This window comes from Malania oleifera, chromosome 13, assembly GCF_029873635.1.
Source record: "Malania oleifera isolate guangnan ecotype guangnan chromosome 13, ASM2987363v1, whole genome shotgun sequence".
NCBI classification, from domain to species: domain Eukaryota; kingdom Viridiplantae; phylum Streptophyta; class Magnoliopsida; order Santalales; family Ximeniaceae; genus Malania; species Malania oleifera.
The window spans coordinates 29,723,878-29,868,056 of NC_080429.1; the positions used below are offsets into that span (position 1 = coordinate 29,723,878).

The window sequence follows — 144,179 nt, forward strand, 5'->3', positions numbered from 1 at the left end:
CTCAAAACGACTGTTCGTTAGTCTTAATGTCACTTTTTTTGAAACCACTCCTTATTTCTCAAAGCCCTCTCTTCAGGGGGAGAAATGGAGGAGTGAAGATTGGTTCTTTGATCCTTTTACTATTGAATCTGCGGTTACTCCAGTTACTTCATTCCCTGACCCATCTATTGAGTCTATTGAGTCTTCCATTACAGTATTTCCCGATCTGCCAAACACAACTGAACACTTACCCTCAGGGGGAGATGCAGGAGAACAAAACAACGCAGACATACTGGTTTACTCAAGAAAGCCGAAAACAAAGGAGAAGGAGAATTTCATACCTAAGGCACCAAGAGCGTTGGACCCAGTGATGGCTCCGAATAATCATGATCTGGTAATTGAGTCTTCCTCTGACAATTCTGCATCTGATGATATCAATCTACCTATTGCAATCAGAAAACAAACAGGTCATGTACTCAATATCCTTGGTCGAAATACATGTCTTATAAAAACTTGTCTATAGGATATCGTGCATTTATCTCTAATCTGGACAAGATGAAAGTACCAAAAAACATTCAGGAAGCTCTAGAAATACGAAAATGGAGAGAGGCAGTCTTGGAAGAAATGCGAGCCCTAGGAAAAAAGGAACTTGTAAGTTGACAGATCTACTGAAAGGGAAGAAGCCAGTAGGTTGTAAATGAGTTTTCACAGTGAAATGTAAATCTGATGGAACAGTTGAAAGATAAAACGCCAGACTTGTTGCAAAAGACTTTACACAAACCTACGGCATTGACTATATTGAAACATTTGCACCAGTGGCAAACTTAAATACAGTTCGAGTTCTCTTGTCACTGGCAACCAATTTAGATTGGCCACTACAACAACTAGATATTAAAAATGCTTTCTTAAATGAAGAATTAGAAGAGAAAGTTTACATGACTATACCATTAGGATTCAGTAGAACATGTGAAGAAAACAGAGTGTGTAAACTAAAGAAATCGTTATATGGCCTCAAACAATCTCCGAGAGCATGGTTCGATAGATTCGCAAAGGTACTAAAGAATCAAGGGTATCGACAAGGGCAATCAGACCATACACTATTCTTCCAACAGTCTGAAGGAGGTAAAAAAACAATTCTAATAGTGTATGTTGATGATATCATCCTTACTAGTGATGATACTATAGAAATGGAGAAATTGAAAAAGATTCTGGCTACTGAATTTGAAGTTAAAGACTTGGGACAGATGCGGTATTTCTTGGGCATGGAAGTGGCAAGAACAAAAAAGGGGATTAGTGTTTCTCAGCGAAAGTATGTTACTGACCTCCTCGTTGAAATTGACATGCTAGGGTGCAAACCCAGTGAAACCTCGATAGAAACAGTAAAGAGGGTTAAAGATTGTGGAAAACCAGTAGAAAAGGTGAGGTATCAGAGATTGGTTGGCAAACTGATCTACCTATCACATACTAGACCAGATATTGCATTTGCATTTAGTGTAATAAGTCAACACATGCATTCACCAAAAAAAGTTCACTTCGATGCCGTATACAAGATCCTTAGATACCTCAAGGGATCCCCAGGAAGAGGACTCTTCTTTAAGAAATGTGAAAACAAGGAAATTGAGATCTTTACAGATGCAGATTGGGCAGGATCAGTGGAAGATAGAAGATCCACCACAGGATATTGTACAATCATTTGGGGAAATCTCGTGACTCTGAGAAGCAAAAAACAGAATGTGGTGGCTCGTAGTAGTGCTGAAGTTGAATTCAGGACAATCGCTCAAGGTGTTTGTGAAGGATTGTGATTACGAAAACTATTGGAGGAATTACGGGTACCGGTGAACCTTCCTATCAAACTCTATAGTGACAATAAGGTAGCTATTAGCATCTCTCTTAATCCAGTCCAGCATGATAGGACTAAACATGTAAAGTTAGACAGACACTTCATCAAAGAAAAAATTGAAGAATGAATTATATGTATGACTTATGTACCAACCAAGGAACAAATTGCAGATATCCTTACTAAAGGCTTGGAACGACAGAGTTTTGATTATCTTATTAACAAGTTGGAGATGATTAATATTTATGATCCAACTTAAGGGGGAGTGTTAAAATGTCAACCTAGAATATCTTTGTAAATAAAATACAAATTAGCAAAGTGAGTAATTATGGAGGATTTGATATCATTTAATAAGAAATTGTTTCCTTGATTAGAATAGATTATTGTATTATATATTGGATTGTACGTAAGAACAAAAGTATGTAAATATTTTTTCCCAATCTTTTCTTCTTTCAGCTAGAAACATCATTTTGTTATTTGAAGAGAATTTTTATTTTTATTTGAATCCCCATCGTTTATTTTTTGAACGGATAGTTGTGGGGTGCAGAGGATGTTTGCCCTTTGCTGCCAGTAGAGAGGAGCCAAGACCATTCTTTACTTCCTTCAAAGCAAAGGGAGCCTATGCCCTCAAAAGGGTTTGCTAGAAATTGAAATTTTCAGTAAAAATGACGAAGCATTTTAACCCTTTAAGAGGCAAAGCGTAAACTTGATGACATTGGGACATAAACCTTGTCAAAGTTTATTTATAAAATAAAAATACGTTAAAAAAATTATATATTTAAAAATAAAGTAAAAATTTAGACAATAAAAAATATAATGTTTTAAGAAAACTGAATAAATTTTGGTCACTCAAAAATTGCTAACCTAAATACATGGCATATATCATGATAAGAGACAGCTATATCATTACAAAGTTCAAAATATTTTCGTGATGTAAATACAACTGTCAATTATTTTAGAAAAGTTGAGATATAAAAATCAACTCATACGACGACATTAAAATGTAGTAAAAAGTTTCTAACCAATTTCATACCCAAAATGCATGAATCTCAACTAAAAAAGCACAAAAGACGTGCTTTTTGTAAAAAATGCGCAAGCCACGCATTAAACTTTTTGAAATTTGGTATTTTAAATTAAGTCTCAAGGCATTTTAGGCATGCTTTGCCTTGAGGAAAGCCTCAATTGAGCCTTTTAAGACACTAGTCATAATTAACATAGTGGAATTCAGAGTTATTTTATATTTGAGAATTGGAATTCATTTGTTCTCATGTGCCACATCTTGTATTTTATAAATCCCTTACCCTATATTTAGGAGAGAAGTCTTGAATTTAGATTTGTGTGAGTTTGGACAAAATATAATATATAATTTTATTAAAATTTATCCAAATTCATACAAATCCAGATTCATAACTCAAAATCTATACGTTTAGCCTAAAGAATCCTCAAAGAAAACAAGACTGGCAACAACTCACAATGTCTGCACCAAGACTCCTTTTCGACTCTTCACAAACGGGCATGTCTTTGAATCTTTTCCCAGGCTTTGTGCACTTTTGTATCACAAGCCATTTTACAATGCTAAAAGCTACTTCCATTCACTCCATTCAAAACCAAAAAACCTTTTCTGATAGTTCCATGCCTTCTCTATTTTACAGGACATATTGGATCATTAAAACCTAAATTGCCAAACAACACCATCCTTCCCCACCTCCCAGGGTAAGAAAAGGGTAAAAGAGGGGTCTGCAGTTTGATTTCAGTTATTAGAACCTAGGTCATTTCAAACAGTTAATTAAAAACTGACCTATGAAAAATTATTTTACATAGGCATAACAACAACAAAATCTACATATTTACAATAGCAACAAACGAGATCTACTCATTTGCATTTTTTTCCGCTTTCATTGCATCCAACAATTGAAGTTCAGCCAACAACTGAGCATGAGTAAGTTGAACCTTCCCCAGTTCACTTCTAAGCCAAGTCACCTGCAGAGACAAATAGGAACACTTAAAATTTTAGTAGTTATAAAAGCCTAGTTGCTTTCAACTGCATGGTGTAGCAGTGGTTGGGATAATTTGACTTGCATTAGCACCAGTAACTTTTTATCAGTTTGAATTTGTTCAGCATGTGTCAACTTTTTGAGATTTATTGGGGTAAGTTGTTCATCCCAAAAAATGAGGAAGGGGCTTCAGTAGGGTTTGGGAAGCCCAGGGGAATGACACAAATCCTTAAACAATTGAAAAGCACTTGAAACTTTTTTCTTTGCTGTACTAAGACAACTATGGATTTTAAATTGAAATAATCTTTTCTCTTCTACTTTCTCAAGGACAACATTCTCTCAAACACCTCATAAATGACACAAAATAATGCTTCACTTCACTTTGTAACAAAGTAAAAGAGAAGCAGACACAAGTGGAGAGGCTTGTGCATGTGACACAAAAATTGAGGCGGAGATTGCAAATTTGGAATTAAATAGGAAATTTATGTGCTCTACTTGGTTCTTGAGAAAAAAGAGGCAATAAACAAAATTAAAATTTTGAATGCATTCCTTCAGCTTCAAGATGATTCAAAATTTCATTTTGCTTTCTTTTCCTTAATAATCTCAGCAAACAACAGAGGAAAACCTAAAATGCTAAAAAAAAAATACACATCTGAAACAAAAAACTGGAATTAAATGGGAGGAAACACAGCCCAGAGAATGCTGACAAATGTTTCAAGAGCGAGTGATTGGCAGTGTTAGAAAGTAGCAATTTTATTGTTCTGTGACAAATTTCATGCGTTCAAAATCATGAAAGTTGCATAAAATAATTTAAAGTCCATGAACAATTGCACTTCAGAGTAGTTGCACACTACTTGAGCCTTTTTCCTACATCTTTCCTTGACAGCATCCAGAAAAAAGTTTACAAAAAAAATTTGAACTCTTCATAGGAATTTAAATCTCTTCCCATATATTTTGCACCAACCAAACAAAGCACCAGAGGAACAATTTGGAAAGCATAAAAATGAGACTCACGGGCATTTCTCTAAGCTCAGTTTTTCTTTTCCACCAAAGAAATTATTACTACGCATTTCCAGATCAGTGTCCTGAACGTGTCCAAAATCTGTTTCCTAGGACAATTTTCTTACCCAATTTAGAAACAAATTTCCATAAACACATTTCCTACCCAGGGGTACTATTAAGTGGTGCAAAAATCAGGTCATGAACAGAAAAAGTTTCAAATACCATGCTATATATAGATAAGGTTTTAAAATTAATAGCAGCTTTGAAGAAGTGCAACGTAATTGTCATTGTTATTGCTATTTGAAAGTACCTTGAGATTCAGTTCTTCCTCATTCTTCTCATATTCCAAGCATCTGCAGAAAAAAGTATATATATATTTATATATATAATGCATAAAACTGTATTGGACCCCTCCCTCCTTTCTCTTCCTCCAAATAAAAAATAATTTAAAAATAAAAAATTCATTTGATCAGCTGAAAATCAGGCTGGGTTAAAATTGCAATCCAGATTGTAGGTTCCTACATTTGTACAAGAATGATCCTGATTCTACATAGAATTGCAAATCAGTAAGAGGACCATGGTAGGATCGCGGGATCCTACAATACATTATATTTTGAATCTATACTAAATCAGTTACACTATAAGTTTGCCTTATGTTCAGTGTTAACTTATAGGCCACTTAGGAAGTGATTTTATTTATCTAATATTGACAAAATTATGAACTTAAAAAATTCATTTTTGAATTGATATTCATTTTTCTGTAGAAACTTCAAACATCAATGTTTAAGTTGAGGCTGTAGTTAGATATTTAATAAGCTAATAAGTTTGACGATAATAATTATTATAGTGACAATAATTTTAATGATGGACAAGATGAAATTCTATGATGATGTCGGTGATACTGACGAAGCAAATAATGGTTTGGATGCTGACCAAATGTTAATGAGCCAGATTGACAGTTTGTCTTTTGATATTTGTTTGTTTTTTTTTTTTTTATATATTTAAAAATTCATGTTGTACAGCTGTTGAGAATGATAGGCCAGTTTGATTGAGTAATAAATGCCACAACTTGAAGTCTTGAACACTTTATCTCTTTGTTATATGAGGTCTACTGTTTGAGCTACTTGTTATTTCCTCAGTCCTCAACACCTAAGCAAATGTTTAGATTTATAACATCAAAATTTATGAAAAATAGCGTATAAATTCATTTCGTATATTTATTATATTGTGAAAAATCTTTAAACTCTCCTGGTTTCCAGAACAGAGGAGACAATGCTCTTTATTATCACAAGCATTCAATTACTGTTCCAACTCTAGACAATACAGCCAAGAAACATTTGACCTTGGCCTTAGGAGAAATCTCTCTCAAATACACCAAAACAGCAGTTCCAAGAGTTCGTAAAATCCATATATACTACATTGATAGAGATCAAAAAAGCACTTGTAGAAAATCAGAATCATAATATACTCACTGTGCACGAAGCTTCTTATTTTCTTGCATCAAGTTCGTGGTTTCTTGAACATTCAACTGATTAGCAGTAGCATTGGAAGGCTACAAACAGAATGCAAAACAAGTTAGCAATTCATTTTCTTTTGCGACATATAACTTTTGTATGTTGAAAGTTGAACCCATTTCTTGTTTTTTTTTTTTTGGGAGAGGGGGGGGGGGGGGGGTGCAAAAAAAGGTATATAATGTGAAATTTGGTATGCTACAAAGTTCAAATTTCATTAAAAGCAAGAATTTAGTACACTAACACACACAATTTGGGACAAAAAGATAATACTGCACAACTGGGGAGTAGAATAGGCAGACAGAAGGCAGGGTCATCCTCTTCTTGTTCCAGGTGCAGCAATCTAGTTGTTGGCAGCTGGTTCTGTGGTGTTTGTGTGATCTAAATAACTTCGCATGAATTGTGTGCACGGTTTATGCCCTGTAGGGTTGTTACTCTAGTTTAGTGACCTGTCAATGGTTGGGTTTGATGTCTGGTTCCTGCAATTTCTAGAGCATCTGAACTTTTTAGTAATCTCCTGGGAATATTTGCTACGTGATCTGCAGGAAAACAGATATTAATGTCTGCTGTTACATATTTTGCTCTCCAGCCTCCTGCTGAACTTTATTTAATAGGTTTGCAATGACCTATATAAAGTTGACTTCTTATTTGGTTCCAAGTTAGGTTTTCATTGGAGCTAGAGGGAAGCAGAATTCTAGACTCATGAGCCACCTTCCTTTGAAGGGTAAAAAGCCTTATTTAGGGATAGCTATGTGATCATGACTTGGATTAGTAGTGGGGAGACAAGTGTGCTCGAACTTTATGCCTTTCAACAGTGCAAAAACCCAAAACCAGACCAAAACCGAACTGTTTAACATTTTGGTTCAGTTCTTCGGTTTGGGTTTCAGTTTTACAAGAAAACTGAATCGAAAAACCAAAATATAAATGTTATTTTACTAAAATAAACCAAAAAACTGAAATATGCATTTTTTTATATATTTTTGTCCATACATTTATGTAATCATAAAATTTGGAGGAATGGGGCTTTTATAGAATAAGGGAGGCTCCCCAAACTTAACTTTTGGTGATGTGGGGCAAGTATGGGACAATGCAGTCCCCTCCTACTGCAGCACTGCTTCCCCTTGCTGTTAGCCTGCAGTATTCTGCTACCTTGCAATGTTTGTCCTATATTTTCCAATTACAAAAGGAATGGGCCTTACGCTCCTTATAGAATATCCACTCACACTGTTTATTCGAAGAGTCATGGGCCTCAGGCCAGTTACAAGAAGTTGGGCTCAGTTAATTGCCTGACACATGCTTTGGGCTAAACAATTGATTATGACTTACATTTGTTGGACCAGTTTAAAAATTTTAAAAACCGATAAATCACTGAAAAAACTAATTATTAAGAAACCAATTACTTAGGTTCAATCTTCGGTTTTGGATAAAAGAATTAAACCTATTACACCCGTAAGTGCAAATTAAATAAGGAATTCGTCTATGAATTATATTCCCAGGATGAAAAAAGTGTTTCCAGAGTATATGTTAAAATATGTTCAAATTAAAAATGGACGCTGGTTCACACTGGATGGCAACTTTTCAAGTCTTAAGGAATGAGCAAGGTGCTGCATGTCATGATCTGCTCACCGGTGGCATACACAATCTTAAGTGGCAAAACAAGGAGTTTCTAGTTGCCATATGGTTTGCCACCAGGTACCTACAATTGGGTGAAATAATCTGTGTTTGCCGGTGAGATCCTACCTTGTTTGTGGTCCATGTGGTAGAGCTAGACCATCATGGAAAGGTTGAGCTCGAGGATACCTTGAAGTCATCAATGCATTTAATGGAAGGCATAATTATACAGTTGATAAATGTTTTTTTGGAAGAAGGTTAGAAGAACTTTATTAGAAAATGAAATATGTTAGGATACAAGAGCTCCAAAGCCAAGAGCAAAAACTGAGTCAAACCAGCTAAAAACACTCTAATTAGCTGCTGATACAGCTCTAATTCGCCTTTGATGCCGCTACTAAATGCAATAAGTTTGGAAAACCAATACAGCAACTCAAGCTGTGTCGTGTTTAGCAGCAAGAAGTTGATAATCCCACAAAGGGCGTGCATAAAAGATGGTACTAGCAGTGTTTCTGGTGGTAAATTGGTGAGTAGAGCTAGCAACCAGGTACAACATCCATCCCTATATCCAGTGCTACAACCACTCAAGCTCATTCAGGTACACATGCCTTCTTTCCAACTGAATAATTGCCTTAGGGACCAATCACATAACTGGTAAATTGTCCTGTTCTTCAGTTGAGTAATTCTTCAAGTATTTCCAATATCATCTTGGCAATGGAACAACCTCATATTCAGTGCAAAGACTCTATTTACCTTATTCCTTCTACTTTGTCATATTTTGTATTGTATGCTACAAATTTCTAAGTTGATTAGTTCTAGGCAAGTCCATTTGCACTTTTACTTTATTTCCTTCATGTTGTATTTTTAAAAACCTCCAGACAAAGATATTTAGTGCCAATAGTGAGCTGGATGGTCTCTGCTACTTGGATACTTGTCTGAGAAAACCAGTCTCCCTTCATCCTTCTGGACATCCTTTGTGGTGGCATGCTTGTTTGAGCTATTCATCCACTTCAAAACTATATTAGACTATTCCTCTCAGTTAGATTACCACTTTACCAAAATGGTTAAGCTGTTAGGTTTGGGCCCAACCATGTATATCAAGCTTTAGCACTCCCCTGCACATGCAGCCCGACAGCACATGGAGAGATAAATAAATGATAAATAACACCAATCACAGGGAATACAATAATAATTTTTAAACATCACAAAATAAATGCAGCAACAAGACTAGAACCTAGGACCTCCTGGTAACCAGCTTTGATACCTTGTTAGGTTACCACTTTACCTAAAAGTTAAGCTATTAGGTTGTGGGCCAACAATGTATATCTAGCTTTAACACTCTTGTTTCTCCAGCTTTATCCAAGGATTAAAATTTTTAATGGAAATTTCAAGGGTTTCAATTTATGGAAGTTTTTATTTCATTTTTTATAGAAAGAAACATCTGAAATCATCGAAACCAATTTCTTTTTTAGCCCTCCCAGAATCCAAACTTATCTTTATGATTTAAGGCATGTAAGTTAGGTATACATCACCACTCTGTTCAATCTTCGCACCAATAAAAAAACAGTACAATGCTTTCTTTGGTACATTCTGATGCATAGAGTTCATGTTGCAACTTTAGTATCTTGGGTTTTAGAAATTTGTTATCTTTATTGATGATAGGTACAGTGTAACTTGGTTGTTTATGTTAAATAACCAACCGGAAAATTATTTTGCTATTTGAATATTTTGTAATGATACAAAAATTCAATTTGAAAGTCCATTCTTGTGACGGAAAGCAGACAATGCCCTTGAATACATGAAACATGATATACCATCCTTCATAAAAAATCTTCATATAATTCAAATATCTTATGCAAAATGATGCGGCAGAGAGAATCAACATCTTTTACATATTGCCTGTACAGTCATGGAACATATGCATGTCCTATACATTTTTGAGGTAATGCCATCCTCCTTGCTTGCTTCCTTATCAATTGAAAGACTTCAGCTGTTTTAGATGCAGCTCTGTCACCTGATTGGTATTTCCAAATCAACTGTCTTTCATGTTTCCTCATGATTTTGGTGTGTTGCACTTGTTCAAAATTTATTTTCTAAGCTAAATAAACTATCCCCATGAGCTACTGAGTTTGTTTTTCCATGTTGTGTTTCCATTTTCAGTGGGGCACAAATGCTATGACCTTGCAACTCCTGATGACATTGTTAATATACACAACCTTTATTCACGGATGCTATTCTTCAAATAGATACGCAATTACTCCACTCTGCTATCCACTACTCCTGATTTCTCCATGACACCTCCAATTGCTATGGATATTCTCCTCCTCCCTCCAGCGTCTTCTACCTCCAATCCAACCAGTGGAGTATCTCCCCTCCAATCGCTTAGAGTATTAGCTTCAACTGCTGAACAAAATCACTGGCTTTTAAAGATCCAGTTCCTAATCTGCGTGCTCCAACCATGGATCTTGATATTCCCATTGCTCTCCGCAAGCTTAAACAGCGTCGCACACTGTATGTTGTCTTTCTCCTACTTACCATTATTTTGCCATTGCCTTATTATCCATTGTGATTCCCAAGCACGTCTTAAGTGAACATGGCTGGTTAAAAGCTGTGGGGATGATATGAAGGTAATTGGAAGTTGATTTATTAATGGAGGGAAGAAAAGTAAGAAAGTTGAGGGTGAAGAGCCATCCTAAAAAGCAAAAAAAAAAAAAAAAGTGGACAAAAACACCCTCATGGGGAACAAAAATATTACATCAAAGCTGCCTTCGTATCACACAATAAATAACCCAAAGAAATTACCCCTAAAAGCCTCAAGGGAACTCCCAAAAGAGGCTAGGAACACAAGTCGATCTTAGGACTTGCTCATATCCTTGGGCACCTTAGTTGTTGTCTCTCCCCCTCTTCTCTCTTTCTTTTTGTTTTTAATGTAATTAACACCATCTAGACAGTTCATGAATATGACAAATTGGCAAATTTCATGAACCAAGTCAACCAGTTAAACATGGGCAGTCCAGCATGATTTGGCATATGACCACCTGCATCACACAAGTGGTTTAGGGGACTTGGACTTGATCACCTAACCATTTGGGAGAAAAGAAGGATGCTTATTACTTGGGCACAAGAAAGTGTTGGTAAACTAGATGAAGATATTATGAACTAGTTCTAGAACATTATACATATGTCCATACATGCAATGGCACGCACGCGCGCGCGCACACACAGACACACACACACACATCAAAACACAGAAAAATACACAGAAAATGTATAAATTATACATACATATTTAAAAAATTAACACATCGGTTCAACTACTAGTCTAATTGACCCAGTCCCTTATTCAGGTCAAGCACCGATCTGGGTTTTGAATATTGATGAGTTAAATAATGCACGACACTGTTTGAAAACAACCCATATTTAAAGAAGAGCACATTCCTCTTAGTTTAGTATTGAAGCATAAAGAACACAATTCAACCTTCATGGGATAAAAATAAAACACAAGTATATAATTACATGTCCGGTGTCTTGAATATATGAAATAGGAGATGCTAGTTTAAAGTCCATGACGATTTATAATGAGAAAAACCAATTAGTTATGGATGAGAATTTGATTTGTTGACATATTTATCCCTGTTGAAGCAGGCTTCAATTGACCTGATTAACAAGGTTCCTAAACTAAATGTTTACAGTCCTTCGAGATAAGAGAAACGATTCACTACAAAGGCATTTGGAAAAATACATTAAAGTAGTGTTTGGGAGCATGGATTTCGAGGCTTGGGTTTGGATTTGTGTGGATTTGAAAGAGACTCAATACAATTCTGTATTACGTTTTATCCAAATCCACACAAGTTTAAATCCAAGGTCCAAACTCCATGATCCCACACGAAGTGTAAAAGAAATGATAGATCTGAAAATAAGGCAGTTTATATTAACTGCCTTAAATTTTAAAAGTACCAAGTAAAATGCAAATATATATATGAACCATCGTAGAAGTTCATAGGTGAATTACTTTGATTATTAGCAAGCCAACAGACATCCCGTCAAAACCTGGGGGGAACAACCAAACAAAACAAACACCCAAATCCAATTGTGATCTTGCATAAATTTGCATGGCCATACTCACTGGGTGCGCTCCTATGTCCTATAAACCAACTTCAGTGCAAATCAGATACAATTGAGTGTTCCAACACAAACCTGTACTTCCTGATAATGCCTGGTATCCATTACACTGGCCCCTGTGCCAGCCTGCCTCTTCACTTTTCGAGGTTCAATAGAATCAACATGTTCCATCCTCTTCATACGTGTTCCTGTTAGGCACAAGTCATCATATGTAGGGAATAAGTCAATATGGTTAGGAACTTTTAGCACACACATCAACTGCAACAGTTTACCTTGTTGAGAGGTCCTCTCAAAGTTAGTTGCTAATGGTTCTGCTCTATTTATTATGCATTGGGAGGAAGTAGCGGCTGGATTTTGAGAGGCTCTAAAAGCAAGGTCTGCTTTCACGTTACCAGTAGCAAGGGATCTTTGATTAAATGTAACAGGGTTTTTTATGCCATTATGAGGTATAGAATAACAAGATCCTTGTAGAGACTCCTTGGCTCGAGGTTTAGCTTGAATATACCCAAGTAGTCCACAATGAAAATCCCTGTTTGAAGTTGAACCATGAGCAAGAGCTAGGTATTTAGTATTTACAACAAGAAACTAACCATTGCAAGAGCTAGTGAATCCCATTTGTTTCTGCAATATTTAAGAGCATCAGGCCCAGTCTAACTTGAATTCATTTGAAACAATTTGATATAAATTATGAAATTTGAATCACTTTGATCCAGCATCATATTTCAAGTGATACATGAACTCAATCCTAGTTCTTTGTAAAGAAAAAACAGAACTCTTAAATTTCCAGTGGTGCTCAACCCCACCCCCCCCCCCCCCCCCCCCCCCGGGCGGGAATCCAACCAAGAGACGTGAAAAGCAAACTCTACGGACTAATTTAGCAACAGCAAACGAAACCTGCAGGACTTAAGGAGTCCAGATGATATTTCCACAATAAACAATGAATACCAAAATCTGCACATGTACATAAAAGGTAAAACAATAGCTTACCAGTACTCAAGTGTCATTTCTTTCAAGCGGCTTTCAAGCTTTTGTAAAAGGGAAGTTCTCTCAAAATCTTGTTTATTGTGAGTAGGCTCAACAAAGTTTGCTTCTAAGACACCTTCAGGGAAAAAAACATAAAACACTCAGAAGCAATATAATAAAACCTTGAAACTTTTCTTAACTAATAAACAAAAATGCACCCAAATAAGTTCATTGAGGACTTCTCACCGACAACTCCTCTACCCCTGCTGTTTGTCCGACTTAAAACCTGCCAGAATGGCTGCAAAGGAAAAGAAGAGTAAGACAGTGAATCAAGCGCTTTATTATCCCATTAAAACATGAGAAAAGAACCACCTATGCTAGACAAAGGGGTAATATCTGATTCCATTGTGCTTTTTGTGGAATTTAAACAATTAAATTTGTTAAACTTGTTAAGGACATGATTGTGCAATTTGCATTTTTTTTCAGATAGATACTGGATAGACTCAGTATGACCCTTCCAAGGTAAAGGTATAGTTAAAATAAAGAAGTTAGATGCGAGTAGCAAAGCAATATAACAAATGATAGAATAATAACAGCATTGTGGTTGTTATAATTGCAATTTGAATTCTAGGATCATGCAATCCCACTTCACCAAAACAATCCTGATCCTATATAGATTCGCAAATTGGTAGGAATAGGATCAAAGTAGGATCATACTAGGAACAATAGGATTGGTCGGATCTATTAGGATTGTAAGATCCCAAGATATGTTCAGGTTTAAATTTTACTAAATTATTTTTGTACTACGGTCTTGGTGTCTGTCATGTATAACTCGTGGTTTTAAATAATGACCACGACCGTTATGTAACGCCATTGCATAATGGTTTTTTGGGTTCCTGATAGCGTTATACACCGCAAAATCGGTGGGAAGAAAATTCACGGCCGTAGCAGCTGCTACGTACCACAACTATCATGTAAAGGTCGCTATATCCGTTAAGCAACTGTTGTAGGACTATTGCACCAAAAAAATTATTTTATTTTTTATTTTTTCTTATAACCTCCCCCCCCCCCCCCCCCTCTTTTTTTTTCATAAATCATTCTCAATATACTATGTGGCGAGGAGGGGGGAAAAGATTATAATAAGGATAATAATGATACAAAATTTACCATTTTTTTAAAATACTCATAAGAGATGCATTAATTAACAATTTGAAAATATTAACTTGTTAGGAAAATATTTTATTTTGATAATATTAGCAATTTGATATTTATGTTCTATATTTTTCATCTTTAACCTTCTTTCTTTTCTAGTTATTGTATATTTGTATTATTCATATTTCTTATGTGTCTAATTAGATTAATGGAGTGTATAATGTATTTTTTTTATTAATTAAGTTAGCACATATAAGAATTTATCACACATAAGAACAATGAGAAGTATAAATGTGCGCACACATGTAATTTATCTGTCAATGGTGGCTTAAAACAAATGTAAACTTCTTGCCCTTAGCAAACAACTTAGTTAGCTGAACTAAAAGATTCAAAATACACTAAAACTCTTTCTAAAAATGGTTATAAGTTTAAAACATGCAAATACACTAATCTGCATAAGGTTGTGCAAGCTTGAAAAAAATTCATGATTGTTACACTAGTTTCCTATTATATAACATCCGCTACTCCCACTTCCCATTACACCCGTTACTTTAAGTTACGCTACCCGCTACCGCAATTTAAAAGCATTGTATAACTTGTACAAAAATTGGACAACCTAGAAAGCGATTTGGTTTTTCTGATATTAACAAAATAATGAAATCAAAATTTATTTTAGATTGATGACCAAGTGGTTCCAATGTCAAACATCAATATTTAGGTTGAGTACATCTTTAGATATTTAAGGCATTAATGCATTGGATGATTTTAATGATGGACTTGGTGAAGGACCTGTTGGCCTTATAAGGTTTAACATCCTATTTTGAGGCTAACAAACAAGTGAAACTTAACATATTTGTTGAGTAATGATATTTCAGGACTCACAAGGATCAAGCATGAAAATGCAAGCTTATACTTCAAAGAAGGATGATCATATGAAGCTTAAAGCATGGATTTCAAGATAAGATTTTAAAAGCTTGAAGAATATAAGAGAAAACTTAAACGTATATCAAAGCTTGAAGATAAGTAAAAGAGGCAAAAGAAACCAAAGCAAAAGAAAGATCAAAGAAAAGATAAGCATTAAGACTCAAGCGCCAAGAATGTTCAAAGTCTTAAAAGTCTTTATGTAGGTGCTTCATATTTCAAATATCTTTTGAAATATTGTTGAAGCTCTTTTAGGGTTGAATATGGGCTTAGAGACCATATTTTTAAAACCCTAGAAAATGTGTTTGACAAAGATATATTTAAATCTTTCAAATAACAAAAGGGTTTAAAAATGAAAAATGAAAGATTTTCAGAAAATGGACTTGTCAGCCGACTGACCAGAAAACACTAAGATTGGCCAGCCGACTGACAAAACACCAGAATGGATAAACTGCCCAGCCCACTGACAGTTTAAACTAGAAATAGTCAGTCGACTGACAAGCCCAGCCGACTGATCTTTTTTGAACTGCGTCCAGTCAGTCGACTGACATTTATTTGGGTTAAATTCTGAACAGACAGAAAAGTGTCAGCCGCCTATCTAGCCGACTGACCCTATGAAATACACTACGCAGTCGCCTGTCCAGCTGACTGACTCCATGGGAATTTGAATTTTTAAATCTCAACGGGAAAATTCTAAAAATCAATTTTTCAAATATGAACGTTATAAAAACTTGGTGGACACTCCAAGTAACTTGGGGAACAAGGAAACTAATCCTAAAAAGTCTATAAATACTACCTTAATCTCAAGAAATTAATAACAAAGCAATTACACAGCAAACTTGCATTCGATCTCTCAATCTCTCTCAAAGTTCTCTATTACTCATACTCTTGCTAGGGGAAATCATTTGAATTGCTGCTGAAACATCAACCTATGGTTCTTATACTGAGTTTTCTCAATCACAAAAGAACCCTTGGTGATCTCTACACTTGAGCTTCAATTCCATTTCATATTGGTATTTAAATTCTTGAAGTACATAGTTCTGAATTTGTACTAATCTACTCTATTTTGAGAGTGTTCTTGTACGCAGTGTTTACTTCATATTTTTTGTAGTTCTTGGACGATTCGAGGTGTTCGGATTGTTGGCTAAGCGTGGGCTATCGCTTAGAGAGGTGCTGCTCTAGCCTAATTAAAGGAGTGACCGAGTGAGGGGATATCACTTGGAGAGACGGGCTCTAGCCTACTAAAAGAATGTATAAACGGTGTTGTTCCACCCGAAAAATGAATTGGTTTAGTGAATCCTTTAGCGGTTTGCCAAAGGCGAGGACGTAAGCTGGGGATAAGTTGAACCTCGTAAAAATCCGGTGTCACTCTTTCCCTTACTCTCTTTATTTTCAGTATATATAAACTGCGTGGATATTTTAAATTCCTTAATCATATACACTGCGTGGATTAGATATTAAATAAACTTAAGCTTAATTTGTTTTTGGGATTGCGGAAACCGAAAGAAAGTACGTTGGTTGATCCATACTTTGTGGAAACCGTAAGGGTGTACGTTGATTGGTGAAACACCCAAAAACTCTTTAACTGAAAGCTTATTTAACGTCTAAACTTTTGGAAAGAGTATTGGATTTTATATAACACTTCATTTTGAGAAAGCAAATTTATTATCACAGGGCTTGCATCAACCACAGGGATCAAACTTTCATATATACAAGGCTGCAAACAAACAAAAGCTGAATCTTATATCTTAGTTTGGATATTGTGGTTGATTGAAAAAATTAATTGGTTTGGTTGATTGATTGTTTAAGTACTTTATGGTATATGGTTGTGGATTGGATATTATTTTAAGTATTGGTTGTGTATTTGATAAATCAACAAGAAATCAAGAATTCATTAAAAAGAATTAAAAGAAATTTTTAAATCCAATTCACCCCCCCCCCCTCCTTGAGACTACACCTTAGTTTTCAATTGGTATCAGAGAAGGTTAGAGCAAATATTAATTAGTAGTCATACAAAGATCTTAATGACACACTTAGGCGTAGCTACCTTTGAAGAAGGACAATCCTCAACTAGGCCACCCATCTTTTGTTGTTTAAATTATACATTTTGGAAACAAATAATGAGAGTTTATCTTCAAACTATGAATTGGAAAGCTTGGGAGGTTGTCACGGATGGTGACCTAATTCCCCTCAAACTAGTAGATGGAAAACAAGTCCCTAAGGAGAAAAAGGACATAACTAAAATAGATCACAAAATCCTGCAAGTTAATTCAAATGTTATCAATGCCTTGTATTGTGCTCTAAATATTAATGAATTCAATAGAGTCATGGCCTGCAAAACAGCCAAAGAAATTTGGGATAAGTTAGAAGTAACCTATGAAGGAACAGTCGATGTTAGAGACAATAGGATTGACATGCTAACTAGTGAATACGAAGCTTTCAAATGAATACGGATGAAACAATCACTAGTATGTATACTAGGTTCACTCATATTATAAACTCCCTCAATGCCCTAGGAAAAACATATTCAACGTATGAAATGATTCGTAAAATTCTTAGAGGGCTGCGACTAATATGGGAACCAAAAGCCACTGCAATAACCAAAGGAAGAAATTTGAAAAATACCTCCTTAGATGATCTTATAGGTTCTCTCCTCACATATGAAATGTCAATGAATGAAAGGAATGATAAAACCAAAACCCAAGAATCTATAGCCTTCAAAGCTTCAAAAGAAAACTCTAGTAGTGAAGAAGAGATGGATGAAGATGAACTAGCATTCATATCTAAGAAACTTGCAAGAATATTAAGAAGGAAGAATAAATTCAAAAACAGAAATACACGAAAATCAAAATTTGAATCAGATGAAGAAGAAGAAGAAATTAGCAAGAAGAAATCAAGATATAAAATTCCTACATGTTATAATTGCAACAAAGCTGGACATATAAAACCGGAATGTCCACTACTTAAGAAGGATTCCAAAAATAAAAAGGCAATGAAAGCCACTACTTGGATAGTCTGAGTACAAGTAGTTCGGAATGTGAATCAAGTGACCAAGAGATTGCATATACTTGCTTTATGGTTTGGGATGATGAGGAAAGCTCCTCATCCAAATCTTTAAATAATTCTTGTAGTGATTCATCAAATGAATCCAATGATGAGTGTATGTCATCTTATGAAAAGTTACAAAATGATTTATTCAAAGTGCATAAGATGTTAGTCAAAGTAACTAAACAATACACATCATTGAAAAACAAGTAAAAGAGTTAGAATCTCTCAAACTTGTTGAAAAATAAAAAATTCAAAAATCAAGAAAATAGAAAATAAGAATGAAGTTGTGATGAATGAATTAGCGTCTAAAAATCTTGCTGAAAAAGAAAAATAATTGAAAATCAAGAAATTAGAGAGCAAGAATGAAAAATTGATGAAGTAGAAGACTTGAGATCCCAATCCTCTATGGAAAATGAGAAAGACTTATATATTTCTGAATTAGAGGATAAAATTACTAAGATGTCTAAAAATCAAGAAAAGGGTAAAAATATAGAAAATTCTGAAATTTATGATCTTAATAAAGAAATTGAGGATCAAGTCAAAATCATTTACAACTTCACTAAAGGAAAATAAAATTTTGACAAAATGATTGGCTCACAAAGAATGTCTTTAAATAAAAAAGGCATAGAATTTAATGGAATTGAAAATAAAAGGAAAAAGAGTCTTTACACGGGTTACTTTACAAAAGAATCTAAAGATTATGCTAACACCTCCTCAATGCCTACACACATACCACATGTTTTCTATGTAAGAAAAACGGACATGTTAAATTTGAATGTCCATTAAAGAGGAAAGGTAGGAAAACAAAACAAGTATGGAGAATTAAAAAAGCATCACTTGTTAAACCATCCAGACCCAAGAAAGTATGGGTACCTAGATAAAAAGCCATGTATGGAAAATCTCAAAGAAGAGTTTAAGAGCTTATCTTATTAAAACAAATAAAAACAAAAATGAAAATTGTTGGCCTCAATTAATGAATGATTCATACAAGCCTTAAATTAGAAAGCATTGAGATATATGAAGTTTGGATGTTTATAAAAGAAAAGAATATCTGAAGCAAATAGAGCTTATTGCATAAGTATTTTGATAAAGAAGAAAGCTTGGTAGAAAAATTGTGACGGTCAGCCGACTGGACATGAGCTCAGCCGACTGACTAAAGGTAAACCTTTTTGATATCCTACTCTTTTTGATTGATGTCAAAAGGGGGAGAAGTTTTGAGCAAAATTGAAAATTTGAGCTTGGTATTGAAAAATATTGATTGTAAAATTTTGAAATTTTTGTAGCAAAAAAAAAGGGGAGAAGTATTTGACATTGAATGATCTTGAACTTGCATGGATGTTATGAGCATGATAGTAAAAGAGTTTTTAAAATTGATCTTAATATTGTTAAATATGTTGAGATAATGTTTATTGAAAGGGGGAGTTTTTTAAGGCTAACACATATTTTTGCTCCTTTTTTGTCATCATCAAAAAGGGAGAGATTGTCAGCCTTACAAGGTTTAACATCCTATTTTGATGCTAACAAACAAGTGAAAATTAACATATTTGTTGAGTTATGATATTTCAGGACTCACAAGGATCAAGCATGGAAATGCAAGCTTATACTTCAAAGAAAGATGATCATATGAAGCTTAAAGCATGGATTTCAAGATGAGATTTTAAAAGCTTGAAGAATATAAGAGAAAGCTTAAACGTATATTAAAGCTTGAAGAAAAGTAAGAGAGGCAAAAGAAAGCAAATCAAAAGAAAGATCAAAGAAAAGACAAGCATAAAGACTCAAGCACCAAGAATGTTCAAAGTCTTAGAAGTCTTTATGTAAGTGCTTCATATTTTAAATATCTTTTGAAATATTGTTGAAGCTCTTTTAGGGTTGAATATGGGCTTAGAGACCAGATTTTTAAAACCCTGGAAAATGTGTTTGACAAAGTTATATTTAAATCTTTCGAATAACAAAAGGGCCTAAAAATGAAAAATGAAAGATTTTCAGAATATGGACTTGTCAGCCAACTGACCAGAAAACACTAAGATTGGCCAGCCGAATGACAAAATACCAGAATGGATAAACTGCCCAACCGACTGACAGTTTGAACTAGAAATAGTCAGCCGACTGATAAGCCTAGTTGACTGACATTTTTGAACTGTGTCTAGTCAGCCAACTGACATTTATTTGGGTTAAATTCTGAACAGACAGAAAGGTGTCGGTCATTTGTCCAGCCAGCTGACCCTGTGAAACACACTACCCAATTGCCTGTCCAGCTGATAGACTCCACGGGAATTTGAATTTTTAAAGCTCAACGAGAGAATTCTAAAAATCAATTCCTCAAATATGAACGTTATAAAAACTTGGTGAACACTCCAAGTAACTTGGGGAACAAGGAAACTAATCCTAAAAAGTCTATAAGTACTACCTTAATCCCAAGAAATTAATAACAAAGCAATTACACAACAAACTTGCATTCAATCTCTCAGTCTCTCTCAAAGTTCTCTATTGCTCATACTCTTGCTGGGGGAAATCATTTGAATTGCTACTGAAACATCAACCTATGATTCTCATACTGAGTTTTCTCAATCACAAAAGAACCCTTGGTGATCTCTACACTTGAGCTTCAATTCTCTTTCATATTGGTATTTAAATTCTTGAAGTACATAGTGCTGAATTTGTACTAATCTACTCTATTTTGAGAGTGTTCTTGTACGCAGTGTTTACTTCATATTTTTTGTAGTTCTTGGACAATTCGAGGTGTTCGGATCGTTGGCTAAGCGTGGGGTATCGCTTAGAGAGGTGCTGCTCTAACCTAATAAAAGGAGTGACCAAGTGAGGGGATATCACTTGGAGAGGCAGGCTTTAGCCTACTAAAGGAGTGTGTAAACGGAGTTGTTCCACCTGGCAAAGGAACTGGTTTAGTGAATCCTTTGGTGGTTTGCCAAAGGCGAGACGTAGGCTGGGGATAAGCCAAACCTCATAAAAATCCGGTGTCACTCTCTTTCCCTTGCTCTCTTTATTTTCAACATATATAAACTGCGTGGATGTTTTAAATTCCTTATTCATATACACTCCGTGGATTAGATATTAAATAAACTTAAGCTTAATTTGTTTTTGGGATTGCCTAAATAGAAAGGGAGTACGTTGGTTGATCCATACTTTGTGGAAACCACAAGGGAGTACATTGATTGGTGAAACAGCCAAAGACTCTTTAACTGAAAGTTTATTTAATGTCTAAGCTTTTGGAAAGAGTATTGGATTTTATATTACACTTCATTTTGAAAAAGCAAATTTATTATCACAGGGTTTGCATCAACCACAGGGCTTGAATCAAACTTTCATATATATAGGGCTGCAAACAAACAAAAGCTGAATCTTATATCTTAATTTGGATATTGTGGTTGATTGGAAAAATTGATTGGTTTGGTTGATTGATTGTTTAAGTACTTTATTGGTATATGGTTGTGGATTGGATATTATTTTAAGTATTGGTTGTGTATTTGATAAATCAACAAGAAGTCACGAATTCATTAAAAAGAATTAAAAGAAACTTTTAGATCCAATTCAACCCCCCCCCCCCCCCCCTCTCTTGGGACTGCACCTTAGTTTTCAGGAACCAATGATGCTCCCCACGATATTGATTAACCAAATAGTGATGAATGTTGACACTATTTTTAAGGAGCTGGCTTGATATGTTATGTTGTATAGGTTGTCGGGTTGTTGGTTGACTAATTTGGGTTAAAAATTATGTATCCCCCTTTTTCCTATAACTAATGATTTTTTTTTTTTTTTCATTGTAAGCCAATTTGTTGAGTTAAAAATGAAGCAATTTGAACACTTTATCTCTTTGTTACATAGGGCTCTGCCTTTTAAGCTACTTATTGTTTTCATAGTCTTGAGGACTCACTTCTAGTGTTCACAAAATTTGGTGGGAGAGACCATTTGAGGAAGAAGAGGTGAGCACAATGGCATTTGGTTTTGATAGGGATAAGGCTTTGGGTCCAGATGGGTTTGGTATGGGTTTCTTTCAAAAATGTTGGTATATAGTGAAAGGAGGATTTGTTAGAATCTTTTCATGATTTTTTTTGGGGATGTGGTTGGGGAAGAGCATAAATTCTACTTCTATCACCTTGGGGCTTAAGAAAAGATGCTCCAAGGTGTCGTATCTTGACCTATAAGTTTAGTAAGTTCATGCCATTATAGCTAAGTTTCAGGCTGAAAATTATAGCTAAGGTTGAGGGTGTGTTCCATGCTTAATGACACTACCTCACTTGATCAAAGTGTTTTTCGAATATTTTTCCCCCCTCTTTTTGGGATAAGGAGGGAGGGGGACAATATAAGGATGCAACAATTTTAGTGGCAAATGAAGTGGTAGATGATGTTCATAGGTGAAAATTGAACTAGATGGTTTTTAAGTTGGATTTTGAGAAGGCTCATGACCAAGTTAGCAGGGGGTTTTTAGACAAAGTCCTCGTGAGGAAGGAGTTTGGTGAGAGATGGCGTTCTTAGATGAGAGTTTCTTTCTTTAATGCATATTTTTTAGTAATTATCAATGAGGTGGCAAAATCTTGGCCTGGGTCACCAAGTTGGGGGGAGGCAAGGAGATTGACTATCTCCTTTCTTGTTTGTCTTGGTGATGGATGCATTGAATATATTTATAAAGAAGGCAATGGATAGGGGGCTTATGAGAGGTATTCATTTGGGAGGGAGGAGGTGATGGTGTCCATCTACACCAATGAGTTATTATTTACTTGAGAATCATAGAGAGGAATTCTTGAACATTCTTACTATTTAGCAGAGTTTTAAGAAAATATTCATTTGAAGAATAAATATAATAAAAAGTGGTATTGGGGCTACTTACCTGAGTCATGATAGGATGGATTTTACTCTCTTTTTTTTTTTTTTTTGTGGGGGGGGGGGGGGGGGGGGGAAGAAGTGTTGAGTGTTAACAAGTCAAAATTATGAGAGATTTCATTTGGTCAGGTGTAGGAGAGAGCAGTATCATTTGGCTCGTTGGGAGCTTGTATGCAAGTCAAAAGGAAGAACGCTTGGGATTGGTAATTTGGTGGCTAGGAAAACTGCCATTTCCCAGGAAAATGGTTATGCTGGCATCTCTAAGAAGAAAACTCCCTATGGCACAAAGCGAATAAAAGGAAATTTGGTTTACAAGTGAATGGATGGGATAATAATATGGGTGTTAGATGTTCCATTGAAAGTCTGTGGATATTCACATCACAAGTTTACCCTCTTTTTATACCTTCAACCAAGTGGGAAGTGGTTCTCATATACATTTTTTGGGAGGATGTTTGGGTGGACATTTCAGCACTGTAAATATTTTTTCCTGCTGCTTGTTAGTCTTTCACAGTTCATAATAGAAGTATTTCTTCTTTTTTGACTCATAATGACACCAAAGTTTCCTGGGTTTTTTATGCTAGAAGAGGTCCAAATGACAGGGAACTGCGTGGGCTTCCTTATTTGTGGTGCGACAGAGAGATGTCAGGTTTCTTATAGGAGGGATGCTAGGGAGTGGGCTCTGGATTCTTCAGGTGAAATCTATTGGAAGAATTTTTTGGTCATCTTACCGTGTCTAATAAGCCTTTTATGCTTCATCATTGTACTTGGGAGATGAATGTTCTAAGATCAAAGCTTTTGTTTGGTTGGTGGCCCTTAATAGAGTTAACACCAATAATCTGTTGCAGAGCAGAAGGCCTTTTAAAAGCATTGTTCCCAGGAGTGTGTGTATTGCGTTAGAACAGTTCAGAGACCATACCACATATTTTTCTGCACTGTATATTTTCTTGAGGCATGTGGAATAGATTGCTTGGTTTATTTGGAGAGGATCGGATGTTTATTTTATCAGGTTTGGGAAGACGAAGGCTGCTGAAACTTTGTGGAAGTGTGCACTTTGCACATACATGGGGAATCTGGTAGAAGCAAAATTCACAAATTTTTAAAGGGAATAAGCTGTCTTCAATTTTGCTTTGGGATAGGATTCAGTATTTGGCATCTCTATGGTATTTTAGTACAGGCTGACCTAAGGGTACCTGCTTTTGAGGATGTCCAACCGCACAGGAAGGCTTCATTGTTTGATTGTTTAATTTATTTCTCATTTTCAGGATTTCTTATCCTCATCAATGTATACTATTTTTTCTATTATCTTTTTTATATAAAAACAACTTATCAGACTTTTTTAGCTTACAGTAACATATAAATGCATTTTTCTTATATTTATTACTATCATTAGTAGAATCTTACAATCCTTGATGCTATCCTGCCAGCCATCTCAGTGATCCCTCCCATCTAGGATCCCAATTTTAACAACCTTGGATTGCATATGTAAATGTCTTGGCATAGAAGCAATTGAAGAAAAATTCGAGAATCGTTTTAAGGTCTGGATGTGCAATGGAGCATGCGTGGTTGGAAGTGATTGATTAGGTGAAGAGCAAAATTAAGAATGGAAAAATAATAATATTATGGACTGCTAACATAAAAAGAAGTAATAAATTTAATTAAATAAAAAGAATAATTTTAAATCAAGTTGGATTGAGAAAAAAGATTCATGCAACTAAAGTATGAATTATCTCGTGCTCATAATATGGCATGCATGAAGCCAAAAGTCAAGGGAAACTTATCTTTAACATACCACCAACAATTTTTTTTAACTCTATTGATGACTGAATGCTAAACAAAAAAACTTGTTTAACAGCATGCCACCAATACCAGAATGAACTGATTCAATTGAATTGAATTTTAGCAACAAACCAGCCCCTTCTTTTAAGATCACCTCTCTCGTCACCCCACACATGCAGATACAGTAAAATACTAGTCTCCTTTTCAGAGAAAGGACCTCCAAACAAAAATAAATCCTAAGGATAAAGATAATCTTCTAAAAAACATCTCCACATTAGAAGTTCCCTTATCTTCAACAAAACTTCACCGAGGACCAGAGACATATAATTTGTGTCAAGCAAAAAATATACGCATATATTGGACTAAACAGAGCAATGTATGTTACATTATAGTAAATCAATTGTGTGAAAAGTAATTACCAGTATTAGACGGTTCTTGTGATACACATTGAAGCCATGTATGTTCACATAAGGAGCTTCCTTTAGAAACCCTATTGTAGTTACAACAGTACCCTGCAAAGTAGTATGATAAAGCAATGAAGTGAATGATAACCACTAAATATCATGTATTTTTAGCACCCAATCATCAAAGGACATAGAAACCAAGCACAAGCAAGGAAGGCATCCTCATGAAGTTTGATCATGCACTAGAAAAAATAAAATGAAACGATAAATTGTGCTCAGAGAAAGAGAGAGGATGACAGGAAGAGAGTGCTTTTGATACAACCTCCACAGTTCCACCACTTTGGGGTTTATATAGAATGAATTCCTGATATTTGAGATCATTGGCAATATTATGTTGCTCAACAACTCGGCCACATAATACCATTCTAAAAGGCTTAGGCATCTGCAGGTACAAAATGGACAAGTATGCCTGCAAAGTTTGAAAGAATTAAACAAGAGTTACTTTCTAATATATACATACAAGTACAAATTCCAAATAAAAAACTTACACGAAGAGAATAATGCAATCTATGGGCAATGTGCTGCTCATTTTCTGTCCTTGAAGTAGGACGGGCCTCAATATTTTTTGTTTCTCCAGCTATACGAATGTCCTGCCATCATCCAGTCACAAGAGGCTACCTAATTGGAAAGAATGAAAGAAAGAAAGAGAAATGGGTAAAGGAGATAAACTTCAACCTCAGGATCTGAATCAAAATCTAGCTCAATATTCCCATCATCGCCACACCATAGGTTGTAGATAATAATTTTTGTGCCGTGATATCCAATGTCATCAAACTGCCCATCAAATAGAAAAGCAAGTGAACTAAAGCAGTAAGCTTGAGAAAAGGAGAGCTTTCAAAGGCTACAAGTAACATTGAAGGCCATGCAGGCTTTCCTTGTCACTACAAGCTCAATGGGAAGGGTGGTGATACAGATATACATGTGCTTCTCAGGCATTCAAACCTAGTGACACCCCCACACGCTTGCACATTATATATGCCCTTGATTTTTAAGGCGCTCAAAATCTGTGATACATAACTATCTACCTTTGTTGAGACTCTGATTTACAATCAAAAAAAAGTTGCACTACATTTCATCCCACTGGGACCTGGCATCTTAGACCATTTTGTCTGAAATCATATGCATTACTGATGTGGGAACAGAAGCTTGAATTTTCTCCTTAAATTACTGGTACACACTGTAGCAACACCATAGCACAACACTGTCCATTTTAAGGGACTTTTCTGTATTTTTAAGTTATTTTCTTTAAATTGTTTTCGATGGTTGAGAAAAAACCTAGTTTTGTGGTTAGGGTTCGTCATTTAGTGCAGTTTTATGCTATAGAAGGAAATTAAAATAAACCTAGTTTTGTGGTTAGGATTTGTCTTTTAGTGCAGTTTTATGCTATAGAAGGAAATTAAATTGAAGAGGCAGTACAGTCTCTCTTTTTTTTTTTTTCTTTTTTTTTTTTCGAAATAAACATCCCAGAGAGATGCATTCATGACTTCCCTAGACTTAAGTGACTCCAGAAGATCAGCTTTTGGCTTGAGTTTTTTTGATCTATATTGCCCACTTGCTCTCTCAAACAACAAACCGTAGTTAGCAATTAGCATATTCCACCACTTCCAATGCTAGGATTCCTCCACCCATAAACCGTCTAACAAAACGTTCACCTTGAATCAGTAATAAATCAATTCCATCCTCTTCATCAATACAATAATAGATAAGCTACAATAATTGCTTTGCATCATCAACAGCAGGCAAAATAGCTTTTCATCGTGGGCATAGATAAGAAGAATGACCATGCTCCCCACAAGTAACAGCAAACAGAAAACTTGCTGCTCCCTGGATTTATGCTGCTGCCTGCACTCCTAGTACCAAAATGCACACTTCCCATCATGGCTTCTCCATGATGTCTTGTTCACATTTGTAGCTTATAGGCCTGTTCTTGTGGCTGTTTGAACATAGTTTCCTCTTTGAACAACAGTAGAGTTTCTTCTTCAACTGAAATAGTAGCACAAGATGTCAGGGGTCACCTAGGACCATAGCAAGCCACTCATTCTTCTGCTCTAAGTGCACAAAATTAGTAAGGTGATTAATCCCCATCTCATGTCATACAGAAAGCTTTAATCAGATAAATAATGGCCTGTAAGTTGTTCATCCATTTCAAAGGGTTCAACTACCATAGAAAATTTATAAAATTCACCACTCCTCCAGACCAATTCCCACTGCCAAAATGTATGAAGTTGCTCACATATGTTCATCAAATAATCAACTAGGAGAGACTGCTTCCTAGCTTTGACTTCATCAAGTCCCAGGGGCAAATCTTTGGTTTCCCTTGCCTAGAATGCTGCTCCTGCAGCTTCTCTACTACTGATGTGTCATCCCCACTGTTTTAGAAGACGTTCGCAAAGTGCGTCGTGAGCCAAGCTTGTTCGGGGCATTATGCTTGCCTATGACCGCTTGTCTCGTGCGTTTGGGATGGGTTTCTATCATGTAAATACTAGTGTAGGGTCATTTTTCAAAGAGAGTTTTTCCCTAGCTATGACTCCTCGGTCATATTGATGTTTCCTAGTGCCAAAGTGAGAATAGAACAGAAAGATCTTTAGGGTAGGGCGAGTGTTCATCAACTCGTAAAACTCACTAGCTATTGCAAACGTGTTTAGCCTACTTGCCTCCCTTGCTAGACACATATTGTTAATGGAGGTGCTGATAATGAATTACGTTGCTTCAATGTTTATTGCTTGCAAGCCATTGCTTTCATAAGTTGCTTATTGCTTCCACTTATATTTCCTTGAATGACAGTGAAAGTATTTTGTTGGTGAATTGTGGTAAACAATAGGCTCGCTAGTTAAACAAGAGTGCTTTAGCTAGCGCCGCACGGTCACAAAGCTGTGAAATATTCAGCCTGTGACACCTGGTATCAGAGCTCAATTATTTGATACGTGAATTTAGTTGTCTTCATTGTGGGATTGATAAAGCTTTGGTAAGTGACCATGCCGACCAATACCTATAGAATTGATGTGCTAGAAGCACAGGCTGAGACGGTAGCCAACAATGTGGCCATAGAGATGGCCAGACTAATGGAGCGTGTTGATGAATTGGAAGGATCATAAAGACATCAACAAAGTTCGTTGGTGGAAATGTCAGAGGACTTTCACCGCACTATAGAGACCTTGCAAGCTTAGATAACTGATCTAACTGCAAAGATGAATGTGATGGTTCTTGCTATGGGAAACTCTAACGGTTTAGCAAGACCAAGGTACTAGAACCTAGGACCTATGGGGATTCCAGTGATGCCAATGAGTTGAAGAACTTCTTGTTTGATATGGAGCACTACTTTCGTGCTTTGAGGACGGACTCAGAACAAGTGAAAGTAGATACTGCAACTATGTACTTAGTTGGTGACGCTAGCTAAATTGTGATGGCAAACCAAGTACGATGAAATTGAGAATAGATGTCATGTAGTTGATTGTCGAGCAGACTTGAAGAGACAACTCAAAGCCCAATTCTTTCCAGAGAATGTTGAGTAAAATGCTAGAAGAAATCTAAGAGACCTCAAGCATACTGGATCAATCAGGGAATATGCGAAACAATTTTCTACTTTGATTTTCGATATACGGGGCATGTCAGAAAAGGACAAGTTGTTCTATTTTCTTAAGGGGTTGAAACCATGGGCAAGGACTGAACTTTATAGGCAAAGAATTCCAAAACTTTTCTACTCCACAAGCTGCCATTGAACGCTTCACTGACTATGTTGGTGATAATTCCGCTTTGGCCAAAGAGAGTGGTGTGAGTGCAAACAGTGGAAAGTCTTTCAAAAAGGGCAAACCCAAAAGTGGGGGAGCCGATGGTAATGTGTCAAGTTCATAAGAAGCTTCATCGTCTTGAGGGTCTAATACACCCAATGGAAAGGGTAAATTTTCATGCTACTTATGTCAAGGTCCTCACAGAGTTGTTGAATGTTCTCACAAGTCATCAATCAATACTTTACAAGCTTCCATCGCGAAGGGGGCATTGGACAATGATGAGGAAATGGAGGATACCTCGAGGATGGCTGCAAAGTGGCTAGTGAACACATTGGAGAAGCAGGCGAAAGCACCGAAAGTTAGACAAGCGAACCAGTTGATGTTCGTGGACTTGAGGATCAATGGGAAGAGTACCCATGCTATAGTGGATATTGAACATAGTGTATAGTTTTTAGTCCCACATCGGAATGTTAGGATAGCCTCACTCTCTTGTATAGCTATATATACATCTCAAAGTTGTAAGCTAAGTACACCAAGTGATATTCACTTCTTCTTGTATAGTTCTATCTTTTACTTTTTTCTTGTTATCAGAGCAAGGTTGGGTTCTTTGTTTAAGGTCCGGGTTCTCAATTAAGCCTTATCCTCTGCACTAGCCACGTATGTGGAGCTTGCGCATCAAAAAGCTTTATTGGTAGTAGGTTGAATCGTATGCTCTGTACTTGCCACTTTTAGTGGATCTTGTACATCAGAAAACTCAATCTACTATTTTCCTAGTGCCTTCCGGCGACTTCGGCAACTTTTCCGGTGACTCCGGAGGCTTCTGACATCCTTTTTGCGGCGACTTCAACAACTTTTCCGGTGCCTTTCTCAGTGACTCCATCGGCTTCCGGCGCCCTTTTTCGGACGAATTTCTCAATGCCTTCCATCGACTTTCTTGGTGACTCCAACAGCTTTCGACGTCCTTTTTCTAGCAACTTTCGGCAACCTTTCCAGCGACTTCCCAGAATTTTTTTTTTTTTTTTTGCTACTTTTCAAAATTTTTATGATCTCTTTCGACAACTTGCTTTGCTTTGCTACATTGATACTTTTGCAGTCTATTCCTCTTCTTTACAATGGAAACCAAGGACGGTGATATGTCTACCAAGGGCAGTAAATCCACCTTTTCTTCTCTGGACCATCCACACCCTGACTTATTTCTAGCTCAAATTGCTCCTGTTTAGAAGGTCCCAGATTCTTCTGAATGGAGGCAACTTTTATGCCCAGTCATAGTCTCTTCGCTTACATCTCAGGAGTCGTGGCAAGGCTGAGTGGTTGTTAGGATTGGAGTTTCACCATGCTAATACAGATCCAGCTCACCGACAATGGTCCATTGACAATTGTGTCATCCTGGGTTGGATATTTGCTTCTATAGAAGACCACCTCTACAGGATGTTCATGTTTCATGATACTGTTCATAGCTTTGTTGGGAATTAGGAACAAATTTCCGAAGCCTGTGAGAAACAAAATATAGAAAGAATACACACCAAAGAAGAATCAATCACATGCACAAGACAGTATTTACATGGTTCGGCAATTTTGCCTACGTCCACAAAGTTGCAGGGATTTCATTTTTATCAAGAAGAAAAAATATAGAGAGTGCGGCGGTACAATGCTCTCTCTCTCACTCTCTCGCGAAGTGTAACCACTTACCCTAATCACCCAAAAACAATCATTTTATATGCTACACACAGGCTTTCGAATGAGCTACAAAACATGCCCAAATTTAAAGCAACTAGGCTCCACAAAAGCCCAACAAATCTCCCACTTGGAAACTAGTTCAATCACCAATATTGACTGCAATCCTACAAATGAACAATCCCTCATCCCTGCAACTCATCCTCCTGTCCTCAAGCTAGAAGACCAACTGAAGCTGCACACAGCTTCAGCTTCTCAATAGTAACACCCTTAGTCAACATGTCTATCGGGTTCTTAGATCCACAGATCTTCTCAAGTGTTACCAGCTTATCTTCAACAAGGAAATGGATAAAGTGGTATTTTGTCTGTATATGTTTCGACTTTGAATGAAAAGCCGAATTTTTGGCAAGAAGAATTGCACTCTGATTGTAGCTGTGTAGAATGCCCATCTTTTGCTTCTAACCCAATTCGTCTAAGAAACCATGTAGCCAAATCATCTCCTTTCCATCTTCAGTTGCTGCAACATACTCAGCTTCTGTAGTAGACAAAGTAACAATCTTTTGCAAATTTGAAGCCCAAGATATTGATATAGTTGTACCACCCAAAGTAAATACAAACCTAGTAGTACTCTTTCTACTATCATTATCACCAGCAAAATCAGCGTCTACATAACCCTGTAGTTTCAAACTTGCACTTGTGAAGCAAAGACATGTATTTGATGAACCCCTCAGACATTTCTAAATCCACTTAACTGCCTCCCAATGCTGCTTTCCTGGCCTGCTCATGAATCTGCTCATAACTCCTGCTGCATGTGCAATGTCTGGCCTTGTACACACCATAGCATACATCAAGCTGTCAATAGCTGAAGCATAGGGCACATTGCTCATATGGTCCCTTGCTTCTTCTGTCTTCGGTGACTGTTCCTTGCTTAGTTTGAAATGACTACCCAAGGGTGTGCTCACTGGTTTAGCTTCATTCATGTAGAAACTATTGAGAATTTTCTTCACATACTATGACTGTGAAAGCTTCAATATACCATTAGCCTTGTCTCTAATGATTCTCATTCCAAGGATTTGCTTTGCAGCTCCCAAATCTTTCATTGCATACTGTTTTGACAATTGCTTCTTCAAATTATTAATCTCCTCAATGCTAGACCCTGCAATGAGCATATCATCTACTTATAACAGTAAAATGATATAAGAATTGAACCCAATTTTATACATAAAACTATCAAATTTCTTATACCACTGTCTTGGAGCTTGTTTTAGACCATACAAGCTCTTTCTCAGTTTGTAGATTAAATTCTCTTGTCCTTGGACAATGAACCCTTCTGGTTGAATCATGTAGATGTCTTCATCCAAGTCACCATGAAGGAATGCTGTTTTCACATCTAACTGCTCAAGATGTAGATTTTCTGTAGCCACCATTCCCTGTACCAGTCTAATTGTCGACATCTTCACAACTGGAGAAAATATATCTGTGAAGTCAATGCCCTCCTTTTCCTGGAACCCTTTGACAACTAATCTGGTTTTGTAGCGCTTTCTACCATCATGTTCGTTCTTTATTCTGTATACCCACTTGTTGTGCAAAGCCTTCTTCCCTATTGGCAATTCAGTCAGTTCCCAGGTCCGATTCCCTAACAAGGAATCCATCTCATCCTTCATGGCTAACTCCCACTTGCTCGAACTTTTATCCTGCAAGGCTTCATTATAACACTCTAGCTCACCACCATCAGTTAGCAAGAGATAATTTAGAGCAGGTGAATAACGTTGTGGAGGTCTAATGGTCCTGGAAGATCTACAGACCGCAACTACAGGTGTATTCTGATTTGCCTGTGATTCTACATTCTCTTTATCATCTTCACCCCTTTCCTGGACAGTACTTTCAGTCAACTCATCTAAGTTAACAAACTCAGATTTCTTCTGATCTATCGCTGTGACATCTAACACTACAGTTGACCTATCCTTGTACATAACTTGTTCATTAAATATTACATTTCTACTTCTGATGTTTTCCTGTTTTGTTCATCCCAAAACCGATAGCCAAATTTCTCATCACCATAGCCAATGAAATAGCATATTTTGGACTTTGAATCAAGTTTACTACGAGCATCAGAATCAATATGAGCATAAGAAAGACAACCAAAAACTTTTAAGTGAGAAAACTTTACCTCTTTATTGCTCCAAACCTCTTCAAGAAGTCTGAACTCCATGGGAACTGAAAGTCCTCGATTTATCAGATAAGCTGCAGTACTAACAACATCAGCCCAGAAAGTTTTTGGTAGTCCAGCATGCAACCTCATACTCCTAGCACGCTCATTGAGAGTTCTGTTCATGCGCTCAGCCACACCATTCTGCTGTGGTGTCCCAGGAATGGTCTTTTCCATTCTGATTCCATGTGTAGCACAATACTCTCTAAACCCTCCATCTATGTACTCTCCTCCATTGTCTGACCTCAAACACTTTACTTTCAAACCTGTCTCTGTCTCAATCATAGCCTTCCGCTTCTTAAAAATTTCAAATACATCATATTTATTTTTCAGAAAATAAACTCATACCTTTCTGGTTAAGTCATCAATGAAAGTAACGTAGTACCTTGAACCTCCAAGGCATGCAACAGGAGAAGGCCCCCACAAATCTATGTGCACTAACTCCAATTTTTCAGCCTTTGTTGTTCTGCCACTTTTCAAGAAACTCACCCTTTTTTGCTTTCCTAAGATGCAGCTTTCACACAAGTCAAAATCAACGGACTTCAATTCCGGTAGTTTTCCTTTTGACAACAGCATCTTCATCCCTTTCTCACTCATGTGACCAAGTCTGCGGTGCCATAAGCTGGTATCAGTACTTGCTTCAGCAACTGCAATTGTGTCTCTTGGACTTGAGGTCATGTATAGAGTACCATATTTCTTTCCACGGGCCAATACTCTGGCTCCCTATGTAACCTTCCAAGTGCCACCAGCAAACAATATTGCATGCCCTTCATCATCAAGTTGTCCGATAGAAATCAAATTCCTTCTTAGGTCAAAAATATGTCATACCTTCTCCAGTAACCAAATAGACCCATTGGGCAACAACATCCAGACGTTTCCCATACCCACAACATCCAAGGTTGTACCATCAGCCAAATACACCTTACCAAAATCTCCTGCTACATAGTTCTGTATAATTTCATAGTGTGAAGTGGTATGAAACGAAGCTCCTGAGTCCAAAACCCAATCATCAAGTGGACTGTCTACTACAAGAAGTAGTGCATCCTGTACCTCTTTTGTTACAGCATTAGCAGAATCATCTTCATTCTTCTTCTTAAGGCTTTTGCATTATCTCCTAAAGTGACCCATTTCCCCGCAGTTCCAGCATTGTCCCTTTTGGCCAGATCTAGATTTACTTCTATTTCGATTATAGTTTCTGGATTTTGATCTACCCCAATCTGGATTTTGGTCATTACCTCCGCCTCTTGTCTCAAGGTTTAGGGCAAAACCAGATCTTGAGGTTTCACCCGCATCTCTTTAGCAAATCTCCTCAGCCAGAATTAAATCCCGTATATCATTATACTTCACTTTTTCCTTTCCAATAGAGTTGCTTACTGCCATCCTCATTGCCTCCCAACTGTTTGGCAACGAAGCCAAAACAATCAATGCACGAATCTCATCATCAAAATCAATTTCTACAGACGATAATTGATTTGTGATAGTATTAAACTCATTCAGATGTTGTGCTACTGATGCATTCTCTGCCATCTTCAAATTAAACAATTTCTTCATAAGATGTACCTTGTTATTTGCTGGCGATTTTTCATACATACCAGACAAAGCCTTCATCAGATCTGCTGTAGTCTTCTTCCTTCATAACGTTGTGTGCAACAGACCTAGATAGAGTTAATCTTATAACTCTCAGTACATGTCTGTCAAGGAGAGTCCATTCCTCGTCCTTCATAGTAGCAGGTTTTTCTCCCAAAAGCGGCAGATGTAACTTCTTCCCATAGAGATAATCCTCAATCTGCATCCTCCAAAATCCAAAGTTTGTGCCCTCAAACTTTTCTATTCCAGACGCCTTTCCTGCTTCCTCTGCCATTGCTCCCACTCGAACCTAACCCTAGGCTCTGATACCAGTTGTTGGGAATTAGGAACAAATTCTCGAAACCTATGAGAAATAAAATAAAGAAAGAATAAACGCCAAAGAAGAATCAATCACAAGCACAAGACAGCATTTATGTGGTTCGGCAATTTTGCCTACGTCCACAGAGTTGCAGTTCACTATTATCAAGAAGAAAAAATACAGAGAGTGCAGCGGTACAATGCTCTCTCTCTCTCTCTCTCTCTCTCTCTCTCTCGCGAAGTGTGACCACTTACCCTAATCACCCAAAAATAATCATTTTATATGCTGTGAACAGGGTTCCAAATGGACTACAAAACGGGCCCAAATTTAACGCAACTAAGCTCCACAAAAGCCCAACAAGCCTTTGGTCTGCCTTGACCAAAATGTTCGCACACATAAGGTTTGAGGCTCGAATTCTTTAGCTTTACCGAGAGCTCCACCAGGCGGCCCAGCCTTCTTTGGTTTTATCTATGACTAACTTCTTCGGCTATCTCCAGTCTCAGTGGGAAGAGCTCGCCCAGTATGAGCTTTTTTCTGACTTTCCTATTGAGGCAGCAGCTATTAAGGCAAAGCGCCAGGATCGTCAACATACCTATTAGTTCTTGATGGGTTTAAAACTAGAGTTTGAATCACTCTGGACTCAGATTTTTAACCCATCCTTGGTGCCCTCTTTGTACAAGGCATTTGCAATGATTGATAGTGATGATCGGCGACGACGTCTTCTCCCTAGATTTGCTTCTTCTAGGGTGCCCAAGCAGGTTGCCCTTGCAGCCCCTACTGGTGCTAGGTCTGTTGACAGCAAGACTCGATTCTGGCAGCACTGCCAACGGAATAATCACACCATTGAGCGCTGCTTCATTCTCCACCTTGAGCTGCAGGAGCGTTACTCCAAACAAACCTCTCATGGTTGTGACCGTGGCAAAGGTTGGGGACCTTCTAACATTGAAGTTGTTGCAGAATCTCTTTCTGCACCGACCACTGCTCCAAATTTCTCTTAGCTCCAGGCTTAGCTTACTCAGCTTCAGTCTTAGATTAGCTTCCTTGCCTTTGCTGCACCGAATGCATCCTCCTCTACGACCACCTTTGCTACAGATAACCCTACTGCCCTTTTAAGTAAGTCTGGCACGCCCAGTGGCACACCTGTTTGGATACCGGACTCAGGGGCGAACAACCATTTGACTGGTAAGGCATCTTTCATTACATCTCATGTCCCTTCGTTGGTTCGTACTGTCTACATTGCTGATGGTACCTCTTGTTCCATTCATACCCAAGGCACCGCCTGTTTATCCTCAACTCTATCCTTATTCCCTATTTATTATGTTCCACAATTTTCCTATAACTTTAAAGTGCACGCACGGTGGGCTGTAAATGGGATTTCACAATTAAGCACCTTGCAGATGGTACTATTGATAGGTATAAAGCCTACTTGGTGGCCAAGGGTTTTACACACATTTGCTCCTGTGGCGAAGCTTACTACTGTTCGCCTCTTGAACTCTTTGGCGGCTTCTTTCACTTGGCCTTTATATCAGCCTGATATCAAGAACGCATTCTTGAATGGTGATCTTATTGATACTATTTACATGGATCCCCCTCCAGGTTTTCTACTAAAGGGGAGTATTCTGAAAAGGTGTGTAAATTGCGCAAGTCCTTATATGGGCATAAGCAATCACCTCGTGCATGGTTCAAAAGATTCAGTGATGTGGTTCTCTCTATGGGATTTATTCAATGCCAGTCAGACCACACTTGCTTTATTAGGCATCTCTCCTATGGTCCTTGCACCATTTTCTCTGTCTATATGGATGATATTATTGTTACAGGTAATGACTTGTCTAGAATTGCTCAGATTAGAAAGGACTTGGGGGACACCTTTGACATCAAGGATCTGGGACCCCTCAAGTATTTCTTGGGCATTGAGACAGCACGCTCCCGCAAGGGCATTTCCCTCTCTCAGCGGAAATATGCCCTAGATCTCCTTATGGACACTGGTATGTTGGGATGTCAACCTGCTTCTACCCCCCTGGATCCTAATATTTCCCTTTCAACAGAGTCTAGTGATCTATTGACAGGCCCTTCGGTGTATCAGAGACTTTCTGGTCGCCTCATCTATTTGACCAACACTCGGCCTGATTTGGCCTATGCAGTGAGACTAGTAAGTCAATTCATGCATTCTCCTCGGACTTCACATCTTGATGTTGTCTATCACATCTTACGATATGTGAAGACCTCACTTGGACTGGGATTATTCTACTTATCTGGAATACAACCAAGTCTTTCCGTGTTTGCTGATGCTGACTATGCTGGGTACAAGACTGACAGGCGATCTACCTCAGGCATTTGTACTTTCAAGGGTGATCATCTTCTTTCTTGGAAGAGTAAGAAGCAAGGAGTGGTTTCACGTTCTTCTGTTAAGGCTGAGTATTGTGCTATGGCACAAGGTACCTGTGAGATCCTATGGCTATGCTCTCTCCTTTTTGAGATTGGCTTTCGTGTGATAGACTCTTCTTTGTTGTTTCTTCTAATTCAGTTCTACATGAGAGGACCAAGCATTTATGGTGGATAATCACTTCATTAGGGAAAAAGTTCATTTTGGGATTATCTCTCCCCACTTTATCTCCTCCAAAGGCCAAGTTGTTGATGTTTTCACCAAGTCTGTTGGCCCAGGCTTATTACAGACTACTCTCTCCAAGCTTCGACTTGTCAACATCTTCGTTTCAGCTTGAGGGAGAGTATTAAACATAGTGTATAGTTTTTAGTCCCACATCGGAATGTTAGGATAAACTCACTCTCTTGTATAGCTATATACGCATCTCAAAGTTATAAGCTAAGTACACCGATATTCACTTCCACTTGTATGGTTTTCTCTCTTTTACTTTCTTCTGTGAATATAGGGCTACACATAAGTTTGTTTTATAGGCAAAAGCAAGGAGACTCAACTTATCCTTGGAGAAGGATTCAGGATGCACAAAAATGGTGAATTCTATAGCCCAGCCTACTCTATGAGTAGCAAAGCAAGTCATTGTGAAGCTTGGGTTGTGGGCAGGACATACTAATTTCATAGTAGTGTTGTTAGATGACTTCCAAGTCATTTTGGGAATGGAATTCCTGGGGGAGAGACAGTGTTGATGCCTTTTGCTGGTTCCTTGTGTCTGATGGGAGATCGCCCTTGCATGGTGCAAGTCGTTGCAAAGAAAGGCGATGATGAGAAGTTCCTTTCAGCCATGCAACTCAAGAAGGGAATGAGAAGGGGTGAGTAGACATATCTATCCACCGTGGTGGTAGATGAAGAAGTACGCCAAGAGCTAGTGCCTACGACCATCCAAGCTGTGTTGGATGAGTACAAGGAGGTGATGTCGGATAAGCTGCCTCACAACTTGCCTCCATAACGGGGTGTGGAGCATGAGATCAAGTTGTTCCCAAGAGTGAAGCCACTTGCTAAGGGGCCATATCGGATGGTGCCTTCGGAGCTAGCAGAGAACAACTTGATGATTTTTTGGAAGCGGATATATTCGCCCTTCCAAAGCACCGTTCAGAGCACCAGTGTTGTTTCAAAGGAAACATGATGGAGCATGTGGATGTGTGTAGACTATCTCATGCTCAACAAAGTGACAATGTGCAACAAGTATCCTATTCCATTTATTGCCGATCTTTTTGATTAGTTGAGTCATGCCAAGTCCTTCACTAAACTCAACTTAAGGTTGGGCTACTATCAAGTGAGAGTTGCTGATGGGGATGAACCAAAGACAACATTTGTGACGCGGTATAGGGCATATAAGTTCTTGGTAATGCCATTTGAGTTAACTAATGTGATTGCCACATTCTATACCATGATGAACCAAGTATTTCGAGAGTAACTCGACAAGCTTGTCGTGGTGTACCTAGATGATATTGTTGTCCACAGTTCCACTGTGGAGGAACAAAAAGAGCATCGACGGAAGGTGCTTGACAAGCTAAAGGAGAACAATTTGCATGTGAAGAAAGAGAAGTACTCTTTTGCTCAGAGGAGCATCGAATTCCTTGTTCATATGATTGAGCAAGGTCATATTAGGATGGATATGGAGAAAGTGAGCGCTATTCAAGAATGGAAGATCCCAGTGACAGTAAAGGAGCTGCGTTCCTTTCTTAGTTTTTCCAACTATTACAGGAAGTTCATATAGGGGTACTCGAGGAGAACTGCTCCTTTGGTCGAACTACTAGAGAAGGGTCAAGGGTGGAATTGGACAGAGAAGTGTCAGGGAGCCTTTGATGACTTGAAGGATTGTCATGATGAGTGATCCGGTACTTCCGGACATCATGAAACCCTTCGAGGTACACACAGATGCATTAGACTACACCCTTGGTGTCTTGTTATAGGAGGGACATCTTGTTGCTTACGAGAGTCGTAAGCTTAGTGAAGCAAAATAGAAGTGCACAACTCAGGCGAAGGAGATGCTAGCGGGGATACACTGTCTCCGCATGTGGTGACATTACCTACTTACTTAGATCAAGGTTTGTGGTAAAGACGGATAACTCAGGTGTTAGCCTATTCTTTACACAGCCAAAGTTAACACCCAAGCAGGATTGATGGCAGGAATTGTTGGTAGAATTTGATTTCTCATTGGAGCACAGGGCGGGGCGAATGAACCAAGTTGCTGATGCACTGAGTAGAAAAGCCGAGCTAGTGGCCTTACGGATGGTAACACACTTAAATTTTGAGATTTTGATAAATTTCAAACGAATTTCAAATGATTCGTTGAGATTTTGATGGAAATTATGCAAGACACAAATTGAATACCATTTTGATTTCGAGGGTCACAAAAACCAAGAAATTTCAATCGAAATTTCAACAATTTCATGGAAATTTAAGACCATGACAGTAAACATCCACAAAAATGTTCATTCTTTTATTTAGAGTTATATACCACTCATCAACCTTAGCATTCTCATTTCGGCAATTTTTGCTCTCTAATATGTTGTTGTCCAACATTCAAATCCATATTGCATAACTAGTTAATTGCCATCTTATTCACCACATTCTTCACTAATGTATTTTATTTAAATATTTTGTCTATAAATCTCGTGCAAGATTTTCATTAACAATTTTTGAAGTATCATTAAAAATTACATGTCTTGTGAATAATCTCTATCATTTAAAAAAAAATGAAATCAAAATTTATGCAATTCTAAAGCCTCAAAATTTTGTCAAAATTGAGATTATAACATTGGCTAAAACCCAACTAAGAAATCAAAAACCAAACATATATATAAAGCTCATCCCAAAACAGAGATTTAAGATCATAGAAAGAGGGTTTCTAAACCAAAAAAACTCACCATGACCCCTAGAATCACCATAAGAGGGAATAGACTCCCAATCCTCAAAAAAAAACTCTTAAAGATTCCTAAACAATCTCCTATTTATATCTTAATTTCATGCAACAAAACAACATGAGATGTATGATGAAAGTGACAACACTACAAAGTTTGCTAGTGATGATGGTTTGTTAATGGAAGAAATTTGGGAGCAGCATAGCATAGGTATATTGATTTACTTTGGGATCCATCATATCACCTCAATCTAGGTTTGGAGGGAATTCTTGTTCTAAGGAAGATGGTATGGGAGAAGAGCACCAGAGCATGGGACTTTTGCCTATTCTTATGGAGGAAACTAATCAAATTGCAAAAGATAAAGCAGACCAGCATCTTTTCGGTAACATGAGGTTATGGAAGTCTTGTCCTGGAGCAACTGAAGTTCACCTGGACGGTGGAACTAGAAAAGCAAAGAAACGCCAACAAGAGTTATCACCAATTAATAAGAGTAGTCTAAAGACTCTAAACCATACCTATACCACTATGAATCCTCATCAAATAACATTCCGTGATCACAAACAAACTCATTATCAACATCATTCCCATTTCCCCTATATCATGATCCAAATCACCATTAATGTGCATATCCTCATTTTGCTTAATAAAACTCAAAGCCATCAAACACAAACCTCCACTAATCTTGCTCTCTCAACTCACCCTCACAATATTAACATGTCAAATGTAAGCTGATTTCCATGGCCATAAGGATCAATTTTGCCTTGTTCTACCCAAATATTGCATTGGAAGTACCACCATGACATGAGGCAACAATACAAAATTCAGTCACATCATACTCATATTAATGAATGAAAACACTCAAACCCATTTAGTAGCACAAGATTAGCAAAGCCCCACTTCCCAAAAGCAAGGGGTACGCTTGCTTCTAACAAATGTTGAGAGTCAGTCTCACCCCACAACACAATACTCAAGCAAGAATACATCTCATTAGACGTCCACATGTTGAAGCAATCAACAGAGTGGCACCCTACACCACACAAGAAAGGCATACAAAGATCTAGTAAGTCTCATAATTGCCCAATCAATACACTATTGCACCATCTAAAGGTAAATATGAGGGATATAGTGAATATATATCTTAACCTCTTACTCAAGACTAAATGTGAGTCAATATTCCTTTGTACTATTTAAGAGGTTCCAATCCCTCATGGAAGTTTCGAGCACCCCTCATGGATGCCAAGATCCCACCTTTAAGCTCTTCCTTAGGGTGCTTTCTTATTGATCAACGTGGCACTAAGGATAGTAGGAAGTTGATAAAGTGTTCCCTTATATAAAGCTTTCTATAACATCCTAACTTTGGTAAAAGGAAACACCACACAAGTCATACTCCCCTTATTTAAAAGAACGCCTTTCAAATATATGCATGAAAAAGCTACTAGGCCACAATAGCACTCAAAGTTCATCATAGATACCTCCATGACTGAATCCATGGTTCATCTGTAATTCATCAACGGCACATCCATTTGAGCATCAATGCCCCTCCAAGTCTTCCAATATGTGCCTCTTGTGTGAGTTAGGAACAAAGGAACATGAGACTAATTCATACATGGACTGTAATTTTGTAACTAACGAAACGCTAGACATCTCATACTGCCTTTTGAACTCGGTCATCCAATTCAAAGTCAACACAACTCCAATTTTTTTGACACTACTAGAATCATCGTAGGGGCTGAAGTCTATCGGCCTTGCGCACGGACATCAGTTTCATTACACAACCTAACTTCCCTTCCTAATTCAAAAATGAACTATTTAATCTTTGTTAATCTAGTCTTGCTTTAACCCCAATCGACCCATATTATAAGAAGTCTTATTAGGCTAGGCTTGACTAAAAGTTTAGATGACCTAAAAAGAAAAAGAGGCTTGCACCCTGAGGGCCATTGTCCTAAAAATGTGTATACTTGCATACATATATATATATTTGGAGTTGCATGGGTCTGTAATCACGACTAGAACCAAATTTTCTTAAATTTACCACCACTTTCCTCTCTAACTATTCTTTATTGGAGAAACTCCATGGTTATCAAAACTACAAGTTCTTTGTAAGGATGGCCATGGAAGATCTTTTTATGAATTGGCAGTCACTGAAAAAATAAATGCCTATTCCTCTTAAAGGCATCTTCATGCCCATCATTTAAAGATTTCTAAACTAACAAACCCATGGTCTTTACATTTTCATGAAATTGTCAAAATTTCTATTGGATTTCCATAAACCATCCCAAATTTATCAAAATTAAGAAAATTCAACAAAATTTCAGCAGTTGAACAAAATTTTCTCAAAATTAAAATTTTAGATTCAAAACCCAAATTGAAATTTCTGTCCTAATTTATCTTCTTCTTTTTTTTCTATTGAAACTAAATATTATTACATGAAGGACATTAGTTATACGTTTCAAACTTTTGAAATTATATGAAAAACTAAATTTAGATATTAGCTACAATATTTCATTTGACATTTATGTCAAAATTACCTGTATTTGTAGATTAAAAAATACTTAACTGATATATGAATTTAATTTATATTACTTGAATATGTTTAATATAACAATTTAGTATGATTATTACGTTATGGTCATTCCACTTTAAATCCCACATTTCTGTCCTTGATGTATTTCATTTATAAAATTTTTGTTATAAATCTTGCATTATTCTGTATAATAGTTTCTAAAGTTTCATAGAAAAGAATTCCATGCCTGTCTACTAAGTCCATTTTTCTTGAAATCAATATTCAAATTGACATCAAAAATCGAAATTTCCATTGAAAATCTTGATATTTGGCAGTTCTTTGCATAGTTGTTAGAATCTTACGATTCATGATTCGATTCATATGACTTGTATCAATCTAGACCAAATCGATTCAAATCTTACTAGAGAATCTAAAACCAACTAAATCATTGCCAAATTTATCGATTCACCTCACAAATATGATGAATCAATCTGAATCTATTGATACACACGATTCTAGGCCTATTATATCCTGATAGTTACAACTAGTTCAAAACCCCATTTCTTTTTCTTATTGCTTTTATTTTTAAATGATTACCATCCGTTCCATAACCACGTCTTTTTTGCGCTAAAAAAAGAGAAAATAGAACTTTGGTCTTTTATTGCCTTGACAAAAGCATTCTTCACTGTTGGAGGAGTGTAGTTTTCTGCCATTGAGAAGACAAGGCAAAACATTGTACTAAGGTACTATTCATGTTTTTTTGTGCTGTTAAAATAGAAATTTTGGTTTTTTTATGTAGTCTATTCAATTATTATCATTTTTTACGTTAATTATTTTTTATTTTTAAATTGAGAAACAATATGCATGAAATAATTTTTTAAATTGTTGATACACCCAAGGTTCAGTTTTTATTATTTTTTCTTGACATATTTCCATTAAATAGCACAAGTTCATTATTTTTATTGATATTTCTTGACTCATTCCCTTACTTTCATTTGCTTAGGAAAAGCATACACATGAAATATGATTTTTATATTGACAAATTTAAATGTTTTTATACTATTTTACTCGTTGTTTGTATATCAATATATGCATATCATTTAGAATTGATTTTGGAAATTTGTGCTGAATTAATTCAATTGGATTCGATTCTCAATTCTCGATTCCCAAAATTGGAATTTTGATTCATGATTCAAATCTTCATTTGACAACTATGGTCCTTAGCCTCGAAAATTATAGCCAAAACCAAAATTTATGACTTATTGAGCCACCTAACAAGACATCAAGAAGGGCTCCTATGCAATCTCTATGCCAGTCTTGCATCTCTAGGGTTTGAGTTGCTACATCATCCTCCACATCTCTAACATCTCTTGGGGTTGGTACAACCAAGGAAATCTCACTCTATTTCCTAACATAGTGATTTTTAGGCTTGTCTTCAACTCTAAAGTAGCAACACAAAATCCTAACTAGGGTTTGTTGTAAAAGAGAGTAAGAGACTCAAAAGATGTTGAAATGTGGAAAAGAAAACAAAATATTTCATTAACTTATGAAAAAGATTACATTCCCTTTAAATAGATGATAATTCTCACCTAATTACTAAGGATATTTACAATCTACTGAAAATAGAATATCCTATTTAAAATGGAAAGTAGTAAAATAGGAAAAACTATCTACAAAATCGGGTAACATGCTACCCAAATCCCCTAAGATCATGGAACCAAAAATAGCTAACAAATCATATCAACTGATTTGTTAGCTGTAAATCTCCTAAAGATCAACCTCTAATAAAGGATGACAGATATCTAATAATTCTACACTCCCCCTCAAGTTAGGCTGTAAATATTGATTAGGCCCAACTTGGAACTTAGATCATCAAAATTCTTTCTTGGCAGAACCTTGGTAAGGATATCGGCTGTTTGGAGACATGTAGGCACATACAACATCATGACTATTCCTTCCTCTATTTTTTCTTTTATGAAATATCAATCAATCTCCATGTGTTTTGTTCTATCATGATGCACTGGGTTCTTTGCAATGTTAATGGCTAACTGATTGTCACATAACATCTTCATGGGTTCTTCACCTGAAATCTTTAATTCCTTTAGAAGCCTTTCTTAGCCATATTCCTTCAAATGTATTGAATTCAGCTTCTGCACTGCTTTTTGACACAACTGATTGCTTCTTACTTTGCCATGTAACTAGGTTTCCCCACACATATGTGCAATATCCAAAAGTTGACCTTCGATCATGTATTGATCCTACCCAATCTGCATCACCGAATACTTCAATATCTCTTCTTTAATTCTTCTCAAAAAATAATCCTTTACCTGGAGTTAGCTTTAGATATTGTAGGTTCTTCATTGGGATTGTTCATGAATTGACTCACCTTACTGACAGAGAAGCCAATATCAAGTCAGGTGTGAGACAAATATATAAGTCTTCCAACTAGCCTTTCATATCTACCTTTATCCACTAGTGCACTGTCTCCCTTGGCTCCTAGTTTGGTTGTTGAATCCATAGGATTATCTGCTGGCTTGCATCTAAGCATCCTAGTCTCTTCCAAAAGATCTAGAACATATTTCCTTTGGGAGACAAAGATTCCCTTCCTTGACAGTGCCACTTCCATGCCTAGGAAGTATTTGAGATTCCCAACGTCCTTGATTTCGAATTCTTCAGCTAGAAGTCTTTTGAGACTACTCATTTCCTCCTCATAATCTTCCGTTTGAATGATGTCATCCGCATATACAATGAGGATAGAAATTAACAAATAGTGTATGATCTGATTGACATTGAGAATAGTCATACCTCTTGTGACTACCTTTGTGAACCTCTCAAACCAGGCTCTTGAGGATTGCTTGAGCCCATATAAAGATCTTCTGAGTTTGCAGACTTTGTTGTGTAGCTTGTGTCTTGAATCCAGAAGGAATTCTATATAGACTTCTTTAGCTAGGTCTCCAATAAGGAAGGCAATCTTGACATCTAGTTGGTGAAGAGGCTAGTCTAAATTTGCTACCAAAGATAAGAGGACCCACACTGTATTTAACTTGGCTACAAGGGCAAATGTCTCTTCGTAGTCAATTCCATATGATTAAGTGAATCCCTTTGCTACCAGCCGAGCTTTGAATCGGTTAACACTTCCATCTTCATTGTATTTCACAATGAATATCCATTTGCAACCTATTGGACGTTTTCCAATTGGTAATTCTGTGATCTCCCATGTTCCATTCTATTCTAGTGCACTGATTTCTTCCCAGATAGCAGACTTCCATTTAGGTGTACCAAGAGCCTCTTGTATGTTATTAGGAACCTGGATTTTATTGAGGTTGGCAACAAAAGATCTAAAATTCAATGACAGCACCTTATATGACACAAAAGTGTATAATGGTTGTCTTGTGCATGATCTCACACCTTTTCTCACAGCAATAGGACAATCACTATCATCATTAGTTAACTCATTACGGGAAGTCTCGAGATTAGAGTCACCTAGTGGATTTTCACTTGATCTACGGCTCAGATCATGCTCTTGGATTTGCTCAAAGGATGCTTGTTGTTCTATCTCCTTTTGGTTCCTTCTCCTCCATGAATAGGTAATCAACTCATCATTTTTTTTGGTTGAATAGTGTCTCGATGTTGATGTTTAACAGGAGATTCTAAGAAGGGACGTGAAGGAGAAATGGAGTCACTAATTGGAATAGATTCAGAAATTTGTGATAGGTGAGAAGGGCCAGAATCAAAAGAAGGGTGAGATAACTCTTCAATATCCCAAAGCTGGAATTTCTGTGTAATCTCCCCTTGAATTTCAAATTTGGGGTAATATGGTCGTTGCTCAAAAAAGGTGACATCCATGGAGTGAAAATATCTTTTAATAACAGGTGAATAGCATTTCTAACCCTTTTGGTTTGGAGAGTACCCGAGAAAAATGCACTTAAGGGCTCTAGGATCAAGTTTACCTCGGTGTTGACTATGAACCTGGACAAAAGCTGAGCACTTGAATACTTTGAAGGGAATAGTGGAGATGAGTCGAGTATTGGGAAAGGACTGAAGTAGAGTTTGACAAAGGGTTTGGAATATAAGAATGCGAGAGGGCATCATGTTTATGAGGTAGGCTGCAGTGAGAATGGCTTCACCCCAAAAGTGTTTTAGTACATGTGTAGAGAACATGAGGGAGCAGGCAACATCTAGTAGGTGCCTGGTTTTTCTTTAGGCAATTCCATTTTGCTGAGGAGTGTTGACACAGGAACTTTGGTGTATTATACCTTGACTCAAGAGATAATCAACAATAATGGATTTGAAATATTCTTTGGCATTATTAGTTTTCACAATCTATATTTTTGCTTGGAATTGTGTTTGGATCATGGTGTTAAAATTTTTGAAAATTTGACCTGCCTCTGACTTTTCTTTCATGAGGAATATCCAGGCAATTCTAGTGTGATCACCTATAAAAGATATAAACCAGTGAGATCCAATAATATTCTTGATCTTAGATGGCACCCACACATCACTATGAATCATTGAAAAGGGTTGGGATGCTTTGTAGGGCCGATTAGGATAAGAATGGCGAACATGTTTTGAAAATTAACACATCTCACACTAAAAATCATTTGGATTTTTATTATTGAATAATGAAGGAAAAAGTTTCTCGAGATACAAGAAATTTGGATGTCCTAACCTATAGCGCCACAACATAATTGCACTATCATTATTAAAACAAATGACAGAAAAATAACTTTGACTTCTAGACACTAAACAATCGGATTTGTGAGTTGTTCCTTGAGGAGGATCATTAACCTTGAGAAGATAGAGCCCATAACACATCTTAGCACTGCCAATCGTCTTCCACAAATCCAAGACCTAAAATTCACATATATTTGGGAAAAATTTAGTAATACAATAGAGATCTCGAGTGGGTTTACTAATAGATAGTAAATTGCAATCCAAATCAGGCACTAATAGTACTGAGTTGAGTGTTAGGTTCTCTGAAATTTTAACACAACTTGTATCAGCCACCTTTGAGAGTAAACCATCTGCTATCCTGACTGTTAAATTTTCATAACAGGGACTATAAGTAGTAAAAAATTTTCTATTTCCGGTCATATGGTCCAATGCTCCTGAGTCTATAATCTATGGACCTAGCTTCTCTTTTTTTAACATTAAGAGTAATTAAAAAATTACCTTTGTGGGCTACTGAAGATTGGCTGAACATTTTCTACAATAATTCTAATTGCTCCTTGCTGAAGAGACTGGGCTTGGGTGGTGTTGGTTTTTCATCTACCAAGATGAAATTTCCTCGTCCTTCTCTATCGTTGGCACAGCGGGAAGGTTTCCAATATGCAGGTTTACCATGGATTTTCCTTGGTGTGACCAAGATGTCGACAATGGTCACACCACGGCCTCCCTTTCTTTGGTCTACTATCACTACTGTTATATGGATTTCCTCGAACCGCAAGGGCTAAACTCTCTAGGTTTGTTGCAAAATCTTGAGGGCCCATCATTATCTTCTTTCGACTCTCCTCTCGGCGAACTTCTGAAAACGCATTTCGGATGTTTGGCAATGGTTTGGATCCTAGGATTCTTCCTCGTACTTCATCATGATTTTTATTTAATCCAATCAAAAGTTTGCATATTCTTCTCTTTTCAACAATTTTTTTATACCAGATTTCATCTTCAAGACAACTCCAACAGTGCTCCTCGAATAAGTCCAGCTGTTGCCAGTAGCGGTGTGTTGAAGTATTGGGTCACTGTCAAATCTTCTTGGCATAAGTCATGGAGAACACTTTCCACCTTGAATAATTCAGATGTATTCTCATTTTTAGAATACGTTTCCTCAATAGCTTCCCAAATCTCCTTCGTTGTTTCGTAGAGAAGAAAATTTTCTCCAATGTCATTTTTCATGGAATTAATGAGGCTTCTATCTAAACTGTTGCTATTGCCTGAGACCATGGCTGCTTGATTGGTGGTGACATTTGAGACTAAAGAGGTGGAGTCACGTCTCCTGGTGGCCATACCGTATTTAGTCATACGAAAAGATTAGGGTTCAGAGGATGCTCTGATACCATGTTGAAATGTGGAAAAGAAAACTGAATAATCCACTAACTTGTGAAAAAGATTACATTCCCTTTAAGTAGATGATAATTCTCATCTAATTACTAGGGATATTTACAACCTACTGAAGATAGAATATCCTATTTAAAATGGAAAGCAGTAAAATAGGAAAGTCTATCTACAAAATCGGGTAACATGCTACCTAAATCCCCTAGGGTCGTGGAACCAAAAAAAACTAACAAATCAACTGATTTGTTAGCTGTAAATCTCCTAAAGATCAGCCTCTAATAAAGGCTGATAGATATCTAATAATCCTACAAATGCCGGTAGAGGTCAACGGCAAGTAAAGACAAATCCTAACCCTTAATTTCCAAAAAAAATAAAAATAAAGAGAAGAACTGAAAAGACAAAAAAAAAAAAACAAAAAAAGGATAAGTACAGAAACCCCTTTTGTGGCTGAATCAAAAACAAACAGGTAACCCATGGTTCCATTAATGGCACTAAACCCCCTTGTTCTTTCCAAAACTATGCAACATCTTAACCCCATTAATCATTGTTAACAAGAGGTGCTGGAAAGGCAAAAATATATACAAAACTAACTAATTAAAATATAAATTGACTGGGTTAATACCAACACAAACTTAAGGGCTAGTAATCCATGAAAACTTGGCCTAGGAAAATTTATTTTTTATTTTATTCAACCAATAAATTTTATTTAAAGGTCTCTCACAAAATATTTTTCCTTCAAAATTAAAATTGATATGAGTGTAATCTTTGAGACTCGATTTATTGTGTATTTGGAGGGGGTCGCATAGTGATGTTATCAAAAGTGGATGCAAGAGTGCCTTTGCCAAAGGCCTTTTGGTTGGTAAGCCTTCCTCATAGGGGATCACTGCTTTTCATGTCTATGGTGTGGATAATCTTGAAGACACCAGCTTGGGCATGGTACTGGACTAGCCGTCACTTATGAGCTCACAGGCAGCTATGCAAAGCATTAGTTTATTAAACCTTGAACATTGAGTGAAAATTGATTAAATCACTTAATATCTAAGCCTGGAACTTTTTATTAATAGAGATTACCGCCTATGATTTTACACAGTTTTGAAAACCACAAGTCACAAGGAGACTTGGTGCTGTAATGAACCAGAAGCCAAAAGGGACCTTCTTGTTTTTGAATCAAATTATAGGGGTTTTTCATAATTTTCTCAAAACAAAAGAACTCTGAAATTAAAAATGGTTCTCTGACATGATCGTTGCATGATAGTGTTGCACCTATGGTGCTGCTACAGTGTCAAACACGAAATTAAAGGAGAAAATTCAAACTTCCGCTCCTACATGAATCACCCAAGCTGAACTCATCATTATTCTATTAAAGATATGAAAGATAGATCTGGGGAGAAAATTAATTAAAGTTTAACCAGCACATATAGGCTAAAAACAATTCAACATGAAAACAAACAAAGAAAGAAAGTTTACTTGCTTCAAAAGCTCTGCTTCAGTAGAATAGGGAGACCATTGCAACAGCAAGGATAAATTGAAGTTAAAATGTTCTCTGCCAAACAGATGTGAGGATTCCAAAATGCCAGTTGACATATTAAACTCATAATCCACCTGTAATTAATAAGATTTGGGTATGAGCAAACATAACTATTTTACAGCCAACAAATAGAAAAAACACTATATATTTGACATTTGCAGAAATATGCCTAATATCTGCTATCACAACAAGTTATGAAGTTATGAACTAGGCTAAATGTAACTGTTGAAAGTTGAAACCAATCCCCCACTCCATAATATAAAGGGCGTCCCAAGCCACCAAGTTCCCCACTTTGCAAGGGTAGGGGAAGGATCATCACAGTGTATGCAATCTTACCCCTACTTTTTATGTAGAGAGGCTGTTTCCTCGGACTCGAACCTGTGATCAAACGGTCACAAGGTAGCAACCTTACTGCTGAAGATATGGATTATAAAAAATACTATGCATGTTGCAGTAAAAGATTCAGTTACTTATATGTCTAATATTCAAGCTTCAAGATGGACATGGCATGTTCATAGTGTACCCATACATATTCCATTAGCTCATGGAAACTACCATAGACAATTAAAAGACATTTACCATATTTCAGCTCTAATGTTTTCTATCTGATCCAGTAATTGACATAGGCTCAGCTGTTCAACTGGGTTGGTGAAGTTACATAAACAAGAACCAGCATAATATATGAACCAAATAATGTACAAGGCAGATAAACATAAAACTCACCATAGGCACTACTATTCTGTCATGACCTGTTTGTGTCAAAAAATTGTAAGAGAGAAGACCAATGCTTTGATTCAATGTCCTGGCCATGAAATAAAACTAATAAGAAAACTAGAAATTTCAATTAATAGCATATTTTCAAAAAAAAAAGAATTGAATATTTAAATACACAGGAAACAACCAATGTCTTATGTCTGTTATCCATGGATGTGCTGCAATACTATGCCAGTGATATCTATGTTACATTTTAGAAAGCTGTTAAAAATACTAGAAATAAAATAACAAAATCAAACAGAAAAATTTAAAAATATTAAAGGCAGCATATTTTGCATTATAATGATGCACAATTCAAGAACATAAACCATGACAATCATTTATGCTCCACAGCTATATCTCTTCCTAATTGGGGCATTCTCCAAGTGCTACACACCTACACCAAACTTACAAAGAATGTGTTCATTTCTTACTTATAGAGTTATAATGCTACTTATATTAGTATTAATCTAATATTAGTTAGTAATATAAAAGGAGAAAAAAAAACAAAATCAATTCTTACGAAACGTTTTCTCATACCCATTATGCTATTCAAGACATGTTTCAAACCCAAACATGAAGGTGACAATCCAAACCAAAGAAACAGCCTCTCCAAATATCAAGCCAAGGCTGGGAATTGTGACACACTTTGTTTGAACCCAGCCCCAGCACCATGGAACCTATCAGGCTTCCAATGCATTGGCCCCAGCACAATTGCTGCCTTGCACTGCCAAAAATGACAGGCCTCCCTTGCGCTGCCAGACCAGTGATTACAAGAATAATTGCAAAAGCAGTGACAGACCAGAGGAAGTGAAATTTTCCTTCTTCAGTTCAAGCCTTCTCCCATTGTCTTCCAACTCCCCCCACCCGCCCCCTCTAAAACAAACAAAAAACAAACCATCATTTAATCTGAAAAAATAATTTTTCTTGGCAAGCCCTCGCCCACCATCAACCATGTGCAACAGAGGCACTCAGCTCTCTATCTAACAGGAAAAAAAATTTGAGAGATGTCGATTGTGTTCTTCCACTTTTCCTTGCATTAGTAATTACATTTGTACTTGGACAAAGTTTAATGTTTCTTATTTTTGGTTGTATAATTGTATTTTGATTGGAAGATTTTCATAGTTGATGATACTTCATTCATCTATATGTTCCTCAGGTTGTTTTCTTGTAGTTGGACCAATGTTTTTAAAGTTGATTATTCTCTTATACGAAAGTAGCTAATAAATACATTCTAGCTTGAGGATGAAATTTATTTGTATAATGTGCATGAATGATGCTTATATTTCTTTTTTTCTTTTTCTAATTAAAAGAAAAACTATATTAGATAGAAAGAAGAGCAGAAAGAAGGTGCGGGGACAAGAAGTCCACCAAATAAAAACAAGAAACCCCCCCCCCCCCCCCCCAAAAAAGGGGGGGGGGGGGGGGGATGCCAAAAAAAAAAAAACACTAGTCAAACCCCTTAACAAATAACACTACAAAATGTTAACCAAGGAAACCCCTTTACAACCCCTTTCCATCATAATTTACCAAGCTCTTCAATTTCGCTAATTCCATTTGTCCCCTCAACTTTCAACTTTTGCCACCATCCATACGCACTTCATTTCCTTCAAAATCAGTCAACTTTAAGCCCATTTTATCCAAAAATCTCATGCTTCGAAGTCCTTCTTAGAAACCTCCTCCATAGGTGTAGGCAAAATTCCATCCCTTCGGTGTAAATTGTTAACCAAATCATCATAACCAAACATAGAAACTCCCTAGTCCTTCCAACCAGGGTGGATGGACATGATAAATCCCCAACCTCTTCACAAGAATCTGAAACATACCCATATTGTTCTCAAATCTCATCCAACAACAGCCCCCAACCACAATCAAACTCACTAATATCATCATTTTCTGAATCTGACAAGTCTCCCTGTTACTTTCCCTCTTTTTCTTTACTTACCCCATAAATACATCCAGCCTCCTCCTTAGCATGCAAATCTTCCACTATACCATGCTCTCCTTTAGAATCTTTCTTTAATAAAATTGCACCGACTCACCAGATTTTTCTCTCTTAAGTTCAAAGACCTTCCTCATTTCAGCACCCATACAAGCTGCCCTCCGATGAGAATAAACCTTGTTTCCCTCAAATTTGTTATAATTAAGATGAAAACTGTCAGACCTCCTCCCCCCAAAACAACTTCTAATTTTTTACTCTTTTCTATATCACTTTCTAATCCCTCTTCATGCTTTTTTATCACTGCAATATTGTTTCAAATCTTCTCTGCTGCTAATCTGAGTTTGTTCCAAAACTTTGCTCAATTTGACTCATATCTTGGGAATCTGTAGACTGGGGAATGTATAGTACCATCAAAAGGTACAGTGTCCTTCCCGATTCTCAGCTTCTGGGATCTAAGAACAGAATTATGGGCCTGCCCATTTTGGTTTCCAGCAAGGCAGTACCTGGAACACTATTTATCCAAAACATAAGCTTGACTACCACTTTGGTCCATCTTCAAAAAGCCCAAAGAGTCAGAATCTCCCTTTGAGCCAATTTCAGACTCCTAAAATTGAGCCTGATCAAATAATTGGCCCAGTTTATTAAAAAAAAAAAAAAAAGATTACCTTCTTTTCCTATTATTTGGGCCAGGTTCAAAGCCAGAAAATACTGCTCGATCCATTCCTCTTTGCAATTGCTGCTCCTGCGAAACCCTAGCTTCCTTGCCAACCCTCGCTGTTTGCGCTGCCAGGAATGAACAATGAAAATTTCCTTTCTTTCCATCCCAACCCCAACTCCATAAAGTACCCCACCTTTGTCCACCTAATCGACATCCATAACTGCGTGATGCCCTTACAAAAACTCTGATACCCCCATTCCATCTGGATGAACACTGACAACCCATCAGCAAACCAAGATACTGCCTCTTTAGAAAACCTAATCCATCTGTTACGCACCATGTCGTTCTCAACCACGAGCAGACAAGAGAACTCCCCAATCTTATCCAAGCACAGATCGAAGGATTTCCCTTCAATCTAGATCAATCGATTTAGCATGACCTACTGCATAAGACACAATACCACTGTATGCTCGGGGCTACATATCAAACACTATGAGAGAGAGAGAGAGAGAGAGAGAGAGAGAGAATGTAACATACATAATTACCATGTTTTTATAATCAGCCTATATCAACAATTTTAATCTAAAAGGAAAAAATAAAACTAAAACATATATTTTACATAAATGACTTGAATAGGAGGCCCCCAAAGATGTTAAAAAGGTAAAGGATGGAATTTTGCCTATGCCCCATTCAAAAAGAAATTCCTAAGAAGGGTGTTGAAATTCAAAGGTTGTTGGATGACTTGGGCCTCATGTTGTCTCATCAAGTAATGAAGTCAAGCTTGAAGGTGGCAAATCCAAGGTGAAAAAGGATTAGAGGGAATTAGCTAACTTGAAGTATTCAAAGAACTATGGTGGGAAGGGTTTAAAGAGGGGATTTCTCGACTGATTTTAGAAGTTATTTTTTCTATTTTCATTCTATTTTATTTATTTATTTATTTTTTTCAGTTTTACTTTTTCTTTTTTTCTTTTTTCTTTTTTTTGAAGATTTAGTATCCTCACCTGGATTGTACATTCTCTACCTTAATACATCTTCTTTTATTATAATAATAAATAAATAAATAAATAAGATGATGATAAGCAATACAAGGGGAGGGGTTTGGTTGCAGGTTGAGGAAGTCAATTAAGGGTTGCCTTAGTCGTGCAGTTGAGAATTAGAGTGCCTAAGGAGCTGCAAAGCCTTGAGGTGGCTCAAAAGTGCCTCGATAAGGTGTGAAGTCCTCTACACTGTAAAAATAAATTAATTAATTAATTAATTAAGAAAAAAACATCATAACACCAAGTCCCCAATTGCCATGTTTTCTTCCCATTGAAGTATTGGGTAAATTGGATTATCTAATCTCAATGATAGGTCTCTTCCTCTAATAATATTACGTAAACATGACAATAACCATAATACCCTTACTAACGCACACTTAACAACATAATCGTTAAACATGCTAAATGACCAAAATAACCAATAACATTCCCCCCACCAAAGCTAAAGCATAGATATCATATGCTCCTAGCTTGTTACAGATGAATAAACGCAAACACAGCCCAATGATTTCATGAATAAATCAGCAAGTTGGAATTCATACTTTAGTGGTTGTAATGAGCTTCTACACAAGTTTCTCCTTAACAAAGTAACAATCAACTTCAATGTGTTTTGTTGGCTCACGAAAGACTAGGTTGGAGGCAACATAAATAGCAACTCAATTATAACACATCAAATCCATTGACCAAGAAGAAAGTGAAAAACTGCTCTTCTAAGTTCTAACATGTTCTTTAACCAAACAAGTTCAAGTGTAGTGTGAGCCATGGCCTAATGTTCTAACTCAACACCTAACTTGGTTAGTCTTCCAAGATACCAAGTTCCCACTAACAAACGGTTGTCGATCTTGTGTAGGAAGGTCATTCAGCCTAATTGCATTTGTGTATCCTTGAATTTAAGTGTGAACTCAATTCCTAATATAAAAGACTTCTTCCAAGTGCACATTTGAGGTATCTTAAGATGTGAATTATTGCATTCAAGTGACTTGTTCTCAAAGAATCAAGACATCATCACATGACACTTATTGCAAAAGATATATCCAATCAAGTAACTATGACATAGTTCAACTTTCCAATAGGTCTTAGATACCATCAGCCAACAACTCACCAACATGTAGCACTAACTTAGGATCCACTAGTGTATAGTTTGGATCCCAAAAGCCTAGTCTCATGTCAAAAATGTACTTCATCTATGCCAAAATGGTTCCCATGCGGGACCTAGATACTTTTATACCCAAGAAGTATTTCTAAGGTGATAGCAAAAAGTCGTCTAGTGTAGAAGCACTCACATTTTCTAGCTTCCATTTTCATTTGAATCTGAAAATATGGTATTGTGTCCTTTGGACCCTTAGCTTGCTTAGAAGTGGGTTCAAACCACTAACACAAGGCTTTTTAGTCCTTTGCTCTAATGGGCTGAGCTACCTAAACCAATTTCCCAAAATCTTTTTCTTCATCATATAGCGCCCTACCTCACCAGTGGGTCCTAAATCTTTGTTTTGAAATTTAGTCTGCTTTAGTTGTTGTATACCTTGATGATCATCATTGGTAGTTACAATATAATCCACACAAGCAACGAGCAAAATCAAGATGCGGTAAAGACTATTTCGCCACACACTGTTGAAGACCAAAGTCAAGTAATCTAGGATTGAATGGACCAAAGCACACTTTGGGAGACTACTTTGGACCATACAAAGATTTCTTGAGTTGATACACTAAGCTAGACTCCCCTTAAGCAACAAACTAGGCAGTTGCCACATATAGACTTCCTCCTGAAGATAACCATGTAAAAAGCATTCTTCACATCTAAGTAATGCAGAGGCTAGGGACAAGTGGTGGTTAAGGAGATGAACATAAGTTCGGTGACAAGGGAGAATATGTCTAAATAATCAAAACCATATACCTAAGTATATCCTTAGCAATAAGATAAGCCTTTAAATAGGTGAAGAACCATCAAGATTTAATTTCACAACATACACCCAACAAAAACCAACCCATACTTATCAAGAGGAAGAGATACCAATTCCCCAGTATCAGTATCTTGTAATACATGCATCTCTTCATCCATTGCAGTCTTCCATCCAGAATGGCTAAGGCTTTAGAAACAATTCACGTACAGCAATATAGAGTACTAACAAAACAATAATATAAGGGTGACAAGAAATAATAGAAAACAAAATCAGAGATAAAAATATTATGCATAGGTGCATTTACCTAACCTGATAGAAATGGGAAGAGTAACGTCTTGGAAAATGGGTTCATCAAAGGAAACCAAAGGCATAGCATTAGAAGCTGGAGGAAACTTTCCTCCCTTAAGCTGCCATCATTTATATATGTGCAAATTAGGACGATCAAGGTGACAAGTACTCAAACTAGACGAAGATGTAGGCAGATGACTAAGCAAAGACAATAAGCAAGAAGCAAGAACATGGGTAAATCCTTGTTGAAGAATAATTCAAAAGAAATGAGCAAGGATTATTGGGTTTAGTTAATTGTTTATTATGTGCTTAGTTTAATTAGTATAGGATTATGTGTATTTGTGGGCTTGTTTGAAATATTTGTGTGTTTTAAGAGTATGTTTGTAGTTTCATGTAATGTTAGGGGTAGATTCATAATTCCGTGCATTGGAGGCTTTCTAATAAATAGTGTTTGAAAGCCGTGCATTGGAGGCTTTCTAATAAATAGTGTTTGAAAGCCATGTAGAAGGTGCTTTTGATGAGTTTGAATTTAAAAGTCAACATGTTATTCCCCCTTGTATGGCCGTTCTCCTCTCCTTATCTTCCCTTTTCCTCCCCTCTATTTCTCCTACATTCTTCCTTGGCTTGCGGATCATTGATGTTGTCCTACATCATTTGGTATAAGATAGTCCAAAGAGGCCAAAATAACACATTTTACATCACAAGGACCCAACTTATCCACGGGGTTAATTGATGAACAAAGGAACACGCAAATAGAGGAAAATTCAAGAAAAGAAATTAAAGTAGCAAATTTTACCCCCAACAACAGAGGATGACACTATATTGATACGAATCACTTCCAAAACAATTTAATAACATTCATCTAATAAAGTACGGTATGAGTGACTTCAAAGATATACGGTACGAGTGACTTCAAAGATATGTCCACTTTTCCTCTCTGCAATTCCATTATGTTGTTGGAGTGTAGGCACAAGATGACTCATAAACAGACTTAGTAAATATAGGTAGTGAATTGGATATTAAAGCACTCCAATACCATTATGAAGTATCCAAATAAGCAAATCATATTGAATCATTATTTTTTAGCAGAAGGCGAAAAAGACATGAAAACAACTCATAACTTAAATAAAGTCGAGTCATCCTTGAATAATCATCGACAAAAGTTACAAAATATCATAAACCCAACTTTCACACGAACCAACTAGGATCCCAAATGTTGGACTAACATGAAAGGGCTTGCTACCTGTTTAGGGACTCAAGAAGCAAATGGGACATGATGGTGCTTTTCCAACTAACAAGACTCACTTAAGGCTAGACACAAGACTCAAAGTAGGAACTATTTTTTGTTTTTTTTTTTAACTTGTCTAACGAAGGATGACCAAGGCAACAATGGATATGAAGTGATGTAATAGCAACAATGCATGCAACTCAAAAGTGGTAAACTCCACCATCCTCATGCCCTCCACTGATATCTTCCTTGTCTTTAAATCCTAAATGACAACAAAATGAATAAAGAATGTCATTGAATAATTAATGGATTTTATAAGCTTGCTAACACAAGATTGAAGGGAAATTTGGGAATATACAAAAGAGAAGAAAGAGAGACAGAGGAAATGGGATTACTATTCCTATTCCTTTAAAGTTAGTAGCACCCATTAGCAAAAGTAACATGAGGTAGGCTTGCTAGAGGGTGGAAAAGAAATTGGTTGTGCATGGCATATGATCAATCATATGACTGGTAGCTGCAGAATCTATAGCTTACTCGTTCGAGAAATACCAAATGACAGGCAAGCTGTAGAATTACTGGTCTGAGCAAGAGATGCAAAGGTTAGAGAAGCATGAAAAGATGCTTGATACTGCTATAACTTGGAATACTCTTCTACATAGATACAGTACACTACTCCACTCTCAAGCCTAAAAGTGTAGAATCTTGTGGAATTTGGTGGTTGCATTAACGATGTGTGGTGGTTTACCATGATGATCCCAATAGTGATCAATTGTATGGCCTCCTCATCCACAATAAGTGCAGTTGCAACTTGCAAGGGGGGCCTCTACCATATCCATCCCTTATACTACAACCACTCGAACCATTTGAGAAGAAATCAGAGCAAAAATAGGGCTCAACAAGCTCTTATGCATAGGCACGTTAGGTCGAAGATTCCAACTATCGATTGGTGTGTGTGGCACAGAGTCCTCCTCCGAAGATGAAACTTCACTTATGGACCAGCAGGTTGAGTGGCTATATATGGGGTTGGTCTTGCAAAATCTGAACAGGGTCTTGAGATTCTGAAAGGGCAGCTATGTCTAGGAATTTTTTGGCGACTGCCATTTTTCCGACGACTTTTGGACTTGTTTTTGGTCTTTGACCATGATCCTCCTATGGTATCAAGTTTGCATAGGATTATGGGGTTCAGGATTTTGTTTGGTTGTGGCTATGGAATTACGGCCTAGGTCAGATCTTATCCTAATACCATATTTAAATATTGGGTGAATTGGAGGACCTAATCACAATGATAGGTCTCTCCCTCTATTTTTAGTATATGTCAAGTACATGACAGTGAACATAAAACTGTGACTATCTCACTTTTACTAACGTAGCAATAACACATGCTAAATGATCAAAATAACCGGTAACAATTATGACCTCGAAAACAAACAGTGTTGTTTACAGGTTAGGGGATATTGTTTGTCTTGAAATGGAAGATGAAGACCTGCAAAAAGTCATGAAAAGGTTTGACGCTGATGAAACGAAGTGAAGTGATTCAAAGGAGGAGTAGTTGACTCTTACGGTGCAAAAAGAAGTTTCTTCTAGACTGAGTTCATAGAGAGAACCAAAGAAACAATCTGGAGAACAAAATGAAGAAATATTTTCTTAAAAAAGTAGTAAATGATATGGAAAGTTTATGCAATTCTGATGAAGAATTGGAAAGTTTGTGCTGATCTCAAAAAGGGATTGCTACTTGACCAATTGCTAGTAGAGCATTAGATCATGAATGTTATATTTAGGCTACATCTCAGTGTCGGTGTGAAGGACCTTTTGATTTCATAATGAATTTAAGTGAATGTGATTTATTTGGGCAGCTTAATGTGGGGGATGATTTTCTTGGAGGATCTCTGGAGAAGCACAAGTTGATCCTCACCATTTGAAGAACAGAAGTAATTAGGTAAGAAATTTAATTGGCGTGGAATCTCTAGCAATTGTTCCATTAAATCTGTCGCTTCATGTCAATTTTTTTAATGATTCTGCTCAAGATAAAGACGTTAATTCTATAAGAACTTCTTCCAAAGCATGAAGAGCACCCCACTTCTCATAAAGGTATTTTTTATGCATTCCTATATTCTCTAATTCCACTAATATTTTTTTTGCACCAAAAGTAGAATATCTATTGAGGTCTAAGGCGGGGGGGGGGGGGTGTAATTGTCATTAATTCACTAAGGGGGTGAGAAAAGATTCCCAATCTTTTTTGATGAATTTCTAGACTCTGACATGATGAGGTGCTCTCCCAATTTTAGCAATCCGACCATTATGTAGACGACCATACTTTGAAGCTACTTCCCTCTAAAAGATATCCTTCTTATGAATCTCCAATGCCATTTTGCAATCCTCCCCCAAAATCCCCCAAATGAATCTCCTTTGAAATCCTTCTAACCTATTGGCAACTGCACATGGGATAGGGAAGGAGGACATACAATAGACCACAAGATAAGACAACTGTTCTTTACAAGGGTAAGTCTCCCACATTTAGACAAATAATCTCTTTTCCAACAAGTCAGCTTTCTTTCAAATCTTTCAATGATTGACCCAAACATCATTCGTCTTTGAATTTAGCGCTTGGAAAAAGGCCCAAGTAGGTTAATAGAAAAGCCCTTAGCTTGCATCTAAAGAGACCCATTAGGAGTGGCTCCTCAGTTATGTCCCATAGTGTACAATATGTTTGCTTTTTCCCAAAATAAAACCTCAGCCTAGAGACTACTACAATACCAAGGAACACCTAAGACTGAGATATGTTAAAGTTATTTTCACAAAAAATTAAGCTATCAACCGAAACAGGAGATAAGACCTTTGAGGAAGCCTCTTCATAACCTCTTTTCCAACATTAGGCTCAAAACTTACAGAACCAAAAAGTAAGGGGAGAGAGGATCCCCTTACCTCAAACCCCTACTAGAGTGAAAACATGTGACAGGCAGCTGTTAGCAAGCACTGAGAAGGATTGGGTTGAGAAGCCAAAAGCCATTTCTCAAAGGAATTGAGAATAAGTAGGCAATCCCAATTCACCTTATCAAAGGCCTTCCCTACATCAAGTTTGCAAACCAGCCCATTCTTTTCTAACCGCATCCACAACTTCATTAGCAATAAAGGCAAAGCCCATGATCTGCCTTGCTGCTACAAAAGCAAGTTGGTGTTGGCTAGTGACCTTTGAAATTGCTTTCCTAAGCCTCGTAGCAAAGGCTTGGGGTAGGATCATATTGTTGGCTTTTCTAGGTTTCATCCCGTTTTGATAATGACAAACCAAGGCATCTAATTATGCTACTAAGTGTGTTCACAGGTATTAAGGTATTAAGCACAATAACAGATGCAAATTGGAAAGCTATGAAGCATACAAGACGATGATATTTGGCTATGAACATGGAGCTTATTAAGTAAGCAATCTTAAAGACTGTTGGCTATGATTATGAAGCACATGAAGTCCAAGCTTGAAGAATTAAAAGAATTTATGTCATGTATTTTGCAAATAGGACCCATGTGAGTACACTATCATTAATTATGTGAGAAGGTCATAGGTGACCTTAGTTGGACCCTAGGCACTCTATATTTCATTGAAAATCATTTTATAAATGGGAAAAAATTATTTCAAAGTGTTAAAATTATTTTTGGAATAAAAAACCCCATAACAAGATTCTCCAAATCCCTTTCTTTTTTCTGCCGCCACATTGATGTACGATTTTCTTGATCAATAACTTCTCATCTTCAAAAATATTCAACACGAAAGTTGTAGGATTTTTTCTTAGCATTCTGTTAATACCAAGATCACCCTATTTGGAGTTTTCTAGCAAAAGTTATGCCCCAAATACTGAAAGGTGTTCACAACTGAAATTTCCCAGAAACTCGAGCGACCAAACCAGTAGTTCAGGCGACCGAACTAGGCCATTCAGTCGACCAAGTCTCAATTCGGTCGACCGAAAATCGCGGCAAAATGCCGCAACGGACATAAAACAACTAGTTTTCAAAATAATTATTTATTTTCAAAGCCCAACGGCCATAAAACAGCTCGTAGACCATCTTGCCTATAAATACAAGGCTTCTAACTTTTTTTAACAAAAAGGAAAGATAAATATACATCCATTATACACATCCAAGTTTTTTTTATCTTGATTGGAAATCCTTTTCAAGCACTTTGCTTTTCTAGTTCTTTTTTTCAAGTGCACACTTACTCTCTTGCTCAAAAATCATTTTTGAACATCATTGATTGAAGAGAGACCATCTAGTTACTCCCAGAGCTTCATTTCATAATCATATTGAGAGTATATTAGCTTGCAATTTTCATTGTACTTATTCACTCAATTAAGGAGCACTCTTTGTACATCATTTTCATTGATCCCACTTGTAAAGGTGTCTCCGCCTATTGAAGGAGAGAGGTAACACCACCTACTGAAAGGAGAGAGGCGACTCGGCCTAGTGAAAGAGTGGGGTGCTCTGCCCAAGCAAAGGAGAGAGGTGAGTTCACCTATGTAAAGAAGAGAGGTGACTCCCCCTATTGAAGGAGTTTTGTAAAAGGCATCTCCGCCTACTAAAAGAGAGAAGTTTCTCCGCCTATTAAAGGAGTGCATAGTGGAATCCTCAAGGGGGTTGCTTGAGGCAAGGACATAAGCAAGGATTGCCGAACCTTGTAAAAACACAGATTTTATTCTCTCTTCCCTAATCTCTTTAATTTGAGCATATTTATATTTGTTCATATTTGTTGTGAATATTGATTGCATTTGCGTATTTAAATCACTTGCTCAAACTGTGGTTAAAATTGTTAAAGTATTTGCTTAAAATTTTTAAATACCCAATTAACCCCCCCCCCCCCCCCCCACCCTTCTCTCTTGGGACTACACCATTTCTAACAGATATAGCTACTACTAACACAGGGAGAAAATCCTTGATGTTGCAAGCCCTAATTTCTTGGAAACAAAGATGATATAAGTTGAGTTCAGACTGCTCAAATCTGCCTGTACGATGAAGGATTAAAGGTAGATAATATCCTACTTGATAAGTCCCCAGTTAGCATGAAAGAAAGCCATATTAAAACCATCAGGACCCGGAGCTTTATCACCATTATTTTCCTTGATAGCTTGAAAGATCTTCTAGCCACTGCACAGCGGAACAGTTCAGGGTGGTAAAAGTAATTCCATTAACTGCTCATGTCCCAGACTCTAGCTCGGTAAAAATATATTTGCAGAACCCACTGATGCCCTTTTTAATATCCTCCACTTCAACTAAAAGCTCATCCCAATTTCAGTTCTAGACAGAGTTGAACCAACGGCAAGCATTTACTATTTAGTGGAAGAACTTGTGTTCTGGTCCCCATCTTTAAGCCATAGAGCCCTTGAATTTGGTCTCCTGGTGATCTCTTCCATGTTAATGACATCAGCAAGCTCTTTCCAAGAGAGTGTCTCCTTAACTTTCTCTCAACATTGAGGCCTTGGTTTAGGTCCTCCTCATCCAACTCCTTCAAGACATTATGTAAAACAATTTTCTTTGACTAAATATTTCTAAAAGGACACTTTCTCCACCATTTCAACTTTTCCTTCAGCCCCTTCAGCTTTGAGACTAATACAAAAATAGCTTTCCCTTTGAAATGGAGACTAGTCCACCATTGCTTCAACAGACCACCAGAGCCATCATGCTTAAGCCACATGTTCCCGAACAGGAAAGGAGTTGTCCCCCACCTAATAGATCCCATATCCAAGATGGGGAATGGTCTGAGATGGGCCTTGGAAGAAGACTCCAAGAGCCCTTAGGGAAATGTTCTTCCTGATCTTGTGAGATTAAAAACCTATCTATCTCTGAAAAATAGGTAGTCTCCTTGGAGTTAAACCAAGAGCAGGAGCCATAGAGGAAGATCAATGATTCTCGTTGATAAAGTCAAGAATTTCTTTCATGCTTGCAGTCTCCAAGGTGCAGTCACTTCTTTCATGGGGGTACAAAACCATACTGAAATTTTCCCCAAGGACGCAAGGGGCGTCCCAACTACCTTCAATCTTCAGGAGCTCATTCTATAGGAGCTGCCTAGATGGCCCAATACCTGGCCCATAAACACGTGTGAATGTCCACCTAATATCATTCAGGTTCCTCAACAGGCAAAAAACCAGAAGTAACTAATAGAATGATCCAATAATTCCACTTCTTTCCATAAAAAAAGAATACCTCAAGGGTTGCCAGCAGCTTCAAGAGAAATCAATCTACAATTTTTATGACCCCAAAGGCTGTTAGTCATGTTTTTATTAATGTAGTCAGTTTTGGTTTCCTGTAAACAAATCAAAACTCCTCCCCAATTTTTAAGGAGAGATTTTGTCGAAGTTCCTATTGAAAAGACGTATAAGGCCCTGAGCTTCCATGAAATCAGTTTTCTCACATGGCACACTGAGATTCCCCTGCTGCAGCTAGCGTCCCAAAAATTTAAGCACCCTCCAACCTCCCCATAATTGACTGAAAATTCCAATCTCTTAAGTTCCCAGCACCCTTCTTCTTGCTACTGCCCAGCGGCTTTTAATGGTGAGTTTCCTTTCTTCCCTTCTCTCTCTCAGTTTATTCAAAAAGACTCATTGCCATTTCGAAACCTTCAAAAGGAGCTCCAATGTTTTTGTTAACCATCCTCTTTTTCTGAAGCACCCAATCAGAAACATGTTCTTTACATTTGTCACTTCCAGATTCCATTCCTTCGAACACACTCAAAAACAGGGGAGAGGTGACTGTCCTCCAGGCTGCCCTGGCTTTGAAAGGGGGTTCAAACTAAAGCGAATCATTCTTCCTTCCCTTGGAATATCAAAGACCCCAGATCAGACAGCTAATCATCCTTAACCTGCATGTCATGTTTCTGCCATGGCGGGATCTCTGTTTTTTTTTTTTTTTTTTTTTTTTTTTTTTTTGAAAAGGAATATTATTAAGGGAGAAAATTTACAACCAGAGCAAGGATACTAAATCCTCATAAATAAAAAGGAAAGCAACATCTATAACACTGTCTTTTAGGTCTTTGTCTACAATAATTCATATTCAATTATTATGTTTTTTTTTTTCAATTTATCAAAGTTTGAATCCTCGTTTTTCAATTTCTCTAACTTTCTCCCTTGCCCTTTTAGTTTCTTTAAGGAAAATTAAATCAAATTTTCTTCTAATCACTATATCCACCATCTCCATGCTTTTTACCTATAAGTGCCCTATATTCCAAGTTGCTAATCTAATCCTAGTCTCCTAAACAACTTCTTTACCCGTCCACTTCTAAAATGATGTGGGAACCCTTGCTGTTTGACACCATACCTAGGCGCCAACACAGAGCGCAGCTTCAAGGTGACGACCTAGCCCACCCTCGTCCACCTTTCGTAATACTCAAATGGTATAAATGCAATGTGTCACTCGCATGGAACACCCCAATGAATAATCAGTAAGGATTCATATATATAAATAAATTAAAGCTAAACAATAAAAAAAAAAACTATAGAATCAACCAAGAAAACCTCTTTTAAACCCTTCACATCACAGTTCACCAAATGCCTCAAATTAGCTAATTCCCCCTCCCCCTTCTTCACCGCATGTTTACCATCATCAAACCTAATTTGATTTCCTACATGATTAGACAAATTAAAGTCCGAGTTATCCAATGAGTTTGAAGGTCCTTCCTAGAGTGGGCATAATTCCATCTTCTCTTTTGCTCTTCGCTAGAAACATCATCCTAAAAAATACCAATTCCATCTAAACTTTCTAAAAGGAGGAAGCAACAAATAAGATAAATCCCTAAGATGATCAAAAGAAGAGTTGGAAGATTAACCATGTTGATCCAAATTTGATCCAAAAGGAAGCCCCGTCACAATCAAAATCACTACTGCCTACACTATCATCATCCAAAATATACCCCACCTCTTACGATACTTGCAAGTAATAGCCCTCTCACTATCCACTATGTCTAACACATCTTTTGAATACCTGAAGAATTTTTTTCCCTCACCATATGAATCTCGATTTTCTTTAAGATGCTTCCTCATCTCAAAAACCCATTTGCACTTCCTTACAGCTAACATAAACATTTTGATCCTCAAATTATCTGGATGTTATCCCTTACTAGCTGAAATTCCATCCGAACCAACAATAAAATCCTGAAAGTTTCATTTTCAAAAGAATTAATATTCTTAGAAGAAGCTCCTCCATTTCATTCCTGAAACCCCGCCCACAGACATTTTGAACAAGAGAAAAATCACACTCAAGAATATTAGTTGAACTTTTAGAAACCAATTTTTCTAATTCCACCTCCTTCTCTTTTCTATTTTTGGAACAGCTACTTCTCTCCTATTGACCACCATGGATCTCATTTGAGGTTGCACAAAAACATGATGCAATTGAACCTGACTTCTACTCCAAAGGTAGATGAAGTCATGCCACCTTACAAGTTGTAAAAGAAACACTATGGTGGCTTCATTCTGATTTGGGACTTGACATTCAACCAGGATATTAAATACAATAGGAATAGGCTTTTGGGCCTGCCTATTCAGTTGGCCTAGTTGAGACTTACCCAAAAGGTTATCTTTCTCATTATCCTAGCCCAAATTAGAGTCATAAATCTGATTTTGGGCATCCTTCACCAACAGGCACCTCAGAGGCTTTAATAGGCCTTTATTGCTGTCAAACAATCGGACCAAGTCCAAAGTAATCATCAAAGACCCAAGCCCAAAATACCCAACCCTTATGAATCCATTGTCCATGCACGAAACTATAGTTATCTATGGATTTATCCCCCTAGCTTGAATCCTTGCCCTTAGCAACCTCGACTAATTGAGCAAAGTAGGCCAAAGCACTTCCTCCGGCATCTCCCCCTCACAACAAACACATACCATCGCCAACACATCCTTAGAAGTCAAACAAACACCAGCAACATTGGTATTTCCTTAAACTACTAAACTCCAAGAATGATTCTCAATGATCTATTTGCTAACTACACCATCGATGCTAGGAAGAAGAGAGCTCACCAAAACACTAAATTCTTCCTCAAATTGAAGCCAACCATTGCCTTTGGACCCTTCAAGAACAAAGACAGAGTACCTTTTTCCTCTCCATCAATGCCCTAATTCCAAGAACTTACCTGCCCTCGTCACATGAATCGCCATCCAATAGTTAATAAAACCCATCCAAAAGCTTCAAAAACACTTTCTTAACCTTCCAACAAGAGATAAAACTCCCTAATAGAACCATGTTGCTGCAGCCTATGAAAATCTAATCCACCAATTGCATTCTCAATTCTTCTCAAGAACAAACAAAGCTCCAACCTTCCCGACTTTATCCAACCTCAAATCGAAGGATTTCCTTTCAATATGGACTAAACAAAACCCCACCATCAAGATCTAATCGCACAATGACAAAACACAATAGCGAAATGAGAGATGGAAAGGTTTTCCTGTGGTAAAGAAAACCATCATGACAATAGCATCACCGGATCTCCATATTTGCTCTCAAGGTCTCGAAATGAATCGGAGCCTCAAAAGAGCCAACACTTATGCCTCCATAAATAGAAAAAAGGGTGAAAATATTGGGCTGAAGAAGGAGCCAAGCGGGGAATCTAGATGAGTACAAGCCCAAAGAGTTTACCAAGCTCATTACTAGAAAAGCTTAAAGAAAACCCCACCTGATATCACTAGATCTTGCATAGGTTTAAAGATTTAAAAGGCTAGCCTTGACAAACTCATATTTTGGATGTTGTTGGCATAGTAGTCAAAAAAGCGCCCAGGCGTGAGGCCCACAGGGGCAATGAGGCCAACGCCTCATCACTAGTGAGGCAAGGCGACCTTTAAAAGGCGAAGAGGGGTGCACTAAGGCACACAGATGCACCAAGTGCCGTGAGTCGCTAATGGCTATTAATAAAAAAAAAAAGCCAAAACGAGCTCTAGCCCTCGTTCGACTCGAACCAACATGATTGATCTACAACTCTTTGAGCCAGCACGACACCAGCCAGAACCCTTCTTCTTTGAACATTCAAAGCAGCACAACACCATCAAAAGCCCTTTGCAAGTTCGTCTTCGAGCCTTCGAACCAGCCGGAGCCCTACGTGAGCTCATCTTCCAGCCTTCAAACTAGCTGGAGCCCTTCGCGAGCTTGCCTTCGAGCCTTCAAAGTAGCAAGAGCCCTTCACGAGTTCGTTTTCAAGCCTTTGAACCAGCTAGAGCCCTACACGAGCTTGTCTTCGAGGCTTCGAACCAGCTGGAGCCCTTCACGAGCTCATCTTCAAGGCTTCGAACCAATCGGAGCCCTTCGTCAGTTCTTCTTCAAGCCTTCAAAGTTCAAACTAGCAAGAGCCCTTCGTCTTCGTGGTTCGAGCCTTCTTGAGTCGTCAGGCAACTTCGATTTTCAAACTAGTAATTCGTCGCCGTCGTCTTCTTCTGCTTCTTCTTCTTCTTCAATTCTGTTTCCTCCTGCTAGTTGCTTCTTCTTATAACATTAAGTTGCATTAAGCCTCTAAGCTAATAATATATAATGTGTAATTAATTATGTTGTTTAATGCAAGTTTATACTGTATAATAAATATATAAAAAAAATTTACAGAATTTTGCTAATGTTTTGTAATTTGTTTGAAAATGCAGCATACAAACTATACATTTTTTCTGAAATATATTAGTATGTAACATTTTTTACTGAATTTCGCTGTTGTTTTATTGTACTTTTTTCTTTTGATGTTGAAGATGCTTTTGGGCCTTCAGCCTGGCAAGTTTATTTCATTTCAAATTTGAAACTTGAAATCTTGCATGCCTAATTACTTATGTTGAACTATGTTTGCTTCACTTGGAACTTGGTAATTGGTTGTCATAATTACTATTGAATATTTTGGCATTTTAAATTCTAATATTACTATTGATGTGTTTTTATAACAATTACCCACCAAATAGGCATTGTACACAACTTTAATAATTGTGCACCTCACCCTCGTGAGGCGTGCGCCTTCGCCTCGCGCCTCGGCTCCAAGTAACCTCTGTGCCTCAGTGAGCCTTTGACTACTATGGTTGTTGGCTTTCCCTTGCTTTGTCTAACTACATTCACAAAGGGCCGCGGGAGCTCCCTCACCTTCTCCACCCATTGCATAAGAGCTCTCCTAGAAACACTAAGATCAAGCTTTATTAGGGCATCGCCGAAATAGGGGCAAAGCAATCGATTGAAAGACAACCTGAGGCCAAAGGCAAAACCAAGGATGAGGTAGCATTGAGAGAGTGAGCGCTCCCCGATCTTCTACCACAACCTAAGAGAAGCCTCCTTCCCTTTCCCTTAGCACTTTAGTTTCCTTTTCAAGATGGGGTCATTTTCTTCCCTACATGCATAGTTGCAATGAGAAATTGCCCCAAACTAGAGCTTCAAAGCCTTTCAGAAAGCTATGATCTCAAACCTCGATTATTAACCTCTGTTAGGGCAAAAAAGTCCCAACATGTTCTCTTGTAGTTGGAGCAATTATCTTTGTTCTTCATGCAATACTACCAAAAGGGAGACAAAGTTCCCCTCTCTACATGTCCAAAAGTTTCCCCACAGCAATGAACCGTTTTACTTTGTCTATCTCCATGCAAATGGAGATCTTCCTAGCTCTTTGATACTCCATGATTATGATGAGATTAACTTGCTCTCCACTAAGGACCACGTTGAAGGACTTCCTTTCAATGATCACCGCCCTTCTCATATCAACTTGGATGAGAGAGAGAGAGAGAGAGAGAGAGAGAGAGAGAGAGAAAGAGAGAGAGAGATGAGAAAGGAAAACACAAACAAGATATATATATATATATATTATTCAAACTTGCCATGGGGTGCCCACTAGAGTATGTGATGCCAATTATGATTCCTGAATTCCTAATATAATAAAGCATATCTTGTATATATAGTTTTGCCCAATGTTTTAAAAGGCTCAATCAAGGCTCACCTCAAGGCAAGGCATACCTAAAGTGCCTTGAGGCTCAATCCAAAATGCCAAATTCCAAAAAGGTTAGCGCATTACATGCTAAGGCATACGCATTAGTACAAAAGGCGCCCATTTTGTGCCTTTCTAGCTGAGGCTTACGCATTTTGGGCGTGTATATATAAAAGGAATTTCATAATATGAATTGATTTCAAAAAATTTTGAACCTCTACCTTTCCAAAATAACTGAGAGTTGTATCTTAGATCTTGAAAATAATTTGAACATTATAATGTTATAGATATTTGTTGTCATGATTTATGTAATGAATTAAAGTAAGCAATTTTTGAATGCCCAACAAGGAGTTTACAAATTATATTTGATTTTTAAAAAAAAAAATTTGTGGTTTTGTTAATTCTTCTTTATTTGTAAAATATATGTAATTTATTTACATATTTTTATCAAAAAATAAAATTCTCAAAAGGCTTGCGCCCCAGCGCCTTAAGGCTTATGCCTCACCTCTTAAGTGTAAAACCAATGTTTTAAAAGGTGAAGGCGTAAGGCGAGGTGCTTTACCCTCCGCGAGGCGAGGAGTAAGTCTTAAGGTGTTGAGCTGTAAGCATTTTGGGACTACATTTTTTAAAATAATTAATAAAAAAAACAATTTATATATAATAAAAAATGTGAAAATTTTTAAAATAATAGAGAAAAATATAAAAAACATAATTTTTAAATATCATACAGGCCAATTTTAAGTTTTAACTAACAAACACAAACAATATATGTTAAAAAAAATAAGCATAAGCCATCAGAAAAAAGCCAAATTAAAAATGTCTCAAGATTCTAATTTCTAAAAGCCAGTTGCAGCCAATGCAGAGAGTATGAGAGGATCGCCGAGAGAGGCGAGAGACTGCAGAGGGTCGATGCAGAGAGATGACAGCTCCAAAGGGTTCGTCGAAGTGAAAAAATACGTCAGAAGGAGTCGTTGGAGGCAGATCAGAGTTTGGAAGGGAACATCGACTCGTCTCGTTGAAGAGAGACGAGAAGGAATTGTTGGAAGCAGCCGTCGAGTCGTCGGAGAGAGAGGAGGTGCTAGAGGAATCATCGGAGAGAGAGCAGAGACTATCGTCGAGGAGAAAACTCATTGGAGGCTTCTTCGTCGAGAGAGAAGAAGGGAAGAAGCTTCGTGGGAGAGAGGGAGGAAAGGGCTTTAGATGTTCTAGGTTTTCTTTTTTAACTTATGCTTTAAACCAAGAAGCCCAAAATGCGTACACCTTGAGATTTGAGGCGTAAAAGGCAAGCATTTATAGGAGAGGCATACGCCTTCTCCCCTAAGGCGTACACCTTTTGGGATTTACGCATTTTGGGGCGCGCCTCAATAACGCCTTTTAAAACACTGGTTTTACCTAATGCAACAAGAATCTACTTACATCAAGCCAAAAAGGTATCTTGGAGTAGCATCACACAAATTTAAAGCAGTTTTCTAAAATAACCCACCAACAAAATATATTTAGACATCATTAATAAGTTTTCATAGAGAGTTAAAGAGGCAGTCTCAATTCTCAATAACTAAAGTGAATCCTTTCCGAAAATCTCCAATGGGACACATATCCACTACAAACTCTCTACTTTCTCTCTCTTTCTCCCCAACCCTAAGTCCCATGATTCCACAATCCCTATCAACATCATGAGATAATATAAAATGCAAGAATGTGCAGTTATCACAGGTACATCACGTATAGATTACAAGAAACAAGCAAACAAAATCAATTCCACTTGCTTCATTTGCTTCCCTTTACTTCCAACTAGTGCAACAGCGATTACAATTTTCAAAAAAAAAAAAAAAATCTGATTCTTTGCTCATTGTAAGTTATAGTCAGTTATTAATAAAACTAATTGTGTAGAGTCTCTCTCTCTCTCTCAATTAAAATTTAAAAAAAAAAAATCTAATTTTTTGCTCATTGTAAGTTATAGTCATTTATTAATAAATCTCTCTCTCTCTCTCTCTCTCTCTCTCTCTCTCTCTCTCTCTCTCTCATTGCAAGTTATAGTCAATTATTAATAAAACTAATTGTGTAGTCTCTCTCTCTCTCTCTCGATTACAATTTTAAAAAAAAAAAAAAATCTGATTCTTTGCTCATTGTAAGTTATAGTCAGTTATTAATAAATCTCTCTCTCTCTCTCTCTCTCTCTCAAATGCTTCAAGCCATAAGGATTGATTTCAAAAGAATGATTTGAAATCCCCAAAATCAACATATTTAGGGCCCTAGAGAATCAAATTGAACAAAATTATATAAACCTAATTCATTCCCCATAATTACTAGTTCCATATTGAACTTCCACAGGAAAACAAACCCAATTCCCTATAATGCCTAAACATCCCAACTTAGTCAAGTTTACCATATGCTAAAAAAGTGACCAAGCAAAACTCTTTGAAAATAACATAACAGCATTACGCACAAAAATTCAACACAAGAAGTAAAGATTTAACTATTGCATGCAAACCTATTGTCTAGGTGGCGGCTGAAAACAACAACATCTGCCCCTAGTCTCATAGTACTAGTCTTGAAGCCATTTCCATCTGAAAGACCACAAGTCAACCAATAAATCTAAAATAAGAGAAACAAAACAAATTACAAAATAAGAGAATGAGATTCATACATTGTCCAATGGTTGATTTTGACTTTTTATCAGAAAATCCAAAACTCATACAATGTCGCATTGCATCTGGGCCCATTCCACCACCATCATCTAATTGATAACCATTGGATTTTAGAAAGACAAGACTAGTATCAAATTTCTTGCAGAATAAAAAAAGTTACAAGACCCCAAATTAAGTCATCAATCATCTTTGTATGGCATATAAAGTTCAATACACAAAATACCTTGAATTAACAATGCTCGATTACCATCTCTGGGATTTGTGATTTTATCTACAATGACAAAGCTGGCTCCATTTTGGATCTGTACAATAGCACAAACACAAATACAAACCATGAAGTTATCACATATATACATGAAAAATTACGCATATATTGGTTTTCCAAACAGCCAAATGGCCTTACAAAGCATAATTTATACAATAAAAATAAATTTGGTTTAACAAGCTTATCCTTTGGATCTATCATTTTTTTATTTATAAAATATGAAAAATGTGTTAGGAATTAGCTTTGGAAGTATGGTGTGCTGAGTTGGAATGGCCGTTGTCCTATCCAGGGGTTCCTTTGGGGGGTAATGTCATATCAGTTAGTTTTTGGGATCTAGTGGTGGAGAGAGTGTCCAAGCATTTAGATGGGAGGAAGGGAGCCTTTTTTTCTTTGAGAGGTAGGATTACCCTAATCCAAACTTGCATTTCTAGTATCCTATTGTATTTTCTTTATATTTTCAAAATTCCAGTGGGAGTTGCTAGTAAGATTGAGAGAATTAAGAGAGATTTTCTCTGGTTAGGGGTAGAGGGTTTTAGGGATCATTTGGTGAGATGGGGGGGTGGTTTCTAGGACTAAAAGGGAGGGTGGCTTGGGTCTTGGAACTTTGGCGTCTAAGAACATGACTCTTTTGGCTAAATGGCTTTGGTGGTTCCCGCTAGAGGACTCTTCCTTGTGGCATAAAGTCATAAAAAGCAAGTTTGGACTTGATGGGAATGGGTGGGATACTAATTTGGGTTCTAGTTGTTCTTCACGAAGTCCATGGAAAGCAATTTCCTAGATTTACCCTCTCTATATTACCCATACTAAATTTGTTTTGGGTAAGGGTTGAAACATCCATTTTTGGAAAGACCTTTGCTTGTGGGGAATGTTGTTTTGTCCACCTCTTTCCTCACCTACTTGAGCTCGGGTCAAAATGATCCCATTTCTTATTTTAGAGTAGATTCAAGTAATCTTTTATCTTCTTGGGATTTCACTTCAAGAGATCCTTGAATGATAAGGAAATAGTTATCTTCTTTGTTGGTCAAGTGAATAATCGTAGGGTATCTTCAAAAGATTATAGTTGATACAAGTTGTTGGATCCTTCCGGGGTTTATTCTTGTAAATCTTTTTGTGAATTCTTCATTGACACTGATTTCTCCTTTTCACTCTACAAAGTTATTTGGAAGGTCAAAATCTCCCCTAAAATCGAAGTGTTTCTTTTTGTTGGTTGTGCTAAATAGGATAAGTACTAATGATTTGCTGGCTGCAGATTAGGAGACTTTTAAAGGCTCTCTCCATATACACACATGCTTTGTTTCGATTATTCAGAGCATGTTCCACATTTTTCTTGCATTTCGATTTTGCATGGAAGGTTAGGAACAAACTATTCAATTATTTTGGAGAAAGTTGAGTGTCCAAGGACAGTGGAGGAGTTTTGGCAATACTTTTTGTTGGGTTTGGTAGGAAGAAGGAAGGAATTGCATTAGGGAATTGTGCTTATTTGCCGTGTTTTGAGGTTTGTGGAAGGAACATAACTTGCTTATGCTTTCAGGGAAGAAGTTATCATATTTGCTGTAGGAAAAGGTTCATTTTATGGCTTCTCTATGGTGTGTGGGCAATGGAAACTTCAAGGGGATGTGTTTTTCAGATGTTCAGAATGATTGGAGTTCTCTTCTTAGAGCATGCTGATTTTCTTTCGCTGCCTTTTATATTTTGTGTTTTTCTTTTTTGTTTTTTTTCTGGAGGTTCTCAGATTTCATTAAGGTGATGTCTTCTCTCCTGATTGTACATTCTTTCTCTATCTAATGAATTTCTTTTTCTATCCACACAAAAATATATAAAAAGTGAAATTTAAATGCCATGCAGCCTCTTTATCCAATAAGATAGAAACTGTCTACCCTAATTTTTTTTCTGCAAACATGTTCAACAAGTAACATAAAAAATAACGGTAACTACTCTGGCACTCTTATTAAAAACAGATATTTCATTAAGGTGATTATAAGAACGAACTGAGAATCACCAACAATGTAAAATATCCAGAAATTCTAAAATAGAAAAGGCATCTAATATATAACAGCCCTCAAACCAATGGGTGGGATTGGTCAACCACCTATGCTTCAACATATGGAGAGGAATGGCTGACTGTTTGAAAGCCAGGGGCATAGCAGTTCTCTACTTGCTAGAACAAGAACCCTTCCAAGCCTAAGTTTTAAGCATAGATGTGGCCCGCTGCCGTCCTATCATAGCTAGAGCAAGATTTCAAAAGTTACTCATCCAAAAACAATGGAGGGTGTGATCAGTGGATTTGGATTCAGCAACTTACACAAGTAATGACTGTTAACAAGAGTTAAGCCCCTTCTCTGAAAGTCATAAATAATAAGAACTATCGTGTGTATAATGACAAAAAATAACGACAATAAAACTTTTTCCAAAGCAGCTTCCTACACAAAGAAAAAGACTTCAGTAGAAGCAAAAATCTTCTATATGCCTTCCTTGGGAAAAGCAAGCTGCTCTCAGTGTATTTAGATTCTTATTGCATAAGGACACAGAAAAAATTCCATTTTGTTGAGGTCCACCTAGGATCGTCTGAAATATAGCAGGAAGAGTAGAACCATAAAATTGCCAAGAAAATCAATGTAGCTGTCAAGTTCCCCATCATTAGCATTCCTCACAAAAGGGATGTACAGCAGAGTTCCATTCTAAGAAAGATGGAACAAATCTTGCATCCTTGTCTATTGCCAACTTGAAGAGATTAGAAAATTGAGTGAGAAGAGGAGATGTTACATTCCAGTATCGTGCCAGAAAAAGATGTTGTCCGCATTACCAACCCTGACACTGACCAAAGAAAAAGGAATTATCCCAGCTCTTTTTAATACACTTCCAAGCTCCCACTCCAAGAGGCTTGAAAGTTTCTTTGTAGTCCCAACCATTATGTCCAAGCCCATAGATAGCCGAATGATATTTCTCAAGTAAAGATTTTTCTCCTTCATGAATCTCCACAACCATTTGCCTAATAAAGCTTTCATGAACTTAACAAGATATTATGCGCCTAACCCCCTAAAAGAAAGGATTGTTTGACAACCTTCCGTCTGACCAATTCAAATTTAAGAAAATATTCTTGCTGCCTCAAAGAAAATTTTTTGAATATCTTCCAGTCTTCTGGCCCCCAAGCTAGCAATGAGGAACAAGGACATGTAGTGCGCTGGGAGATTTGAGAGAGTACTCTTTAATCAAGGTGAGTCCTCCACCTTTTGATAGGTAATTTCTCTTCCAACCTGCGAGATTTTCCCAAATTTCTCGAAGGTAGAACTTAAACTTTTTTTCTCTGTACATGGCCCAAAGAGGCAGACCTAATATTTCATGGAATGAACCCCCAGCTTACAGCCCAATATTCCTGCGAGGAAAGAACCATCATGAACATCTTTAATGGGGATAAACTGAAATTACCTCCAAGCAATAATGATAGATCTAACATTCAGAATATGCTGAGGATCAGCCTCTAAAATTCAGAATGTGCAGAGAATCAGCCCCAGAAAAAAATTGACGGCACTGTCTGCAAGGAGGAGATGAGGAATTTCCATATCCAGTCATTTCTACCAATTTGGAGCCCCTTGAAGATACTCAACCAGCCTTGTTTAGCAGCCTGTTAAGAACCCCATTAACCAGGATAGAAAGCAAAGATGCAAGAGGGTCCCCTTGTCTCAATCCTCTAGATGCGTGGAGCTAACCACTTGGACAGCCCTTGATGAGAATGGATAGGTTCATTGTGGTGATGCATTGCTCAATCTACTTGCACCACAAGTCTTGAAAACCCCATTTTTGAAGGGTATAAAGATGGAACTCCCAGCACACATGATTACAAGCTTTCTCGGTATCCAACTTGCAGACAATTCCCTTTTGCCATTGTAAGAGTCCATCTCATCTAAGCCAATATAATTCTTCTTCGATCAAAAAAAACATGTTGGTGTTGACATATAACCCCCAAAACTGCTTTCCTGACTCTCAAGGCAAGCATCTAGAGAGTAAATACTTCCTAGAAAGCATGGGCTGGAAGTCCTTGATGTTGCTAGACCTTGGGAAATAATGCAATAAAAATTGAATTAATGCTATTGATTAATTTATCCAAAGAGTGGAGATCATCAAAGGACTTTTTTAGGTTTTAGGATATCCCAATTTTCTTGAAAGAAAGCCCAAACGAAACCATCACCAACTAGGGCTTTATCCACCAGGGCATTCCTTAAGAAGATGAATAGTTTCCTCTTTAATAAAAAGGGCTTCCAAGCAAAAGGCTGTGGCTCTACATATTTTTCTGAAGTTGATCCTATCAGCCTCTGAACTCCAACTGGCTGTTTCAATCTCCTTCTTTGAGCCAAAGAGCTCTAGAATTTTGTCTCCAAACAATCTTTTCCATGTTAACAATCACATACAAGTTATTAGTAATTAAAAAAAAAAAAAAATTTTATTGTCTTCTAATGATAACCTTAAGCTACCTCTTTGTCATCAATCCCTTGGGTCCACATGGATCACTTCTTTCTTTGAAAGAATGTCTATGCAGGTGTTTTTGTTCTAAAATTTCAGCTTTTCTTTGAGCCCTTTCAGTTTGGAAGCTAGAATGAGACTGGTATGGTCTTCAACTTGGGAAGTGGACCACCACATCTTGACTTTATTTTTGAATCCATCATGCTTTAGACACATTTTCTAAATGAAAATGGATAGGGCCCCATCTAATTTCCCTAGTGTTAAGAAGGATAGGAAAATGATCTAGGTGGGTCTCTTGGAAGAAGTCTTTGCAAAACTTTTGGAAAATGCTCTTCCCCATCAGAAGTAACAAGGAATATGTCAATATTTTAAAAAAAAAAGAGGGGGGGGGGGGGGGTGGGTTTCCCTTGCATTGGACCGAGTACAAGAACCTCTAATGAGAGGGAAGTCAACGAGACCATTCAAGTTGATAAAGTCAAGAAATTCTTTCTTGCTTTAATGTTCCAACTTCCTCCCATTTCTTTCATGAGGAAATGGTATCATATTAAAATTGCCTGACCCAAGGAGTGTTCCCATTGGTTCTGGATTCCAAGAGCTCTCTCCAAAAAGAAAGCATAGAGGGGCTTTTGCGGGTGGTAAATGCATGTGAGGAGCCACGAGGAAATTAACAACAAGTTGTCTGAAAAAGCAAGAGAAAAAAAAAAGAACCTGAACTGTGATCTGCAAGTTCCAACACATCTTCCTTCCAAGAACAAGGGTTCAACCAGAACCGAGCCATTCGCAAGCTAAAGAGACTGACTTTGTTTCCTGACTGCAAATAGCACCTCCTTTCCAATCCTTAAGAAAATTTTTCATCACTGCCCTTTTTGATTTATATCATTCAAACCCTTGACATTCCAAGTAATGAGTTTCACCATAATAAGTTGAATAAGTAATCCTTGCTGCAACCAGCATCTTCTGAGTCTGAGAAACTTCCATTTTTATCATAAATAACCAAAAATCTAAAACTCCTAGTTTTTAAGTCTTTTTTATAATATCCAACGTCTTATTAATACTGCTTTTGCCTTCTTCCATCTTTTTTTTTTCTTCAATTTCCTCAAAAGAGCTGGGTTTTTTCCTCGAATCCAACGAAAGTAACTGGCCATCCCTACTTTGTGAAGCACCCAATTGGAGACCTGATTCCTGAATCTTTCACTGTCACTCTCCATTCTCCTCTGATCTTCCTCAGGTATTCTTTCCGAGCTGGGTTCAAAGACTGGTATGATTCCAGATTGTGGTCCCCTATTTCCAAGTTGAAAGATCAGAGGCTGCTGCATCAGGTTCTGAAAGTCTGGTTGTATGTTGCAGAGGGTTTGACTGGGAGAGACTTGCTCCAGATGTCAAGTTCTGAAGAGGGCTAGGTGGCCTTGACAAAGAGGGACTATCAGAAAATGGGTTCAGGTTGGAGGGTCCAGGCAAATGGGGCCGCTATTTATGCTTGCCACCAGATGAAGGGGGCCCAAATAGGGAGGAGAGGAGGTCAACAGAGTGTGTAGAAGCACTGCAAGGGCCGGAGGGAGAAGAGTTGGTTGGTTTGGCCTAGACCAATATTCCTAATTCCTTAAAACTTGAGAAATTTGTGGGCCTGGTATCAGAAGGACAGATTTTTCAAATTTGAAAGGGGAACTTTTTTATTTTTTATTTTTTTTGGCAGCTATGGTTTGTTATATAAACATTGGACAGAAGGGCAGCATCCTCCATTTGTGCAAACACAGAATCTTTATACCAAATTTATATCTGCATTAATCATGTTCAGTACAAATTAATTAGGCTTACCTCAATTTTTAAGTTAGATTTCATAAGATCATTTTTGTTTGTCTACATCGAGCCATGCCCTTCTTGATCTTGCTTTTATCTTAACAGCATTTAATCAAGTTACTTTTTTACTTTGCATATACAGTTTACATAACACATATCTTGCTGCCTTTACAAATTTTCTTTATCTTTATGTTCAACTGATACTAACACAAACCACTTGCATATATAATCATTTCTTGTTTTATCATTTTTAAAGTAGACATTACCTCATCAAATGCATTGTCAAGCAACTCTGCGATGGCTGCAATCAAAATACAACAAAAAAATATGGCATGAAATTTTTAATCAACACGATTTAAATCATTAGTCCTAATCCAAAACAGCAAGTCAAATGCACATATAAGACATACCCCCAAATACCCACTTATGAGAAGTGGCATTTGAATGAAGGAATTTGGGATGAATATGTAAATAATTTTTTCCATCTGTAAACCGGGAAAAAAAAAATGTTAGAGAACAAAATATGCACCTTCAAACAATCTTCAAACATTTTTGGTGCGTGTGTGTTCTTATAGATTGGATCTTGCACCCACCCAATTGAAAAGGCCAAATTAGTAATTCAATAGAATTCAAAATTCTAAGGTTATGCTTGCTTCGCGGAATGTCTACTCCGAAGAATAGATTGGTCACAGTGCATGGATTTGATAGCTTACAAAAGAAAGTGTTATCATTAAAAAAAGTCGATGCAAAAATTTGTGTTTATCCAAAACATAGAATAAAAAAGGAATGATTATTCTCAATTTCACACTTGGAATGCCTATTCATAAACAAGCCCATCTTGGGTGGAATGACACAAACATTTGCATTAGTGACTTCTTGTAAATTATTATATTTTTTTTAGTGTCTATTCCATTCCCACTTTACTCAGTTCTGTGAACCAAACTTAGCCTAAGAGCTTAGACTTTTTAGTGGTATATTGGACAACTTCCCAAGGCATAGTTCAGATGATTAAAAATCCCATCACCATATTTGTCAAAGCACAAGATGTATGTCTTTTAAGGATCATGAAGACATAGGTTGAGAATGGAATACTTTGAAAAGTGACTCTAGAACCGAGCTGATCATCATAGTTCCCAGCTTTCCAGAATTGCCGACAAAGTGGGGCCGGACATATTGGTGATGCAGAAGAAAGGCTTGCATCGTCCATTGGAGATTGCTCTTGATCCACCACACCAGTGCTACTTTGACCAGTACTTAAAGCATTGGAGTCTCTGTTTTCTTCAGAATCTTGTCTTCTAGAATTGGTAGTCGACTTTTGATGCTCATCGATTTGAGCTCTATGGAACTTCTTTAGTTGCATTGCACCCATAACACAATTTGGCTCAAGTTTAACAGCATCGATATTTGCTTCTCGAGGTTCATCATTAGTTGCACAGTCCATGTACCTCATCTTTGAAACTACAGAAGAACATGAATGCAAGCATCTAGGTAAGCATATTGATGACAAGAGCATAAGAAATAAGATAACAACCCAACGTTAACAAAGACACGCAATCAAAATAATAAAATAGCAACTCATTCAATAGAGATCTTGGAAAGCTTTTACCTTTGTTACATCTACATTGTATTAGGACGATTTATGAGGCAAGCCTTTTAGGTCCCAAATTCAAGTCGTGGAAACAATCTGTCCAAAAGCACGTGTAAGGATGCATACATCATGCCCTCCCAGGCTCCCAAATATGGCATGACAACATTGTGCACTAAGTATTGCATTTTAGCATGCCTTATCCTCCTTCATTTTTATACTTCTTCCCTCTTCAATATCCTTTTTTTTTTTCTATAAAATAAGGGCCAATTTATGATAGGGAATTTGGGCCCTAGAAACCGAATGAATAGCGAGTCGTTTATATCAAGTAACTGGATAAGAACAACCAATCTATTCTAACTATCAGACCACCCCATTTTAAAATATCAAGTAGATGAATAAGAAACTTGATAAAATCTTTCATTTTTCTATCATTATAGACAATCTCACCAACACTTGATCATGATTTGCTTTTGTATTGAAATGGGCCAATTGTGGATTTTCGAAATAGAAGTAGTAAGCATAAAATTCGAGTGAAATCATAAGTTAATCCCTATATTATTAAATAAAATCTACTTTAGTCCCTATACCTTTAATTAGTGCTAAAGACTTGTACTTACTAATTCCATACAATTATTTTTGACATCTTAATTATATCTAAAATTATTAGTAAATTTAATAAATTGCTTACATATATAAAGTGTAGAATTAATATTACATTTTATATAACTATTATTCTTAATAAGTTTATTGTTTTAAAAAAATCTCAAGGAGTTTTATTCATCATAAAGTAATTATGACTTCAAGTGCATAATTACTAATTAGTATAAAATAATTTTAAAATAATATAAATATTTTTTTCGTAACTAATAATATATGGGTCTCAAAATTGGCGGACTAATTCCCACTTCACCTTGGAAGAGTCTATTCAAGACAAAATTTCCAAAAGATTAGCAAACTCAAGCTCCTTATTAAAGTTTGATATAAATTGTTGACCCACAACCTAATAACTTAAGCTTTTAGGTAGAGTGGATGCCTAACATGGTTTCAGAGCTAGTTACCAGGAGACCCTGGATTTTAGTCTCATTGCCCGCATTTATTATATGGTGTTTAAAAATTATTATATTCCCTATAATGGGTGTTATCTATCGTGTGTGTATCTCTCCACATGTTGTCGGGCTGCACATGTGAGGGAGTGTTAAAGCTAGATATACATTGTTGGCCAACAACCTAATAGCTTAAGCTTTTAGGTAAAGTGGTTGCCTAAAACTCCCAATCACTACAAAATAAAAACCTCACTAACCATCTATCAACAGCCCTCTCCCCACCCACAGACCAAGAAAAAAGAGATTATCCAAGGGAGAAAACATCAACCCCCACAACCCCTTTTTTTCTTCCCAAGAAAACTAACAACATAAAAGCCACCACCAACAATTTATCTAGGGGAGTAAAAACCATAAACCACATACAACTCGTACCAAAAAAAGATGACCATAAATAGATATAACCCACCAATGACCTCAACCTTTAATATCTCTATTAAAACCAAAGGGGAAGAACCCAACAAGACTACCAACTTCAGTAATGGACTGAGTATCTCAAACAACAAGAATTCCCACAAAATGACCCCTCAGAAGAAATAAATTCCAAATTCTTACACCTGCCATCCCAAATACTTTTACACCCTCCCCCACCCCCCAAAAATCAACATTCTCTAATTTAGTTTCCCGAAGAAAAACTAGATGAAGAAAATGCTAATCAACAGTTGTCGAACAACCCCTCTTCCTAACATCCCCCAAGTCCCTAACATTCCAACTAATGAGCTCCAGAGTTTAACTCTCTTACCCCTTACCTTTTCCTCTAACCCATCCATTATTAATAGAAGGTGCTAACTTATTGAGTTCCTTTTGGACCTTCTCCTTTTCTTCCCAAGTCCTAGGACTCACCCCGGCCTTTACCTCCTGGCCTAAGGGACTAAGTAGCTTTAAACCATATCCTCTAAGAGCCTTTGCAGATGTCTTGTCTAGCTTAACCCCACCCCCCCCCCCCCCCTCTCCTTGAAATACAACATAATTAGTCAAAATTGGGAAAAAAAAAAAAAAAAGCCCTCGACTCCAATTAACATCTTTAGGGTCTGTTTCGTATCATTGTTGTTTTCTATTTCTCCACAATGCAAAAATAATAAATAATAAATAAATAAATAAAAACACATTTGTTCATGTTGTCAGTTTTCTATTTCTACTGCCGGTTTTTCAGTTGTTTGTCAAAAAACTAAAAACCGAATTTTATGATTTTCAATTGTTTTGGCAACTTGTTGCCAGAACTTTTAATATCCAAAAATAGTTTTTTTTTCATTAAATTATTAATTTTATATATTTTTAAATTAAAATCAAAATTAAATGATCATACAAATTTAAATTTAATTAAAATAAATATATATATATATTTCAAAAATTAATAATAAAGCCAATTACAAAGTACTTTTACTATTTTTCAATTGTCATGTCCAATAAAATTTTTATTGTAAAGTGAATTTTTAAAATAGAACAATTAAATAAAATAATTATAATAAATTTTATTTTTATTATAGTAATTTTTTTAATGTACATAATTTGTAATTTTATAATGTTAATCATATTTTTTAATATTATTTGATTTAAAATGAAAATGAGCATTTTTTTAATTAAGTTTTTAATTTGTAGTAATTTTATAAATGTTAATCAAAGAGGTTACCAGTTTCTAGTTTTTAGTTTTTGTTTCTGGTTTTTGATTTTCCTTTCTCTAATTTTTTACAGATATACCAAACAGCCCCTTAACTTACAGGGGGCTTGCACAAGAATCATGAATAGAGACAAATAATTAAAGGGTGGATGAAAGAAAAGCCTCAACCAAAGCAATCCAACTCTTTAACATGAAGAGAGCAGCCCCCTCCACATATCCAACCTCAAAGAAACCTCCTCTAACACTACAACTCAAAAATAAATAGATACAAGAGCTCCACCCAATGTCAAAAAAATATTCCATCAACTTCTAACTCACAAGCATTTTACACAGGAACCCTAGACAGAATAATGGTACAAAGGGATGCAAGAAAGACAAACCTTTCAATCAAATCAAACCAAACACCTTCCATGAATATAACACCACCGTCCGACCTCTTGGGAACCTTCTATACTACTACTTTATCTCAAAAAAAAAAAGGTGTAACCAAAACCCATACAATTAAAAAGAATCAAGATACCACAACCTATCACTAAAGAATAAAGTGTAAGAACATTAGAGCTAACACTAACACAGGCAATCCCACTCTTAGACAAATTAAAAATAATAGAATGAAACAATTGAGGAATCCCACTTTTAGACCAACTTAAAACATTAGGTAAAAAAAAAAAAGTAACTTTTAAGAAAAAAGTAACTTTTAAGGAAAAAGATTCCTCAACCACATGAATTTTTTATTTCCATTTGAAAGTCATAAACAAAGTTAAAGCATTAACAAATACACGAATCTCCACATCTTCAAATTCAAAAAGTAAGTACAAGTTAATTTTGTTGGCTTTTCTTGGTTTCATCCCGTTTTGATAATGACAAACCAAGGCATCTAATTGTGCTACTAAGTGTGTACACAGGTATTAAGGTACTAAGCACAATAAAAGATGCAAATTGGAAAGCCATGAAGCACACAAGACGACGTTATTTGGCTATGAACATGGAGCATGTTAAGACCAAGCTTGAAGACTATGAAGATATTTATGGAGCTCATGAAGTCCAAGCTTAAATAATTTAAAGAATTTATTTCATGTATTTTACAAATAGGACCTATGTAAGTACACTATCATTGATTATGTGAAGAAGCTAATAGGTGACCTTAGTTGGACCCTAGGAACTTTATATTTCATTGAAAATCATTTTATAAATGTGCAAAAATTATTTCAAAGTATCAAAATCATTTTTGGAATGAAAAACCCCAAAACAAGATTTTTCAAATCCCTTTCATTTTTCTGCTGCTGCATTGATGTGCAATTTTCTCTATCAAAAATTTCCCATCTTCAAAAATGTTCAACACGAAAGTTGTGGGAAATTTTCTTAGCTTTCTTTTGATACCAAGATTGCCCCATTCGGAGTTCTCTAGAAAAAGTTATGCCCCAAGTACTGAAGGGTGTTCACGGGTGAAATTGCCCAGAAATCCGGGCGATCAAATCTCTCGGGAAAGGCGTCGTAACGGCTATAAAACAGCTATTTTTCAAAATAATCAATTATTTTCAAAGTCCAACGGTCATAAAACAGCTAGTAGACCATCTTACCTATAAATACAAGGCTTTTAACTTGTTTTAGCAAGAGAAGGAAAGGGGTATACATCTATTACATGCATCCAAAGTTTTTTAGCCTTATTTGAAAAAACTTTTCAAGTACTTTGCAAATTTCTTGGCTATCTTTCAAGTGCACACCTTCTAGATTCTCCTTTGAGCTTCATTCATATTCATTTGGGAGTGTATTAGATTGGGTGTGAATCATGCCAAGCACGGGTATATTGCTTGAAGAGGCATCTCCGCCTAGTAGGAGGGATTGTAAAGGCATTTTCGCTAGGTAAGGAGGGATTGTAAAGGCATCTCCGCCTGTGTGAAGGAGGAATTGTAAAGGCGTCTCCACCGAGTGAAGGAAAGAGGTGGCTCCGCCTATTTAAGGAGTGGATAGTGAAATCCTCAAATGGTTTTCTTGAGGCAAGGATGTAATTGGGTATAGCCGAACCTTGTAAAATCCCAGTGTTGTTCTCTCTTTCCTTATACTCTTTAATTTTCGCACTTTTACAATTATATATTGAGATTTCTTTTACATATTTAGAACACAAGCTTTAAACTGAGTTGATTTTTGTTTAAATATTTGATTAAAGTTTTAAACGCCCAATTGAACACCCCCCCCCCCCTCCTGGGACTACACCATTTGCAACAAATTTAGGAGTTAGTTTAGACATATTATGCTTTTTACAAAAACTTGAGACAAAATGCCCAAAGTCATATGCTTATATGCATGTAATAAGCCTTGCTTTTGTGGATGAAAAATTGAATAATATTGTTCTTAATAATTTTGTCTCCCATGTTTGTTAATTATTAGATGAATGACAAGTCAACCCTTCATCTAGAAACTTTAGTTTTTCGATGGTTGGCCAACAATGCAGATTGAATCTTAACACTCCACTGCACAAGCAGTCCAATTGCACGTGGAAAGGTGAACAAGTAACGAATAAAACCTACCATGGGAAAAAAAGATAATTTCAAACAACCAAACCATAAATGCAAGCAACAAAAGTAGAACCTAGAATCCTTTCAAACCATGGTTCTAGTACCACATCAAAACAGGTTATAAATTTGCTCCTATTTGACCAATTGGTCATGGGTTCGAGTCCGAGGAAATAACCTCTCTACATAAAAGTAGGAGTAAGGCTGTGTTTACCATGACAACCATCACCTTATCCTCAAAAAACAGGGAGCCTTGTGGCCTGGGGACACCAATATATAAGCCAACAATGTATTATATTCAAAAAAAGAAAAAAGGAAACAGCCTAAGCATTCATGTTATTAGCCAACAATGTATATCAAGCCTTAAAAGTAAAATAACATTTAAATTATTGCTTTATTTCAAATTCACCTCCCCACCCCCCCAAGATTATAAGAAATTATTAAGGTATACTATTAATTAAAGGAAGAGGAGAGCAGTTTTCAATCTGTATTTTCTCCTTAAATGTTTCTGTTAAGGGTTATTTTAGTCTTTTAGTATTATTAAGTGTGTTAGTATGTTAATTAGTGAGAGTTAGTAAAAGTATTGTTGTCATTAGAATGTATTTGATTTGTATTATAAATAGAGGGAGAGACCTATGCTCAAGTTAGGTCATTCATTTAATCAAAATCTCAACATGGTATCAAAGTCAACATATAGCCTAAAATAGAACCCTTTGAAACCTAACCCTCAAAACCCCATCACCGGAAAGTGTCTCATGCGCCCCCACATGCTGGCAGACTGCCGACAGTCCTGACCCCATGCACCAGCATGTAAGAGAAATTCCAGCCACCTATTCCGATCTTTTCCTCCACCATGATCTGATTCCTTCCCTAGACCATATTATCAATCTGTTGGGCATGTTTTTTGTTCAAAGTTCCAACCTTTTTCGACCATGTTGTCATGGTAATCCGTTAATTGTCATTTGGTGTTCATAAAGGCACTTTTTTGAGTTCTTGGAGGAGTGGCAGTGTTCGTAAGTTGAGTTTTGAGGTTGTGGCAGTGTATATTAGTTGGTAAGTGGTTCACCTCGTCTGTGGTTGTTTCAGTGCTTCACATCATTTGTGGTTGTCCTAATCAGTTTTGATTATTCTCCTTGTTTGATATTGGTGTAGCTGCTTGTTTGTGAGTGTGAGGATGGAGTCTATCAATCCCAAACACATGTTTCCTTCATCGCTGCCACAGATAACAACTCAAAAGCTGGATGGAAAGAATTATGCTCAATGGTCTAAAGATGTTAGGGTTTATTTAGCAAGACGAGGAAAATCTGACCACTTGCTCCAATCTAATCCTTCTAATGAGGAGAGAAAAGAAGTGTAGATTCAAGAAGATGCTTTGATTGTTTCCCTCTTGTGGAATTCAATGAAGCCCTTGATTGCACGGATGTACATGCTTCTAGATATGTGCAAGGAGGTTTGGGATCATGCCAAGCTTCTATGCTCTAATAACATTACACATATGAATGATTATCCCATAAGTACCTTTAGTTACAACAAGGAGACAATAGTATTGCCGATTATTTTGGAGAGATGAAATGTATTCATGAGAAGCTAAACATCACGCAACCTATAACTGCTGACGTTCGTGCGATGCAGAAGCAGAGAGACCAAATGACAATTCTTCAGGTTTTAGCTAGCTTGAGACCTGATTTTGAGGCAGTTCGGTCTTGGATACTTAATAGTGCAGAATTTTCATCATTTGCCGATGTCGCATCCCTCGTGCTTCCTCTAGCACACATTCTACGACTCTTGCATCTGGCTCTGAGAGGACAGTCTTTGCTACACACGGTGATTCTAGTTATTGAGGTGGTTCAAGCAGTCACGGTGATAGAGATGGACGAGGTAGAGGCACTCCTCGCAAGTGCACTCATTGTGCACGAGGTAATCATACTATTGAGCAATGTCGGGATCTCCATGGTAGACCTTCACATGTTGCTAATGCAACCACCACTAACTCCACACCTTTGGGGCAACCAATGCAGCCACCACTATGGTATCAAATAACGGTCGTTACGTAACGTAACAGCCGTTACATAACAGAAAATGAGGGCTTCAATACCGTTACAAGCCGCTAATGCAGAGAGCATGAAATTCATGGCCTTAACGGCCGTTACAGAACCGTAATGGCCTGTAACAGGCATTACACTTACGTTACAATCCGTAACAGCCATTACGGAACGTTACAGTTGCCAACACCTTATCTCCTCGAATCTACTTCATTTTTTCTGGATCTCTTCGAATGTTTTCTGGATCTCTTCGAATGTTGTTGCTTTTTCCCCTCTCCTACCCTTCGTCCACTTTAGATCTACTGATCTGAAACTTCGAAACACCCAAAATAAGCTTCGATTTGTTGTTTGAAGATGTGCCCTGCAGGTCGGCTGAGTTTGCTCTTTGATCTATGGAGATCTTCACAATTTCTCGGCAGAATTGCAGTTATTTGGGGAATTCTAGGATAGATTCTACAAGGAAATTCTGAAATAAAGAAGAAATTTGACAATTTGGAGGCTTGCATCTGAAACTCACACCATTCGGAAAGTTCGGCCACTGTCGGGTATGCCTTCGTCCAAACTCCATCTTCCTTCTTCTTTTTTTCAATTTTTTTTTTTTTTTTTTAATTTGAAGCAGCAGAGGCTACTCCAGCACAACTACAGTGCTACACTGCCAGACCTAGTAGCCTACTAAATAGTTTATTTTATACTTTTACGTTTATACATAATTACTTTTATTTTATGTATGTAAAATTATAAATAATTAATTATATAAGTAAAATTTATTAATGAATATATTATTGGAATAAAGTATAAAATCTATAGATGTACATATTTATTATTTAATATTAGATTTAGATTGTAAAGCTGCACTTAGTCAGTAATTACTAAATTACTAATTACATTTTCTGATTTTCATATTTTATTTTTTGTGTGTAACAACTACCAATGTAAGTAATTAATTATATATGTAAAAAATTATTAATTAATTTAAAAATAACTGCAAATTATAAATCTACATATTTATTTTTTAAATACCTCGACAATTAATAATTTAACATTGGATCTACAATTTATAATATATTCTAATTTCTACACAAGTAGTCAAGGATTCAAGTACAATACCTTTTAAATAATTAAATTGTAAGATCTACAATTCTATACTTATATTGTTAACTTGTAAATTGTTATATAAATAATTGTATAATATATGTATAAATCAACTAAAATATAGATAATTTCAGAAAATATCATAATAGAATCAATAGATAATAATTTATTAGCATTAAGTACTAACTTTATCAATTCCTATTTCATATTTTGGTAGTTAATAAATATTAAGCTATTAGTTAATAACTTAATACTTAATAGTTAGCAAATTAAAGTCTTAAATTTAATCCATCATTTATGTTATATTGTTATGTAATTAGCCAATTATGTACCATTTTATTCTTAACTTCTTGTATAAAGACCATAACTTTTTGTTTTTACTTGTGTAAAAATCATCTAATCAAGCATCAAGATGTCGCGTGATAAAAAATGGAGTGAAGAGCTACCTAGTGAAGACATTGGTTGGCATTTTGCTACTCCAATAGAAGGTAGTAGACATGTTGTCTTTGTAAATTATGTGGAAAGACTACTAAAGGAGGAATTACACGATTGAAACAACACTTGGCACATAAAAAAGGTTAGAAGTCTTCGTGTTCAAATATAACCATGCAAGTTAGAGAAGAAATGATGAAACATCTACAACAATATGCTAAGAAGAAGAAAGATAAACAAAAAAGGCAAGAAGAACTAGAAGCTCAAATTAGAGGAGATTTTAAAATTTTGAACGATGAAGATAATTCAAATAAGGAAAGAATTGAGATTTGCTCGACAAGAAAGCATATGAGCACAACAAGAATGAGAAGAGAGGCAAAGATTTAGGGCAAGAACTGGTGGAAGTTAAGAACAAGGCAATGGCTCTAGTAGTGACAATGTCAGTGGCTTTGGTAGAGCTCGGTCACAAAGTGTGTTCAATAAGTTGGAGGTAGTGGACGGCAATGAATTAACCCTGATGGCCCTAAAGCTAGATTAAGGGCAATGAATCCTACTCTATAAAGAAGTAGGAGTGCCAAGCAACCAAAAATAAATACCAAACTTCTTAAGGGTTTAAGGAGTAAAATAGGAAAAGCAAGGGGAAAATTCCTAATTTATAATCGAATTCCAACAAATGTAGTTGACTCTCCATTTATGCAGTCGATACTTGATGTTGCTGCAGAGGTTGAAAAGGGGGTGAAGGACCCATCACCCTATGAGGTCTCTGAAATTTATTTGGAACTAGAGTATCAAGAAATGAAAAATTATATATCTTCTTTCATTGGCATTTGGAAGGAGAAAAGCGTAACCATTATGTGTGATGGTTGATCAAGGCCCACAAGAAAACACATAATAAACTTTTCAGTCTATTGCAATAGAGGTACAATCTTCCACAAGTCAGTTGATGCCTCTGATTTGTCAAGCCAAACAATTGAATATTATTTCAGGTAATCTTCTAATTTTGATTGTCTATGTAAATAATTTTATAAATATATAGATTTCAGTCACTTGATGATTTATATATTTTTAATTAAGTAGTAGTAATTATTAAATCTGTAATTACATTGGACGAGGTGGTTGAAGAAATTGGAAAGGAAAATGTTGTCCAAGGAGTGACTAATAATGAAGCTACAATGCAGGCTAAAGGGAAATTATTACTACAAAAGAGGCCCAGACAGTATGTCCAACTCATTGCATAGACCTTATTCTTGAAGACATTATTAAGAAAAGTAATGCGAAGAAGGTCTTAGAAGATGCAAAAGCAATAACCTCATTTATTTACAACCACACATGGACAACGAATTTCAAGAAGAAATTCACAAATAATAGAGAATTGTTTCATCCTACCATCACTCGATTTGCCACCAACTTTATTGCCTTGGACCATTGTTAGGCATAAACAAGCATCGAGGGAAATGTTCACATTTGATGCTTGGAAAAAAAGTCAAGGTTTGGGATGGCAAATTCAGACACAACATATGATGCAAATAAGATTATCTTAGGAAAATAATTTTTGCAAAAGGCCTTTAATATAATTAAAGTGCAGGAACCCTTGATGGAAGTTCTTAAATTAGTTTATGGTGATGAAAAACTAACCATGGATTACATATATGATGCAATTGATAGGGCGAAGCTGTCTTTTCAAAAAGACTGTTAGTTCTACAAAGATTATTGGAAAATAATTGATAATTAGTGGAGTTCTCAATTGCATCAAGACTTGCACACAGTTGGTAAGGTAAATATTATATTATTATGTTCTAGCAGAGTTGCATACTTGCATTAAAACACTATTATTGGCCTTACAAGGCTTAATATCCTATTTTGATGCTAACAAACAAGTAGAACTTAACATGCTTTGTTTAGGTGATGTATTTTCATGACTCAATGATGAATGCAAAGTAAAAGAATTCATGAAAACTTGTACTTCAAATAAGGATGATCATATGAAGCTTAAAGCATGGATTCAAAAATGGATTTAAAGATAAAACTTGAAGATCACGAGAGCATGAGGATTAAAGAGAACTTGATGAAAGCTCAAAGAAAGATGAAACAAGTATAAAAGCCTCAAGGAATTCAAGAATTGAAAATTCGAAAGAGTTTAGGAAATTTCATGTAAGTACTTCAAAGAATTTCAATATGAATGAATGAAACTCTTAGGTTAATTTATTGGACCTAGATACCTTTTAACATACTTGGAAAATATTTTTATAAGATCAAAAATTATTTCAAAAAGGTTAGAATCATTTTTGGAATGAAAAATACCAAAATGAGGATTTCTCAATTGCTGTCAATTTTTCTACATCCGCATTGATATACATTTTTCTCCATCAAAAAATCTTTATTTTAAAATGTGTTCAACATGAAAGTTTTAGGATTTTCTCTTAGTTTTCATTTGACACCAAGAACATCAAATTTGGAGTTACACAGAAAAAGTTATGACAAAAAGACTAAAGGGTGCTCGAAGCTGACAGCATGACAGACGAACGTCAAGTACTTGACAAACGACTGTCTGTGCATTTTGAGACGCCTGTCGGTGTTTAGACAGGCGACTGCCACCTTGCTGTCCCTTTAATTTAACTAGACAGCCGACTGCCAAAAATGGACAGTCAACTGTCACGCGGCTGTTTTGAAATTTTCATAACGGTCAAATTTTTTAAATGAGTTTGCTTGGGGCTCAAACTTTGTGAAAACTTAGGGAATACTCCAAGTCACTTGGGGAACAAGTTAAATACTTGTCTACATCTATAAATAAGTCTCAAAGATCATTGAATTAATAAACTAAGAACCAAGAATTAAATTCAGCATCTCTCTCAATTGCTCTCAAATTCTCAAGGCTCTCTCTTGCTCTCAACTTGCACGAAGCTTACTAAGTTCTTGCTAATTCTACTCACCAATCTTATGCTACAAATTCTAAATCTTTCAATCATTGAAAGAATTAATCGGTGATATACTTCATTGAGATTCAAGTTAAATTCCATATTGTTATTTACTTTGAAGTATATAGTTCTGAATTTTTGTACTAATCAGCTCTTTGTGTGAGCAAATTCTTTGTACACAAAAATTTGATTTGTATCTTATAGATTGACAATTCCAAGGGTTGTTTGGATCGTTGGCTAAGCAAGGGGATATTGCTTAGAGAGGCGGGCTCTAGCCTAATTAAAGGACTGACCGAACGAGGGTACATTGTTTGGAAAGGCGGGCTCTAGCCTACTGAAGGAGTGTGTAAACGGTATTGTTCCGACCAGCAAGGGAACTGAATTTAGTAATCCTTTGGTGATTTTCCAAAGGCGAGGATGTAGGCTACGTATAAGCCGAACCTCGTAAAAATTCCGGTCTCACTCTCTTTCCCTTACTCTTTATTTTCAGCATATTTATATTGCGTGGATGGTTTAATTGGTAATCATACAAACTACGTAATTTAGAAGTTAAATAAACTCAAGATTCAATTTTGATTTGGGATTGCAGAAACCGAAAGGAATACGTTGGTTAAATCATTCTTTGCGGAAACCATACGGGAGTACGTTACTTGGTTAACACCCAAAGAAAAATTAACCAAGAGGTTATTTAAATTCTGAGTTGTTTGGGATTTGAGTTTTGGATTGTATTGAAGAAACCATTTCATATATACAGGGCTTGATTCAAATTTATATACCCAAGGCTAACAACAAAAGCTGAAAATTGAAACAAATATATTGATTAAATTGTGGTTGAATGGTTTAAAGTTTGATATTGATTAGAATGTGTTTATATTTCAAAGAGTGCTGAATCTTGCAAGCTTTCATCAATCTAATAGTGCTGCAGTACTTGGCAAATCAATTGGTTGTTTGATTGAACCTTGTTTTAGTCATTTGTGTTGTAGTTGTGGATTAAATTTTGTTTTTAAATATTTATTGTGTATTTGATAAAACAACAAGAAAACAATAAGTCATTAAAAAGACTTAAAAGAGGTTAAGGATTCTTGAAGAGAATTAAAAGAAATTTTAAAACCCAATTCAAACCCCCCCCCCCCCCCCCCCGGTCTTTTGGGACTACACCTTGCTTTTCAACTATTATTGACTAATATGTTTATGAGTCGCCTTCCTACCAAAGATCCACAACTGGTATTTTATCTTGGTTGGTGGTAATTTGGTCTCTTGAAAGATTAAGAAACAAACTATAGTGGTCAGGTCAAGCATTGAATCAAAGTATAGATGTATGGCTCACACTACTTGTGAACTTGTTTGGTTGAAGAAAATGTTGGAAGAATTGGGTTTCCCACATTCTCAGCCAGTGGAGTTTATGCATGATAACCAAGCTGCTCCCCATATTGCCTCCAACCCGGTCTTTCATGAGTGAACGAACACATTGAAGTTGATTGTCATTTTGTTCGAAAGAACATTGTGCAAAAGCTCATTGCTACTACTTATGTGAAGTTCAATATGCAGCTTGCTGATTTGTTTACCAAGGCTTTTGGGGGGAGGGGGGGCTCGTGTTGAATGTATTTCTACAAGCTAGGAGCATATGATCTTTATGCTCCAGCTTGAGGAGGAGTGTCAAAGGTCATTTTAGTCTTTTAGTATTATTATTGTGTTAGTATGTTAACTAGTGAGAATTTGTAAAGATATTATGGTCATTAGAATCCATTTGATTTTTATTACAAATAGAGGGAGAGACCTATCTTCAAATTAAGTCATTCAATTAATCAAAATCTCAATAATTTCTAAAACGCCCTTCTTTTTCTACAAGGTTTAAATTAAAATAAAATTCCAATAATAAATGAATTAGTAAATTACCTCAATTGAGGGCTGTGGAGCGCACATACTCACACGTAGTGTGTACCTACAAGGCTACAACTAGTATATGTATATATAAACAACAGCAACAATAACTCCAATTTCATAACTAAGCCACTACCAATTCATTCCCACTTCCAACTACAAGTTAAAACTAGTAAATGAAATATATATATATATATATATATATATATATATATATATATATATGTTCTACCTTCAACTGAAAATCAGCCAATGGAAGTTCTGAACCAATATGTATGTTTAATACCCACAGAGAATAGTCAAACACCAAATCAATAGTTTGCTAGAAACAAAAATTTAACTATCATGATATTCCAAACTCGTGACATATTAAAACAGCAGCATCAGTGACAGATTACATCAACATCACTTGAAAAATAAATAAATAATAAAACAAATCATGCAATCAGAATCAGCTTAGAAGAACTACCTCTAAACTTCAAAGATCAAAACATACAGACAAAAAAATAAAATATGAGAAACAAAATCATCCGATTGAATGAACTGTGAATAGAGAAGCAGGGGGGGGGGGCGCGAAATAAAGTTCATCAGAAGTTCAAGAAAATAGAAAACCAGTTACCTCAGAATAAGGTTCCAAAGTTAATCACCCTATTCTTTTGGGTTTCAAAAAAAATGCATGCAGTCCTTAGATCCAGTTCTGCCTCATTCCCCAACTTCTAGCTAGGAGGAAGAGGCTTGGGAGCAAGTGAGATGGATTCCCCTCCCCAACCCTAGGCTGTGTCTTCATTGTTCAAAGACAGAAAAAGGAAATAAAGTAGGGAAAGAATCCAAAATTTTTCCTCTCCTTGCATCTGAAGACATGTGGCTGCAGTACCAACGGCTGGGATTTGAAGTCTACTCAACCTCATTAAATGGTGTCATTTTCAACAGTAACCCAGCTTTTTTATCCCATAAAGAATTGAGAGGGGATTCAGGGTCTAAAGATTGGGGCAGGAAACTGCCAATCACAGGTGGGTGTGGTTTGACAGTCGCTGGAGATGGAACCGATGGCAAAGAAGGTGAGGGGGAAGAGATCTGGGAATATCACTTGAGCCGTTGGGATGGCAACAAATTCGCAGATCTCCAGTGACAGAAACTGAGTGAACAAATGGGGGAAGACAGAAGTAGCCGGCGCAGCATTTCTACTTTCCGACAGCTATCAAGGCTTTTTCTGCCAACGAAGATGTTTAATGGAGTTGAGGATATTCTTACATCTCAACATAAAAGGTAAAGTTTCCATCCCATCTAATTTGTGAAATTGAATAAGGGAATGATATAAATTGAATAGTTTATTAATAAAGTAATTACTTTAAGACAAATAATTATAAAAAAATCATCATATTATTTGCAAGTAACAACTACCAATAAAAGGTTGAGAATATTCTTAAATTATAACCATTCGTTGCAAGCGTTTACTTAGCAAATTTGGATAAGATGGAATGGTGTAAATAATGTGTCAGAATTTAATAATTTAGAAAATCAAAGCAATGATATATAAGGCAAACAATTATCATAACAGGTATTATTATTTTTATTTCGTTTTATTTCAGGAATGAAATTTAACCTTGAAAATAGAAAGGGCAAAATAGAAAATACAGTTCTTAAAATAGAAAAGCAAAGCGCACTTTATTGCGTCCCCACCAAATGAAAGGAGCCATAATTAAATAGGAAAAGATAGAAACTATCACAATGTGGGACATTCTCACCAACCACCAAAGGTCAAAGTAGAACAACGCATGGAGGGTAAACCCACCTCACAAGGAAATGCCATAACAAGATGGGTGGAAAATAATTTCAAATGCCATAGAAAATAATTTTATTTAAGTAAAAGGAGATTGCAGCAAAAAGCAAGTCAATCCTAAATGACTAGACTCATTATTTCTTTAGTTTTCGTAAGTCCATTCAAACTTAGGCATCAAAATATTTTCTTAATAATTCACATGTTGATCATCACATTTTCTTTAATTATAGGATTTTTCCTAGAAAAATGTAAATATAGACTAGAAATAACTGATAATTCAACATTAACAATAAAACTTGAGCAGAAAATCATGGGTCGTTCGCATTTTTAGAAAAATATTGATGACCATATCCATACAGACAATGATAATGTTGTTCATTTTTCTCTTTTTGAAGACAGCCACCAACTCAACCAAGCCCAACTTCTTTGTTGGCTCCCTAAAGGCACATCATACTTCCCTTAAATTATTCCAAGGTATGAAAGAGCATAGAAGACTAACAAATATTATTGACCAAAATTAACCTCATCACAGAATGAGCATATCACACTGTCCCCTAAACTCATCAAACAAGAGAAGAATCATCGAAGGATCACAACAACTCTAGTTCATTCAAGCTCAAGAAGAGTCTAAAACCCTAGAACACCTATCCACCCAAAAAGAAGGATAACGAGTCCCCAATAACATCAACAAGGAAGAAAACTCCTCTATCTCTCTATTATTTAGAGTCAACGAAAATGGAAGTCCCAACACCCAAGAAAATGAATGACCTTCGCAAATGAAATAGAAGGAAATAACCTCATTATGACCAGAACTCAATTGATAAAGTCGTGGAAAAGAATATAACAAAGCAACATTCTGAAGAACATTGAATAGTTTACTTTTAATGACTATATGTCAGAGAGAGGACTCCTCTAAAAGAAATCGCCATAACCACTTAGCCAAAAGAGCAGTGCTTTCAGATACCAACTTACCACCACCTAACCCCCCCCCCCCCCCCCCCCCACAAAAAAAACCTCCAACCTCGACCTACAAACAGTCTCCCAGCTAACAAGGTGATCTCTCTTATCCCTAACCACCAGCCAAAGGAAATTGTGGAAATAAGCGATCCCTAATTTTCAGGCATACCGTTGCAACAATTCTGATTTTATTATTAGTTGACTACGTTAATTTAAGAATAAAGAGATTCTAGAAAATTCCTGACATCTTCATTAGTTTGTTTCCTATATCGTATTTTCCTATATTTGGCTAGTTTCCTGATTTTGTGGTAATTAGTATCTTGTTACCGAATATAGCGAAAGGAACTTTTCTTCCTTCCATTATATACAGGTTGTACATTTATCATTAAGAAACAAGCGAAATATTTTCTTCTCTAAAATCAACATGGTATCAAAGCCACCTCTAAACCGTAGATAGATGACAAAATACGGGATAAGAATGGCTCGGCAAAGTCAATCCTTCTCCGATGTCACCTCCCATCCTAAAACCTCAACCACAAGCAGCAATGGAGGATAACATGGCAATCTTCTGCCCATTATAAGGCACAAACTCAATGGATAGAATTATCTTCAATGGTCACAATCAGTAATGATGTTCATTTGCGGAAAGGGAAGAGACGACTGCCTCACTGGAGTAGCATCCCCACCAAGCAAAGAAGATCCGAAGTACAAAACATGGAAGTCAAAAAACAACATGGTGATGTCCTAGCTTATCAACTCAATGACAAATGAAATAGGAGAAAATTTCCGATTGTATGTGACCGCAAAGGATATCTGGGACGCAGCCAAAGAAACATATTCTAGCTTTGATAACTCATCTGAATTGTTCGCTGTTGAAAGTATACTTCACGATCTACGCCAAGGAGATCTCATGGTCACTCAATACTTCAACACTCTCACACGGAATTGGCAACAATTAGACATGTTTGAAGAATACGATTGGAACTGCCCAGAAGATGGAATCAAATATCGGAAAATCAGTGAAAAGAAAAGACTCTATAAGTTTCCGTTGGGCCTCAATAAGGACCTTAATGAAGTTCAAGGAAGAATCATGGGGCTGAAAACGCTACCTAATATTTGAGAGGCGTTTTTAGAAGTTCGCATGGAAAAGAGTCGAAAGATAGTGATGATGGGTCTACCAACTATGGCTCACAGCCCTGAAGGATCTGCACTCTCAATTCAAGGGCCTCAACATCAAGCTGGAGGCAACAGACCGAAAAAAAGGATGACCTTGCAATCACTGCCGAAAGACTGGTCACACCAAGGAAACCTACTAGAAGATTCATGGAAAACCCGACGATTGGAAGCCCTCACATCCATTCAACAAAAGAGAAAGTCGTGGACATCTGGCCTCCTGTGACGAGAACCACAAACAGCCAGAAAAGAGTCTATTCAGCGAAGAACAAATAAAACTTTTGCAAAAATTGATCAACCAGCAACAATCCTCCAATACCTCAATCATTGGAACAGGATCCTTGGCTCACAAAGGTAATTTTTTAAACGCTCTCAGTGCAACAAGAGACGTGGATTATGGATTCAAAAGCCTCCAATCACATGACTGGAGATGCAAGGATTTTTAATACTTATAATCCTTGTCATGAAAATTTTTCTATCAAAATTGCAAATGGTTCTCTCTCAAGAGTAACAAGAACAAATTCTGTGGTTATATCAAAGAACCTCACCCTAACCTCCATCCTCTTAGTCGCAAACTTAGATTGCAATTTACTTTCTATTAGCAAACTCACTCAAAAGCTTAACTGTGTTACTAAATTCTTCACTAACTCGTGTGAATTTCGGGACTAGAATTCAGGGAAGACGACTGGCAATGCTAAGATGTGCTCAAGGCTCTATATCCTCAAGGTTGGTGATCTCCCAGAACAACAAACTCAGGATGCAGATTCAAACAAGACAAACAATCATTCTACAAAAATTTCTTTTTTTGTTTATCGTTTCAATAATGATAGTGCAATTATGTTATGGCAATATATACTAGGTCATCCAAATTTCAATTTCGTGTACCTACAAAAACTTGTTCCCACATTATTCAGCAATAAAAATCCAAAAGATTTTCAGTGTGAAGTTTGTCAATTCGCTAAACATGCCTGTAACCCTTATTCAATTCAACAATATAAAAAATCCCATCCATTCTCAATGATCCATAATGATGCCTGGGGACCTTCACGTATCAAAAGTATTATTGGGACTCGCTGGTTTATTTTATTTGTAGATGATCACACTAGGATTACTTGGGTCTTTCTCATGAAAGATAAAGGTTGGGCAAATCTTCAAAAACTTCAACACTATGATTCAAACCCGATTCCATACCAAAATACAAATCTTTAGGCCTGATAATGCAACGGAATACCTCAAACACATTCTCAGAGATTACCTACAAAGTCAAGGCATTATACACCAAAGTTGATGTGTCAATACTCCTATACAAAACAGAGAAGCGGAAAGGAAAAATAGACGCCACATTCTAGAGGTTGCTAGATCACTTATGCTTTCTACTGATGTCCCAAAACACTTCTGAGGGGAACCCATACTCACAGCAACTTATCTCATAAACCAAATGCCTTCTCGTGTCTTGAACTTCCAAACACCTTGCCATACTCACAGCAACTTATGCTTTATTTTTGTGTTTGTCCATGTCCACCAACAACACAAAAATAAACTCGACCACAAAGCACTCAAGTGTATATTCCTCGGTTACTCTCCAAACCAAAAAGGGTACAAATGCTATTCCCTGGTTACAAAAAGACTATACACTTCCATGGATGTTTCTTTCTTTGAACATCAACCTTACTACCCTAAATATGATATTCAGGGGGAGAATCTCATACAGGAATACTAGCTTTGGGATATTGATGCCACAAAACCAACAACCACACCAGTCCACAAGTCACCATCCCTCCAATCTCAACTACTCCTACTCCTACTCCTACTCCAACTCCAACTCCAAACCATAGTCACGAAACAGAAACAGAATATGAAAATCTTCCACCTCCTTCAACTTCTGTCCAATGTCCGAAACCTGCAACCAATGGTGAGTTCATTGTATATTCTCGAAAGGAGAAGATTCAAGAAGATTTAGGGCAACAAGCACTTCCCAGGCAAAGTCAAGAATCAGACCCAAATGCAACAACGCATGAAACTTCACCAGGTAACACTAGCTCTGAATTCATCACTAATGAGTCTACTGCTAATGACCTTAATTGTCCCATTGCTTTAAGGAAGGTAGGAGATCATGTACCAATCATCCAATCTACAACTTTGTCTCTTATAAATGGTTGTCACCTAGCTTCCAAACATTTGTGGCAAATCTGAACAAAGTGCATGTTCCTAACTCCATTCAAGAAACCATTTCAATTCCGAAATGGAAGACTACAGTATGGGAAGAAATGCAAGCACTAAAGAAAGGAACTTGGGAGATTTCAGACCTATCAAATGGGAAACATCTAGTAGGATGTAAATGGATATTCATTGTCGAATACAAGGCTAATGGCATGGACAGATTTAAAGTGCAACTCGTTGCAATAGGGTTCACTCAATCCTATGGCATCAACTACCAAGAGAGGTTTGCTCCAATAGCCAAATTAAACACTATTTGGGTACTACTATCATTGGTTGTCAATCTTGACTGGCCTCTTCACCAACTTGATGCTAAAAATGTCTTTCTCAATGGAGACCTTACAGAAGAAGTCTACATGGACATTCCTCCTGGCTTTGAAACACAGACAACTATGAATAAGGTATGTAAGCTTAAGAAATCCCTTTATGGACTGAAGCAATCCCCGAGAGCTTGGTTTGACAGGTTCAACAAAACAGTGAAGAAGTATGGGTATTCTCAGTGTCAAGCAGATCACACTTTGTTTAAAAAACACTCAAGCGAAGGAAAATTGGCGATTCTCATTGTTTATGTAGATGACATCATCTTAACAAGTGATTATGAAGACGAATTGATCAAGCTCAAAACCTTACTTGCTAAAGAATTCGAAACCAAGGAGCTTGGGAGCCTAAAATACTTGGAATGGAAGTAGCCTGGTCAGGAAAGGGAATTTCAGTGTCACACCAAAAGTATGTACTAGATCTTCTTAAAGAGACAGGAATGCTTGGGTGCAAACCGAATGAAACACCCATGGACTCAAGTACTAAGCTTGGAGCTAATAAGGACAGTGTTCCAGTAGACAAAGGCAGATATCAAAGACTTGTTGGGAAGCTGATTTATCTCTCGCACGCCAGACCTGATATTGGGTTCTCGATTAGTGTAGTCAATCAATTCATGAATGATCCAACAAAACAACATATGGAAGTTGTCAATCGGATACTGAGGTACCTTAAAATGACACCAGGTAAAGGCTTGTACTTTAGGAAAAACACAAGGAAAAGATATTGAATTGTTCGCTGATGCTGACTGGGCTGGATCAATAACTGGCCGAAGGTCAACATCTGGTTATTGTACGTATGTGCGAGGAAACCTAGTAACATGGTGAAGTAAGAAACAACCAATAGTTTCTCGAAGCAGTGCAGAAGAAGAGTATAGAGCTATAGCACTCGAAATTTGTGAGGGAATATGGCTAGAAAGACTAATGAGGGAACTAGGAATCATTACTTCTGAACCAATGAAGGTATTTTGTGACAATCAGTCAGCTATTAACATTGCAAAGAATCCAGTGCATCACGATAGGACAAAACATGTGGAGATAGATCGCCACTTCATAAAGGATAAGATAGAAAATGGGACAGTTAGTCTGCTATACATGCCAACAAGTCAACAAATAGTAGATATCCTCACTAAAGCTCTACCAAGGAAGAATTTTGAAGATTTGAGTACCAAGCTTGGCTTGATTAACATCTACATCTTGAGGGGGAGTGTGGAAATACCTGATCCCTGATTTTCAGGGATACCATTGCAGCAATTCTAATTTTATTATTAGTTCACTACGTTAATTTAGGAATAAATAAATTCAGGAAAATTCCTGATATCTCTACTAGTTCGTTTCCTATTTCGTAGTTTCCTATATTTGGCTAGTTTTTTTGATTTTGTGGTGATTAGATAGTAAAAGGAACTTTTCTTTCTTCTATTATATACAGGCTGTACATTAATCATTAAGAAACAAGAGAATTATTTTATTCTCCAAAATCAACAAAAATCTTGCATGATCTTCTCAATGGCTATCCCTCAAATTCTAAAAGCTGACAAGTAATAACGAGCAATACTGTAGAGAATGAGAATGAATCAATTGTATATTCAATTGTGTATTCTTTACATACTCGGGTCCCTATTTAACATGTACACAGAGAATAAAATATGGAAAAATAGAAGAGGACACAACTTACAGTTGAGATGTGTAGTTTAGCTTCGGTGGGGGGTCTCAATTTATAGCCTCTGCCTTGTGGCAATATCTCATGGTAGGTGGTGGTAGCTCACCCACCATGGTAGGTGGCGGTGGCTCACCTACCATGGTGGGTGGCCGTCATTCACCAGTCGTGGCCATCGTTCACACTGCTGGCCGTCATTCACCAACCGTGGTCGTTGTTCACACTGTAGGGATTTCTACACTCCCCCTCAAGTTGGATCATAGATGTTGATCATATCCAACTTGGCAATGAAATCCTCAAAGAGTTGCCGCGGTAGTCCCTTGGTGAATGTGTTTGCAATCCGCTCCTTTGTAGGAACATATGTCATGCAAATAGTTCCTTCTTCCACCTTTTCTTTAATGAAGTGTCTGTCAACTTCCACATGTTTGGTTCTATCATGCTGGACAGGGTTGAGAGAGATACTGATAGCTACCTTATTATCACAGTACAACTTGATAGGTAACTCTAACTCAGCATGTAGTTCTTCCAATAGCCTCCGTAGCCATAATCCTTCACATATTCTATAAGCAATAGCTCTGAATTCTGCCTCTGCACTGCTCCTTGCTACAACATTTTGCTCATTGCTTCTCCAAGTGACCAGATTTCCCCATACAGAGGTGCAGCATCCAATCTTGGATCTTCCATCCTCTGTAGAGCCAACCCAATCAGCATCAATGAATATTGCCACTTCCTTTTGTTCACTTTGCTTGAACAATAAGCCTTTCCCTGGAGATCCCTTTAGATATCTTAGGATCTTGAAGGCTGCTTTCTGGTGTGCTTCTTTTGGAGATTGCATATGTTGACTTGCTACACTTACTGCGAAAGCTATGTTTGGTCGGTATGTGACAGGTAGATTAGTTTGCCTACTAATCTTTGATATTTCGCCTTATCTACTGGCTTCCCAACATCTTCTGTTCATTTTCTAGCTTCAATAGGTATGTCGCTTGGTTTGCAACCTAGCATGCATGTTTCGGTCAGGAGACCAAGGGTGTATTTCCGTTGTGAAACACTAATTCCCTTCTTTGATCTAGCTACCTCCATCCCTAGAAAGTATCGCATTTGCCCCAAATCCTTCACTCCGAATTATGTGGTTAGAACTTTCTTCAATCTTCCCATTTTCTCAATGTCATCTCCAGTGAGGATAATGTCATCTTCATACACAATCAGAATAGTCTTCTTCCCATTTTTTTGTTTGAGAAACATAGTATGGTCGGACTGTCCTTGGCAATATCCCTCTCCTTTTATCACCTTTGTAAATCTATCAAACCATGCCCTAGGAGATTGTTTGAGTCCATATAAGGACTTTCTCAGTTTACAGACTTTGTTTTCCTCCCCCCTTTTACTGAATCCAAGGGGTAATGTCATGTACACTTCTTCTTCCAGCTCACCATTTAGGAATGCATTTTTGATGTCGAGTTGTTGAAGTGGCCAATCTAGATTGGCTACAAGGGATAGGAGCACTCGGATAGTGTTCAACTTTGCCACAGGTGCAAAGTTTTCTATGTAATCAATGCCATAGGTTTGAGTAAATCCTTTTGCAACTAACCGGGCCTTGTATCTTTCAACTGTTCCATCTATTCAGTATTTTATAGTGAACACCCATTTGCAGCCTATTGGTCTCTTTCCTCTTGGCAAATTCATAACCTCCCATGTTCCATTTTTTTCCAATGCCCTTATCTCCTCCATTACAGCCTCTCTCCATTTCGGAATTTCAAGTGCCTCCTCAATGTTCTTTGGAATTTTGACCCAGTCAAGGTTACAAGTAAAGGCACGGTATCCCGTGGACAAGGTATTATAGGACACAAATTTTTCAATTGGATGAAGGGTACATGAACGAGGATGTTTTCTTAGAGCAATGGGCAGATCAATATCATCAAATTTATTAGGAGTAGGTGCTATTACCTGTTCTAAGTTGTTGGGAGGTTCTTGGTTGGGCTCTTGTTTGCTCGGAGCTGCCACCAGTTCTAACTCTCTTGGTGCTTCGGGTATGAGTTTTTCATTACCACTTGGCTTCGGCCTTCGTGAGTAGACTAGTGTCTCCTTGTTATTCTGTTGTTCTATCTCTCCTCCTGAGTTTAAGTTTCCTTCTGTAACTGGCAAGGAAGTGGAGAGGATCGTAGATTGGTAAGAGGAAAGTCTAGGAAAAACATGTCACTATTGGAATTATTCCGAGTCTGAGATTTGCTCACATTCTCCCCCTAAATAGAAGACTTGGGATAGAATGGAGTGGTCTCGAAAAAGGTGACATCAAGGCTGATAAAGAGATGATGAGAAACAGGGTCATAGCACTTGTAACCTTTTTGGGATGGAGAATACCCAAGGAAGACGCACTTGGTGGCTCGAGGATCCAGCTTGGTGCGGTGGTGAGGATGGACATGCACAAAGGCAGTGCAGCCAAATAAACAAAAAGGGAGATTGGAGTCTAGCCGAGAGGTAGGGAAAAATTCAAGAAGAGTGTCAAGAGGTGTAGCATAGGACAAAACGCGACTGGCCATTCTATTGATAAGGTAAGTGGCAGTTAGAATAGCATCACCCCAAAACATTGTAGGCATGTGGGTAGTAAGTAGTAAGGCTCGTGCTACCTCAAGAATGTGTTTATTTTTGCGTTCGGCAACCCCATTTTGTTAAGGGGTGTCAACACATGAGCTTTGATGAATTATCCCATTTTCTTGAAGGAAGACACCCAAAGTGTGGTTGAAATATTCCGTGCCATTGTCAGTATGCAAGATTTGAATCTTGGTGTGAAATTGTGTTTGGACCATGGCATAAAAGTTAATAAACACCAAACGTACTTCTGACTTATCTTTTAACAAGTAGACCCAACAAGTATGAGTGTGATCATCAATGAATGTCACAAACCATTTTTTGTGAGTACGATTAGAAATTCGGGAAGGTCCCCATACTTCACTATGAATGATTGTGATAGGTTTTGTGGGTTTGTATTTGGATTTTGGGAATGAAGTTCTTCGGTGTTTTGCGAGTTCACACACTTCACATTGAACATCAAGAGACATTTTATTCGAACATAGCGAAGGAAATAAATGACACATGTACTGAAAATTGGGGTGACCCAATCGAGAATGCCATAACATTAGGTCACTATTCTTAAGGATAGAGACAGAATTAATTTGACATTGATCACTCATTTTGGCTTCCTCGAAGTAGTAGATTCCCTCATACTCCTTAGCACTGCCAATCGTCGTCCCCGATGATAGGTCCTGAAAAATACAATGGGATGAAATAAATTTAGCAGAGCAATTGGAGTGTTTAGTGAGTTGGCCGACAGACAAAAGATTACAAGATAACTTTGGAACATGAAAAACAGACTCTAAAAGTAATCGAGTCAGAAATCAGAATACTCCTTTTGCCGGCAATAGGAGCAAGAGATCTATCAACAATTTTGACTCTTAGGTTACCAGCACATGGGCTATATGATAAGAAAAGGTGATAAGAGTCTGTTGTATGGTCAGAGGCTCAAGAATCTATAATCCAAGGTGTATGGTTACGAAAGGTGTATAGGGCTTGTGAGAAATTACCTCTATGTGCCAAATTACCAGATGGAGTATTTTTTGGTGATTGACCCGAAAATTGGAGAGCAGATAGCATCTCCATGATTTTCTATAGTTGGTCATGGCTGGAGGTGCTGTTGCTGCCACTATCAAAAAGGTTGCTCGCCACTTGTTGTCTCTCGGGTTGAGTCTCAGAACAAGCTTGATAGCCTCTAGTTTTGGTGCTCTGCGGTGGTTTCCAATCAGCTGGCTTGCCATGAATCTCCCAACAATTATCCTTGGAATGGCAAGGCTTTCGGCAATGTTCACACCAAAGGCAGCCCTTTGGTTGCTTGGTATTTGGCCCACCATAGGTCCCACGAGATACAAATGTTGAGCCCTCTAGTACTGTGGCTGTAGCTTCCTTCAACATGACTTTGTGCCTTGCCTCTTCACGCCTCACTTTAGCAAACACTTCTCGAGTGGATGGTAGAGGTCTGCGGCTGAGAATCCTTCCCCGTACATCATCTAAATCTCGATTAAGAATGCAAGGAACTGGTGGGGGGTCTCAATTTATAGCCTCTGGCTTGTGATAAGATCTCATGGTAGCTGGTGGTGGCTCACCCACCATGGTAGGTGGCCGTCATTCACCAACCTTGGCCATCATTCACACTGCTGGCCGTCATTCACCAACCATAGTCATCGTTCACACTGTAGGGATTTCTACAGATATTAGCAAGATGAACCTAAATAAGAGTAATGCGACCCCCTAAAGAAAATAATGCGCCTTTCAGCAATCCAAACGCTTAGATCTCTCTCCATCACTGAGTCTCAAAAAACCACTAACCTAGGATTACCTCCCAATGGAACACCTAGACAAGTCGAGGGCCAACGCAAAACACCAAAACCCGCAAACAAAGCCAATTCCCTAGACATGCTAGAAGTCAAATTGATGGCTGCAATACCACTCTTCCCCAAATTAATTTTTTTAAGCCTAGAAACCCTCTCAAATATTTGAATAAGAGTCAAAATACTTTAAATAATAATCTCTATGATTGCAAATGAAAAACAAAGTATCACCCACAAACTAAAGATGGGAGACACAAGCCCCCTCTCCATCCACTTCCAGCCCTTCAACTAAACCATTATAAACCACTTGTCCGTCATTCTACTCAAAAGCCAAAACATCAACAAAAACAAACAAAAAAAGGAGATAATGGATCCTCATGTCTAACACCTCTCAATGCTCTAGACCAAGATTTAAGTTCTCCATTCACAATAACTAAGAAAAAAGCATTAGACATGCAACCTCCTCTACAACCTCATTAGCAACCAAAATAGCATCTGCAATCTGCATACCCACAACAAATGCTTTTTGAGCCTTAGAAATAGCATCATCTAACACCACACTCAACCTACTAGCTAGTAATTTAACAATGATCTCATACACATTAGTCACTAAACTAATAGGCCTAAAACCAATGATCTTAATAGATCTACTCCGCTTAGGCACCAAATTGATGAAAGTGGAATTAATGCTCTCACTCAAAATCTCATTACAATAAAATTCATTAACAACAAATCCACCCTAACCGCATCGAAACACTCGGAAAAAAGGGAAAAAAAAAAGTAAAATTAAACCCATCAAAACTCGAAGCTTTATCTCTTTCCATCCCAAAAAACATAGTTGTCTTAACAGCCTCTCAAAAGGCCTTTGCAACCAACTCACATGATCCCTAGAAATGGATTCCAATCTAAACCCTCAATCTTAGGCCTACAAAAATCCTGCTCATAATAAAGATTGGAAAATAAATTAGTAATCTCATTTGAAATCGAACAAAAATCAAAAATAACCTCATCTCCTCCCAAACCCAACTCTCTAATCCTGTTTTTCTTCATCTACCCATTAACCAACCTATGAAAAATTTTGTATTAATATCACTTTCTTTTGCCCACTTAAATTTATTCTTTCGTCTCCAACTCCCTACTTCCTTAAAAATCAAATCCTCCAACAAATTCTTCAAGGAAACCCATTTAACCTACTCACCCTCCAATAAACTAACCCCTTCCTAAAAAATCCAACTCACCCAAAATGACAGCCATTTTCATCCTAATATCCCCAATACCTTCCTATTCCAAGTCTTCAAAGTCTCCTTAAAGCACTTAAGCTTTCTTGTAAACCCAAAACCCTCCCAACCCCTTACCAAATCCTCACACCAAGAATCTCTCACCATAGAAGGAAAAGAATCATGATCAAACCACATATTCTCAAACTAAAAGGGAGAGGGAAATCAAAGAATGCCTAATCAACAGTTCCCAAACCAAACCCCTCTTCCTAACATCCCCTAAACCCCTAATATTCCAACTAATGAGCTTCATAATTTAACTCTCTTAACCACCACTATCCCCAGCCCCACCCCAAACCTTCTCCACTAACCCCTTACATAATTAACAGAAGATGCTAACTTATTGAGTTTCTTTTGAACCTTTTTTTTTTTTCCTATAATAATTAATAAGTCCTAGGACTCACCCCCACCTTCCCCTCAAGGCCTAAAGGACTCTTTAGCTTTAAACCAGTATTCTCTAGGAGTTTTTGCGGATCCCTTTTGTCACAACCACCCTCTAAAGAACTAATAGCAAATGACATCTCCCTTAAAGGAATGCCTCCTTGACATTTTAATCCCTTGACTCCCATCAACTTCTTTAACTTACAAGCTACTTGCACAAGAATCATGAACAGAGAAAAATATTTAAGGTGCGGTAAAAGAGAAGCATCGATCAGAGCAATCCAACCCATGAAAAGGGAAGGCCCCTCCCCATGTCCAGCCTCAAAGAAAGCTCCTAACACTACATCTCAAAAAAGAAATAGATGCAGGAGTTCCACACAATGTCTAAATCTTCCATCAACTTCTCTAACTCACAAGCTATTTGCACAGGAATTTTAAACAAACCAATGGTAGTAAGGGATGCAAGAAAGACAAGCCTTTGTATAGAAGCAAACCAAACAGCTTCTATGAACATAACACCACCCATCCAACCTCTTGGAAACCTTACACACTATCGGATCTCAAAAAGAAAAAGGTGTAACAAAAATCTATACAATTAAAGAGTCAAGATGCCACAACCTGCCACTAAAGAATAGAGTGTAAGAATATTAGAGCTAACATTAACACAAGCAGTCCCACTCTTAGATAAATTAAAAATAATAGAATATAAGACTGAAGAATCTCACTCTTAGACCAAATTAAAACATTAGGGGAAAAAAAACAAACTTAAGGAAGAAGATTCTTCAACCACATATGAATTTTTTATTTACATTAGAAATTCATAAAAGAAGTTAAAAAATTAAAACATACACAAAACTCAACATCTTTATGCTTAAAAAGTAATAACAAGTTAGTTTAGACATGCTCTTTAATGAAAACTTTAAACAAAATGCCCAAAGTCATATACTCATATGCACGTAATGGACCATGCTTTTTTGGATGAAAAACTGAATACTTGTATTCTTAATAATTTTGTCTCCCATGTTTGTTAATTATTAGATAAATGATATTAAGTCACACCTTCTTCTAGAAGCTTAAGTTGTTCAATGGTTGGCCAACAATGTATATTAAATCAATAAATCTTAACACTCCCCTGCACATGCATTCCAATTGCACGAAGAAAGATGAACAAACAATGAATAACACCTATCGAGGTAAATAAGATAATTTCTAACGAAACCATTAATGCGAGGAAACCCTTCAAACCATGGTTTTAGTACCACATCAATTTAGGTAAAATCAATATATAAGCCAACAATGTATTATATCCAAAAATTGAAAAAAGGAAACAGCCTAAGCTGTTATGTTATTAGCCAACAACGTCTATCAAGCCTTAAAAGTAAAATACCAAATAAATTATTGCTTTATTTCAAATTCCCTCCCCCCCGCCCCCCCGGGGCACCCCCGCAAAGACTACAAGAAAATATTAAGGTATACTATTAATTAAAGGAAGATGGGGGCAGTTTTCAATCTGCATTTTCTCCTTCAATGTTTCTAAGACACCCTTCTGTTTCTACAATCTTTTAATTAAAATTTTAATAATGAATAAATAAGTAAATTACTAAATTGAGGGCTCTGGTGCGTTCGCACACATAGTCTCTGCACCCCAATTACATAACTAACCACAACAAATCACTCTCTCCTAACTACAAGTTAATGCTTAGTAAGTAAAACAAAAGAACAATAATCTGCCTTCAACTGAAAATCTGCCAATGGAAGTTCTGACCAAAATGTATGCTTAATACCCCCAAATAGTAGTCAAGCACCAAATCACTAGTTTGCTAAAAACAGAAATTCAACTATCAAGATATTCCAAACCCATGACAGATTAAAACAGTAGCATCAGTGACAGATTACATCAACATAACTTGCAAAAAATAAATAAATAAAGTCAAATCATGGCACCATAATCAACTTAAAAGAACTACCCATGAACTTCAAAGATCAAGACAGAGACAAAAAAATAAAATAAATTAAGAAAAACACAATCATCCAATTAAATGAACTGTGAATAGAGAAGCAGGAAAAAAAAAATCATCAGAAGTTCAAGAAAAAAGCATACCAGTTACCTCAGAATAAGGTTCCAAAATTGATCACCCTACTCTTCTGGGTTTCAACAAAAATGCATGCAGTCCTTCTTTTCTGGGTTTCAACAAAAATAAACTCAGTTCTGACCTATTCCTCAATTTCTAGCCAGGAGGAAGAGGTTTGGGGAGCAGGAGAGGTTGATTCCCCACCTCAACCTTGGCTGTGTCCTTCAAGGCTAAAAACAAAAAAGGGAAATAAAGTAAGGAAAGAATCCAAAATCTTTTTCCTGTGCTTTCATCTGAAGACACGTGGCAACAGCACCAACGGTTGAGATTTAAAACCTTTTCAACCTCCGTCGTTTTGAACAGTAACCCAACTGGCCAACTTTTTATCCCATTGAGGGGATTTAGACTGATGACCGGGGCAGGGTAGCCGCCGATAGGGGGTGGGTGCGCTTGGACAGTCGCCGGAGATGGAACCGACGCCAAAGAAGGTGAAGGGCCAGAAATCTGGGAATATCAGTTGAGCCGGTGGGATGGCAACAGATTCGCAGATCTCCGAACACAGAAACTTAGTAAAGGGAAGGGGGAAGAGAGAAGTAGCCGGCGCTACATTTCTACTCGCCGGCGGCGATCATGGCTTCGCCTGAAAACGACGACGTTTAACGGAGTTGAGGATATTCTTACATCTCAACATAAAAGGTGAGATTTCTCCCCCATTTAACTTGTGGAATTGAATAAGGGAATGATATGATTTCAATAGTTTATTAATAAAGTAAGAGAGATTATGAGCTTTCAATGCAAATGTTTATTAATAAAAGGTTTAGAATATTCTTAAATTATAAGCTTTCAATGCAAATGTTTAATTTGTAAAATTGAATAAGATGAAATGAGGTAAATAATATGTCTAAATTTAATATTTTTTAAAAATTAAACTAGTAATATTTTAGGTAAACAATTATCATAATGGTATTATTATTATTTATCTTATTTCAAAAAAAAAAATTGACCTTAAAAATAGTACGGGCAAAATAGATGATGTAGTACTTAAAATAAAAAGCAAATCGCACTTTATTGCATCCCCATCAAATGAAAAGAGCCAAATTTAAATAGAAAAAACAAAAACTATCACGAGACGCACAATGTGGGACACTTTCGCCAATTATCCAAGGTCAAAGTTGAACGACACATGAAGGTAAAACCATTTCACAATAAAATGTTACAATAAAAAATATAAAAACTAATTTCAAATGCCATGGAAAATAATTCTATTTAAGTAAAAGAGTTTTAAAAAAAAAAACCCAAAGAAGCAAGTAAATCCTAATTGATTTGACTCACTCTTAAGTTTTTATAAATCCATTTGAACTTAGGTATCAAAAGATTAAATAAGAATTCACCACACATTGACCATCTTGTTTTCTTTGGTCACAAGATTTTGTGGTAGAAAAATGTAAATATAGACCAGAAATCACCGATAATTCGACATCATCTATAAAACTTGGACAAAAAATCATGGTGCATTCCTGATTTTTTAAAAATATATATATAAATGATCATATCCATATTGACAATGATAATTGATGTTTAGTTTTCTCTTTTTGAAGATAACCACCAACTCAACCAAGCCCAATTTTTTTGCAGGCTCCCTAAAGGCAAGTCATATTTCCCTTAAATTGTGCCAAGGTACAGAAGAGCATAGAAAAATATTGAATATTGTTTATCTAAATTAATTGTCATCACAAAAGGAGCATATCTCACATTCTCTTATAAGCTCGTCAAACAAGAGAAGAATAATCCAAAGTTCACAACAACTCTAGACCATTCAAGCTCCCTCCCAAATGTTGATCTAGAAAAAAAGCTCTTAGTTGACATGAACCAAAGACAAAGACCTTTAAAATCAAAGAAGGTAGAGGGCAGAGCAAGCCATAAAAGGCATTTGGACCATAACTAAAGGAAACATCATTCACTAGCAAACTCATTATAGGACCACTCCTATAGGGGTTTCAAATGTTGGCATGAAATCCTAAAATAGTAGCACAAAATCAACAAAGCATTGATGGTCCCACATTGAGTGTAGATGTCACAATGTTATGGGCATTTATAGCCACCCTCAAGAAATCTAGCCAAACATGATGGAAGCACATGTTTTGTTCGAGCTAACTCTTAACTTTTAATTTTCCATTTTCAGTGACTAGTCCCACATTTAATTTTCTGAAAAGGAAAATTTGTTTTTCTCTAAATATCAACAATTTTAATTTAATTTTTTAATTTGCAACAATTTAGGATTAGCTTGGAATTGGACCTTGGTAGGGGCCCAAGCTGCCATGGAAATCAATTATGTTTAATTTTATTTTTGGAATGATTTGCAAAAGAGAATAGTGTTCCCTTTTAGGAAAAGGGATTTCCTCATATTTATGGCTAGGATTCCCTACCTAACTCTTTACAAGGAAGTTGATGAGGAGAAGCAAAAGAGGTTCAAATGTCCAACAATAGTGCAAAAGAAGGTGAAAACGTGCATGCACATAGACAAAATTGTATAATCATAAGAACAACCTAAAATAGACTATCACAACCTCTCACAACCTTGAAAAGCCAAAAACAACTTGGAAAAACTGTTCATGGATCTCTTGGTTCTATCTTGCTAGAGATATATCAAAGAACAATATTACAAAGAGTAACACATCTATCTCAAGTTGAGTCAACCTAAATAATGAATTCTAAAAGTACTTAGTTGACTAATGAAATTGTAAAAAAAAAAAATTAAATGTTGGGTTTGTGGCTCATATATTGAATGGAACACATGCACCGGGAAAGTATCATGAAGCAAAGAACAAGGGATAAGTTTGTAGGAAGAAACCGTCACCAATTTTGGCTACGGTTTGCTCAATGGATTCAGCATCGAGGGATAACTGTTGACGATTTCATTGTAACTGTCAACGGTACTAGACAAACTACAGGGAATTGCTCTCAACTTCAAATCGTCGATGATTTGGCTGAAACCGTTGACGGTTTCGTTTGGCGCAGGTCACAAAATTTGAATTTGGAGATCAATAGATTAGGGGGATTGGACGATTTTCCTCTGAGGATTGCTACAAAGATGATTTAGATAGGGTCTAAGGTTCTTGTATGCTTAGGGTTCGTATATAATCATATTTTGTAACCCTATTGCTTTTGTTGATTCTTTTTGTGAGTGATTGTTTGTTCCGTATTGTTCATCATTTAGTGCTTGCATTGCTTGTTCTATGATTGTCTTGAGTTTGTGTGAGGTTTTCGCTGCGCACTCGTGCCAACATTAAGTCTCTTTTAAAGAATTATCAAAACAAGAATTAAAAATATATAATTCTTCTCAAAGAATGTGTGGTAGCTTCAAGCTTTGAGAGCCTTAAACATGTTGCACCACCTAAATATATTCTAGTCATTCTTATAAGACACTCTCTCTTTGCGTCTCACACTTTGTCTCATGAGAAAACTGTGTGTACTCTTGTTAGTATAGTTTTCGATTTTTTTTTTATCATGTCACACTCTTTAAGAAATTTTAACAGTTATATAGAGTTGCACTTCCTTGCTAACAGAACTTCCTACAAAGTTAGAAATTGTGGGCTTATTAGAGATTTAAGATCAATTAGCAATAATTGCAACAATTTAAATAACATTACGATTTAACAAGTTTATACATGGAACACAAGATGAGCAAGTATATAAGAGTGCAACCACTTTGAATTTTGAATTACAATCAAAACAATTCGAAAGAGTATGCCTTAAAGTGAATAAACAACCTTTCCAAAATTTTATGAGTGCCTACATAATTTTCTAAAGAGATTCTAAGATAAAATCAATAATTCAAAATTGTAATAAAGAATATCAAGAATTCAAATTCAATTTTTTACCAATTCTAAAATTTGTACAAGATAATTTCCAAGTTGTAACCAAATTAGCCCAAGTCAAACATATATTAAGAATGTTAGCCCCAATTATTCATTACCTTGGCTTTGATGATAACAAACTATTCAATATTAATGTTTTTGTGCTTAAGCTATGTTCTACAGAATTTAAGTCATTATAATTGAAGAAAAGTTGAAGAATTGAGAGAAGATAATGAAAATTTTAATTGATTTATTTTTAGTGTTTCTCTCTCAAATGTAATGTAATTTAATTTGTAAAATCATGACAAAATATAAGGCATAGCACTAATTGACCAAATTTGGCTAATGGAACCAAAGTAGACCAAACCTCACCCTTTGTGCCAAGGGCGATCGACCAGCCTTAGTGTAACGACCCAAAAATTACACCATTTTTTTTTAAAAAATAGATAAATTACTATGATACCCCTGCTATAGCATTTCAGGCCCCAGAAGAGCATCGAGGTATTCCTATAGGTACTTAACACACCTATGCAGCGAAAAACATAAAATCGGACATCCATATATATAAATACAATACTAGAATCTAGTGTTTCTAGACCATAGGTACATTCTTACATATCCCACCGATACCACCTACCCAAAACATAAACCTCAAAATACACTTACCCTATCAATAAGGCAAATAAAAGGTCACTCTATCTACGAGCCTAATTTGCTCGCTCGCCTAACTGGATCACCTGAAAAATGTTAAAGTAATGGGGCGAGATGATGTTCAGTAAGTGAAAATATGTTATTACTAGTATGTGGTGACCGAGTTTTATGAATATTATAATAATATCCAAAAACTATATCAGCTAGTAAATTAATATAAATTATAACTTGCATTCGTCGTAATTTAAAACATAACAGTATCATCTAAGTTTTCTATCATTCATACTGCTAATATCGTACTATAATGCTGTAAATATGTATACATATCATAGCTATGACTTTTTCCTCGAAAACTGTATGTCATGATTTGACCCCTCATGATAGGGTTGTGCAGCTCGTAAGCTGGACTTAACTCTAGTTGGCCTACCAAGTAAGTCATTATACTTTACCCTTCCTCAGTCTGGCCAAACTGCATCCACTCCTAAGCACGGAACTGGAAAAACTACCTTGTCAAATCGGGTCCCCTCAACCCAGAGTCCTGGAGAGACTACAAGCTCTCCGACCGCGGTTGATGGAATCCACATACTATCTGAGATATGTGGTTGCACTCTGATCTATAAATAATAACGGTGTCGTGCTTTGCTAACTGAATCTATCTGTAATATTTCATCAATGATCTGATACTGTATGTATATAAATACTACTAAAATTTTTTTACTGTTTTCATCATGTTTCCAAAATAACCATAACATTATAAATCTGATCTGTATATACTGTAACATTTGTATAACATATCTGTAGTAACTGATTGTGATAACGGTATATCTATCTGTAATAACTGACTGTATAATCTGTAATTCTGAGTGTTATGGTTTTAGAAAACATGACATTCTATAATAACTGTAACATGCTACTCTGGAAACATATCTTTAATACGTGTTTGATAAATATATGTCTATATCCATAAATACTGTAAATTATGATATTCTGGGAAAAATTATATAAAATCTATATCAGGAAAATATCTACTCAGGCCACACAAATATCAAAAACTCATATTCTGGAAAACTCGATAATAAATCGATATATATATATATATATATATATATATTATGCATAACATTTCTGATAACTTTGTTAAAATTTCCTAGCATAGCATATTTCCCTTACCTGATTATTAAAAAGCCTTTGCTGTGTCTGGTATTACACCCGCAGGGTTCCTCGTTCAACACCCTGAAAATAACATTCCCCAGAACAAAACTTCAGTATTTCTCTGTATACTACGTTTCTTATAACTATGGTAAGGCCAAATATTGAATAACAAGTCTTACCTTGAATTTGGGATAAAATCCAAGGCAGCCCCACCAACGATCCACTCCAGCAGACTTGACGAGAACTTCCACGGGAGTGTCGTGGTGGCCTCAAATCCTCAAACCGGCAAGAATCCCATCTGAAAACTTAGAGAGAAGATGAGAGAGACGAACATAAGAAAAAGGGAGGAAGAATTTATGCGTGAATTTCGGCCCAAAAAAATGAAGTTTAGGCTTATTTATACACTGGCCTTCATCGACGAGGTCAGGAAATTCGTCGACGAATGCTTACTCCTCGTCGACGAAATTCAGAACCATGATATATCCTCTCGGTATCTTCTCGTTGACGAGACATGTCCCCGTCGACGAGCCCCTCATGTGTGCTCGTCGACGAATCTCTTGCGTTTGTCAACGAGACCCGATTTAATTCCTTCTTTAATTCTTTTTTTCTCTCCTCCTTCTGTTATTAAATTACGATAATTATTTGGGTCTCTACATTCTCCCCTCTTTATAAAATTTTATTCTCGAAATTTACTATTCATATGATTCATCATCCCTTAAAGGCAAAACGGTCTACTTATTTTATTACTTTCCCTCACTTATGGTGGAGGAATACCATGGTTACATTCTACGTTCTAGGAGATTACACATATAAAATAAAATTCCCTCAAAACTAAAAGACTACTCAATAACTAAACTATTACATGTACCTACAAAAGAAATACTATATAATTACTTACACTTCTCTGGTTATGACTGAACTTCTTGAAACAATTGTGGGTATTTCTATTTAATTTCTTCTTCAAGTTCCCACGAAACTTCTTCTATAGCATGGTTTCTCCACAAAATTTTCACCAGCTGGATTTCTTTGGTGCACAATCCTTGTGTCTTTCGATCTAAAATCTGTACTGGTGCTTCCTCATAGACTAATGAATCCTCAAGCTCTATTTCTGCATAACTGATTATGTGGGATAGACATGAGACGTATACCTCAATATGGAAACATGGAATACGTCATGTATATTGGACAAAGCTTGTGGCAGTGCTAGCCTGTACGCAACTGACTCCACTCTCTCTAGTATCTCAAAAGGGCTAACAAACTTAGGGCTCAACTTGCCTTTCTTTCCAAATCTCATAACCCCTCTCAAAGGAGCTACCTTCAAGAATACCCAATCCCTCACATCAAATTCTAACTCTCGACGGCGAGTGTCTGTGTAACTTTTCTACCGACTCTGTGCGGTACTAATTCTTTTTTTAATTATTTGGACTTTATTATACGCCTACTGTACTATCTCTGGGCCCAAAACTCGCCTCTCGCCTACCTCATCCCATAAAAGAGGAGAACGACACCTTCTACCATACAGTGCCTCATAAGGTGTCATACCAATGTTAGCCTGATAACTGTTATTGTAAGCAAACTCAACTAGTCGTATAAACTGGGTCCAAATACCCCCAAAATCTAACACGCATACCCGGAGCATATCCTCTAATGTCTGGATTGTCCTTTCAGTCTGACCATCCATCTGAGGGTGAAAAGTAGTGTTGAATGCTGGTTGTGTACCCATAGCCTCCTGAAAGCTTTTCCAAAATCGTGAAGTAAATCGAGGATCTCGGTATGAGACTATAGATACTGGTACACCATTGAAATGAACTATTTCCTGAACATATATTTCAGCCAATATGTCCATGGAATAACTAACTTTAACAGGGATGAAATGAGCAGTCTTCATCAAACGATCAACGATCACCCAAATAACATTCAATCCCTGTCGTACTGATGGTAACACAATAATAAAATCCATAGAGATGTGATCCCATTTTCACTTTGGAATAAAGAGTGGCTGTAACTGCCCTGCCGGTCTTTAGTGCTCAGCATTAACCTGCTGGAGTGTCAAACACTGCTGTACAAATTTGGCAATTTCCCTTTTCAGTCCACTCCACCAAAAATACTCTCGCAGATCCCTATACATTTCGGTACTGCCGGGATGAACTGTGTATAGTGATCTGTGAGCCTCTTCTAAAATCATTCTTCTAATATCATCATTTGCAGGCACACACAATCCGGTGCGAAACCTCAGAGCTTTGTCTTCAGAGATACTGAATTCCTTTCCCTGACCATCTTATACTCTGGCTATTATCTCTGCTAATTTTGCATCATTACGCTGAGCGGCCTTAATCTTTTCATATAGTGTAGGCTGCACAACCAGGCTAGCAATAAATGTTTTAGGATTATCCTCTACTAACTCTACGCCAAGTCTCTCCAAATCCATTAGGATCGGGTGCTGAATCTCCATAACTGCCAATGTTGGTCCCACTGATTTCCTGTTCAGAGCATCCACCACCACATTTTCTTTCCTTGGGTGGTAACTAATAGTGCAGTCATAGTTTTTAATGAGTTCTAACCACCTTCTTTGCCTCATATTCAATTCTTTTTGGGTAAAGAAATATTTTATGCTTTTGTGATCCGTGAAGATTTCGCACTTCCCACCATATAGATAATGCTTGTAGATTTTGAGAGCGCATACCATTGCAGCTAATTCCAAATCATGCACACGATAGTTCTTCTCATATTCTTTAAGCTGTCTAGATGCATAGGTAGTGACTCTTCCATGCTGCATTAATATACATCCAAGACCTTTCAACGATGCATCACTATATATCACAAACCCGTCCTCCCCTGATGGAATAGCCAACATTGGGGCAGTAACCAACCTTTGCTTCAATGCCTGAAAACTTTGCTCATAGTCATCAGTCCATTCAAACTTTACATTCTTTCTCGTAAGTCGTGTTAGCGGACCTGATAAACTGGAGAAACCATCAACGAAGCATCGGTAATAGCCTACCAATCCCAAAAAACCACTAACCTCCTGGATATTTCCTGGTCTTTCCCAACTCACCACTGTCTCTATCTTACATGGATTAACCGATGCACCTGCCTCAGAGATCACATGGCCAAGAAAAGAAATCTGTCTCAGCCAGAACTCGCATTTCTTAAACTTTGTATATAGCTTTCTCTGTCTCAATGTCTTCAATACCAACCTCAAATGATGTTTATGCTCCTCAAAACTCCTTGAGTATACCATTATATCGTCAATGAATACCACAACAAACTGGTCCAAGTACTGATGGAACACCCGATTTATTAAATCCATAAATACTGCTGGTGCATTAGTCAACCCGAATGGCATCACTAGGAACTCATAATGTCCATATCTCGTTCAAAACGTCGTCTTGAAAATGTCTTCTGCTCTAACCTTTACCTGATGATAAACTGACCGAAAGTCAATTTTAGAATAGACTTGGGTCCCCTGAAGCTGATCAAATAGGTCATCGATCCTGGGAAGAGGATATTTATTCTTAATTGTTAGTTTATTTATCTCTCTGTAATCTATACACATCCTCATGGTCTCATCCTTCTTCTTTACGAATAGAACTAGTGTTCCCCAAGGCGACACACTGGGTCTGATAAACCCTTTATCCAGAAACTCCTCCAATTGATCTTTTAGTTCTTTTAACTCGGTTGGAGTCATTCGATAAGGTGCTTTAGATACTGGTGCTGACACCGGTAGAAGATCCACATTAAATTCAACTTCACGGTCTAGTGGCAAACCAAGTAATTCTTTTGGAAAAACATCTGAAAATTCTTTGACCACAGGAACATCGGCTTGTTTCAGTTCTTCTCTTGGCAGTTCCTTTATGTAAGCAACAAATCCTTGGCAATCATCTTGAATAAGTTTCTTCACCTGAATAGCTGACACAAGATGTAGCAAAGAACGTACATGTGAACCAAGAAATCTGTGTTCCTGCTCACTTGGAGGTCTAAAAATCACTTCTTTCAAATGGTAATCGATACTTGTATGATTAACTGCCAACCAATCCATACCCAGAATTATATCAAATCCCTACAGGTTTAATATCATAAGATTAGCTAGTGGTAGTTTTCCCTGAATGGTCATGGGAAAGTCTCTAAGTATTCTTCTACATCTCACCACTGATCCAGTCGGCGTAGCTATAGCCAACCCAACATCCAAGAATTGTATCTCATACCCTGTTAACTTAGCATACACTGATGAAATAAAAGAATGGGTAGCACTTGTATAAAATAAAACAATAGCTTTATATGAAAAAGCAATAAGGGTACCTGTGACGATGTCTCCAACAGTCTCGGCGTCTCTTGGCGTCAACGCATACACCCTCGTCGGCGCCTTATTCTTCTGCTGACCTCCACGAGGCGCCTGGTGACCACCTCGATTCAGTATGGGAATTAGTGCATAATTCGACGACATCTAGCATGTTCGAGCCATGTGATCGGGTCTCCCACAATGGTAGCAGACATTCTCCCCCAGTCGACACTCACCTGAATGTCTCCGTCCACATATGGGGCAAGTGGTATAAGGTTGTCCACTCTGAAATCCACTATACTCTACCATCTGCCTCTGACCCCAACTGGTTCTACCTCCCTTCCAAGGGCCTCGGTTGGACCCCACCTGAAAACTCGAGGGTGCGGTCCTCTTCTTTTGGTTCTGTATCTCAGTCTCTTTCAGCAAACTCTCCTATACTATTATGGCCTTGTCAACTAGCTCTGAGAAGTTCTGTATCCTCAATACTTCCACCTGTCTATAAATATCTCACCTCAAGTTCCTCTTGAACATCCTAGCCTTCTTTACTTCACTTGGAACAATATAAGGGCAGAAACGCGATAATTCAATAAATTTCGCTACGTACTATTGGACTGTCATCGAACCCTTGGACAAGCTCAGAAACTCTTGTACCCTAGCCTCTCTGACCGAGGCAAGATAGTATCTATCAAAGAATATGTCCCTGAATCGAGCTCAGGTCATCGGTACTAGAATTACTCTCACCTCCTCTACTAGTCTACTGGTTGTCCACCATCTCTCGGCCTCCCTAGTCAACTTGTACGTAGTATAAAGGACCCTCTGCTCATCGGTGCAATGAAGTACCATCAAAATCTTCTCTATCTCCTGCACCCAATTCTCTGCAACTACAGTATCAGCCGCTCCTAAAAACGTTGGCGGATTCATCTTCATAAATTTCTCTATCATGCACCTCTGGGCTAGAGAGGGACATCCCTAGTCCCTAGAGCTCCAAGCAATCTCAGCCATAACATACTGAGCTACACTATGTAGCATAGCATCTGAATCCCCGCCGCTTGCACCAGAATGTCCAGCTCCCTCATCACCACTAGCGTAAGCGCTACTACCTCCTGGGTCCATCCTGCAATATTACCAAATTATTTTAAGTATCTGAATCTTACAATACTATACCAACTAAAATGCCCCTAACCTCTCATTACTAATTTAAGGTTGAGTCCTACTGTAAGAAAATAGAAATCATTGATTGTTTACTATGGTTTTCCTGGAATTGTCACCCTAAGAAAATCACAGAAACCACCTTGAAATTCTACCCCCAAACCGCAGAACGAAACCCTAAATTCTTATCCTAATTTCTCAATATCAACTTCACTAATACCTTGTTCAACTCTTCTTAAGATTCCATTCCTAAATTCTGTTATTGTTTTTCGCTGTATTCTAAAGTTTACAGAACCTAACAACCTAGACTCTCATACCAAACTGTAACGACCCAAAATTATACTATTTTTAAAAATAGATAAATTACTCTGATACCCCTGCTATAGCATCTCAGGCCCCAGAAGAGCATTCAGGTATTCTTGTAGGTAATAAACACACCTATGCAACGGAAAACATAAAATCATACATCCATATATATATATATATATATATATATATATAAATACAATACCAGAAGCCAGTGTTTCTAAACCATAGGTACATTCTTACATATCCCACCGATACCACCTACCCAAAACATAAACCTCAAAATACACTTACCCTATCAATAGGGCAAATAAAAGGTCACTCTATCTGCGAGCCTGATTTGCTCGCTCGCCTAACTGGATCACCTGAAAAATATTAAAGTAATGGGACAAGACGATGCTCAGTAAGTAGAAATATGCTATTACTAGTGTGTGGCAACCGAGTTGTATGAATACTATAATAATATCCAAAAACTGTATCTGCTGGTAAATTAATATAAAGTATAACTTGCATTCGTCGTAATTTAAAACATAACAGTATCATCTGAGTTTTCTATCATTCATACTGCTAATATCGTACTATAATGCTGTAAATCTGTATACATATACATGACTATGACTTTTCCCTGAAAAACTGTATGTCATGATTTGACCCCTCATGACAGGGTTATGCGGCCCATAGGCTAGACTTAATTCTGGTTGGCCTACCAAGTAAGTCACTATACTCTACCCTTCCTCATTTCGGCCAAACTGCATCCACTCCTAAGCACGAAATTGGAAAAACCACCTTGTCAAACGGGGCCCCCTCAACCCAGAATCTTGGGGAGACTGCAAGCTTTCCAAGCGCGGTTGACGGAATCCATATACTATCTGAGATATGTGGTTGCACTCTGATCTATAAATAGCAACGGTACCATGCTCTACTAACTGAATCTATCTATAATATTTCATCAGGGATCTAATACTGTATATATATAAATACTACTATAATCTTCTTACTGTTTTTATCATGTTTCCAAAATAACCATAACATTGTAAATCTGATCTGTATATACTATAACATCTATATAACATATATGTTGTAACTGATTGTGATAACTGTATATCTATCTGTAATGACTGACTGTATAATTTGTAAATCTGAATGTTATAGTTTTAGGAAACATAACGTTCTATAAAACTGTAACATGCTACTCTGAAAAACATATCTTTAATACTTGTTTAATAAATATCTGTTTATATCCATAAATACTGTAAATTATGATATTCTGGGAAAAATTATATAAAATCTATGTCAGGCAAATATCTACTCAGGCCACACAGATATCAAAAACTCATATTCTGGAAAACCTGACAATAAACCGATATATATATATATATATATATATATGAACATGCATTACATTTCTAATAACTTTGCTAAAATTTCCTAGCATAACATATTTCCCTTACCTAATTATTGAAAAGCCCCCATTGTGTTTGGTCCTACACCCGCAGGGTTTCCCGCTCAACACCCTGAAAACAAGATCCCCCATAACAAAATTTCAGTATTTCTCCGTGTACTACATTTCTTATAACTATGGTAAGATCAAATATTGAATAACAAGTCTTACCTTGAATTTGGGATGAAATCCAAGGCAGCCTCACCAACGATCCACTCCAGCAAGCTTGAAGAGAACTTCCTTAGGAGTGTCGTGGTAGCCTCGGATCGTTGAACCGACAAGAATCCGCCGACAACTTAGAGAGAAGATGGGAGAGACGAACATGAGAGAGAGGGAGGAATTTGTGCGTGAATTTTGGCCAAAAAAATGAAGTTTAGGCTTATTTATATTGTAACGACCTCAAAAATTAAATCATTTTTTTTATAAACACATATGAACTACTCTGATTCCCTTACTATGATCAGGCCTCGGAAGGGAACTAGGGTATTCCTGTTTACAATAAACATACCTATGTAACGGAAAAACATGAAAACATACAACCATATATACACATATAATACCAGAATTCAGTATTTCCAGGCTGTAGTTATATTATACATCTCTCTCCAATACCATCCACCCCAAAATACAACACTCTGTACAAACTCACCCTATAAATAGGGTAATAAAGTAATCACACTATCTACGAGCCTGATCTGCTCGCCTAACTAGTTCACCTGAAAAATGTTAAAGTAATGGGGTAAGACGACGCTCAGTAAGTGGAAATATGCTATTACTAGTGTGTGCAACTAAGTTGCATACTGTTTTAATAACATCTGAACTATATAAAATGATAAATCTGTAAAACATATCTTAAATTTCTCGCAGTTTAAAATATAATTGTATCATCTAAATTTTCTACCTTTCATACTGCTAATATCATACTATGTTTATCAAATACTGTAAAACTGTATATGTATACATAACTGGGCTTTATCCCTGGAACTTTGTATGTCATGATTTAACCCCTCATGACAGGGTTATGTGGCTTGTAGACGGGACTTAACGCCGATTGGCCCTCAAAGTAAGTCATTATGCTCTACATTACCTTATCCCGGCCAAACTGCATCCACTCCTAGGCGCAGAGTTGGACTGCTACCTCGTCAAACCGGTCCCCTAAACCCAGTGAATTGGGGAGTTGCATCCACGCCGAGCACGGTTTGACGGTACCCACACACTATCTGAGATATGTGGTTGCACTCTATCTGTATTAGCAACGGTACCGTGCTCTGTAAACTGTGTTTGTATGTACTATTTTCTCAGGGATCTCATACTATATAAATATATATACTATAATTATCTTTACTATTTTCATCATGTTTCCAAAATAACCATAACACTATAATTCTGTACTGTAAATACTATAATATCTGAATATCATAACTGTAACATCTTGATGTTATATCCATACATCTGACTGTATAATCTCAGTGTTATGGTATTTGGAAACATGACATTCTGTAACTACTGTATATACTAATCTGAATAAACTGTGTTATACTGATTTTAATAAAAACTGTAATATAGTGATCTGAATAAATATTTGTGTATATCAGTTTATATCTATATATACTGTATAACATGATATGCTGTAAAAAGCTGTATAAGTTCTATATCATATAAATATCTACTCAAGTCACACAAACATTAAAAACTCTTGTTCTGTAAAAACCGGATAATGAACTGGTATATATATAAAATCTCTGATAACATTGTTAGAACTTTTAGCATAGCATATTTCCCTTACCTAGTTTCTGAAAAGCCCCTACTATACTCTGGCCCTACACCCGCAAGGTTCTCCACTTAATATTCTGATAACCACATCTCTCAGAACAAAACATCATTAGTTCTTCGTATACTATATTTCTTATAACTGTGGGAAAGACAAATACTGAATAAAATGTCTTATCCTGAAATTGGGATGGAATTCAAACCACTTCCACTAACAATCCACTCCAGTGCACTTGTAAAGAACTTCCCCAGGAGCATCGTGGTGGCCTCAGATCGTCGATCCAGTGAGAAACGGAGCCGGGATGGAAGAGAGAAGGAGAGAGGGTCGTTTTAGAGAGAGAAAGAGAGGATGTTTTTGCATCATTTTCTACTGAAAAATCCAACTTTTTGCTATTTATAATCCTGGATTCGTCGATGAGACACGTCATCTCGTCGATGAGTCCCTAAAGAAGTTCGTCGATGAACCTTCACCCCTCGTCGATGAATTTCAGACTACCTTAAACCCGCTTTCGGTATCTTCTCATCGACGAGACATGTCCTCGTCGATGAAACTCTCATAACTTCTCGTCGATGAATATTCTATGTTTGTCGACGAGACCCTGTTTAATTCTCTAGGTTATTTCATTCTCCCCTCCTTATAAAATTTCATCCTCGAAATTTGCTATCTGTGTTGAACTCCATCCACTGAGGAAAATAGTCTACTTATTTTATTACTTACCTTCACTTGTTGTGGAGGAATACCGTGGTTACCTTCGAGGTCCTAGGAGTTTACAAATATAAAGAAAGTTTCCACCAAAACCAAAATACTACCTATCCTATAATCTAAAGAAAATTCAACTATACATTCATTACTCCATACTAAACAATATAAAGTGATTATTCTTAAACTTTACAAGCCACTACTAGATCTTACTAAACAAATGCAGGTATTTCTGTCTAATTTCATCTTCAAGTTCCCTTGAAACTTCCTCTATAGCATGGTTTTTCCATAAGACTTTTACTAGCCAAATTTCTTTGGTGCGCAATACTTGTGTCTTCTTATCCAAAATCTGTATTGGTGCTTCTTCATAGGCTAATGAATCTTTAAGTTTTATTTCTGCATAACTGATAATGTGGGATGGGTCTGGTACGTATTTCCTCAGCATGGAAACATGAAATACATCATTTGTCTTGGCCAAAACTGTTTGCAGAGCTAGCCTATAGGCTACTGACCCCACTTTCTCTAGTATCTCAAAAGGGCTAATAAACTTAGGGCTCAACTTGCCCTTCTTCCAAAATATCATAACCCCTCTCAGAGGAGCCACCTTCAAGAATACTCGATCCCCCACATCAAACTCTAATTCTCGGCGGCGTGTGTCTGCACAGCTTTTCTGCCGACTCTGCGCAGTACTAATTCTTTCTTTAATCAGTCGGACCTTATCATACGTCTGCTGTACTATATCTGGTCCCAAAAATCTCCTCTCGCCTACCTCATCTTAGGAAAGAGGAGAACGACACCTTCTACCATATAATGCTTCATAAGGTGTCATACTGATGCTAGCTTGATAGCTGTTATTGTAAGCAAACTCAACTAGTGGCATAAACTAGATCCAGCTACCCCTAAAATCCAACACGCACGCCCGAAGCATATTCTCCAATGCCTGAATTGTTCTTTCAGTATGACCATCTGTCTGGGGGTGGAAAGCAGTGCTAAATGCTAGTTGTGTTCCCATAGCTTCCTAAAAAAATTTTCAAAATCGTGAAGTAAACTGAGGATCTCGGTCTGAAACTATGGATACCGGTACTCCATCGACATGAACGATCTTCTGAACATATATTTCTGCCAATTTGTCCATGGAATAACCGACTTTAATTGGGATAAAATAAGCGGTCTTCGTCAGGTGATCAACAACCACCTAGATTGCATTCAATCCCTATCGCACTGGTGGTAATCCAGTAATGTAATCTATAGAGACATGATCCCATTTCCACTCTAGGATGAACAGTGGCTGCAACTGCCCTACTGGTCTCTAGTGCTCAGCCTTAACCTGCTGGCACGTCAAACACTACTGTACAAATTCAACAATTTCCTTCTTCATTCCATTGCACTAGAAATACCCTTACAGATCCCTGTACATTTTAATACTACTAGGATGAACTGTGTATAATGATCTGTGAGCTTCCTCTAAAATCGTTCTTTTAACATCATCATCCGTAGGCACATACAATCTAGTGCAAAATCTGTGGATCATCCTTTATTAATTCCACACCAAGTCTCTCCAGATCCATCAGGATCGGGTGCTGAATCTCCATAGCTGCCAGTACTGGTCCCACTGATTTCCTACTCAGAGCATCTACTACCACATTCGCTTTCCTTGAGTGGTAATTAATAGCGCATTCATAGTCTTTAATAAGCTTTAGCCATCTCCTTTGCCTCATATTCAGTTCTTTCTGCGTAAAGAAATATTTTAAACTCTTATGATATGTGAAGATTTCACACTTCCCACTATATAGATAATGTCTCTAGATCTTGAGAGCGTACACCACTGCAACTAATTCCAAATCATGCACAGGATAGTTTTTCTCGTATTCTGTCTAGAAGTATACGCAATAACCCTGCCATGCTGCATCAATACACATCCAAGACCCTTCAACGACGCATCACTATATATCACGAACCCGTCCTCTCCTAACGAAATAGTTAGTACAAGAGCTGAAACTAACCGAAACTTTAACTCCTGAAAACTATGCTCCCAATCATTGGTCCAAGAAAACTTCACATTTTCCTTGTAAGTCATGTTAATGGACCTGACAATATGAAGAAGCCATCCATGAAGTGTCAGTAATAACCTGCCAATCCCAGAAAACTCCTGACCTCCTGGACATTTCCTAACCTTTCCCAACTGCCTCTATCTTACTCCGATAAACTAACACACCCGCTTCAGAGATCACATGGCCAAGAAAAGAAACCTACCTTAACCAAAACTCACATTTCTTGAATTTTGCATACAATTTCTTTTCTCTCAATATCTGCAACACCAGCCTCAAATGATGTTCGTGCTCCTTTAAACTCCTCGAGTATACTAGTATATCATTAATGAGCATAGCCACAAACTGGTCTAAATATTGATGGAACACCCGATTCATTAAATCCATAAATACTGCTGGTGCACTAGTCATCCCAAATGGCATTACCAGGAACTCGTAATGCCCATATCTTGTTCGAAATGCGATTTTCGAAATGTCTTGTCTTCTGCTCGAACCTTCACCTGATGATAGCCCGACTGCAGGTCAATTTTAGAGTAAACCTGGGTCCCCTAGAGCTTATCAAACAAATCATCAATCCTAGGGAGAGCATATTTATGCTTGACTATCAATTTGTTTATCTCCCTATAATCGTTACACAACCTCATGGTCTCGTCTTTCTTCTTCACAAACAGAATTGGTGCTCCCCAGGGCGACACACTGGGTCTGATGAAACATTTATCCAGCAACTCCTGTAACCGATCTTTCAATTCTCTCAGTTCAACCGAGGCTATACGATATGGTGCTTTAGATATCTATGTTTAACCTGGCAACAGATCTACAGTAAATTCAATCTCTCAATCTGGTGGTAAGCTAGGCAATTCATCTGGAAAAATATCTGGGAATTCAAGCACTACTGATATATCAATTTGTTTTTGTTCTTCCTTCGAAGATTTCTTTATGTATGCAACATACTCCTAGTAACGACCTTGTAATAGTCTCCTCACCTAAATCGTAACACAAACTGTGGTGAGGCATGCATACGTGAACCCACGAATCTATACTCTTGCTCACCCGGGGTCTGAAAATTACTTCTTTTTTATGGCAACCTATGCTGGCGTGATGAGTTGCTAGCCAATCCATGCCCAATAACATCAAACCCCTACATATCTAGGACCACGAGATCAATAGGTAGTATTCTCTCCTGAATACTTATTGGAAAATTCTGAAGCACCTTCCTGGATCTTACCACAAATTCCGTCAGTGTACCCACAGACAGCTCTACTTCAAATAGCTGTGTCTCTACCCCAGTTATTCTGACATACCTCGCCGATATAAAGGATTGAGTGGCACCTGTATCAAATAAAACAATAACTTTATATGGTAAGGCAATAAGGGTACCTGTGACTACGTCTTCGGCCATCTCACCGTCACCTGCGTCAACGCAAAGACCCTCGCCGGTGTCATGTTCCTTTGCTGACCTCCGCGGGGCGCCTGGTATCCATCATGAAACGGTCTAGGAGATGGCGCATAACCTAATGATATCTGAAAGGATCGAGCCTATGGCTGGGCCTCCCGCAGCGATAGCAAACATTCTCTCCCAACCGACACTCACTTAGATGTCTCCGTCGACATCTGGGACAAGTGGTGGGAGGCTGTCCACCCTGAAATCCACCCTGCTCTACCATCTGTATCTGACCCCCGCCAGATCTACCTCCTCTCCAAGACCCTCAGCTAGACCCCACCTGAAAACTTGAGGGTGTGGCCCTCTTCTTTTGGTTCGATGTCTCAGTCTCTTTCGACAGACTCTCCTCTACTTTAATAACCCTGTCTACTAACTCTGAGAAATCTTGTATCTTCAGTACTGCCACCTGCCTATAAATATCTCACCTCAGATTCTCTCAAACATCCTAACTTTCTTGATTTCATCTAGAACAATATAGGGGCAGAAACACAATAACTTGATAAATTTCACCGCGTACTGCTGAACTGTCAATGATCCCTGGGACAGACTCAGAAACTGCTGTACTCGAGCCTCTTTGACTGAGGCAGGATAGTACCTATTCAAAGAACACATCCCTAAATCGGGCCCAGGTCATCGGCACTGGAATAGCCCTCTGCTCCTCCAATAATCTAGTGGCTGTCCACCATCTCTTGGCCTCCCCTACCAGTCTATGCGTAGCATATAGGACCCTCTGCTCATCAGTGCAGTGAAGTACTATCAAAATCTTCTCTACCTCCTGCACCTAGTTCTCCACAACTGCAGGGTCAACCACTCTTGAAAATGTCAGCGGGTTCATCTTCATAAATTTCTCTATCGTACACCCCTGAGCCGGTGATGGACCTCCCTACTCCCTGGAGCTTCGAGCAATCTCAGCCATAACTTGTTGAGCCACACTATGTACACAACATTTGAATCCCCGCCTCCTGCACCAGAAGGTCCAGCTCCATAATCTCCACTAGCGTGAGCACAACTACCTCTTGGGTCCATCCTGCAAATACATAGAACACCATTTTAGAATCCTATTTCCTATACAGATTTAATTTATTCCATTCAACTAAAACTTAATATTTCTTATTAACAATCCCTCATGTTCCTGACCCCAAATCAAATCCTGTGACCTAAACACATGACTCGTCGATAGTTTATAATGATTTTCCTGGAATCGTCACTCTAGGAAAAAAACAGAAACCACCACAAAAATCTTGTATCCAGATTACTCAACAAAACCTCAAATCCTTTTTTCTATATTCTGGTATTGTGTACGTAGTGAAATATGTCATGTATTATGAACAATACTAGTGGTAAATCTAGCCGATGGGCAACTAACCCAACCTTTTCAAGTATCTCAAACGGGCCAATAAACCTAGGGCTCAACTTATCCTTCCTCCCAAACCTCATGAATCTCTTCAAAGATGTTATTTTCAAAAAACATGGTCACCGACTTTAAATTCCAATTCCTTGCGGCGAGTATTTGCGTAGTTTTTTTATCGACTCTTAGTTGCATTGATTCTATCTTGAATAAGCCAAATTTTATCGTATGCCTGTTGCACTATTTCTGGCCACAAAACTCACATCTTACCTAACTTATCCTAGTATAGAGGAGAATGATACCCCCTACCATAAAACGTCTCTTAAGGTGCCATGCCGATGCTGGCCTGATAGATGTTATTGTAGGCAAATTCAACTAGTGGAAAATAATGGGTTCAGCTACCCCCGAAATCCAATACACACGCTCTCAACATGTCCTCAAGTACTTGGATTGTCCTCTCTGTCTTACCATCTGTCTGAGGATGAAAAGCGGTACTAAATGCTAATTGAGACCCCAAAGCTTCCTGCAAACTCTTCCAAAAACGTGATGTAAAGCGTGGGTCACGGTCCGAGACCATAGATACTGACACTCCATGGGGTTGAACAACCTTCTGAATGTAGATCGCTGCCAATCTGTTCATAGGGTAGCTAAGTTTAATAGGTAGAAAGTGAGCTTTTTTCGCCAGCCGATCAACAACTACCCAGATGGCATTCTAACCATGCGGTGTTGACGGTAACTCAGTAATGAAATCCATGGATATGTGGTCCAACTTCCATTGAGGGATGTAAAGTGGCTGCAATTACCTTGCTGACCTCTAGTGCTTAGCCTTAACCTGCTAGTACGTCAAGCACTACTGCACAAATTTGGCAATCTTCCTCTTCATACTACTTCACTAGAAATAATCTCGTAGATCCTTATATATTTTAGTACTACTAGGATGAACCGTGTATAGAGATCTATGAGCCCCCCCGCCCCCCGCTAAAATTGTTCTCCTAATATCTTCATTTGTAGGCACACACAATCTAGTGCGAAACCTCAGAGCTCCGTCATCTAAAATACTGAACTCCTCTCCCCGACCACCATGCACTTTGGCTATTACCTCTGCTAATTTCGGATCCTTTTTTTGAGCAGCTTCAATCTTTTCATATAGCGTAGGTTACACAACTAGACTAAAAATAAATGCCTAGTGACTATCCTCCATTAACTCCACGCCGAGCCTTTCCAAGTCCATCTGAATTGGATGTTGAATTACTATTACTAACTGCGTTGTACCCTCTGATTTATGGCTTAGTGCATCAGCCACCACATTTACTTTACCTGGGTGGTAGCTGATGGTAAAATCATAATCCTTGATAAGCTCTAACCATCTCCTTTCCCGCATGTTCAACTCTTTTTGCGTGAAGAAGTGCTTTAAAATTTTGTGATTAGAAATTATCTCACATCTCTCACCGTACAAGTAATACCTCCAAATCTTTAATGCGTGTACCATTGCAGCCAATTCCTGATCAATGAGAGGGTAGTTCTTTTCATACTCTTTCAACTGTTGGGAGGCATAAACTATGACCCTACCATGCTACATCAACACACAACCAAGCCCTTTCAAAGACGCATCACTATAAATTATATAGCCATTACCTTTAGATGGAATCATCAGTACTGGTGTAGTGACGAGCTGCTATTTTATTTCCTAGAAGCTCTGCTCGTATTCATCATTCCATGCAAATTTAGCATTCTTCCTGTTCAGTCGCGTCAAAGGCCCCGATAGTCCTGAGAATCCCTCTACAAACTAACGGTAATATCTCGCTAGTCCCAAGAAACTCCTAACCTCCTGAACATTCTCCGGCCTTTCTCAATTTACCACTGCCTTTATTTTACTAGGATCCACTGAAATTCCATCCCTTGATATAACATGCCCCAGAAATGTCACTTTCTCTAATCAGAATTCACATTTACTAAACTTTGCATACAATTTATTTTCCCTGAGTGTCTACAGTACCAGTCATAAGTGTGCCTCATGCTTCTCAAAACTCTTCGAGTAAACCAGTATATCATCAATGAAAATTGCAAAGAACTAGTCTAAGTACTGATGAAATATTCTATTCATCAAATCCATGAATACCGCAAGAGCATTCATCAGACCATATGACATAACTAGAAATTCATAATGCCCATACCTGGTCTTGAAAGTTGTCTTAGAGACATCCTCTGCTTTAACCTTCACCTGGTGATAGCCTGACCTGAGGTCAATCTTGGAATAAACTCATGTACCCTGAAGCTGATCAAAATAAATCATCTATACAAGGTAGAGGATATGTGTTCCTAACGGTTACCTTGTTTATTTCTTTGTAATCTATGCACATCCTCATACACCCGTCTTTCTTCTTTACGAGTAGCATTGGTGCTCCCCAGGGTGATACACTAGGTCTGATAAACCATTTACTTAATAGATCCTACAATTGGTCTTCTAATTCTCTCAATTCAACTCGAGCCATATGATAAGGAGCCTTAGAGATCGGCGCTGTCCCTGGAGGTAAATCTATAACAAAATCTACCTTGCAATTGGGAGGCAACCCAGGTAGCTCTTCTAAAAAAACATCTAGAAATTCCCTTACCACTGGTGTATTGTCAAGCTTTGATTCATTTTCTAACACCTCCTTTGCAAAGGCCATAAACCCTTGACATCCATCCAGGAGCAGTCTTCTCGCCTGCATGGCTAACACTAACTGAGGAGGGGAACACATCTGCGATCCCACAAATTTAAATTCTTGCTTGATTGGTGGTCTGAATATCACCTCTTTTAGATGACAATCGATACTAGCATAGTTAGTTGCCAACCAGTTCATACCCAGTATTACATCAAATCCATGCATATCTAGCACAATCAGGTCAGTTGGTAACACCATCCCTTGAATTTCTATTAGATAACCCTTGAGCACTCTACGACACTTCATCACTAACTTTGACGGTGTAGCTACTAACATTTCTACATCTAATAGCTGGGTCTCGTTTCCAGACAATTTAACATAGGTTGTAGACACAAAAGAATGGGTGGCACCTGAATCAAATAAGACAATAACTTAATATGATATAACAGTAAAGGTACCTGTCACGACATCACCTGCGGTCTCGGCGTCAAAGCATATAACCTCGCCGGTGCTATATTCCTCTACTGGCCTCCCTGGGGTGCCTGATAACCTCCCCTGTAAGGTCTTGGAGCTGGTACCTTGTCCGAGTCTCCCACAATGTTAATAGACGTCTCTCCCTTCCCGGCACTCCCCCGGATGCTTCCTCCCGCACGTTTGACACACAGGATAGGTCTGCGGACCCTGATTCTCCTGAGGTACCATTTATCTGACCTCCACTATAACGATCTCCTCTCTATGGGCCTCAGCTGGAACCCACTTGAAAACCCTGAGGCGTGGGCCTCTTTCTCTGACTTTGAGCTGCGATGCTTCTCTGTATGCCACTCTCAATAACTGCAACCTTATCCACAACCTCCGCAAATGTCTAAGCTCGAAAGCCAATAACTTGCTTAAATAGATTCTGTCTCAAACCTTCTTTGAACTTTCTCACCTTTTTCTCCTTGTCTAGTGCCAAATGTGGGGCAAATTGAGACAACTCAATAAATTGAGCTGCATACTGTGATACTATCATATGCCCTGAGCTAACTGCTTGAATTTTGCTGCCTTCACGCTCAGAATGATAGTAGGAAAATATCGCTCAAAGAAAAGTTTGTTGAATCGACTCCACGTCACTGGCACAGGATCCGATCTCTGCTCCTCAATCAACATCACTGATCTCCACTAGTGTTTTACCTCTCCTGTCAGTTTGAACGTCGCAAATACTACCTTCTGCTTGTCTGTACGTGGAAGCACTGCCAACATTTCTTCAATGTTCTGGACCTAATTTTTAGCTACAATCGGGTCAGCTTTTCCAACAAAAGATGGGGGCTTCATCTGCATAAACTTTTCGATCGTGCAGCTACCCTCCCTCGAGCTCTTGGCCATCTTAGCCATCACTTGTTGGGTGACACTGCACAATACCACATCAATACCTCCACCTCCCATACTGGAAGGTCCTACTCTATCACCCCCAACATTCGTACCACTGCTCCCTGGGTCCATTCTGAAAAGATAAAGAACACAATTTAAGGACCCTATCTCTTAAGCAGATCTAATTTGTTTCATTCAAGTGAAATATCATATTCACTATTAACTATTCTCCTTGATCCTAATTCAAAATCCAATCCTGTAACCTAGACACACGACTCGACAATAGTTTGCTATGACTTTCCTGAAATCATCACCCTAGGAAAGACACAGAAACCACCATGGAAATCCTGTATCCAGACCACAGAACAAAACCTTTAATCCTTTCCTATACTCTAGTATTGCTTCCGCAGCACTCTAAAGTCTACAGAACCTAGCAACTTAGGCTTTGATACCAAACTATAACGACCTGATTTTAATGCCATTTTTTTTCCCACAAATATATATATAAGCTGTAAAATTTCACTGCTTTCGCACCTTCTTATATAAACTAAACCATTATCACGGACCAGATAGGGACCGTGGAATCTGAGACACAATAAACTACCTATGCAGCAGAAAGTAGGATACATACATCCACATCAATATATACAATACCAAAGTGTCAAAATTTCCAGAATATGCATACATAGTCATTTCCAAAATGCTCTCACCTGGACCTAGGGACTACTCAAAATTGACTTCCCAAAACACTCACCCTATAGATAGGGTAGTATTGTAGTCCCCTCTATCTAGGAGTCTGGTCTGCTCGCATAACTGGATCACCTGAAAAATGTTAAATCACTTGGATGAAACAACGCTCAGTAAGACGAAATATGCTATTGCTAGTTAATGGGAGCGTGTGAGCCTAGGGATGTTAGGATAGTAATTTATTCCAAGGTTTAACTGATTAATTAAAATATATGAATACAGGGATTTGTGCGAACGTTGCAGGCATTGCTTTAGGATCCCTGTAGGTATTTCTTCAGGAATCAAGTAAGGGGAATAAATTACGTCAGGACTTTTTAGAAATTAATTGATTAATTTAAAGTAGGATATAAATATATATTAAATGTATTTTTCTGACTTATCATGCATATGAAAATAATGGTTTTGAATTATTATATGTTTTTTTGGACAAGTACTATGTTATGAAATATTTTTGAAAATCTCTGTGACACGAGGAATGGTTTTGATTGCTAAAAATAAATATGTGAAAATATTATATGATGAAATTTGATTTATATTGAGATATGATTTGTGTGTGTGTATATATATATATATACATATACATACATACATGTTTTACACGGATATGATGATATCAGTATATACATATATGTTTTATACAAATATGATGAAACGAGATTTATATAGACATGTTTTTATCAGATATGATGATATGTGATATATATAGACACGATGGTTTTATGCTAATGGATATGATGAACAACCATGAGTTATAGACGAAATATGTTACATACATATGGATGCTCATGAGCTTAAACATGTTTATGAGAAATGAAAGCTTTTGGAAATATATTATTATGTACATTGAGTGGTGGAAATGAGAACCTGGTTGGTTAATGATATGAGAGCACAGTACCATAGCTAGAGATTAAGTTAGTGCAACCACACAGCTCGGGGAGTATGTTGGTAATGGAAGTCGATTGAGCCTTCGGAGAGATGTTGACCGCCCCTGGGTCCGAACCAGGCTACAGTGGGCCAATCGTACTACGGACGAGGTATTTTGACTTAGCCTCGTAGGCTAGCCATGGTTAAGTCCTACCTTCGAGCTGCACAACCCGGTCATGTGAGGTTATTACATGATGATGATATGAATGAGTTTGTCATTATAGACGCGATACACTCATATGGTTGTATTTTGACAAATATGTTGTTTTGTACACAGAAATATTTACTGGCCATGATCATATTTTCGAGAAAAGTATATGGTTGCAAATATATATATATATATATACACACACACACACACACACATATATATATATATATATGAGTGTGGATATGAGTACAGTTATTATGATTTCTCAGTTAAATTAATATTTATATGAACATGTTGTGATACACTAAATCTCATTAGCCATACACTAATAACAGTTTATCCCTCCTTACTGAGAGGTGTCTCACCCCAAAGATCTTAAACATTTCAAGAAATTCAGGTAACTAGGTGGAGCGAGCTCCGAGATAGAGAAGACATAGTTCCTATAGTTCAAGGTATGTGTTTTTATTTTTGGGAGTGGGGATATATTATATAATCTTTAGGATATCAATTGGATTTTTGAGAGTCATATGTATTTCTGTGGAGGCTTTAGAACTCTGGTATTGTACATAAGGATTAGAAGTATTATGTTTTTCTGTTACATTGACTTTGTTGATGATATTATGGTATTAGAGATGTATGGTTATATATATATATATATATATATATATATATAATGGCTGAGAAATCTGGGCGTTACAAGGGACCCTTTGATGGATTATGCTATAAGGCATTAGATGACTGATACAACTTGGTAATCGAGGGCTTGGAGAGTAATGGTGCTATTTTAGAGTTGTTGTATGCTTTTCCTTCCTCCCTTTTCTTTTATAAGGAATCAATTCCATTAAGAGCATAATGCTAATTTTGGACCAAATGTTATATTTTTACTACGCAATTGATACACATTATTATTTTTTTGTCACAATAAAAAAGAAGCTTCTATACACATGTTGCGTGCATTGTGTGTTATGATTTTATTTCTTTTTTAATTTAATTACTCTTATAAGAATATAGGTTCAATAATAGCAGTTTGTTAAAATTTTAAATGAAGTTGTATAGTGATATTTTAAGATAAAAGTTAAAAGCAAATATATCAATCATACATTATGATTTTTGTTATAAGCATGATGATGATGATAATATACAAGCATTGTCTTTGTATGTCTTTACCTGTTCTTTTAATCTAATTGAATCTGTATTATAAATATGAGTCAAATAATGATAATTTTTAACTTTATAAATTAGTGTAATGATATTTTTTATTGATAGTTAAAGTAAATTTATTTTTTAAAATTTATTTTATTTTTTAGGATATGTATTTTTATTGTGAAAACAAATATTTGATACAAATTGTTGAAAATTGGTGCTCTGATACCAATTGTTGGTGCAAGTATGCAGCGGAAGACCTCACACAAAATTGAAATAATCCTAGAATAAGCAATGCAAGCACTCAATGATAAATAATATGGAACAAGCAATCACTCATAAAGAGAATCAATGGGAGCAATAATCAACAACACAAGATTTACGTGGTTCGGTAATGTGCCTACGTCCACACGAGTAGCAACTGAATTTTCACTACTAATAATGTCAAGCTTTCATATTAGGGTTACAAATATTAATTAAATATGAAAGATAAGTGTACTGGAACCTTAGAACCTATCTAAATCATCCCTGCAACAATCTAGGAGGAAAATCCTCCAATCCTTTACTGATCACCAATTTAAAATTTCATGACCTGCGCCGAACGAAACCGTCAATGGTTTCAGCCAAACCGTCAACAGTTTAATGCTGAGAGTTGTATATTGCAGACTGAAACCATCGATGGTTTGATATTGAGAAGAAACCATTGACGATTTGATATCGAGAGAAAGCTGTCTCTAAAACAGTCGACCAATCTGTTGACGGTTTGATCCTGCAACCAGCCTCTTCATTCTTTTGCATCACTAAGCTTTTCCCGGTGCATTCATTCCACTCAAATATGAGTCACATTCCCAACAATCTCCACCTTGGTGAATATTCACCACTTAGGAGAAATCCAAAAACATAACCGTTGCTTCACCTAGGACAGTAGATTGGGACCATCTCCCGTTTAGCACCAAGAGATGTTGATCAAGTCCAAGCAATGCTTGAACTTTTTTGTTGTGATTGGCTTCATCAACATATTAGCTGCATAGTCAAACGTGTGAACGTTCTCAAACAGAAGCTCACCTGAAGCGATTAGTTCCCCGATTTTGTGAAACCGCGCATCAATATGCTTTGTTTTTGCATGATACACATGATTCTTCGCCAAGTAGATGACACTCTGACTATCATACTCCAACCGAATTCCACCTTGTTGGACACCTCGCTTCCTGACCAATCCTGTGAGCCACAACTCTTCCTTGGTAGTCTCAACCACCACCATGTACTATGACTCACTAGTAGATAAAGCAATGAGCGACTGCAATATTGACCTCCAACAAATAGGTCCTTCCACAAGGGTAAATACGTACCCTGTGGTAGACCTCCTGTCATCCAAGTCTCCTGCGTAGTCAACATCCACGTACCCTACCATTGATGGATCACTCTGTTGTCTACTGAACACGATGCCATATCCGGTTGTACCCCTCAAGTACCTAAGAATCCACTTGATCGCATCCTAATGTTTTGGACTCGGATTTGAAAAGAACTTACTCACCACACTGATAGCCCGTGCCAGGTCTAGTCTCGTACATACCATGATATACATCAGACACTCCACTGCACTTGCATAGGGGACCTTTGACATATCATGAACCTCATCATTCATCTTTAGGCACTAGGTAGTAGACAGCCCGAAATGACTCGCCAACGGTGTGCTCACTGGTTTAGCATTAGCCATGCTAAACCTCTCCAACACGTTCTCCGTATAGCCACCCTGAGACAACCATAGTCTCCCTACAACTCTATCCCTGTGAATCTCCATGTCAAGTATCCTCTTGGTTGCACCCAAGTCTTTCATGTCGAACTCTCTTCCTAATAGAGTCTTCAACTAATAAACCCTAGTTATGTCTTTAGCAGCAATCAACATGTCGTCAATATACAACAATAGAAATACAAGAGAACCATCTTCATGACTTCTTACTTAGATGCAGCAATCGTACTCACACCTTATGTAGCCAATACAGATCATATAGGCATTAAACCTTTTGTACCACTGCCTCAGAAACTGCTTCAACTCATAAAGTGACTTCTTCAGTTTGCAGACTAAGTGCTCATATCTAGATTGGCAAACCCCTTCTGGTTGTGTCATTTAAATCATCTTCTCTAGATCACCATGGAGGAATGTTGTCTTTACGTCCATATGCTCCAGATGCATGTCATGTTGCGCCACCAGTACCAACACTACCCTGATGGAAGTTTGCCTGACCACAGGGGAGAAGATTTCATCATAATCAACTCCCTTCCTCTACGAGTATCCCTTTGTTAGCAAGCGAGCCTTGTACTTCTCTATTTACCTTTCTGAAACTGCTTCTTTCTTCCTATAAACCCACTTGCATTCAATCACCTAGTTCCCAGTTGGAAAATTCATCAAGTCCCACGTCTAGTTCTTATGTAATGATTCCATCTCCTCCACCATAGCGCCTATACAACTACCCTTCTAGTAGTCATGCACTGCCTTTTGAAATGTAGTAGGTTCCTTGCTGCTAGTGATAAGCACATAAGACACCAGATCATCAAAACTGTACCTGGGGGTGGCCTGACGATGCGTCTGGGTTTGTGATGTGGCTGTTGGTTTTTTGAGCTAGAACTCCCTGTGTTCTAAACATCATCATCTCCACCCTAAGTTTCTGACTCCACCTGCACCGCCAACTGATCTCTCGAGCTAGAACTCCTTGAATTTTTTCCCAAAGTCTCAAACTCCACCTAAATTGCATGCTCGTTGCTGCTGTTGCAATTTTCTAGCACCTGTTTCTCTATTTCATCTTGTGTATGCCACAACATGGCTTTCTCATCGAAAACTATGTCTCTACTGAACACCACCTTGTTTGCCCTTGAGTTCCACAACTTGAACCCTTTCACGCCTTTTTGATATCCCAAAAAGGTGCATCATCTAGACTTTGCCTCAAGCTTTGATCTCTCATTTCTAGGAATGTGCGCATAGGCTGGACACCCAAATACTCTCAATCTGTAGTAGTCTACCTCATTACCTGTCCACACCTCTTCAAACACTTTCCCATTTTGTGATGCCCTTGGTGATCTGTTTACCAAGAAACAAGTCATACTCACTGCCTCGACCCAGAAATTCAAAGCTAATCCATTATTCAACCTGAGACACTGAGCCCTTTCAACTAGGGTTCGGTTCATCCTTTCCCCCACACCATTTTTTGTGGTATCTGGCGTACTGTAAAATACATCCTTATGCCATATTGCTCACAGAAATCTTTGAAAATCGAGTTTGTGTGCTCAATTCCGTTGTATGTCCTGAGAAACTTAATCATTCTCTCGGTCTGGTTTTCCACCTTAGCTTTCCACAGTTTAAACTTGGAAAACGTCTTCAACTTGTACGCATAAAGTACACCTAGACCTTTCCAAAGGAATCATTGATGAAACTCATGAAATACACATGTACCCCTTGTGATGCCACTCTTACCAGCCCCCAAATGTCCAAATGAATGTAGTATAGTATTCCCTTCGTCTTGTACGTGGATATCATGAATTGAACCCTATTCTGCTTCCCAAGCACACAGTACTTGCAGAAATCTAACTTACATGATTTGACCCCCTTCAAAAGATTTCTCTTGTGAAGTTCCTTTATTCTAGGCTCACTTATATGCCCTAAACGCATATACCACAAAACAGTACTATCAGACTTACACTTTGCGGTTGCAACTCTACCTACAACTGTAGTACCCAATAGTGTGTAATAGTCTCTAGTACTCTTTTCCCCTTCATCACAGTTAGGATGCCTTTGCTCACTTTCACTACCCCATCTTGAGATTTGTAACTAAACCCGTTACAATACAAGGTGCCTAACAAAACCAAATTCTTCCTCAACTCTGGTATGTGCCTAACATCACATAGTATCCTCACCACACCATCATACATCTTGATTATGATATTCCCCATCCAGACAGCTTTGCACACAACATCGTTTCCCATTAGAAAGGAACCAGTAATCACCAATCTGTATGTAGTGAACAAGTCTTTGTTAGGCGTCATATGATAAGAACACGATGAGTCCAAGATCCAAGAATCTGTGAATTCATCTGATCTAGATGAAATCGAGAGCATATCACAGTCACTGCTCTCAAAGTATGCTTCTTCTACTACATTTGCAGCGTTTGAAGAACCTTCTTTGTTTTCACCATCCCCCTTCTTCCTTTCTAGACAATCGAGCTTTATATACCCCTTTTTCCCGAACTTAAAACACCGCATGTCCTTCCTTTTCATAGATTTAGACCGAGCTTTATTATTGCTCGATCCACCTTGAAACTTGCTCCTCCCATGATCCTGATTCCCTTTCGCCACGAGCCTTTCACCATGTGAACTCTTATCACTGGCCTACTTCCTCTAATGGAACCCCAGCAATGAACTTATGATATCCTCCAACTCCAGGCTTTCTTTCTCCTATGTCAGAGTCGTAACCAGATTCTTATATGCAAGAGACATCGGTAGGGAATTAAGTAGCATCAACGCTTTGTCTTCTTCCTCAAACTTCACATCAACCTGTTTTGGATCACAAATGATCTAATTGAATGTGTTGATGTGCTAAGTCAGGTCCGAACCCTCTACCATCTTAAGCCAATATAGTTTTTTTTTTTTTTTAAAGATAAAACTTGTTCGTTAATGACTTGAACATGTATTAGCTTTCCAGTTTCAGTAAAACCACTGTCGGTGATTCCTTATCCATGTCATGATACATCACGTCATCAGCCAGACAATGCTGGATAATGGACACAACTTTCGCTTCTAACTCCTTCTAACTTATGTCATCCATGCCTTTTAGTTTCTTTCCATATAGTGCCTTTGTCATATTGAAATTTTCCATTCCATTGAACTTATTAACATCGAACTTCACCAAAGAGATCCTAGTTATTGCAACCAATAGCTTTGATACCACTTTGTTGAACATTGGTGCTCTAATATCAATTGTTGGTGCCAATGCGCAGCAAAAGACCTCGCACAAACTTGAAACAATCCCAGAACAAGCAATGCAAGCACTCAATGATGAACAATATGGAACAAGCAATCACTCATAAAGAGAATCAACGGAAGCAATAATCAAAGACACAAGATTTACGTGGTTTGGTAGTGTGCCTACGTCTACGGAAGTAGTAAATGCATTTTCACTATCGCCAATGTCAAGTTTTCATTTTAAGGTTACAAATATTGATTAAATGCAAATCCTAAGCGTACAAGAACCTTAGAACCTATCTAAATCATCATGTAGCAATCTCTAAAGTAAAATCCTCCAATCCCCCTAATTTACTGATCACCAATTTCAAATTCCGTGATTTGCACCGAATGAAACCGTTAACTATTTCAGCCAATCCGTTGACGATTTAATACTGAGAGTTGTATCCTGTAGACTGAAACCATCAATGGCTTCATTGAAATCGTCGACAGTGTTATACTGAGAGAAAACCGTCTTTGAAATTGTTGACCAATCCGTCGACAGTTTGATACTACAACCAACCTCCTTGTTCTTTTTCACCACTAAGATTTTCCTAGTGCATGCATTCCAATCAAATATGAGCCACATCCCCAGCACAAATTTATGCAATCCCCATGCAAAGTGCAAGTTAGAAACTAGTGTATACATACTAAGAGTGAGACCGAAATGTGTCATAAGCCAAGTTTATTTATGATATCTTGTTTTGTGTGTGATAAATTGTCTTGTCAAAATGCAATGGGTAATCGTCATGTAAATACTAGTATAAATTTTATATTTGAGTATGATAATGTTTTTATGAAAATGAGGAGTATAAATGCTTGTTCATATGATGTTTCTTTGTGCTATAATTAGTGTAGGAAACTCTCTAGGAGAGGGTGAGTGTTTATCAAACATTGTACAGTTCACTATACTAGGATAGGCAGTGAAGATAAAGATGATTCAAAAGCATCATGCAATTATTGTGGTAAATTGATTGGTTGTTTTAGTAAATTTGGTACAAGTGCAATAATTAATCACTTGGGTAGGTGTGTGAAGTACCCAAATAACAATATGGTAAGAAACAATGAGAATTGGCCTTTATCGATGTCACATTTTATCCAAATGCGATATGACGACGATTGGATGTAGGGATTAGAAAGTGACAAAGTGGAATTGTCACTTCATCTTTTAAGGAAGGGAAAAATGAATAAAATCTTAATGATCTACAGGAAAAAAAAAAAAAAAAAGCGTTTGAGAATTCGGTTATCTATGAGAAAGGTGTTTGGCACCTTATGACAGTCGTTCTAAGAATGGTTGCCCTTATATGACTAGATGTTTGTCTTAAAAAGAAAAGACAATTGATGGAGAAAGCAAAAAAGGATGTTTCCCTTGTGCAACCAAATCAAACACCAACAATGGTGAGATTTTGGGATGCAAGGGATTACCCACAACCTTTATTGTCAAACCACATGGTTTTAGATGGGAACAAATCAAAAAATAAGGAAAGAGGGCCTATTTCCTTTGTGTGCCTGAACCACATTAAGAATTATATAGTTTGGGATGGAAGGGATGATCCTTGGACTTTATTATATATACGTATGACTTTAAGAGAGGAAGGATTTAAAAGAAGGAGAGAGCAAGTGATGTCAAAATTCTAACTTTAAAATTTAAATTAGAGAGAAAAAGAAGTTGAATTTCAAAGCCAAGATTTCAATAAAAGGGGAAGCCTTCGACTTGATTTGGGTAAAAATATT

General features: G+C 37.3%; 1 protein-coding gene across 7 annotated transcripts; it reads right to left on the minus strand.

The window, feature by feature from the left end:
* Positions 1 to 3,381: 3,381 nt before the first annotated feature.
* On the minus strand, positions 3,382 to 111,161 carry LOC131146004 (protein MICRORCHIDIA 6-like). Of its 7 annotated transcripts, none has more exons than XM_058095242.1 (22): positions 110,691 to 111,097; positions 110,391 to 110,584; positions 80,576 to 80,653; positions 80,062 to 80,427; positions 79,380 to 79,454; positions 79,236 to 79,270; positions 72,673 to 72,751; positions 72,449 to 72,538; positions 72,293 to 72,368; positions 50,816 to 50,894; positions 50,032 to 50,166; positions 25,889 to 25,987; positions 25,702 to 25,803; positions 25,476 to 25,622; positions 25,169 to 25,261; positions 13,263 to 13,314; positions 13,041 to 13,152; positions 12,326 to 12,582; positions 12,129 to 12,241; positions 6,285 to 6,364; positions 5,123 to 5,165; positions 3,382 to 3,796 (listed from the first exon to the last, which is right to left on the minus strand). In XM_058095242.1, the coding sequence occupies exons 4-22, from the start codon at positions 80,417 to 80,419 to the stop codon at positions 3,686 to 3,688; spliced, it is 2,136 nt and encodes a 711-aa protein (XP_057951225.1). In that variant the 5' UTR covers positions 80,420 to 80,427; positions 80,576 to 80,653; positions 110,391 to 110,584; positions 110,691 to 111,097; the 3' UTR covers positions 3,382 to 3,685. The 7 variants fall into 7 exon arrangements, with proteins under 7 accessions (XP_057951225.1, XP_057951226.1, XP_057951228.1 ...); XM_058095243.1 differs by having other exon boundaries at positions 110,384 to 110,584; XM_058095245.1 differs by lacking the exon at positions 80,576 to 80,653 and having other exon boundaries at positions 110,691 to 111,161.
* Positions 111,162 to 144,179: the final 33,018 nt, after the last annotated feature.

Coding starts and splice junctions, on each gene's coding strand:
- LOC131146004 (XM_058095245.1), bottom strand. CDS start 80,419: ATGAGGTACATGGACTGTGCAACTAATGATGAACCTCGAGAAGCAAAT. Junction 25,804..25,888: donor ATTTTGATTCAGATCCTGAG/GTTGAAGTTTAT, acceptor GGATGATGGCAG/GACATTCGTATAGCTGGAGA. Junction 12,583..13,040: donor GAAATGACACTTGAGTACTG/GTAAGCTATTGT, acceptor AACTTCAAACAG/GGATTTTCATTGTGGACTAC.